Source organism: Anser anser, assembly GCF_964211835.1.
Source record: "Anser anser genome assembly, chromosome: 13".
NCBI lineage: Eukaryota > Metazoa > Chordata > Aves > Anseriformes > Anatidae > Anser > Anser anser.
The window spans coordinates 5,053,473-5,164,974 of record NC_139734.1 but is presented as its reverse complement, the minus strand read 5'-3'; the positions used below and the strand labels follow the sequence as shown (position 1 = coordinate 5,164,974).

The 111,502-nt window shown below is 39.2% G+C and overlaps 3 protein-coding genes and 2 long non-coding RNA genes across 21 annotated transcripts; 4 read left to right on the top strand and 1 right to left on the bottom strand.

Annotated features, from left to right (window-relative positions):
• Positions 1–8,101: 8,101 nt before the first annotated feature.
• On the bottom strand, positions 8,102–81,199 carry NXT2 (nuclear transport factor 2 like export factor 2). Of its 6 annotated transcripts, none has more exons than XM_083797450.1 (6): positions 79,594–81,167; positions 77,659–77,745; positions 76,415–76,559; positions 28,273–28,438; positions 11,190–11,297; positions 8,102–8,129 (listed from the first exon to the last, which is right to left on the bottom strand). In XM_083797450.1, the coding sequence occupies exons 1-6, from the start codon at positions 79,606–79,608 to the stop codon at positions 8,117–8,119; spliced, it is 534 nt and encodes a 177-aa protein (XP_083653576.1). In that variant the 5' UTR covers positions 79,609–81,167; the 3' UTR covers positions 8,102–8,116. The 6 variants fall into 6 exon arrangements, 5 of the variants coding, with proteins under 5 accessions (XP_083653576.1, XP_083653575.1, XP_083653578.1 ...); XM_083797449.1 differs by lacking the exon at positions 79,594–81,167 and adding an exon at positions 79,274–79,457; XM_083797452.1 differs by lacking the exon at positions 79,594–81,167 and adding an exon at positions 78,419–79,267.
• On the top strand, positions 8,123–18,078 carry LOC310880913. The gene is made up of 5 exons (XR_014571985.1): positions 8,123–8,907; positions 12,178–12,285; positions 15,168–15,223; positions 15,377–15,425; positions 15,522–18,078. It is a non-coding gene; the product is annotated as an uncharacterized lncRNA (long non-coding RNA).
• Positions 22,721–61,941, top strand: ACSL4 (acyl-CoA synthetase long chain family member 4). Of its 12 annotated transcripts, XM_083797355.1 has the most exons (18): positions 23,153–23,361; positions 34,106–34,173; positions 34,768–34,827; positions 43,503–43,551; positions 45,807–46,326; positions 46,607–46,784; positions 48,040–48,149; positions 48,241–48,379; positions 49,738–49,888; positions 51,038–51,161; positions 52,018–52,089; positions 54,544–54,683; positions 55,482–55,654; positions 55,860–55,934; positions 56,193–56,384; positions 56,939–57,053; positions 57,753–57,910; positions 59,471–61,941. In XM_083797355.1, the coding sequence occupies exons 5-18, from the start codon at positions 45,976–45,978 to the stop codon at positions 59,626–59,628; spliced, it is 2,136 nt and encodes a 711-aa protein (XP_083653481.1). In that variant the 5' UTR covers positions 23,153–23,361; positions 34,106–34,173; positions 34,768–34,827; positions 43,503–43,551; positions 45,807–45,975; the 3' UTR covers positions 59,629–61,941. The 12 variants fall into 12 exon arrangements, with proteins under 12 accessions (XP_083653485.1, XP_083653483.1, XP_083653490.1 ...); XM_083797359.1 differs by lacking the exons at positions 23,153–23,361; positions 34,106–34,173 and adding an exon at positions 22,721–23,047; XM_083797357.1 differs by lacking the exons at positions 23,153–23,361; positions 34,106–34,173 and adding an exon at positions 22,735–23,047 and having other exon boundaries at positions 46,090–46,326.
• KCNE5 (potassium voltage-gated channel subfamily E regulatory subunit 5) lies at positions 62,078–74,273 on the top strand. Its single transcript, XM_083797456.1, has one exon. The coding sequence runs from the start codon at positions 67,513–67,515 to the stop codon at positions 67,819–67,821; it is 309 nt and encodes a 102-aa protein (XP_083653582.1). The 5' UTR covers positions 62,078–67,512; the 3' UTR covers positions 67,822–74,273.
• A 28-nt stretch (positions 81,200–81,227) lies between the features above and the next one.
• Positions 81,228–84,704, top strand: LOC310880915. The gene is made up of 2 exons (XR_014571987.1): positions 81,228–81,401; positions 81,501–84,704. It is a non-coding gene; the product is annotated as an uncharacterized lncRNA (long non-coding RNA).
• The last annotated feature ends 26,798 nt before the right edge of the window (positions 84,705–111,502 follow it).

Genomic DNA, 111,502 nt, shown 5'->3' with positions numbered 1-111,502 from the left:
GTTAAAATCCTAGAAAAAGCTCTTACAGAATAGCTTAGATCTTAATCTTAGCTTTGAGTTAATGAGGAACCTATTAGAACAAGAAAGTGAAACTGCAAGGGACTGGTATAGCCTCTTTCAAAATTGAATAGGTGAAAATTTAACAGCAGGGCCAAAATAACAGGTTTTACAACAAGCATAAGGCTAATTTTTTATAAAATCTTTGCAAGATGAGTTTGTCCCTGTATGGATTACTTCTACCTGAATATGCTGAAACATTAGTTTTGTTTTCAGTTAATATATGTAGTCAGCAAGGCACTTGCAAAATATTACCTGGAGAACTGTATTAAAAGGTCTATACAAAACTGGCAGGATAGCAAGCAATGGTTCATTGTTGAAAGGAAAGACACATTGGTGGGTTCCCAGCATGTGTCCTCAGTCAGGTTCTGCTTGGTATTTTTATTAACAATGCAGGTAAAGGAATAGAGAACATACTCATCAATTTTGCAGGTGACTCAAAGCTGAGGGGAAGAGAAATCAATTTCAAAATATTCTTGATAACTCAGAAACATTTTTTTAAAACAACAACAAAGAAATCCAGTAAGAATGAGATGCATCATAGTTCAGTAATAATATTCATATAAGCCAGCTGCTGTGAACCACTGCCTTTCCCTTCCCCATGCTACTCATTTTCCCTCTCATTCTCTTATGCTGGCATAATCTCTTCTGGGGTGATGTGGTTGACTGTATGAGGAAACTGGTTAACATTACAACTCTAATCCAGAAACAGCTGGAACCTGGAGCACCTCCCTTCTCCATTTTATCCTACTTTGGGTTATGGTGATGGGTGAGGTGACCTGTTTTCCTGTGATTATCCACTTACTAAAAAGGAGCACAGTTGGTGTAAAAAGGATATCTTGGTATGACTGATACTTTTTAGCAACAGCACATGAATTGTTAATTCATGGTTGGATTGTGATCCACTACAAATCCAAGAGATTTGGGTTCTCAGTTCCTGATCTGCTGGGTGGCTTACACATAGCTCTCTGTGTTCTCTTCATTCTCTCTGTTTTGGTTTCAGCTTCTTTCAAAAGCACTCTGAATTCTGTAAGAATTGAGTAGTATTGACAAAGCACTGAGCCGTTGCTCTTTTCTGTTTGTTAACCATTTCTTCTCTTCCTTTCACTAAGTAATTTATGCTCTCTCTAAGATCCATTGTAAACATATATATCTCATGTGTCAATAGAAATGGTTCTCTAAAAGCAATAAATTCCTGTGACTAAACTGTTTGCACAAGAGCCTGAGGCTTGTTCTTGTATCTAATGTTTGATTTGTTTTTCTGTCCATGACTTCTTAAAATTATCAAAACGGTGAAATCTAATGTCAATCCATGAAGGAATGCCAGGGCCTCGGGTATACCCATGGTCCTTAACCACCCGGAGTAGCCTTGTGTAGGGACTCTGCACACACATCATCTGCCCAGGAGTTTCGTTTTAGCTCTGGCCTGGTCCCAGGCACTTTATTCCTGTTTCATGAAAGAAACCTGAAGAATAAATCAATTATGTCTTGTTAAAGTTCATATAATAAGTCTGTGGTAGTCGGGACTGCACCAAAAAACTTCTGATTTACCCTCTTCCATTTACTCTTTTCTTCTCCCACATTCATTCGGCATTTCTTGGCCAGCCATGAGTAATGCAGTCTTGCAAGGCTGACTGTACACAGGAGAGAAAGCTTTGCTTTGTTCCCTCAGCTTGTAAATTAGCATTAATGTTGTTTTATGTGCTTGATCTGGATAGTAAGAAGTGTGTCATGTGAATTCCTGCTCTTACAGACACAGGTACCTAAGATAGGAAGTAAAGAGGCCATGCGAGTGGAAGGGAAAAACAGGAATGGGGACAAGTTTTGCAGAGTTGCGAGGTGCCAGTTAAAGTACTGCAGTTTATTTACATGGATTTTCAATAAAAGAATGTGAACCTTATGTACAGGACCTTTGATCTGATGATCTTTGGAGATGCAAGTGGAGTCTGAGTCTGTTACAGACAAATTTATCCTTCTCATACGCTTATCATGGAAGGTGGGTTGAGATTCCTTGTTAGCCTGTCATTTCTTGTCTGAAGAACAGTACTTGGCACAGTACTGCAGTCTGAAGTATGCCTTGAGTGCTCAGAATGAGACTGGGAATAGCCACAGTGCAGCGGTTGCAGACTTGGGGCATGAATATATTCAAGTCATGTCCACAGAAAGCAACCACATTTCTGCTGCTTAGACTTGCAAACCAGAAGGTTTCTTTCCATACAAAATGGAAAACAGAGTCTCTTGGCTCTCCAGAATGGGTTTTCTAACATTTTCCTTTTCCTTCTCCTTCTCCTGTTCCTTGTTTCTCCTTACTAAAAGTCTAGTTTCATAGAGACACTACCATTCATTATTCTGAATTCCTTCTGTTTATTCAGTTGCTCACATATATTTTTTATGAATTTAAAGAGAGGCTTGTTGTAGTGTAATTGCTGATTTCCTCTCAAGGAATGTTCTTGTGAGAAAGATGAAAGGCTGTAGCACTTACCATATCTCTCCCTGTCAGCTAATTTAGCTAGAACATATGCTAGACAATACTGAAAAACAGTAAATGTCAACCTGAAACATTCAAAATAGAAGCTTGAAAAGCATACCACATCTTCCATAAAAAGCTGCAGTATTAATAGGCACAAAAATAGTTGGATGTGAAAGCAGGCATAAATCAAGAAATAATATTAATGTGTGTGATTTACTCTGAGACAATGAAAATCACGGTTAACGGTTCTGCCTCTTAATAACTCTAATTGAAGTTAACAGGTCAAGCTCTACTGTCCGTAACTGTAGTAGAGGTTGAGGATGCATCTGAGAAATGGTGATCCATTTCTTTGTAGGCTTGTACATGAAATGAATAAAGGAATTCTCTGAAGATATTTGAAGCTTAGAGAAATAATATTGTTTGTTAAGATACATATGAACAAAAAATTAATTTGTTATAAAACATATCAAACGTGTTCTTAAGAAAGTTAACATTCCCATCCAGTTATTAGTATTTTTCTTAAGCCTGAACTATCTTCAGAACTAACAGAAAGAACAAGACTGATATTTCCACACATCACTAACTAACCATTCTATGCCTTGAAGTGCTCAATGACATTCACCCCTTTCTGTGTTTGTGCCCCGTACTGTAAAGCTATTTTTCAGTTTTCAAGGCACTTGCTTTATTTCATGTCTTGTCCCAGCACCACAGTATTGCTAAGTATAGTAAAAGGCATTTCACAAAGAACAACACAAACTATTTTTCTTGGAAGCTCAGCCTTAACAGCACTTTTCTCACTGCTGCCTTCCAAGTCAAAATATTATAATATTAGCTTAATGCACACGTATACATGTTTATAACCACAACAATTCAATAAACTTCCTAATAAAGTTTAGCTAGTCTTTCAACAAACCATATCCAAATGGAAGGTGATCTCTGAAATATCTATAGGTAGCCTACAAGATATTTGTCATGCTGATGTCTCATGGAAAAAAAAAAAAAAGAGAAAAAAAAAAAAGGTGAAGTCAGAAAACCAAATCAGTGATGAATTTGATGAGCATATTAGTGTTACAAGACTTATTAGTCTGGTTCGTGCTGAATTAAAAAAATCAAAAGATAAAGCTGTAGTTCCATTCAGAATGTAGATCAGTTCTTAAAATAAGAATTATTTGCCCAAAATTAGTCCCAGAATTATAAATCACCTACCAAGAGAGCCTGAATAGCACAAGTCCAGTTTCAAGCACTGACAATATTTGTCAATTAAACAAATTCCTCCCACACAACAGAGACCTTCCAGGCCACTAGACTCCTGAGGAAAACTTCAGTAACCAGAGTGACCTTATATCACATCCTGAAGTCAGTAAAAAGAATTCCAATCTAAAGTACATTGTAATTGTTTTCTGCTGATGGGACCACACTAGTTATTAACAGAAGAAACAAAAAAACTACTGTTGTCATGAGGCATGGGGTTAAAGTTGATCTGTAAGCACATCAGGATTTGAATTTTTTCCATCTTTTTAAAGGTAGAAATAAACACCCTGAATGGGTCTAAGGAGCTTAGGCAGTACATACGGCAAAAAGCTAAATAATGTATAATCAAAGTACTAGGTCAAAACTTGTTTTGGATTGTTTGTTTGCATGAAAAAAAAGAGTATTTCCAAAGTTGTGCAGTCAAGTAACTAGCATTTTTCTAGCATGACTAGGAAAGAGTCTATTTTAAATGAAAACATTATTAAATGAAAATAGATGATGATTATTTGTATTAATTTTGTCATTTCTGTAATAATTCAAATTGCCAAGCATGAGAAGCTGTGGGTGTTGAGTAATAAATCCATGATCAAAATGAACCATAACGTATGCATGAGGGGATGACAACGTGATGGTTAATGTCTCTTTGGCCAGTCAGAGACTAGCAGAAAATAAGAATTTTTAGAATTTCAAAGTATTGTGGGAGGGCGGTTTGAAAGTAACTGTGATGCCAAAGAAGAGAACTTTAGATAGTACTTGTGAAGCAGAGTTGAAGTTCCATCAGTTTGCAACCCCTGACTTTCATCTGCAGATAAAAGAACTTGATACTTCTTCTACCTGCAGCTCAAGTGTGAGTTCAGTCTTATAAACTGAATCGAACTTCTGATTACAAGACACTCTGTCACTGCTTATAAATCTCAGCCCGAGAGATTCTGAATGTTTGTGTCTTCCCTTAACTTTGTTTCTATTTATTTTGTTTCTATTATTAACATCATAGGAACATTTGGCATTCAAAATTAGGGAACCATTATTTTCAACATAATGTAAAACAAAGGTAATTCCAGTTTTAGAAAAAAGACAAAAGGTAGGAAGGAAAAGTATTACGTGATGTTATCTCTGGTTAGTTAAGTTGTATGAAATTTGTATGATTTCATTCTAACATGGGATATTACATGATCAGGCTCATAATGTCATAGTATTGTGTTATCACTATGTATTTTTATGTCTTGTGGTTTTAGGGAAGAAGGTGTTCAAAGCTGAGTATCTCAGCTTTTTACAGCGATATATCAGGAACTCAGCACACATTTCCGTAAAGGTTTCTGACCCAAACATGGGTTCTGCTAGAACCCATAGGCCCTCCTATATTTTATTAGCATGCATAGATATCAGTCAAACATTTTAACATTTATATTGAACAGAATCCATAAAAATAGATTCTGTAAAATACCAAAAGGCTCTTCTCATACCCTGTTAAAAACAATGGCCCTCAGACATCACACAACGAATCCTGGCTTTTCTGCATAATGTGCCATAGTCCTCATTTGTAGGCTTGTAGAAAGCTTTCAGCTTTGCCAATGTTTTTCAGGGTTGATTCACTGAAGATACAGGTGTATATATCTATATTTATTATATTAGAGAATTTCATCTCATTAGAGTTGGTATTAATAAGTTACTGAAGGGGGAAATGGTTATACGGTATATATATTCTGTGAAAGTTTTCTATATTTCTGTGTAAGTTTATGCATTTCATAAAGTCACAGGAACTTCATATATGACAGATCACATTTAAGTTCTTTGCTATTGATAGGCTTATTCAACCGTTTTGGTAAAACACCGTATGGAATAATGAGCCCTCTAGTGGTTGTTCATCATCTTAAATTCCCATTATAATGCTCTGTATTAACTAACACAATTAAAACAAAAAAACAAACAAATAAGAAAGCCTTTCTTTTTCAGTAGCAGCACAATTGTTGTGGTTTTAACTCTTGAGAATATTATTATCACTTTTCTACACAAAGGAAATTAAATAGTAAGAATTGGACTGGTTTGGTTCTAAAGCTTGAAATGAGTACCAGTAGAAAGGGATTCAGGATTACACCTGCATGATACATGATACTCTTCTGTAAGGGAATTTGACTTTAAATACCAAGAATACGTCTGATTCTGCAAAAGGCAGCAATCAAAAAAAAAAAAAAATCCACTGATGAAGGGGCATTTGGTCACTGGGGACTTGGAGGGGCCTAGATATATCAAGCATTTTTTACTTCATATATTGATAGAACAAATGCTAGAGAAGATTTTCAAAGTTTGTGGAAAGGAAGAAAGGGAAGAAAAGTATTGTGTGCTTTCCTGTTGGAGGAAAAACCTAGAAATAGGTTTAGCAGTTCTCTGATGAGATGGGGTGGAAAGGAGCCATCTAAGTTGCAGCAGTCACTGGACTGAAATTAGTGATAAATAACCTGACTTATGTTTTCTTGAAATGTGTAAGGATTGCATTTCTGAGAAAGAGCTGACATATAAACAAAAGATTATTTATTTTCTTATTTTTGTCTTAAGCCGATGTAATGCAAAATGTTTATAGGAAATAAGAAAAATATATCTTGTGCAGATTTAATATCTCTGCTTATATTCCCACCTCAGCATTCAGACGGATCCTCTAGTCAGTAGCTCCTTTATTCTTACTACGTCAAAGGATGCGTGCTAACAGTTTTAAGATGCAACAGGAGAAGTGAAAGGGTTTTTCTTTTTCAGGCCAGTTGTGCTGTGACTTCTAGATAGCTCAGCCCCTTTTAGTTTCATTAGTCTGTTTTACAGGTCTTAGAAATATTTACCACTGAGCTCTCTAAATTTATTAAGGCTCCGAGTTCATGTGTCCCTGTGCATTTTAACAGCATGACAGAGGGTCTGCATTATGCTTCAGAGCTATCTGCTTTTTGTTTTCTTCCTTGGTTGATTGCTGGGAAGAGTTTTTCCACATTCTCAGCCTTGACACAATCTTTTCCTGCCAGGACAGGGGCTCAAGGCTGCAGTACTCACTACAGGCATCTTACCCAGTACCTTGTATTGGACTCAGCAACTGATTTTTCCATTTAGAAATTCTGACTGATGGTGGTAAGAGGCACCCAAACTATTTTCTTAAAACAAAGCATTCTTTAACAGGAGGAAAGGGACTAGCAGAAACTGCACTGTGGTTGCATAGCTCCAAAGGAGTGGGCAGACCTCTGGAAGCATGTAATTGAAAACCAATAAAGGGGAAAAGAAGTAACCAAAATATTTATATCACAGCTTGAAAACATTCTTACAATTAATGTTTTCAGATCCATTTGATGATGTTTATAAATTCCAAAGAGTACAAATGTCAGCAAGATAAACAAAAACTCTAGATGTTGAGTCATACAAACAGAATAAGGTACAGTTTTCACATTAAAAGATTCTTTTAAACCTTCATCCTAATACTAGTGCATGCTCTCTCCTATTTGGGCAATGCCACTCTGAGGCATTTGAAAACTAAGTAAATGAAACAAGATACATTTAACATATATTTGGAATGTGTATAACTTTACCTGTGGAGGTATTTTCACTGGTATCTTGTGAATACAGAATACTCTCTGCTACTACTTGGCAGGGAGGTGAAATTATATGGAAGCAAGTACAGCATAATTGATGCCTGTGTAATTGGTACTATTAAAGTCATTGCCTGTATTCTGATAACTATTTCGTAATACATCAGAAACCTGGCAGAGATGAACAATTCATTTGAATGGTGCAAGGTCAAGTTCAAAGCATTCTGCTGAAATAATTCTAACAACAGAGTAACATCTTACCAAAGCACTGATTTCTGTGCTGAGATCCCAATGCTACCCAGAATTCTTTAATTTCTTTTGGTTGGATGGTTTTGATATCTGGCAGGTCTGCTCCTGCTCCCATTAAAATATGAAGCTAAAAATTGTGCTGTCTTAATCAGTCACAGTGATAAGGGATAAAGATCAACACGTTTCAGTCTGAACTTTGCTAGATAACAGCTGTCACCATGTGGGATTTCTAAGGACTTGTTATTTTAATCTGTTCAAGTCATGTATCAGAAACCAAAAGTAGAAATCACTCGGTCCCTGTTTCTCATGTTCTTATTTTTCTTTAATTGATAATATTTTTAGTTTTATTTTATCAAAAGAACAAGAAAATAAAAGTTCCCATTATTCTCATGAGCTTGTGTGAAGTCAGAGCATGTTAATAGGAGGTGATGCAGCAGAGTGTATAGAAGCTTGCGTTCACATCATGAAATAGAGTATTTGTGACAGGCTGTCCTCTTGAACCTTTTTACTGTACCCCAAAGTCAGAAATTCAAGGAAGACATCTAGTTCAAGAAAGAAAATTACAGGGATAACACAGGTGGCTACCAATAGTCATATGGATTAACATGTCAGTTCTCATTTATTTAACTGCCGTAATCTGACTGTTTTCCTTTTTTTTTTTTCCCAATAGTTCAATTTCTTTTTTCAAAAGAAAGTTCCAAAATATGTCATAAGAACTATAATTTTTAAAATAACAGTAATACAAAATATTTTATGGACCTCACTTTTGGGGTCATAAGCAGTTAGTTTCTTCCTGCATTTCTTAAATGTGTTCTTTTCTACTTCCAAGACAAGTTGTTTCATGTAATAACTGTTAAAAGTGAATGTATATGTGTTGTAGTTTTAAGCATATTAATAGTATTTAATAAATTACACAATTTATATATTTTACTTTGTTATTAAGTATGTTTTATATTTTATATTACTAAGTCTTTTAGAGTGAACTCCCAAAGAACAACAGAAATGCTAATGAACCTGTAAGGATAGCAGGTGTTGGTAAAAGCGAGTTGTTAACTGGGCGAGTAAGCGTGAAGGCATCCAGTTATCAGCTACTGAGGGAGATGGGGAATTACCTTTTACTCATTAAATTTTCTCAGTGTTAAATCTTACTTGCCTGTCAGTAAAAACCTGGCTTAACTTAGTCTAAGGAGATTCTAGAGTTAATATATATATTCATATACAAATATGTAGTCCTGTTTGAGGTTCTGAAACCTTCATTGGAAGATGTTTCTAAAAACAGACTCCATGCTATACAGTGCTATACTTATATTATCTCTGGAGGTAAGTGGGGAACTAGTTTAAGAAGGGAGTAGTATATGCCCTGTACTTCATGGTACTGCATCTGTAAGTGCTGTGTGTTGTTTAGCATAGGGCTTGTTAAGAACGGTGCTTGAGGTTTACTTTCTAAATTTTCTTATTATGTGCAGACTTGCAGAAATGCTCATTATTCTGCAAAAGAGGTCTAGACGAGAATTCACCTTGAGCTAGGAAACTCACTTTGTGAGATCTAGGAGATCTATGTTTGTAGAGAGCACCGGACAGCCAGTGACCAAACTGCCCTAGGTATTCATCTGCATACTTTCTAAAACACTGTTTAAATGTCACCAGTAGTTGGTATTTTGAGGCTATTTATTGTGTAGAGATTGAATTACACCGGGTTGTAAGCATGCAGATAGCACACACATAAGGTAATGTCACAGAATAGATGTGTGCAACCTTCTCAGCTGAGGCACCTATCTGTTTGATTTTATATGAAAACACGGTAAGTACACAGCACTAAACACACCTGGGCACATTTTTCTGAGGCTTTGTCCATTCTTGTGCATGGCTAACTCCTCTCTATAGAGGTTTTTTTAAATGAGATAAATTGTGCTATACATTAGCATCTGCATTCTGCAATATTGTCTTTTGTTGACAAATTACTTGTATTTTTTATTGGGAATAAAAAATAGAATTGCACAGCAGGTGGCAGCACAGGTCCTGCTTGACTTCAGCCTAGCTTGCCCCTCTGAGAAAACTCAGTCACCAGTCTCGTGTTGGTTACAGCTATTAAACAAATCATCTTCGAAGCAGATGATTTTTAGCAAAGAAATAGAAATGACCTGTGTCCCTGCTATACTACAATGAGTGCTTTCTGAGAAGCTCACTGGAGACACAAGCAGCATAACTCCCTGGAAAGTTGGGGTAGAGCTTGCTGCAAGGGTACGTTTTATCTATGCAGTAAAAGCAGAGTACTGCTACGCAGACCCCTGGATATGTCTGTCTACATGTTAGCAGAAGGAGAAGGTTTTCACAACGTATTTAGAAATATGTAAATGTGCTCTAGTGTTTTCTCTTCGGACTTTTGTTCCCCAGCTAATTGGCCCTTGCTTGCCATCTTTGGAAAGGGGTAATGATGAAGCAAAATGCTGATAATCATACCAGCTTCAATTCCATGGAATTTGTTACTATATTTGCTCTGGGGTTTGGAATCCAAACACATGCTCCTCGGTACACATACAAGAAAACAAATTTCAAGGAAACAAAGCTCACCTAGCTTCTTGACATTGTCCAGCAGCTTGCACAGGGTGCAAGGTGAAGGTAGCTTGCAGCAGGATCCTGCCAGCAACCACAGAGTTGCTCATATACGCAGTTCCTAGAGAGATGATGTTGCTTTTTCACTTTTTAGTTTTTTGGATGTTGAATGGCCTGAATAATCTGAAATATTCTGGCTAAGCTGTAAGGAGGGGAGTGCAGTAGTCTAAACCTTGTAGAACCCAGGATTTTAAAATCAGATTCTGAAATTTAATTCCCATGTGCATCTCTCACTCCTCTTTTCTCTGATCCTTCAATAGGGTGTGTGCTGGGGAGAGCGCATGGTGGCATAGTTCAGATCATATTTGCGAATGAGGTGGTCTGCTTTGAAATATCTTGGACTGGAATTCTCAAACAGTCCACTCATCAGCTCTAACAATTGTACCCATTCTGTCTCCAGGTATGACTAAAAAATGTAATGATGACATTGAAGATTACATATGGTTTTTCCTTTTTCAATTTCCTTACCTAGCCTGTGGGGAAAAGAAGCAGGAATCCTTCTGGGAATACTTTGATCATCAGTTAAAACTTGATGGCATTTGGTTTTGGGTATTCAGGGCAGACATTTTAATCTTGCTTTGCTAAAACCGTTTATTTACTTAGTTATGCATTTGCCTGAATCACACATTTCAGTATCTGGCTAAAGTATCACCTAACACTCAGAAGACTTATGAGATTATTAGGCTTGCTTAGTATTACTATAGACCTCCTGTGGTACTGAATATGGTTTGCTTCTTATAAACTTCTTAATCCAGTATTAAGAGGAATTGTCATTAAGTTATAATAATTAGCCTAAAGTAAAATCTTGAGTGGTTGGTTTAAAACTGTTTAGGCCTCCTATTTACCTCAAATTCTCTACCATTTTTTTCTGAACGTTCTTGCAAACACTTTCTATATCATTTTTATGTTAACAGCACAAGTTGCACTCTGATAGCACACAGTGAATAAAACAAAGTATGGATAAATTAAAATTCTGCTTGGATACTTACTTCCAACTCTCTTGATGGAACAAAAAGGCCAGCTGAATATTTTTAAGCAGTTTTAACTTTTGTTTCGATGTTTCACTGTTCAAATTCTCAGGAGAAACTAAAAAGAAACTGAAACAGCCAAACAGAATATGTAGTCTGACACAGAAACTTAGTCTACCAAGCAGACAGAACTATGTTTGTAACTCCTGAGTTCACAAATCATTAGTTTATAAATTCGTGTGTAAATTAATCATAGTGATTATTTGTAATAATAGAAGAGCATAAATCCATTATTGTTAAGTCACACTTTTGAGGAGTAAAGGCATAAGGATAAATTTTAAATACGCTAATATTGGCATATACCCAGAATAATTCATGTAACTTTCGTAAAAGTACTTAATCCTCCCATCAAAGTAAATAAGCATAAAATCTACATCTCAGTTCCCTACATGGCAAGGTGATGCTGCTTGATTCAGCAATCATCATTGGAACAATTGAAATGAACAGACAAAATGAATGAGATATATTAATAAGTATATAGCTATTTTAATAACTGCTTTATCATCTTCTTTTCAAAGTATGCCAATACCTATCAAGCTGTCATGTTTAACTTCAAAGAGAGACTAAATCCTAACAATGCCTACCTGATAAATACATTTAAAATCTGATGAGGTAACATCATCTGAAGCGATTCATTAGTTAATGTGTATATACATGACAGGTCTCATGTAGCAAAAAGAAAAAAACATTGACAGAGTAGTAAGTATGTATATAATATTCTCTCTTTATAATACATTACTATAAGTAATATCTTATACAGAGCTGCCAGATAGTTTTCATTTGATGATGTTTTATGTGAATATATTGTTTATGACCCTTTGTTAGTAAGTTATAACCCACTTGCTAAAATTCATATGGCTAAAGGTATGCAATTATATATAATACAATTCCTAAGAGTTTTGTGAAAATCAATTATCCCTAAGAATTCTCTTCTTTTTTATATCCCTAGCAGGGGGAAAGGCAGCAAGAAGAGGTGAATCCTTATCAAGCAAGGATTCCATGGAAGAAAAAGAGCTACGGATTCAAATCTACTTCAAAGACAAACAAAAAAAAAAAGGTAAGCTTTGTTAGACCTGTTGTTCAGAGGACTGACTGTTTATTCCGCATAGCAGTATTTCAGTCTATAGACTTTCTCTGCTGTGGTCAGCCATTTCTGAGAAAGGAAGTGACCATCAGCATAACATCGAATAAGGATGTAGCTTTGAATTTTCTGCCCTTCAACAGCATTGTGTCAAATGCTCAAGCTGAACTTTCAGACTTCCTGTATGTGGTATAAAAGTCAGAGATGTTGCAGTATTTCTGCATTCTCTGTACTTCATTGGCTAATGCTAAGAAGCATTTCAATTTAAAATGGTACGTGGAAATACGAAGTGTTATAGACACAACTGTTAAGACATAGGTAAATGCTTGACTGCCACCAATACTACCGGAGGATAGATTGAATGGAAATATTCAGAGAAGAGTAAAACTCAGCAGCACAGTGTGTACTAGTAGCATTCAAACTGGAACTGGAATGGCATATAACTACAATTGAATCAAGTGAAATCAAAACGCAAAATCAGAGCTCTAATTAATTGAAAATTGGATAGCTATTGCAGTCCTGTAGTGTTCAGTCATGTCAGAAATGTCCCTCCACTTCCAGTCATCAAAAATATTTCAAATTTACCCTTCAAAGTATTAGAATTAAAATAAGATGAGAGGATTTTGGCAATCTAATTAATCTCATTGTATTTGTTGGTTTGTTTTGACATCATACTCAGCCTGATGATATTTGAGCACTCCTCTTCCCAAGTCAAGGAAGTCAAACATGAAGGCAAAATTCCAAAGGAATACAGATTGTTTCACATTACAAGAAGATAAAGTTGTGCAGTTTGCAAAGTCTATCAAACGTACATAGATACTACTTAAAAACTATATGTCTTACAGATAGTCCAGGTATTGTCTTCTAAAACCTTTCCCATTAACATCCCTGAAAGTAGTCTCTAGTGAATTGACATTCACCTCTACTCACTGATAGGAGTCCCGGTGCGAGTTCTGTCAGAGTGTGGACGTGCTGCAGAGTATGGCTGGAGGCTCGGTTTCCAGTGGTGCTTTCATGGGATGGGAACCTACAACAACTCTTCTGTCCATATTTCCTTCATATTTGAAGGTTTCTAATCTACAAAGATATCGCTAGACTTCCTTTTTGCCTTCCCTTTTACCCATGATCTCTAGCTAATGCTTGCTTTTTCTGGAATTAATTTACAAAAGAAAGAAGAAAAAGCAGATGCTGCAATTGTGTCAGTATAAGCAAGTTGTTTCTTCTGTCACTGGGCAATATGAGATCTTTTGTCCTGCACAGGATGAGACCTGGTCTGGAGGTGGCTGCTGAACCCTGGTCCTTCCTGGTTAATTGCCTTGATAAGCTGTCTGCTTACAGTGTTTTAACACTTCTGCAACATTTAAAATCAACATTGCAACTGTTTGTGCCCTAACTGGGAAGCTAGTGGGATGGCTGGTGGGATGGCTGCCTCCTCATCCCAGGCAGCCAGACTGACAGGTGTGCTTTATGAAGCCTGGACACAAAACACATGCCCTGTGGCAGTACTGGAAGCTGGCAGTTAAGCGCAATAGGAGCAGATTGCAGGCTGGATTCACGGAGAAAAAGTTGGAGTAAATGACTTTATAATGGAGAACATTCAGGTATAAAACTATTTTTGATAGACAGCAGAGATAAAAGGGGAAATGATGTTCTGTTATGTGCTTTGTGAGTCTCCAAATTATAGAATTGACCTTGTAATAAGAGAAATTTCCTCTGTGAGAAGGAATGAACATACTGCACATGACAGGTGTAGCGACTATTCTGGGATTTCAGAGCTTACCATAACATACATAAACCAGGTGTGAAAAAATGTATTAGAAGTGTATCACACAGATTTACACAACCCTCTAAATCCTGAGAACAAGTGTACCACATACTCTGCCTGAGCTCTTCAGAGCCTGCTGAACAAGCCATGCACCAGAACTAGTGGATGCTTAAACTCTGAAGAGCGAAAAGTGCTGCCACTGCCATGCCCTTGCCCTAACCTGCTGGTTTAGGCTGGTGTTGGTGCTCCTGACTTTTCTCCTGTAAATGCTGATTGATCATGCTTAAAGAAAAAATCGCAATAGTGCTGTTTGTGGCCTTGATCGGGAGGTAAGCAAGGCAAAGTTTGTGAAGCTCTTCTCTTGTTAGGCCCAGTGATAAAGTTGGAAGAAGTAATGCAAATAATGCTTTAACACTTGGTAAGAGATGGAATTGCTCAGGCTGTTTGTCTAGGGAATATAATGTACCTTTTGTTACCCTGGCTATTTTGGCACTACCTTTTAATTTCCTCAAACTGCTACAAGTCTTTTATCTGAAGATGCTTCTATTGTATATTAATGAAGTTATCTAGGAAACGTGGGCTAAAGCTGAAACTCCCCCAGCATCATCCTTCTCAACTAGCATTGTCCAGTAAGAAAATAGGTCTGTAAGTGATCCTATTCGTCTGAACAAAAAAGAAACCGTTACCATGGTACTTGTCAGCTGGGTGTAATTCTGATACAGGAGCTGCCCTTTGGAGCCAGGTTCCCTTACAGATAACGTGGTGGTGTCTACTTTCAGGCAGTTCTGAATTCTGACCGTAAGACCAGCAAAAGCAGAGAACAGCTCAGAATGCAGCCATTCCCAACCCCAGCTCCAGTTTCTGCAAATATTCACAGCTAGGTTTTATTCACAAGCATTTGCTTGTTCTGTTACTACAAAAAGAATAACAATTATTTCTGCAAATAATTTGTATTTATAGTGTTGTGTGAATAAATTAAATAATGGATTCCAGGAATCAAATTGTAACAGTACTACTGACAAAAATGTAAGCATCGTCATTATTGTATAAATTAAGCATATTCCATTAATACTCTCATATATTGTTTTTGTAGACCCAAGGAACAATATGCACAACCTGGTAGTAGCTACTGGTTTGACAAACTGTTGTGTAAGTAGAATTCTCTTCTGTTTTAACAGCAAAAGGGAAGATAACATCCCAAATGCATGACTTTAAAACAGTCACAATTTTGTTAACTTTACCACTGCACTAGGGGTAAGGGATGGTGGATTAAAGTTCATTAAAAGTGCTTTATCTTTACAGATCTGAATGCTGAACCATATTCTTGATCTCATGGGAAGTACTTTTGAAGGTAAGAATTCAATTATCTTTTCAAAAGACACTGTGTTAAGGTTTACTTGGTTTACTTTTCTTCTTCGTATGTCACTTGTGGTTTTTTCACTGATAGATATTTTGTGTTTCACAAATGTTTATGAATGGAAACAGATCGACTTAGAAGCTTCTACGCAAAGGAAATGTTGACTATTTGACTGAAAAGTTCTACTAAGAATATAGGAACTTATTAGTCTAGCCTCTTTCTCCATGTAAGTGAGATCCTGTAGAGACATATGTGGATGGGAAGAGGTAAAAGTGTATGTGGGGCATGTTTTGTGAGTGTCTTCTAAAGGGTTTGCAAAAGGTGACCAAGAAAAAATAAAAAAACATATTTATTACATTGTAATAGTGTAATATGTGCAATTGCTAAGGGGGTACCACCACGGCGAACTGTCTGGGGTCCATAAACAATATTTTAAAAGTCTCTTCTCCAAGAATTTGTGTACTTTTCTCAGTGGTCCACATGGCTATGGCAATGATTCTTTTGGACTGATGTATGGTCATGTATGATGTATATACCCCCAACAATGTAGGGGTCAATAAACCTGCAAGGAAGGAGGATGTGCTAGAAAAGGCAAGATGTGGCTGAACATTTTGTTACAAAGACAGAATGAAAAGATTGCAATTTACGTTCCAGCAAAATCCTGACATTTTGACAAGCTAGGTAAATGAGATTCTTTTACATACTTCATTTTGTAAACTATGACAGAAAGGATGGAAGATGCAAGGCTGCCTTGCAAAGGCTCCCTCACAAGTTTAGGAACAAGCTGAAGCGGAGCTGCTGGAGCATGTCAGGGCAGACTGACAACTTGTAATTTAGGCAGGATCTGTAGAATAGTTTAAGATTGCAAGGCTACCCAGTTGCTTTAAAGCATATATAATACTAATGCCCTTGGGCTGTGAGTTTTGTGTTGTGACTCCATAATTTTATCCTCTGGGCACAACAATCTCTGAAACAGAAAAGGAAGGATGTCTGTGGAAAGCAGGATCAGTTTGTACTGATTCTTATAAGGATATATAATTACATAAACAGATGTTTCAAGTGTTATTTATAGTTTGATTAAAAAAATCACATAAGAGAGTTCGCAACAACAAGAAAAGTGTAAGACTTGCAGAAATAGATTGCAAATTTATCAATAGTTTCCAGAAACTTCTCTTAGATATGATGAATAAATAGTTCACAGTCTGCCAGTGCTAAAGACTATAAGTAGATTTATGCTGTGTTGTTTTTTTTTAATTATTATTATTTACGAAATTAAACACTGATAAACAAAGAAAAATACCATTTAATCTGTGTGTAATTTTTAAACTGTTACATAGGAAGCCAGTTGTTCTAAAGTGAGTATTTCTTCATGCACCAAAACATGTTTTGGACAAAAGATTATATCTGACCTTCATGAATATCTGCTGATGTGTATTTCCCCCCCTCAGCCCCCCCCAAAAAAAAAAAAAAAAGAATGACTAAAAATATATAAGCAATAAGTTGAGTCATTCTTATCTTACAACATTACTTCTCACATTACAAATTCTGGGGAATATGTGCACATGCAACTGTTCCTGTAAGAACATTTTGTATGGGGGCACAACAGAGGATTTTGTTTGTACTTGCCTATTACATATTCCTCTGAAATGTATGTGAAGTGGCAGCCAGCCCGCAGACATATGTGATTAGAACTTGTGTTACGTTTTTTTTAATTGCATCACACTTTTATAAAAACTGAGCTCAGATGACAAGTTGGAACACAGTTAAGGCGAACGGGTAGTTCTTTTTTTACTGTCTAGGTTCTAAATAATTAAAAGAAATAGGATATGGAAAAGGGTATGGATTGAGAGGTTGGCCTTGTTTCTGTCAAGACAAACTTCTGCCATGGCATACGTAAACAGAAAACCTGTTGAGGTCAAGGTCCTCATTGAATTTTAGTCTTCGCTCTAACAAACACCCAGAACAGTTTCATACTGAATTAGGGCACCACAGTGTTTAAAATATTATGATTCCCTTAAAGGAAATTGTAAGACTTGGGTGTTTCTAATGAAAAGAGTGTGGAATAGACTGAAATAAGGCAATATTTTAGCCATATTTTTAGCCATAATCTGTCCTAATCTAATGGGCTCTTTATAGTCAGGCTGGCCTGTTGTAGCTATTACTAACTATGGTTGTGCTCTTTAGACTGAAATGTTTTCTGATTTTTTCACAAGATCCATTTTTAGAGACTTCTATTTACTTTCTTTTGACCATCTCTAGGAAGTACTGAACATATTTCATTATGTGGGAACTATTCAAAGTCCTTGCAATGACTGTTCAAAGTTCTCTCTGAAGTCCATAAAATCATTTTTAGTATTTTGTTTTGTACAGTGATCTGATGATTGTACAGTTGTGTATGTTCTACTAATAAGCATGTAAATTTTTGCACCAACATTATGAAATCCAGAGTGCCAGATCTCTCCTTAGATTTATTTTGGTATAGAACCGAAATACCCCTGTCAGTACTGTTTTCCTGTCTTAAAATGAATATTCTTCATGTCAGGAAGAATATACAATTCCATGAACATATAGTATCATGTTTGGGGTTTAGTACTCTGAAGCTGTGCTTCTGATGGGGCTTTTCAGTTTTGTCATAAACTGTACATCAAGACAATGTTGAAACTGCATTCTCATTTGACTTTATGTAGTGTGCAAGCCTACTGATCTCAGCAGTACAGTAGATGAAGCGCTGATTTGATCCATGATCATTAAACAACTAGGTGCCCGCTTGGATAGAAAAATCAATACTCAAGCCCAAAAGTGTGACAATGCATGCTACCGTAGGTATGGTATCTTGAAGCATACTGGACAGTACATATTGATAGGTCACGACTAATGAACAGTATATTGCAGTCTCTGAAGTGCTGCAGATACTTGGGTCTTGTGAAGCACAGCAGATATCTTGGTAATACTACAACAGATTGCCTCTCCTGCTGCCTAAAAGGCAGAAAATTACTGCCAGCCACTACCCTGGAAAAGAAAGTAGTTCTAAACTCCGCATCGATCTGAGCAAGTAATGAAAGCGACATTTTTACAGAATACAAATGTTATGTCTGCAAGTGGGTACACTTTTCTGTTTCATGCATGGAATATGGCTTAAAAACAAAGATGCAATTATGTAATGTAATTATATGTTCAATGCTTGCAAGTCTACATAATGACCCAAGAATGAGAAGCCAGATTTGTACAGCTCAGGGTAAAAAAATGATTAAAGTTTTTTAGTTCGGGAGACTAAAAAAGAACTATCAAACTTTGTCTTGACTTCCCCTCTCCTCCTTCCCCAAAAAGCATACAGTGTGGTGGCTATAGATACTAGATGTAATAAAGAATTATTCCCTCTTTTATATTCAAATTGGTTACTTTACGGCTACTGTTATAAACAGATTTGCAGATAATTTTCCATTCTGGTTTCATGTATAATATAATAGTAAGAAGGGAATTGAACTAGCTTGAACAAAAAGTGTCAAAGAATGAAGCGATTCGTAGCTTCAGAAGTAGGCCTCTTTAAACACTACCCTTTATTTAAAAAGCCATCTTTCAGTTCTCCCCTGCTTGAAATTTCTCCTTGAAACGTACTACTTTGGAGGATCAACAATCCTTTTTATCACCAAATTTGTATGACTGACTGCTATGTTATTTGTGTTGTGTTCTCTTTTAAAACCTGAGTCAGTTTAAAAAGATTTAGAGAGAACAACAAATGTATGTTATTCCTGATGAAAGGAGATAATGTGGAGGTCTAGCATGCTTCATCCTTTTTTTTTTTTTTTTTTTACTATGTGCCTAAGTTAATTGAGAAGTAGCAGAAACACAATTAAAAAGAAAAAAGAACACATTAAGCCTTTACCAGCCTAAGGCAAAACTGAGACAGCTTTCTTTGGAGAGTGTTTGCTAAAAAAAAAAAGGCAAAGGAAGCTTATGTGCAAAGTTAGTTTTCTGCTGTTTTGATTCTAACTGTACACTGTGTAAAACCGGAATTGCATCACAGAAGTACTTGATTTCACCAGCCACCTAACATAAATAAACAACCCACGAGTCTTCAAATATTGATTTACTACTTAGATTAAAAGAGTTAAAATTATGCAATTCCCTTGCTGAAGCCAGGAATGAGGTGAGAAACTATTGACTATTTCAGAGGTTTCATCTCATCATAGGTGAAAAACAGAGATCTTTTAGATTGGCCTTAGTCTCTACTCAACATACCTTTCTCTTGCTTCTTTTTGACCTCTGTGATAAAGATGAAAATTAGGGGTGGTACAGGACAATTCCACCATCTGGGAAGTTCTGTTATACTGATAACACTCCACTGAATTCATCATTGTTTTTTAGTTACTGGAAAGATACAAAGCAGTTGCGATGGGAGACAAAGAGATCCCTTTCATTCAGACTTGTTTTTAAAAACCGTGTGACATACTGTTGCATTAAGGCAGTTACTATTTTTCTTCATGGACTCCTGAAATATTTGCAGAGGAGTTTCAGCCCTTTCGTAATAAATGTAAACCTCCTGACAACAGGTTTGCTTTTCTTAGCTACCTTTTTGGAAGCCTTAGGACATATTCTACTTACCCTCAGTGTATTGGTAGTTGACCCTAACTGTTTATTTATAGAGAGCAAATAAATCTATTTCTGATTTGTTTTCAAAAGACGATATAGGCAAGTTTTCAAAGAATGCATTTAAATGTAACTATTTTTTATGACAAATAGAAGACCAACAGCTACATCAGTAAATCCTCCATACTTCAGTCAGGCATTGGCATACCTGTAGCTACAGGAAAGGCTGCCCGGGGTGCTGTTTCTAGAACCTGCCTGGAACAAGGCGCATTTTGGCTCTTCACTTGTACACCTTGTCTTTGGCAAGCTTAATTTAGGACTCATTATCATAATTGTAACCTGACAGGTTATCTTTTTTCTGTATTGAACCAATTTTTTTCTGTAATTAACCATTTTGTTTCTTCCGATGTTGCTGAAATTATCAAACTGACTTAGAAGCTCATCCTTCTGAAACAAATAAATTCCAGAGTGCGTAGTTCTTGGTGGGCGCTTAGTATCATCTTATAAACTGGGCTCCTTTCAACTGCTTTTTTACTTGACTTAAGATACTATGAGTTAAAGAGATGTCATATATTTATCATACATTAAAAAATCAATATTTTAACTGTGTGCAGAAGTTATAAATTGTGCCTATTACTTTTGTTTAATTAAAGTTTTCTCTCTCTCTTTTTTTTTTTTAAGTAGGTCTTAATGAAAATAGGAAGAAGTGATTTAAAATTACAAAACGTAGTTCTGAGAGGTGAAAATGCAACCAGATGTACGCACTACTTCAGATGATGGAGTCTCTTGGCAATTTATTCATTTTACTAAACAGGAAACCATTGGTATTGAACATGATAGTAATAATTTTTAGTTTTTTAAATTATTTTTGCAGAAAAATGGTAAAGCCTAGACCATCTAAAATGTAGAGTTCCCACTTCTCCCATCTTGGAAAGAAAACAGAACTATGGAAGAGACGCCAGAAAGCAAAACAGATTATCAGAGATTCAGAGGGGCTCTGCAGAGGTAACGGGGTTGTGGGGCTGTGGATGTTTCAGCTGATCTGCCCTACAGCTGCTGGGGACAGTCACAATTTCTTGCCTCTGCCTGCAAGGGGGCAGGGTAGGTCCCATCTGGTTCGGCTGAGGAACCAGCTCACTGCAGGGCCAAGCAAGTATCTCTGTGAGTGTGAAGGGCTTTTGTCTTATTCTTTTAGGGACAGCTGCTAGCCCAGCCCTAACAAATCTGTCAGGCCCTGCAGGCACAGGAAAAGGCTAGAGGAAAGGGAATGTGGAGAGCATACCTTCTGTTTAATGGGACAATTGGGGGGTAAAAAAAAAAATAAATGAGGAGGGAGTGTGAGGATCCGAGGCTCAGAAATGATTTAAGGGAAGGACATTTTGTTGAGCACACAAGACCATGCCACTGAACCTGAATGACCCACTGGCCTTCCTGTGGCACTCAGGACTGCCTTGTCCAGGGCCGAGGGGAGGTTGAAAAGGAGGTCCAATGACTTGGTGAGGTCTCCTTTTAGGAGGGTGTGAGGGAAGAGTTGCAGCCACCACACAACACACAGCACCTGAAACTGACGTGGGAGCAAGACTAAGCAGTGTGAGGTAGAGGGATGGGAGCCCCAGCTTAAATTTCTTCAAAGTCCCGGGGCACTGCACCTGGAGAACACTAGACTTGTCAGCCTAGAAGAGAGATGAATGAGGTAGTAGTGCACGGAAGCTGTGGCACAGACCTACAGAACAAGGAGTGACATGGAGACCGTTATGAGAGAGCAGTAATTCATGGATAATTAGCACAGAAGTCAACGGATATCAAATGGAAATACCAGACAGAAGGCTCAAAACATACAGGAGTGATTTTCACAGAGCATGAAAACTGTGGAATTACATCGGGTTGTAGATTATAGGGATTAAGAAAGCAACTGGATTTTTCTTCTACAAATTTGTCTATCAAGGGCAGGAATATGCTACTTTTAGCTAAAAATCACTGAGCTGCAGACTTCGTTTTCTTCCCCGAGGGTGCCAGCCCCTGCTGGAAGCAGCAGACTGTACCAGCCAGTCCTTGTTCTGACCCAGCGTGGCCGTTCTAGGGCTTTGGGTGGCTCCCACACGGAACATGCTTCCTTACCCACTGGCAGGATACTTCGTCACTAAGCTCTATTAACTTAAAATTTAAGACTACAGGAGGAAAAAAATACTTGGAACAAATTGCAAATATATTCTCTTACCCACTGACCATTTATGAGAAAGATTTGGAAAACAGGCTAATGTGTCTGTGTTTTAGTTGGCAAAAAAAAAAATAAATCTCTACCAAGTTTGTTTGCCTAACCCTTCCTTAATAGGGAGAGGTTAGATCAAGAAATACCAAGTCTGCATAAAGCAGATGTGCCTTTGGGCATCTTGCACAATCCAGGCTCTTTCATTAGCAATGACCTGACAATAAGGAAAACAGTGAGGTTTGAAACAAATTACAACGAAGTGAGAGCAATAAGGGGCTGCCCTAAAATTCATATGGCCCAAGCAAAGCAAAAACCACACGGTAGTTCAATTCAGCCTCGATGCAAGGAAGTGATGCACTTTGTGCTTTTCTAGGAATTATTACGTGTAACGCCCACATTGCATATTCAGCTGTTGCCAGATTTTAGCCTCCTGCAAGGTGCTGTCTTTAATAGGAACAAATTCCTGATACCAAATATAGTTACTGCTTGTTTTTTAGTTTCGCTTTTTTCACATCCTGCCGAGCTCCATATGGGCTGGGGGAGGACTGTGCTGGACGTCTGCTCGGGATTGATGGGAGCATGGCATGTTTTCTCTTCTTTTACATGTTGTTAAGATGTGGCTATGCGTCTTCTCGAAAGTTAGTTATTTTGTGCTCGCCCTGCTTGGAAGAAGCCTCAGACTGCAGCCCATGTATAACCATCTGGCCAGCTTTTGCATGAATCACAGGGATATTTGTGGCCTCTGGCTTTGCGAACCGCACTGTGAGCAAGCCGAGCTGCTCTCCTCAGCGCTGCGGCTGAAACCCTCTTCTTGCACCCAGTAAGTCCCCGTGGGGTCCCCCTGCTCTGCCCCCCGGCCTCGGGCTGCAGGGGGACACCTCGAGCCTGAGGGGACGGGCTGAGGAGACCCCGACCCCACCGCCACCCCGGCCCCGCGCCGCCCCTTCCTCGGCGGCGTCGCGTCAGCAGAAGCGGCGGAGCGTTGGCGGCGGAGCGGGGGCTCGCTCCTCCTCCTCCCGCTTCCCCCCCGCCGTCCCTTCCCCTCCATCACCCCCCCGCCGGCTCTCAGCCATTTTAGCAGCGGCCGAGCTGAGGCGGGCGGCGTGAGGTGAAGGCGAGGCGAGGCGAGCTGAGGTGAGTGTGCGCGGCGCAACACAACTGCGGCGGCCCCGGGGCCGCTCCTCGCCCCGCGGGGCTGAGGCGAGCAGTGCCGGGGGGCTCCGGGAGCCGGCTCCGGGGCCGGTCCTGCACGGCGGGCGTGGGACCGCGGCCCTGGGCGGAGGCAGCCGGGGCTGAGACTTCTCCCGGAGCCCCCCGGCCGGTGCCGGGCTGGGGATGCGGCCCGCTGCCGGTGTGAGGCGGTCCCTGGCCCTGGCGCGGCCTGGCGGCGCCTGCACGGCAGCCGGGTGCCCGGGAGGCGTTGGGTTCGGGTTCTTTTTGTTCGGTCAGGATGCTCAGGAAATGGAGATTGAGGTCACCGAGAAGCGTTTTGTAAATTGTGACTTGTTTCCGTAGAAAGTAAACCGACCGCTCTGCTCCCCCAGAGGCTGTGAAAGGGGGCTGTCAGGTTGGAGGTGGTATCTGTCGTTACTTCATTGTTATTTTCCTTTTGGACCGTTACAGCTTAAAAATACAGATACGATATGCTTTGCCGTTTAATATTAAAAGTAAATCTGCGTGCCTTGCCAATTCTGAGTGCAAAAAGATAGCAAATAATGCTACAAATAGCAATTAGAAACATACCATCTTTCTATTTTCGAGTTCTACATTTTGAGTCATTAGGATTTGTCATCTCTGAGTAACTGCAATGATGGGAACCGTGGATGTTTCTTCCTCCCATGTGGAAATCTTAAATTTTAGACAAGCAAATCCCCAAACCAATCCTTTCTCCCAAATAAGAGACATAACTCAGTGTTCCCTAGTTCCAGGAAAAAAATGTTTTTGTTCTGTTCTTCATGCTTGGATACAAAATTTGTATTTAACACAGTTCCATGGAAATCTTAAATATTTCCATGTAGAAGTTATTTTAGTAAATATTTATGTATTTTTAATTTCCTTCCCACTTCTTTGTATTTGCAAAATCCCCTGCATTGTTGTTTTAAACTATACAGTTATATAAAACTTAAAACAGGCATGACAAATTTCCTTCCCCTGCACTGCCCAAGAAAAGCCTGTGATAAGGTTTACATGATATGTTAATTACTGAGGGATTTGCATCTCATGCAAACTTTACTTACGCCTTATCTTTAACGCTATGTGTAACATATGCTGTGCTAGCAAGTGGCAGTGTCGCCTGTTGTCTGCTGGCTCAATAATCCAATGTTTATCAGCAGCTATAAATTTTCAGCACAATAAACTACCGGTGTTCTGTGGATGACACCTCCTTCTAACAAGGAGATTATGCTCCAGCCCGTTTATAAAGCTAGGAAGCAACTCTTGAACAAGTCACTAAGGCAAGGCGTTAGATACAGATATATTCCAAGAGATGGCAAGATACTCATCTAGTAAAACAAATGCACCCTATTATGCTGTTTTAAATGAAGTTAATTCCCAAGTGAAATATTTAAATGGTAGTCAGAGCCTGAGCCAAATAAACATGCATAATCTATTAAAGTTAATCATTAATAAAAAGGTAGTTAACGTGACAAGTGATTGAGTGCCTGTTCGTAAGAAAAATCTTTTTCATAAGAAATTTCTTATGCTAAAAAGAATTGGAGTTAATTATTAAGGGAAGTCTTCATTGTATAGGCCTGTGGTCACTGTGCCTCAGGACATTCATATTTTCAGGAGAGAGGAGGGAAGCTTCACAGAAGGAAGAAGGCAATTTTCTGAGAAACAAAACTTACAGTTTTGTTCTATTTGTTCATATGTTGGATTGTTATTTAGCTGGTACAGTCTCTTCCAAAGAACACCTGTTTTGTGGAAGGTACTTATCAAAAGCTGGCCACACTACCTTAATTTTCCTGTATTCCACAGCAGCTAGAGAGCGACTACTTTGTGTTCAGCTTTGTTTCAAAGCTGCCGTACCTCCTCATCCCCCTGTAACTGGGATCGCTCTGATACCTTTCCATCTGGGAGGTGCTCAGGGGAGTAGGCAAGCTGTACAGCAGGTCCAAAGGGGAAATTCAAGAGAGAGTATTTCTCCTTGGTAAGTGGAATAGGTGGCTAGGAATTATTAACAATTTGCTATTGTTTGTCCTTGTTTTTCAGTTGAGGGGGAAAAAGAAATTAGGATTGTCCATAATCCACAGGCACTAATGACTGCATGCTTCCTCAAAATCTTGAACTTTGTAGGCAGGCACATAAAAATGAAAACTGAACACAGCACTAATTACTTCTGTGGCCACACGCTCACGGAGTAGCTTGTGTCATGCTGAAAGTAAAACATATGCTTGAAGTGGTGTGACGGGTTTCTTCCTTCTGCTTCTATAATGATACATGGTTCAGGTGAAGCCTGAAAGTGCCAGGGCCCTTCCCCACAGATTGCTGTTTGTGTTCTGAGCGGTTGGCTCGGAGAGTCTTGTCAGAGTCCTGGATCTGCTGGAACTGTGAGAAGTTTTCACAGATTTTATGTGAACCTGAGCTAAAAGCCCCATACAGAGCAAGGCTCACGTTTGCAAAGAGGAAGACTGACTAGTTGCCAGAACTGCTGGGGAGGTGCGGTTTCAGTTTTCTTCATCACAATAGATACTTAGCGTGATCTGCATCGAGCCACTCAGCCGAGATCTCCAAAAATAATTGGAGAGAACTTAAATAAACTACAGTAGGTTTCCTTTCCCTACCCTGCTGCTCCTTAGAGCTATCAGCTTCTACCTCGTACTTCATATGAAGTATACTTGTAATCGAGACATGGCTTTCATCGTGTGCCAGCAGCACATAACATTATTTACCTGACCAAGTACATGATCCAGAGGTTAGGAATGAGAGGTGGGGGCGGCAGCTCCCCGCGCTGCTGTTGGCCTAGATAGGAAGCCCTTGGACTCTTCAGGCTACTGGGCTGCTTCTGACAGCGCTGCCGTAGCTCATAGTAGCTTTGGAGCCAAGACTAATCTCCGTGCCAGGTTGAACCTGATCTTCTGCAAAGGTTAGGTTTGATGAGCAGTGTGTGAGGCAGGCGTGTCGGTACAATTTGCCAGGGAGTTACTTTACCTTTTCAGATGACCCTAGTGATGGCAGAAAGCTTAGAAGGCATGTGGAGCCATTTGTCAATACGGAAATAAATTGCACAGGCATTCTTCAGAAATAGAGGAGCAGAAGTAAAGAAAGGTGATGGTGGGCATGGAGTTAAGGGGGGAGATATTTTCTGCTAGCCAACATGTTGCCAGAATGTTGATTTATTTAATGAATTATTTTTCAAGTTTGTGTATGCGAGTTGCTTATTGGAAGTGAGGGTGGAGCTAATGCTATGGCATCAAAAGGTTAGCATGCATTGTATTAGGTTTGCTCTTAGGTTAATAGCTGTGTAATGTGGACATGGGAAATTGCTTCCCTCTTTGCTCCAGAGTTAAGCCTCAGACCTTCCGTTGAAATCAAGAAGTACTTTTCAGCTCAGTAAAGCGTGTTGTAAGGAATCCTAGATATTGATAAAACAGTTTAAATTTTGCATGTTTTTGCTTTGTAGTACAGTTGATGTCAGATCATTGGATATTGTGCAGCTGGGAGATCACTAGGCTTCCAGGTGAGATAACTTCATCTCCAAGGTGGAGATAAAGTGATCCACCAATTATCACAGATTTAAAAGTCTCCAAGCTGGATCGTTTTAAATTCAAGGCTCTTAAATCTATTATACCTGAATACGACAGCTGTTCAGTGTGGAGGAAACCAGTGACCTAGGATTTCCTTTGCTGTATGTTGATGTGATTTTTGTTCCTTTGAGTACATTACTGTTGCATCAGCTGAGCATCTTTTTTTCTAAAAGCATACTTGTAACTTGCCTGTTAGGCAACAGATTTCTTTCTTTTTTAAATTCTTATTATAAATTCACTGGTCTATCAGAAACAGCTGTTAAGTGTTAAAAATCAGAGTATGTACATTTCCTCTACAGTGTGATGATGCCATACCTTGTCTAATTATTTTTGCTTGTTACTTTTGTTAGTGTGTGGGGAAAATGCTCTTATTTCCATGCACTGATCATCAGGAATGTTAATAGTATAGATGCATTATGGCTATTAAAATATTAATGTACATACCAATGGAAAAAAACCTAACTTTTCCTGAAAACCTTTGAAATTACAAACAAGTTGGCATGACAAGGACAAGCTTAAAATAGCACATTACATTCCAACACTTGCACTCTTAAAACTTACTAATTAAAGACTTATATATTATTGTAGTAACTCTGAAGCGGTGTTCTGGTTTAGTACTACTTATTATAGAAAATAAGACTGCAAGTGAATAAGATGCTTCACAGAGATGCTTGTGTTCAGAAGATTTCTATAAAAATGTACGTTTATGATAAATGTACAATTTATTTTTAAAATAGCTGCTAATGACACATTTAGCGTACCTCATTGTGCTTTGCTTCTGGTATAAGCATGGTCAACATGTTAAAAAATAAAAAATCTTAATGTCCAGTTAATGGTTATGTTTTGCAGAATGACTTATTAGATCTGTGCAGCAGATCTATTTACTTTTAAAGATATTTTATGATACCGTGCAACCCATTTTAAGGTGAAAACAGTATTAGTACAGTGCACTCTGTCCTTGTTCTACTTAGCTTGGTGCCTTACCTAACTGTGTAGCATTCTAAATTTAAGTAACACTTCTTAATAAATGTGACTTTCATTGTAGGAGACACACAACGGTAGATTTGTTCTGTAGGAAGTGGTGGTTATGGTTTCTTTGGAACCACTGCTCACAGTGAGCAAGACGTGCATCTGAATTGCATCTGAAGTGTGTTACTCCGTGTGTGTAATTATTCAGTTTCAACTGCACTTACTGCAGTTAGATGTCTAGTTTATAGAATTACTTGTTTGTGCATTTGCTGTGCAACTTTAGAAAAGTAATTTGAGTAGCAGCAGTTGTCTCTTTAACGAAGGTTCTTACCTGAATGCTGCTCTTCCACAGCAGTCCACAAGTGTGCCATGTGTCACAAGGCTCCTCGTGAGCAGTGCTGCCCAGTTGCACCCCGGTGTACAGTGTCGTGTCTCTGGGCTGTGAGCTGGGGTTATTGGGGACTGCGCATCTGCAGCTGCTGCCGCCTCTATGAAGCCTGTGGTACAGAATAAAGCTCCATTAGCAGCTGCAGTATACCTTTATGCTTGCTAATAACTAGCACTGTAATTATGATAGACGTTTAACCCTTATGCAGTTCTGCTTTTTAAGAAGAATTGAAGACCTTCCAGTCATCTTTGGAAAACTGGTGGGAAGTTGGCCACTTTACCTAGGTAAGCTGGAGACTCAGCAGTTCTCCAAGGAGACTCTGAAGTTCTTGAATTCATTCTCAGAAGATTGCTCAGAAAGTGACAGTGAGTATTGTTTGGGTGGGCGGCTTCATGAGAACAGATTTTCACCAGTGAAGTTCTCCTCATTTCTGCTAGCTGAGTTAAGCTGTCCATACCGAGCTTGGTGTGCGTGGCAGGTTACACCATTTCCCGTGCTGGCTGCACAGATCTGTCTGGCATAGCTTTAGGTATATCTCCTTGTTCTTGAGCATCCTAGTGCAGAATGAATGGCATGCCAGAATCTGAAACAGGCAGTTGAGTTCTTAAAACAACAAGACACTTCAATATAATAAGATTCTTCTGCACTACTTGTAATGCCAGGCATAGATAATCTAGGCATAGCAGCCAGTGTGACAAGGAGCCAGAGAAGCTACAGATCCCTTTAATCACTCCTTTAATACTGTTTTTCTATCAAGCAAATTATTTACTTTCTTAGCAGAAGGAATAGAACGTTCTGGGGAACAAGTGGTCTCTCAGCGATGTCCCCTGTGGCACTTCTTAATTTGCAGGCTTTAATTGGGCTTGTGTTGAGAACACTGCGAACAAGAGCTGACTGAAGAGAGAAACTTGACTTCAGGGTTTCTTGTTGAAGCCTTCCTCCATTAACCTTGAGGCTTTTTAATTTTGAAATGGAAAGCTATTAGTAGAGCAGTGGGGAGTGGAGGAAAGGTGTATTATCAGATGCTCTCTCAAAGAGACGGCCCTAGGTATGGCTTTTTCCTCTCACATTGATGCTAACAATCAACTTCTGAGGGAGCCTGGACGTCTTCCAGATTCTTGCAAGATGTTTCTTGATCGCCTTTCCTTATGAACCTTGTTAACACCCTGAGAAAACTTGCTTAAGTTTCTGTTGGCACTCAGGGAGACCTCCTTACCAAACGTTTGGGGTGGTCAGAGGGGTGTCTATGTGAGCCCATGGTGACACGTGGGCACTCTCACTGATCGCTTAAGCTCTTCTGCATTCCTAGGAGAGTCAGCAAGCTGCAGGCAAACAGCTGTCTGGGGAGCTGGGTTAGGGTCTCCTGTTTGATTCTTGTGGGAGAAACTGACAGTCACCTTGATGCAGAAGTTGCCTAGTCTCAGACTGGACTAAAACTCCACGATGTAGCAAGGGCAGTTTCCAGCTGGGCCGAAAAGCATTCAGGCTAATAAAATGTTTGAACCTGATTTGTGAGATTGTTTCTGGGAGCTCTGCTGCAGTCTGCCAGGTCAGATGTCAGTTGCCTGCAGGAGTTCTTCAAGTAAGACACTTGGTGATGCTGAGCACTCCAAAAACCCTCATTTCCATATGGAAATTTTTCAAAGCTTAAACAATGCAACACAAAACAAATGCCAAGCATGCATGAGCTGCTGCTTAGCTCTTAATATACTTTCCCCTGTTCCCAAATAGTTGCATGCATAGCCATATCTCTGCCCATCAAACCCTTTGCAGCGGGGTGGTATCCCCTGTATACCTTCTACATTGTCAGAGTCACCCATAAAATAATTGAGTAACTGTCCTGCTTGGTAACTGACCCTTAACCCTTCCTAAGAGCATTGTTTGCACAGATTCAGCTCATGAAAGTAGACAAATATTAGCACAAAGATCTGAATAAATAATATTATTAAGTATGTAATATTGCAAAGAGAAATTTTTGTTCAGTGTTGGTAGTTGTTAGAAGCATTTTTTTTTCTATTCCCCAGTTCAGTCTTTTGGAAAAGAATGTAGGAGGCACTGCAGAAAACAAATGGTTTCTGCAGAGCACATGTGTGCCCCAAGGCACTTCTGTGGCAGTCAGAAAATCTTTATGCATCACGTAAGAACAGCACTAACACCTGTGTTTGGCTTTCTTTAAGAGTCTGCTAGTGCAAGCAAGTTTTTCTTACCATCCCATATTAGTAGAAACGTTTTTACAGATAGAAACAGTGGCACATTGATATGTCCAACAGCTTCTCCAGCTTCTTGCTGTGGAGCCCAGAGGCCTCCTGGCTGTGGATGGCCGCATGGCCGGGCTCTGGTGCTGAGCCTGCAGGGGGGAGCCCTTCATCCAGTCGTGTGCCTGCTGTCAGAGTGCTATCAGGCCACAGCATCAAGAGGACACGCCTGTTGATTCCTGCCCCAAATTTTTTTCTATTAGCTACTCTGCTGGAGCAAACAAACTGTGCTTGGTTCAGCATAATGTGTACTGATGAGCTTGAAACTAAAACCAACGTCTCACTGGTCTTCTGAAGTGAAAGCTAAAGGTGTGCAAGTTTCTGACAACTGAGCAACTTGTAGCTCGTTTTACATCCAGCTTACCTGGGTCAATAGCAAGCCTCCTATAAGGCAGTATTTGCTAAAATACAGAATCTCCCAAAATAAAAGATCATTTGTTTCTGTAATGATTGCTTATCTGGCCACAAGTCTGATTCGATGTTTTAAGTAGGTTACTATTCTATAAATCACATTATGTGCATTTCTGTACACTAGGAGCCACCCATACTAATTGAACCAGGAAATCTACTGAGAAAGGAGTACAGAGACGCACTGGATTGCAGATAAGGAGCATTCATCCGCTAAGGCCTTGCACTGACAGTTTCTCGTGCTCAGTGAATACACAGAGGCCTCACTGTCTGGTTAGGCCACAGAAGCACTTACGCAGGTACTACAAAACAGTGTCTAACTTTGCACAAGGTTGCGGTTAACAGTTCTGTACCTGTGTATGGCAGGTGGTACAGAAATCCGCAGGGGTCTTTCCAAGCGTAACCAAGTGCATGCACTTGATGCAGTCCATCAGCATGCTGTTGAGCTCGTAGGGCTGAGCGAAGCCAGAGGTAAGGGTACAAGGAGGCGGTGCTGTGATAATTGCTGGTAAGAGGATGCAAGTGTCTTGCTGCAAAAAACAGTGAATTGATGTGGGCACTCGCATTTACTGAAACGTTTCACATCGCCCAAGCAATGTCAGGCACTTTGTCTCCTTTCCAGTAGTTACACGTGCAATATTTTGTTGAAAAGATCATCCTCACCTGAAGTACATGGCAGATAGAACACACAGTGAGTCATTTTCAACATGTTTCCTCTTGGAAGCGAGAGGAGCTGAGCAGCCCATAAAATGTCACTACTTTCAAATATGCTAGGTAGGTTTGAGGAGCTGGAAACTGTTCGTATCACTGCACACTGAAAGTTGGTTCAAGTGTTGGTTAACAGCAAATCCCCCCCAAATTTATGAATGAGGGCATTCTTTTCATAGCTTAAGCTTTCAACTCAGTAGTCACCTGCTCTCTGTTTCCTGCACCATATGACTGCTTTGGATTAGGAAAATTACTAACTTCTGACCTTCAATAAATAACAAATTATGCATATTTTGGAGTATACAAAATTAGTCTGTAATTAATTTCTAGTAAGACATATCCGTGGTTGTTGGTGGTTTTGTTTTGTTCTTTTTTTTTTTTTTTGGGGGGGGTGTTTTTTTGGGGGGAGGGTGAGGGTTGCTTTTAATATAAAGTAGGTTAGTTATCACCCTACAGCATCTGGTTGCTTTTTTCTAACACTGTACTACCATGAGCATGGTAAGCTTGCAAGAGCTGCAGCCAGCACTCCCTCTGGATCTTGGTGCAAGGTGATGGAACAGAATGGGACAGTAAAAAGTGGGTAGAGGCTGCTTTAGCTCCATTTTATGCTTGTTTAAGGTGCTTACAAAGCTATGGTGTAAAGGTGCAAGTAATCCTGTGTCAGCTGAGCTAAACTGACATTGCCACTTCCTCCCTTGCACTTACGCTTGTCTGACTGGATAGGGAGCTGCTTCGGGTACCTGGCTTGACTTGAAAGCTTCATGTAAGTGCCTTGCTGCAGAATGTGCAGCCCAAGGGAACAGTCTGTGTGATCACAGCAGTCCAGAGTTGGACTGAGTTGGCTGCCATGAACCCAAACCTAAAGACTCTGATAGGGAACCAGCAGGATTTTTGCACTGTTGTCACTTCTCCGTTTGAGTTTCCATTATGCTGAGGTCATGTTCTTGTGAATCCAAGAAAATAATTTGCCCTAGTTGCATATAACTCGAAATGTGTTTTGTTTTAAGTACTATTTATGGCATTAAAATCTTCAATCCTCTTTATATTCTTAATGTGACAGTTTTTTCACAGTAAAAACATACATCTTCAAAGAAGAAGAATCACAATACTATATAGGTTAAGTGTAGTTTTACAACATTAGTTTCCATAGCTTTCAATGTTACATTAAGAAGAGTTGAGACAAAAATCTGCTGCTACTGGTAATGTCAAATAACAGCAAAGCAATGTAACGGGGGGGGAAGCAAGAGATCCTGGTTTGCGGTGCCTGTGGTCCTCTGCACCAGATGCAGAAGTAGGAAGTGAGGATGGAGTAGTTTGTCTGGCCCAGTAGCCCATTAATTTCTCATTTTGCACGTTACTTTACATGAAGGCAGCTGCACGTACAACTGATTCATACTGTGTATTTACACAGTATAGTTCAATACTGAATTTAAGATGCTTGTTTTTGTGCCTTTGTTAGCTTGATATGTGTTTAATTTTCATTATGAAAATATTCTCCCTTTATTTCGTAAGCATGCAAATGGTTTTGCATTTTTACAAGCTCTACCATGTTTAAATAATGTGGTCAAAACTACTTTCATTATGAAGGGTATCTCTATGGGGAAGAGAGGAAGGAAGAAGGGGAAACTAAGCTTGCTATTCATAATAAAACTCAGGGTCAAACTGGTGAAACTGGGATAGGAGCAAGGTTATGCCTTAGAAAACCATGAAGAGCATCCTGCTTGGATGAGTATACTACTTCTGGACATTGTGGGATTGTCAGTACTCAGTCTGTTTGTGGTTATACATTCCCCTTGCTGTTCTGGTTCATGTAAGAGAAGCTGCGTAGGCATTTCAGTATTTCACTGAAGCTTGGTCTCTTGAGTATGTTTTTCTTACAAGCCTTTAAAGAACAATACCTTACCGTCATGTAAAACTGGACTGAAAAAGAGAGCATGCTAGACAGTCTGGGAATTTTAGTCTAATGTAAATTAAGATAAAAACTTGTTCTAGCAGTGGGCTGGTCATGTTGATTGCTCATAGATGGTTTGATGAACAATAGTCACATACGCAGAAAGGTAAGTGATGCATGGAAACAAGTGTAAGGTTCCTTTCAGGTAAGGTTTCTTTCAGGTCACACCACCCAATAAAAAACGACCAGGTGGTAAGCAGTCTCACCATCTCTCCCCCCATCTGTCACTGTAAAAATGTAGCAGTTATTCAGGTATAACCTACATCCACTTAAACTACTGTTGTATGGAGATTAATCCTCATTTAACGTGGATCATAATTTCTGGAATATATGCATGATAATAAGATACTGATAATAGCTTGTGTGTATGCTAACACTACTCTATACCCAAAGTGTGAGATTTTAGGACCACCTCAACGGTTTTAACGCTTGCTTTCCTACCTCTCTGAATTAGGGTCTCTGTGCAGACATTGGATGCAGATGTAAAGGGGGGGAAGTGTTTCTGGTGGCTCTTTCTCTAAGGTAATTCTTCTGTGGGACTGTTCCTCAGACAGATAAAACAGTTTAATACATTCGTTACACATTATCTATTAGTTTATAAGTTTACCTTCCAGCTAAAAAGCTGAACATGAAAAATATTTCTGTAACTTGGATAGCATTCTGTAGATTTAACTTTAATAAGTTCATGAAAAGTAAACTTTGAATACCAGGCTACCAAAGCTTTAAAGTTGATGCTATTAAAAGCAGTGCAACATCATAATGCTGGTTTCAACCAAGAGTAAATTTTGGAAACTTTTTGTCAGGAAGAGTGATTGGCAGCATGTTACATGTTTGAAATATCTGAAGGCACTCGGAATTTAGGTGAAAATACAGCACTCCAGACTGTTAACGTAAGGAGTTTCTAGTGGTATCCCCTGATTTAACATGCAGGATCAGTCTGTTGATGTTTTTAACAGCAAGTAGTATTTTGCAATTGTGTAAATGATAGTGCCAACAACAGCTGACAAAGTTTGCATCACCAATCCAGAAAAATGTTGGATCAAATGGTCTGTTTAGATATGTTTATAACCTAAGAGATGCCTAGAATTTTCACTATTTACTATTTTTCTTTTTTAGATTTTTGTGAATTTATCAGCCTTCTCACCTAGAAACATTTGAGTTGCAGTTGCAATAAAGGTAAAGACTGACTTGTTTTTTGGGTACTAGTGAGCAATCAGATTGATGATAACTGGGGAATGGGCACTTAAATAATCCTTACCAAAATCCTGCGACAGTGAACTTTGTCCTAGCATCACTACTATGATCAGTCCAAGTAGTGATAGACTTGGAGTGAGGCCTCTGTTTCTAAGTTGATGGAAAGATTTTCTAACAAAATGAGCTTTTTGAGTATCACTGCATTTGCTAACAAATAAAATTCTGTTTTTTGTTGCTAACCATAATTTGCTATTGTGATTATTCTGTCCCTTTTACAGAGCAAAAACATTCCTAAAAGTAAGCTGAAGAAATGGTCAACAATGTCAGTTTATTCCTCTCCCTTCCTTCAAAAATCAAGTCTAAGACTGGTTTACTGTCTGGTTGATTTAGTGCTGTACAAATAGTTTATTGCTTTTGCAATTGCTACTGTGACTCGTGCTTTATTCTTATTAAAATGATCCAGTTCCCTAAATGTTAAGCCATGCCATCAAGTTTAGAGATTCAGCTGTGTGGTCTGTGCAAGCAGTCACTCAGATTTTTGTTGTCTGAGCTAGCAGGGTTTGAACAAGCCCTTTCAGGAAGTTCTGCAGATGCCTCGTGCTCCCAGGTGGTGCCGCGGGGTAGGACCTGTCAGCAGAGGCAGAACCGGGTGGTAACAGGGCTACACGCCGTGCTGGCAGAGCTGCCTTGCTCTGCTGTCTCTGCTTTGAGCTCTTACTTTGAGCCCATGAGAATGACCCAATCCTGTAAACACATCCTCTGCTGTTTTGCAGAAGTTCCTTGAATATTTTGGACTAAGAATATCAAAAGCTACCTGCCTCTGAAATTGTACATGTTACACAAGCATGTTGGTGTCTGTGAATAAAAAGTGCCAACGCACTTTTATAAATGTGACCGGTATTTGTGTGGCACAGGTTTTTTTTTAGCCAAAAAACAAAACAAAAACCCCACGTTGTTTCAGAGGTCTTTTTTTCCTCTTTTTTTCTTCTTTTTTTAACCTTTCTTTCTCTAAGAATTGTGCTAGTCTCTGTATTAATCTCCTGTCTTGGTGTGAACAGTTGTTTGGAGTCCTTCTGCATTTTTTGCCCCATGATGGTGGCATTACAGTGCTCAGAAGATTGAGCAAAATAATACTCACAGCTGTTAAATCTAAAAACTTTAATCTCCACATTACTGTGTAAGAGAAAATGTCCTGAAATGTTTGTTCATCTTTCTTCCTCTTTGAAGTGTAGCTAAACTCAAAGAACTGTTACAATACAGTAAGTCAGTAAGACTGTCTTCTCTGGTAGAAAATGCCATGACCAGTGTTATTTCCCTTGCTGCTGGGTAAAACCCCAACTTCCCTGACTAAACTGGTACATACTGCATGAATTAATACGCTGCATTTATTATCTGTGTACAGCTCATCTTTGGAGTATACCCTGAGATTGTCCAAATAAAAATTAATGCCTGAATTGCCAAATAATGTTATTAAAATAGCTGTACCCTAAACATCTCCATGTATCACTAAGCACAACATGGAAGTAGCAAAAAGCAAGTTCACTAACAAAACATTTAAAGTGAGTAAAAAGTTGCAGTTTAAAGCCCTGCCTTAGGTGAACCTTTACCTGTGAATTCCAGCTGTGTACCTAGAGATGATAGATATCTAGATAAGGATCTAGGTATGTTTGACTGGAAGGTGATAGGACAGGTTCACTGTGTACCAAGCAATGGATTATGCTCCAACTTAGCTAAAATTAAGACCAGAGGGAAATTCACTTCCTTAAACAGACAAAACACATCATCGCTGTTTCCCTGGAAATTACTGTGATTATGCAGAAGATTAAAACATGCTTGCTTCCAATGCTTTTAACTTTCATTGACTCTCAAACCACTTTCCTCCGCAGCTTAACTAGTTACATGGTGAAAATAAAAAAGCAGAGATGGCTCATGCTTGAAATCTTGGGGGCATCCATTTCAAATGTCCGTGGGTGGGGACTCTTTTCTTAAACTTGTGTTTTTAAGTGCACACTCAGGCATCTGTATATCAGAAAATCTGCGTGGAAAACATTTCTCAAAATTGCGAATTAAAAAATGCCTCATTCTTTTTGCTTAGTCACAGCAAAAGGAGGAATTTTTGTTAGGATTGTGAACTCCAAAGAGAAAAGTGAAAGTGTATTGCCTAACTCTGGTGCTCCTCTTGTTGACAGTCCCCACAGAATTTTCAAAACCCCATACAGACTTCAGAAAATTCCTTCCCCAACCCGCAGCACACTTTTTTTGTAGGCAGAAGCCTGCTGATGTAGTATACGAGCAAGAACATTTACTTCCCTTCTTTTCATCCCCCTTTTTTTCTTTCTTTTTTTTGGTTATGTATGTAATTCATTTTACTACCTGAATTATGACCCATGTCAGGGAAGAAAGCAAGCTAATGCCACAGATAAAAGACAATGCAGTCTTTGATAAGAAGGTTAAATATAAAGTTGGTGGCAGTATTTCTTGTTGAAATGAAAACTGAAGAGACCCTATGTTTTTCTGAACTAATACAGAACAGTACGTGGAACTTCAGTCTGGCTTAATTTGCCCAACAGTCGCTCCTGGTAAGATATTTAAGAAGAAGAATATAATCTGTCAGGGTAACTACAGTAAAAGGGAGAAGCTGTTGGAGCACATTACTGTGTTCAGATTTCAGAGGAGTGCAGGAAGCTAATTGCACTGGAATCCTTCAATGGAGCATTAAGACGGGATTATGATGGTATCTGCCATTACGCTGCATGCTTGGCTGGCAGACTGGGCTTCTGTTCATGCACTTTAGCATTTTAATGTTTGAGTTGCTCCATTCACAAAAAGGTTATTACAGAGCAATGCTGATACATTTCAGGAAATTTATTAATATAGGAAGTAGTTTTTAACATCCGGCTCTCCTCTGTTCATGTTACTAAGCTAAACAGACGTATCAGCTGAATCCTATTTTAAAAAGAATGATTCTGTGTTTGCTGTCTCTTAATTTTTGGTCTTACGTAGTAATGGAGTCATGCTACTACTTTATTTTGTGTTGGTAAATGCTGTTTTACTTTTTAAGTATTTCTAATGCATCATCACAAAAGTATGTACAGTTTCTTCTGGGTCATGCTGTGCAGATGTTTGGTAAGATACCAAACATGAGGTCAGCAAGTAAGTGTTTGCATTTAACCTGTGTAGCTATGACAGTATCAATGATTATTTTTTTTGGCTTGTTGAGTAAAATGTCATTAACATTTGTTGTCCAGGCCTAATACCATGACTTGGTCGGTCTTAACTTGAATGCAAACACTTGTGCATTCATTGAAACAGTTGTACCCAACAAGGATAAACATAAATGCATCATCTCTGGATAAATATTAAAACATTTTTTATCCAGGAAGATTATTTGCTGTATTCCTTCATTTTTACTTGCAAAACACAAAGCACCTGTTGTCCTAATTGCCTTATGTGGAAGGATGTTGTTGAAATAATTACTATAAGCACAGGATAATGTCTTGAGGGGACATGAGCACCCTATGTCCATGGATATCTTCCTAATACTGATGATAAATCAAAAATGGATAAAAATGAATGTTTAATAGACCCAGGAAAGCAGCTGGCAACTAGAAGCAAAACAGTAGTTAGAAATTGCAAATGTAACATGTATCTGCAGTAACCCCCCCCACCAACACATTCATTCCATCTGACTTTGAAGATTGTAAAGCACCATACGTTACTTATTTACTTCTAATGTTTCCTGAAAATGCAGGGAAAACTGAGTTCTTAACTTTTCCATATTAAAAAAAAATGGCTTTGATTAAATTCTCACTTTGTTGGGAGTGTTCTGATTCGGAAAGCAAAGCAAAAACTATTCATTGACTGCTGAGTGAGGTGAACTCACGGCAGAGTTTAAGAAGTTACCAGGAAGAAGTAAGTCGTGTGAGCGTTGCTAGTCCCTTCCAATGCAAAGCAAACCAGCTTGACGTGAAATAGCACGGAACATCATGCCAGTATTTAGATGCCCGTGTTCCATACAGGAAAAAAAACAGTGGGAATGTTATCAAGTTCAGTATGGAGTCTCACTTGTGCTTTTGCATTGTTTTACTTCTCCCTTTTCTAGCTGAAGTGTCTCTCTTTGGCCTGCAGCCAGTATCTTCAATCACATTTTCAAGTCAGAATCACCCTTAAAAAGGTTCTAAACATACACTGGTTATCAAAATTAGGTTTAACCGCTTCCTTGTAGTTACATATTCTGCTAGAGACTGCACAAACAGCCCGTGATACGGACCCATTTTTTTGTAATGCATAACTCCAGTTTGAATATAAATTGTTTTAGGAGATTCGTGGAGACCTGGGGTATAGAATTTCTCAAGGATGGTGCATTTTTTGCCTTAAGACTCAGGCAAGAAAACTTATGGAAGATGCAGAAAATAGGGCTTCTGTATTTGTAGGTCTCGAACTTATTTGATCTTCTAGACCACATAATCCAACAATTTTAGGAGTCCTCTACTTCTGTATTTTTGCAAAGCAGCTTGCTATTGAGACAGAAGCAGAAAATGAAAAGATGATGATAACTTAAATCTCACTAGTTGGATCATCAGCGCCATTGAAGTCGCAAGTTCTCCATTGCAAAATGTTTTTTTAAACACAGACTCGTAACTAGGCAGTCTATACGTTAATAATCTTCTTCCCTGGTGTAATAACAATTCTTAATCAACTGTGTAGGTAGTTTTTGGTGAACTTGCATGGCTACAGTCCTCTGAAATTTGTCCTTGGTCATACTGCTTGCCTTTTCATGTGCTTACTATTAAAAGTTGGGTGAAACACTACAAACGCCTAGCTTTGCTGCTGAATCACAGAAGAGTAACGCTTGCCATAATGCCTGATGAGTCTCAGTTGTATGGTGAGATGTTTAAATCAGGCTGAAATACGTCTTTATTTCTGTATGTTTTCCTTCTTAATTTTTGTACCCTGTAGACAGTGTATTTTGTAGCTGTTGGAGGAGTCTTGAGGCAAAATCAGTATTTTTCAGTTGAGTGTTTTCTGGTTTTCCATCCTCTTCTGAAATACTGTGTATTCAAGCCAGCAAAAACGACTGTGTTCATTTCCTTTAACAAAAATGCCAGTGAGACAAAAGGTTGCCTTTCACTTCCTTTACCACAAAACCAGCGTTTTAACAGCTGAGCTTGCTGTTAGTTAAATTGAGTGCTAGCATACACAGACTGTAGTATAAATTGGATTGGCTTGTGACCTTGTCCGCCCAAGGTTTGTGATCAGGTTACAGCACAGGCTGAGCGCAGGCTGGTAAGGGAGGAAGTGTTGGAGTGAATGAGCCGAAGGTACTCACCGTGTGCGTTCTGCACAGTTTAATGAGGAAAAGTAACAAGAGGTGGGCCTGGAGGAAATACTTTCCTGGGTCAGTGGGTTCTCAGTGGACAGTTCTCACCTGTGGATTCCTGCCTTGGCCTTCTATGTTTTTTGCCTTTGGGGCACACAATCAGGCCTTATCTTTTCCCTAAATATTTGCTTGCCCTTATGCTACCATTAGAAGAGACAGTTTCACATCAGCCTGCTAGATAATTAGGAAATACAGGGTAAGAATGGCTGGTCTGCTTTCTGTTACAGTTGTGCTGGACGTTGCAGCAACAGATTTATGATATTTGACACTTACAAACTGATTTATTTTCACTTTTCTAATTGACATTAACTGCATATATGTCCTGAGGCAGTAAAACAGCAATGATTCATTTTTTTCTTGAAAACAAAAATGTGATTTTCATTTAGCAGCTAAGTAAAATCATTGCATTAACATTTTATCACTCAGCAGTAAGAGAAGTAAGACTTCCTAATACTACTTGTGGTTTAGCTATTTCATATAGAATCTATATTTAAGAAGGTTCTCCAGACCTCTGTCAGATCTGCTATATCTGACTTCCCCCTCTCCCTCTTTGTTCAGACATAGGTACTACTATTTACACTATAGACATAACAAGAGCTCTTGAAAACTCTCAAGATTTGGAGCCACTACTGCATTTACAGAGCACAGAAGTATTTCTGAAACTTGCAGGCATTACTGTGGAGCTTTTCATTGCCCCTTGACGTACAAAATTGTGTAAGAGGAAGATGTTTAGAAATCTGCCTGTGAGAAAGGAACAAAAATTGAACCTTGTGTACTTTTTTTTCTGAGTAACTCTTTTTTTATGAGTAACTTGCATTGATATTGGCAGAGTTTGTTTTTATAAAAAAAATGATATGATCTAAACACTCAATCATCTCCTTTAGTTTTTATTCTTTCAGTCTTTCTAACCCCAAAAGAGTTGTAATTAGTCACAACATTCTTCTCTTATGTAGAAATATTTTTATTCTTCTGTGTGACAGGTATAAACTTGGAAAATCAAAATTTGTAAAGAGCCTGGTAGTATGTGCTTTTTTTTTTATTGTGTTTAAGCTTGCTGCTTCTTTTTGACAACGCAGTATTTCTCGGGCTTTCTGTACTTTCCTTTTTAAATACTAAGCTCTGAGTTCCAGTACAGGAACAAATTCAAGACTAGTAGATATTGATTAAAATCCTTTCCAAAACCAGACTTTAATTAATACCCAATGTATTTATTTTTCCACTTATAAATTATGAATGTGTATTGTGCTTTCCAAAACGCTTCAATCTGCCTAAATGCTAGAGAAATGTGAACAGTTGTTACTTATTCATACTGGATTGTTTTGGAAGATTTCAGTACTTCCTGAAAGGAGTCAACCTTAAATAATTATGTTAAAGCCAGAATTGTGTCTCCATTTGAAGTTGCAAAGAGCTCAGTCATAGGAGAACCAGGATTTCCTCCAGTGTTGCTTTTAAATTAAACAAGCTTCTTACGTTGCAGATTTCTTTTTTTTTTAATCTAAAATGCTCTCCTTTTCCTGTCTAATGTTATCACTCTTACTAGAAGACTTTTTCTTAACATAATGAAAATACATTTAAGAAGTTGCAATGAATGTTTCAAATGGATCAGAAGTTTGTTTCCATCTAATAATGAGATGATATAGTAATCTGGGTCCCTGTCAAGCTTCTTAATGCGAGAGGAAGAACAGTAAACACTGTCATTCGTATACTTTCAATACTAAGCCTTTACAGCGTTTCAGGTTTGGCTAATTAAAGCCTTTCCTCATGAAGATAATAATTGCTGCCTTATTAAAATTAAACTGCATAGGATAAGATTTCTAGCCACAGACACTTTAGGTTTTGAGTTACACTTAGAAATGGTAGTTGTATGTGCAAAAGCTGGATATGTTGTTTCTGTGCTGTTTGAATACTTGAATGGAGAGAAGACAAAGGCATTTCCTCTATGAATAGTCACCTCCAGGGGTATAAACCCCTCTCCTTGTTCCCTACACACACTTGTACTCTTACTTAGTCCTATAAGCTCGTATGACTACTTAAAAGCTATTTTTTGTTTATATGTGTGTATATATATAAATAGCATAGTTGTTACTTGTTACTTTTATTTTCAGTTAAATTAATGAAAAGTTATGAAAAGAACCTGTCCTCTGATTACAAACTTTGTTCCACGGCCCTGACTCCCAGACAAGAGTAAAGGGTTGCATGTTATCTGTCGGAAGCTTTTAATTGAAAATATCGAAGTCACGTTACACCCAAAGAACGTCTCTTCCATCTGTGGCATAAAATACAGTACTGGTGCTTGTATGAGCATTCACATCGGTTACTTGTTCTCTGTAGCAAACGTGAACTATAGAATTTTTGTAACCCCCCAGCATGTACTACTACGAAGGGAAAGATTACCTCATGAATGAGGTTGCTGAAATGTACGCTGTAACATACCACTGCAAATGACAAATGAACTTCAGTCTGCAGAATTGCCGTTTCAAAATTGATAGAAGAAGCCTACTCACTTGAGGAAAATGTTTTGGAAATGCTGAAAACACAGCTATCTAGAAGAGAAACTACGTCTGGTTTTGATTTGTTTTGTTATCTTAGGCTTTCTTAGTCATGCCTGACGCACGCTTATTGCTGGGAACATGCGTCTCCTACATCAGGAACTGGAAGCTCTGCTGTTTCCAAAATAGATAGATAAGCTTCCAAATATTCTACTTAAATTGCACAATTAAAGGAAATAATAAATTTTGTAAGTCAGTATAGAATATTACATATTCTAAATATTCTCATATTACATAATAGCTGCGTATGGGTACAGTGACATTTTTTAATGTGACTACACTTTCATTTGGGAGCAAAGTTTACTGAGAACTATTACTTCGGTGGCAGCATGCATTTGGCTTGCCTCACAGCTGTCCTTGATTGTGCATTGATATGAACAGTACATCTCTCATTGTCCCTTTCTCTCAAGGACTAATTAAACTTAAAGACAGTGGAGGCATAAAGTATAATTTGAATAGCTAAGTTTGGCTTCTAACCAAATGGAATTGTTGTCTAGGTACATCTGCAAGTTCATTATGTCAGCCTGTTATGCATTATATTTAGAGTATGATAAATATTTATTGCGCATGAGTGTAGGACAGTGTAACGTCATAGGCTAGTCGTCTTCAGGAGCGTTAGGGGAGAGATTCTAAGAACAGCAGTGGAAATAATGCTTTCCTGCATAACATCCTTTCTGCAGGGCAAAAAATACCCAATCTCTAATACCTTTTTTTTTCTGTTTTAATAGAGATCTAATTGACACTGAATAAAACCCAGCCATCACTGTCAGATAGCTTGTAAGTATACATATGTGTGAAAATGTGTGTATGTGCGTGTATGTGTCTTTTTCTGTAAGTATGTTCAAAGGAAAAGGTCAAGTGTTTCTTCTTGGGTCTTAGCAAGTTTTTCCAGCGATTTCTGTTAAGAATTCCAGCTTATTTATGTCAAAATAGAAGCACTTTAAATTGCCACAAATGTGTACAGATTAGCTAAGCTCCCTGTTTATAAACACTTTTTAAAGTATTTCAAATTAATCTGAAATTTCAAGATGAATGAAATGCAACCTTTAACGTTTGCTTATGTGAACTTTAACATAACTGGCTGCAAGTGTACAAAGTGTGTTTGTACGTGCACTTCACTCAAATGCTAAAAGCAATTTCAACAGGGTACCAGTTTTAGGACAAAACAAACCTCGCCCATTAAGACCCTTTAATCATAATTTTATTATTTCAGGCAGTATTTAGAACATTCTGATGGGGTTTCTGTGTTAGTTTTAGCACTATGGCTGGCTTTTGTTTTAAATACAAGCACAACTGCTTCCTTTGGATCACTGAATTAACTGGAATGAAAATACCACACAAGATTTGTAATATAAACCGGTGACCTTCATTTTAGAGAACTGGAGCTTGGGAAAGTAAAATGATATGCCTTCTGCTGAGGTTTGACTGTTTGATGACTAGTTGATGATGAAGAGGTTAACTAAGGCAGACTAAGCATGTAAGCTTTGAAAAGAATGTAGAATTTTCTTTCTTTTTTTTTTTTTAAGAAAGTATGCAGAACACCCTTTTTTTCTGAACAAGTCTGAGCTTAGTTTCATACTTTACACTATCATTCAGTAGCAACTTGAGATTACAAGTTTTATTAAAAATATAACAACAAGGTGATGATGTTCCTTTTAAGTATCTGAAGATCTCTTAATCTTGTATTACGTTAAATGGTGATGATATTGGCTACAGCACAACTGCAGACAATGGAATTCTTATTAAGAACTCCAACAACCTATTAATACATTTCTGTTGTGCTGTTAATAGCAGCTGTCTTGTTTAACCTGAAATGTTAATTGTAGCCTCCCTCACCTGAGGTGGCAAGTACATTAATAAAGGTACATTTTGAGGTGTGCCTACGTTCTTTTAATTCCTGATGGAGCCCTGAAAATTTCCCTGTTCTCATCCATTCCGTTTACCAGATTTTGTCTGTGAAAGACTGGGCTTTGCTATAAGCTAGTCAGTATTTACTTCCCTGTGTCTGAGCTCCTTCTCTTTTGCTAGTGCACCTTTGCCTGTTATTTTTCCTGTCGTGTGCATTGTTCGTGTGTTTGCATGCTGTGTTTGCATGCCATCCAGATGAAGATAAGCACCTATGTCTTTTATGTGCCAGTAGAGACTAGTTACAGGCAAGCGGACTAGCCGCAACTGTGGTTCGTTATGATGGTTTTGTTTTTCTCCCATTTCAGTCTTTATTCAGGCCCAGTTCTCCTTAATGAAGACAGATTTCTGACATGCAGACAAAATCTTGCTAAATTGTGCTTTATTTTAAATTGGATTGCTTTTTCCATACCTGGAGTTCAGAAATGCACATATTGAAACAGTTGCTGGATTTTTTGGTTTCTTCTTTTAGGAGGGGGAAGAGATGCCAGGGGAGGGGAGAATCTATGTAATTGATCCCTTTCCAAGAATCTGACAATCATAGTCAAAAATTAGTAAATCAAAAATACAGTTGTTGTGGCAAAGTTAATAAAGCAATTTTGGAATATCCTGTAGCTTACATGTAGGTTTTTGAAGACTCTGTATCCAGATATATTTTAGTCTAAATATATGTTGATACAACATTCTGAAAGGCAGTAAGCAAACCTACTGTGTCACTCCATTGTAATACAAATATTTAGGGGGAAAACAACTGTTGACCTTTCCCATAATTATGCAATTGTAGCATTACACAAGTAGCTTTAACACAATATTATGATGTGAGAGGACAGACTTTATCTCTACAGCCCTGAATTATTCCAACAGAGATACTGGGGAAAAGTCTTTGAAAAGTAAATATTTGTGGATGCAACAAACAAGTATGGAAAAGATTCATCCTCTTTAATCTTCAGAGCAGTACACTGCTGTATCATGCAGTCTGTTAAATCAGTTAATTCAGTCTCCTTGGTCTTGATGCATTTGAGGTGAAATCTTAAAGGATTAAAACTATGGACTGACTATAATATTACTAATTTAATTCTTTTTTTTTTTTCTCCTGCTCTCTGCTTGGCTCTGGTCTTCACCCACAGGTGTCCACTGTTGGCTCTCAAAGGTTACTAAAATTTTAGCAGCTGCCTTGAAACAGAGCTACCTAAGCTTCACTTTACTGTTGCTTCTTCCTACGCCATACTGCACTGCTGCTTTTGCTCTTGCCTGCTTCAGAACACAATAAGAGATTTTCTTTTTTAAATACCTGCAATGAAACTTAGGCTAGAAGTATGCACCATTCTTTTGCTGCCTGTGTACTTGTTAATATCTGTGTACAGTATGCTTGTATTTATTCCATGGTATTTTCTTACCAACGCAAAGAAGAAAAAGGCTATGGCAAAGCGTTTAAAAGCTAAACCCATCTCGGACAAACCTGGAAGCCCCTACCGTTCTGTCACTCACCTTGACTCACTAGCAAACATAAACATTCCTGGAGCAGACACGTTGGACAAGCTGTTTGACCATGCTTTAGCAAAGTTTGGGAAAAAGGACTGTCTTGGGACCAGAGAAATACTGAGTGAAGAAAATGAAATGCAACCAAATGGAAAAGTGTTCAAAAAGGTAAAGCTTACAATTTTGTACTTAATTCTGATTCGGTTTTGAGCTGCTTTGCATCTTGCTTCACCAGCAGAGGCCTCATTAGTGGTCTTCCTTAGTCTTCTCTTTATGATATAAAATATCCAGTAGTTAAAGAATAACACGCTACTTGATGCACTATTTGTTCTGCTTCAAGCAAAATGAAAGCACTTGCGGTGTTAGGCACCAACTTAGGTAGGCAGGTAGTGCTGTACCAACAGCTTCTTGTAATCACAGGTGTGTTTTCTTTTGTTCCCTGCCCCAGTTAATCTTAGGAAATTACAAGTGGCTATCCTATGAAGAAGTAAATCAGAAAGTGAATCGCTTGGGGAGTGGACTGACTGCCCTGGGACTAACCCCAAAGAGTACTGTTGTCATATTCTGCGAGACCCGAGCAGAATGGATGGTTGCAGCTCTAGCCTGCTTCAAGTATAACTTTCCTCGTGAGTGCTGAACTTGTTTGCTTTGAGTATATTTTAGAACCATTCTGCAGCACAGCTTTGGCTGTTAAGAATTTCGAATGTTCCAATCCTGTCACTGATGGTATGAGAATTTAATAAACTTACTCTGCATGAATTTCCTTGCTCATACTTATGAGACTATTCTTTTTGATTCTATTGTAGCAACATTTTAGGTATTAGAATAATGGAAAGGTACAGATACTACTCAGGTTTTATAAAATATTCTGAAGACTCGGTGGTTGCGTTTCCCCCCAGACTATGGAATGTTTATAGCATTTCCTGTCTGTAATCTGACTTCTGCATCTGACACATGAAATGGCTATTGGAAGAGAGAAGAATAGTAATCAAAATTATATGCTAGTCTGAGGGTTTTTTTGTAACTTTTAAGTTGTTCAAGTTCATTACCATTATGTACATGCTTTTTTTTTTTTTTTTTTTTTACTTATTTAAGCAGTCAAATATTTAACCTAACCTGAGGCATACAAACTTCTTGGTGAAGTAGCAAAGGTTCCTACAGAGTAATGTAACTCTTTTTGTCCTTTCTATATGATCCCTACTTCACAGGAACATTAACCTCCTTTAATGTTTTTTGGAGGTTAAATTTGAGACAGTAGCACAATATTAAAGGAAAGTACTTTTCTCAGTAGAAAAGGTGAACTCCTCAGTGCCTGTGAGGCACTTAATGTCATTTCTGTGACCGATTGGGGTTAAAAATAATCTAGCACCACGAAAACCATTCTGATTCCTTAACCTGATTTTCTGCCCTGCCCCCATCAATAATTTCATGGAAACAAGTGAAGTAGCTGACACAGTGGCTGCATAAGCTGGCACTGCAGCTGAAAGAGCTGCTTGTAGGAGTGCACAGCTCTAACCAGTGGTGGTGACGCTGAACACCGCAGGACACCTCTCCCCCTGCGGTCTGGTTGCAGAGCGTTCAGAGGAAGAACACGTTCTTAGTTGCTTACAGTGCAACTGCATTTTTGTTGAGTTTTGGTTGGTCTCTGTTCCACAGAACTGTCCTCCTCATTCCGGAGATCACTTGTAGCATAACCTCCTGATGTGGGAAAATTAAAAACTGTTTGGTTTCCTATTTGGAAAATTCCCTATTGAGTTAATTTCCCCCTACCTCTCAGCCCCCTGCCCCCAGTAATGCACTGCAGTGAGCTATAAGGCATGAGCTTTTGTGTTTCATATTATTTTAACTTTTCTTTTGTTCTCTCTCCCTTCAATGTAACAGTTGTTACGTTGTATGCCACCCTGGGTGAAGAGGCAGTAACCTATGGTCTCAATGAATGCGGAGCATCGTATCTGATCACTAGTGCAGAACTTCTTGAGAGCAAACTTAAGGTAATTTGGCACCAGCTTTACCTGCTTACGAGCAATCCTACAGTCACTTTACAGCGCAGTCAATGCTAACAGTTTCCTTTGTGTCCTGTAGGCTGCATTGCCACAAGTCTCCTGTCTTAAACATATAATTTATGTGGACAATAAAACCATCAATAAATCTGAATACCCTGAAAATGTGGAGATTCATAGTATGCAGACAGTGGAAGAGCTGGGAGCCAAACCAGAAAACTGTAAGTGAAGCACTTCAGAGAACTGATCGAGTAATGTTAACAGTGAAATCAGATGTAGTCTAAGAGGGCTGGGTAGCAGTAAAAACAAACATGCAGATCTCTAACAGGAAGGAAGTGGTAGATCACCAGTTCATCCTCTGGCTTCCTTTAAATAAGTGGATAATTTGTTTGATCCCTATTTAGTGTCTTGTACCTTTTGTTCAGGTTTCAGGTATTTCAGGATAAAGCTTACTTTCTAAAATACAGCCAGAATAACTAACTCTAAGACTCTGCCTTTGTTTTAGGAAGTGAAGTAGAATATGGTGCAGTGTTCCATTTTCTGCTCCTCCTACCTTTTATTCATCTTATTTTTCACTATTTGTCCTCAGAGGAGAAAGCACTCGTGGGTTTTTTGCTTATTGGCTTGGACATGTCTTTTTTCTGAACCTATCTGTGCCTAGAAAGCACCTTGAGCTAGAGAAACAACCATTACATAACCCTTGCTATGCTGGGCAGCCAGGAGCAACCCTAACATTGTCGTTAAGGAAGGAAAAAATCCAACCTCATCTCTTTTCCTTAACTCTGTGCTCTGCACTTAGCCAGATTTTCTATCTCCTGAAAAAGAGGAGATAAACTGGCAAAGGAGTTTTTTTGCAGAGAACTACACATTCATTACAACTGCTTATCTTTGATCAGCTTGAAGTCCTGATGCAGACCAACAGTTACTGTTTCGTTGTGTTGTAGTTGTTTTGAAAAACCCCTCTGCTTCCCTTGTAGACACTTCTGTTGCCTCTCTAGCTCTGAAAGCCATGAAAGCCTGATGAAATGACTTTCATCCTCAGAATAAGTGCCAAGGGATTAAAACAAAAATCAAAAGTCAACTGTTTTAAGTTTAAGCTGCTTGTTAGTGGAAAAGCAGAAAAGTAGTCTTCTCAGCTCCGTAACCCTGGCTTTGGAAGAGTGACTGACAGAAAAGCTGACTCACGGCTTTTTGTTTGTTTTCAATCTGTTGTTTCTCGCCAGTATTTCTCCCCTTCACTGCCTTTGACAGATTTACTGGATCTTCAGCAGGCTTTTTCTATGAAAATTCCAGACAGCTATAAAACGTAATGGTAAAAGTACCACCCAGATTGTGTAGATGCCCCAAAACTGGTTACTCCTTTGGAAATCTGCCTTCCCTCACATCTTCTTAAAAGGAGACCACAACTCTCTTCATCACTCACTTCTGCAACCACGACTGACAACTTAGCAGCACATCGTACTTGCCTTTCCTGAAGTATCTATTTCACACTGGTTGACTACCGAAATTTTTCCATTGGTTAATTACAGAAATAAAAATTTATAAAGTATTAATGGAGTTTTTCTCTTGCATTTTGCAGCAAGCGTTCTGCCAAGCAGACCTGTTCCTACAGACTTGGCTTTAGTAATGTACACCAGTGGCTCTACAGGGAGACCTAAAGGAGTGATGATGCAGCACAAAAACTTGATAGCTGGAATGACAGGACAGTGCGAGAGAATACCTGGGCTGGGGTAAGAAACACTTGGTTGTCGTGTGTGTGCAGAGGTAAAACAGAACCTCCAAAAGTGCCTACGTTTATAGAAAGCCTGTTGCTGGCACCAGGTGTTAGCAAGCTCCTTGATTTCATTGTGAGCCCACTAATCTTTAATTTATATGAAGTAGGTCTTGTGTTTGTGAACCTACTCTGATCTTCTGTATCTTGTCCCACATGCTTTTTCTACTCTCCCTTTTTGTTTTCCTCTCACCCTTAGCTACAGGTATGTGATGGATTTTGCACTCTTTTATGCATTAAAAGACATCATCAGATAAAGAAATTCCTCATTTAGTCAACTTTTTTTGCTAGATGTTTTCAGGCAGCTAGAATCACTTCAGGAAGTATGCCAAAGCCTGCCACTTCCATTTATTTAGAGAGACCACTGCTGGATGGATAAGACACATACTGCAGAATCTGCTCAAGTATACTCCACTGAAACGGGGACAGAAATAATAAATTGCTTTGATTATAGTATAGCCAATTGCAAACACCCTCATTAATATTTTGAAGAAATTCTTCATGAATGTGGATGTCTTTGTTACTGCATTCACAAAGAATTTAATAGCTAAAATAACCTACGTTAAACTCCTTTCCTGGTGAGATATAAAAACACTTCTGACCTAATGCTGAAAGCTTCTGTAAAGTAACAGCTCTAAGGTTCTTCCTGAGAAATCTCTATTTCCTGAAATAAGCCTCTGTAAGTCAGTTATCAGCTCTTCACTAACTTATTTTAGAAGGAGATGCTATGATGATGTAAGGATTTGTAAATCACTGGTGATTCTTTTAAAATACTGATTTCATTCTTGATTTGGTACTGGGGATGAAACCTCCCACAAGGAGAAATGGCAATGGAGCAGCACTAAGGAAACTTTGAGTTTCCTAGAAAACAAGGCAGACCCTGTAATTCATACTGATTTCACTAAGGTAGGATTTTACCAATTTAGTTGATAAACTGGTTTAAAATCACACCTTTCTTGCATACAGAAGAAAAAGCCTCACTTGTGATCCGAGTTTAAAAAAACAACAAAAAACAACAAAACAAACCTAAATACAGCATAAAACAATTATGCAGTATTTTCAGTCCACTGTGCATCACTGTTAATTAGATAATCCTTTCCTTTACTAGACCCAAGGATACTTACATTGGTTATTTGCCCCTGGCCCATGTATTGGAATTGACAGCAGAAATTTCTTGCATCACTTACGGCTGCAGGATTGGATATTCCTCTCCACTTACACTATCGGATCAGGTGAGGAGGGGAAAAGGCAAAAGCAAACTTAAGCTTTCACAGTCTACATTCTTCTTGATTAGCTATTCTCTTCCAGTAAAGAAATGTTGATGTATATGGTACACTTCTGAAATATTTTTTTTTTCAGAAAATGATGCAAATTAACATTCCTGGTAGAACTAGAGCTGCAGGTCACGCCATATAAACGTTTATTTAAACTTTTGCTTTTATGATACTTACGAAATCTAAAAGCCTAATAAATGTGTATAGCGTTATCTATTGGAATATCAGGATATGAACAGCTATTAATATACTAACTGAACATAAGACTGCTTAAAGTTATTTTAAGTTTTCAGTCTATTAGTTCTTTACCCCATTATCATAACTCTTCTATTTAGCTTTTTGCCTTATTCCATTTACCAATGAAGATAAATAAGAGCAAATTAAGCTAGAAAAGAAAGCTTCTGCACATTTTGCTGGTGTAGAGACTACACTGGACAAAAATCAACCAACCAAAAAAAATCAACACACAAACCAACAACAAAAACACACCACACCACAAAACACTCCTGGAGTTAAATGGAGGAGAGTGCAAGAACTAGAGGGAGGAAACAGAATAAAAAGTTATACAAGGTGGACTTGCTTTACCCAGTTGGACTTGTAAAACATCTGATATTTTGGTTGAAATTGCTGTTAATCAGTACTTTTTCCAATCATGATGGAAAACAATATACATTTTAAGCAGGAAACGTTATATGGAGTGAAAGGGGAAGAGATTTAAACAAATTATGTTAGCATGTCTCCCTCCCTTTTTGTCTTTCTTTGAAGAGCTGCCTGGTTTTCACCTTCATAAATTAACGTTTTCTCCTTATTACAGTCAAGTAAAATTAAGAAAGGAAGCAAAGGAGACTGTACTGTACTTAAGCCTACACTGATGGCAGCTGTGCCTGTAAGTATGCAGATGCATGTATGTTTAGCAAAAATGGTGCCTTCTGCCTTGTTCATGCTAGCATGCCTATCTACTGAGTTTTTTTTTCTTTTTTGTGTGTGTAAGAAACTCTTATTAACAGGCAAGGAAGTAGAATATAGAAATCCCAGTTGGCATTGCCTGAGTTGGAGAACTGATGCTGCAAACAAGCACAAGAATATACCTATGTTTAGGCCAAGACCCTTTTTGATCCAAAACTGTAAATGTTTTTTAGTAGTTTCAAGTGATGTTTTACTGGGCTTATTGAAGCAACAACAGGCCACAGAAGGTCTTTAGCATTCCCAGTCTGAAAGTTCCTTTTGCACAGGGAGAGAGCAGCATGGATTTGTCTAAGACTGACACTTGAAACAGACCAGTTTTTGGCAGAGATACAGAACTTAGCAAGTTAAGCTCTGCTGTTGCAGCTGTCAGGGTGCTTGCTTTTAGCTGCTTTGCCTGCAAGCAAAAAGTCTCGTGCTGTTCTCAGTGTAAGCAGGCCCCTGTTTAGTCTCCTCGTATAAGAAAAAAATGGTCCAGAGACTGCAACTGCTGTTTCTGCAGCTTATGTTAGCCTTTAGGTGACCAGGCTTCTCTATTCCCTAAGGTCTTGGTGCTATCAAAAAAAAACCCAAAAACCCACCCCGCAAATATTTGCTTCTTTCTGCTGCAAAAAGCTTCCATGTGTGCCCTGAAGTCACATTTCCCTCTTTTATGGTTATATCACAGCTGTAGCTCAGAAAACCAGTAGCATCCGCTTCTGCCACACTGGCAGGTGGGGTTGGGGGAGGAGGATTTGGTCTTAGTTAGGAACATGGAGTTTTGATTGATCATGGATTTGGTTGTTCCGCAGACTCTTTTGTGAATAGCCAAAAGTTTTAAAATCAATTACTAACTTGCTTTTTTAAAAAATATTAATAATATACATAGGCTACATCTTTTTCTTAGTAATTCACTGAGTGAAAATTAATCACTTAGAGCCTCAACTTTTTGTAAAATAGCCATTTCAATTTATTTCTTAGGGAAAACTGAACTGTTGGACTGCTAGTAAAAAGTGTAAATTTAAAATATGAACATAACCCCTTTTTGGAAAGAAAATAAAAAAGTGTATGGGCCAGAAAAAAAAACAAAAAAACAATTTCATGTGAATTAACTGCAGAACTGTGAAGCGCTAACAGTGATAATAGTGAACCCTGCCTAAATGTCTTGATTCCAGAGACTTACTATCATAAAAAAATGACAGAGTGGAAAATAAAATTGAAACTGATGACCCATTTTCAGTTGGCAGCATATAGGATCTAGACTCCAACAATCTATAGCAGAGAGGAAAGTCCTAGTAGGAACACAACTAACCTTGCCTGAGAAATATTTTGATTCCTAGCTGTATTGTCTTGTTTTTATCATCAAAATATGATAACATCACTAGTAATTAGAATGCATAAGGAATGAAAAAGAAAATTATAACAGAATCCAGAGGCACAAATATTCCTAAGTATTTAATTGGGTCAGAATGTTGCAATAGCTGTTAGTTCTTCATTCTGGCCTTTATGATGCTGCATACCTTGTCATGCCATTGCAGTCTTTCCAAGAAGTTACCATGAATTCTGCTTTAAGATATATCTGGCTTTTGGAAATTCTCTTGGAAAAGGAAGTGATGAAATTTCTTACTTCATTCCCTTGTGCTTGCCAGTTGCCACGAATAAAGCACAGCTTCAGGACTCCTAAGCATGATTCATCTTCCATGGCATATACAAAGCTTTAGCAGAGAGATTTAGCTAAACTTGAAGTCAAGGTTTTGTAAATCAGTTTGTCACGCTTTGGGTACAGATTAAGGTGTTCTTGATAAAACTTGCTGTTTCATTGTTTACATTATTACACTATAACATTACCCAAGATTTGTTGCTGGGGTTGATAGAGAAGACATCTTTAGAACAAGGGGTGGGAAGTATTTTAAATGAAATCTGAGGTTTAGAAAGCAGTTTGCAGAAAAAGTAACTGTGAATTACTGCAGTATGTCTGAAGATCCACAGTGGCTACTCACTTGCCCTTAACTTGTATGTATACCTAATTCAAGGCAAGTTTGCTAAAATAAGCTATATACTACAGCATGAGGGTTCTTTCTCTTAAGTGATACTGTTGTGAGGAGATCTAAGCAAGTGGAGAAAAGTGAGGTCACTGCTTTTTGTACTGTGTTTTCAACACTTCATTCCACCCATTTCAAACAGCTCCAAGCCACAGTGGTCTATAAATTGACTGACTGATCACACATTAAAAGCATTAGAGTTTAGCACTGCTTCAGCAATGATGCAGGTATTTTCATTCTTGCTGTATTACCTGTTTAAAATGAAGAGTAATAGTTGTTTTTATTATTATTCGTAGCATGAAATTTGCAAATAGTAGTCTATGTGGTAATCTTCCTTGCTCTTTTGAACACTGTAGGAAATAATGGACCGAATTTATAAAAATGTCATGAGTAAAGTTCAAGAGATGAACTACATTCAGAGAACTCTGTTCAAGATAGGGTATGACTACAAATTAGAACAAATCAAAAGGGGATATGATGCACCTCTGTGTAACATGTAAGTATCAATCATGGTCAAGCTGCACTTTTTTCATTGTGACTTGTTAATGGTCTAAAAGAATAATCATCTGAACTATCTGACATAAGACAATTCTATTGCAACATGCAAATATGATCTAATAACTAAACTGAAATAATCCAGGTTCTTACAGGAAACAGAGGAGACATTTACTGGCAATCACAGAATATCCTGGGTTGGAAGGGACCCATGGGGATCATCAAGTCCAACCCTTGGCTCCACACAGGAATCAGACCCTATCATAGCCCTCCTTTAGATGCTGTCTTATTAGACAGCTTTATGTCCTTCTGATGTTGCATTGCCCAAACGTGCACACAGTGCTGGAGGTGAGGCTGCACCACACGATCCCTGCCCTCACCCAGCTAGCCAGGCCATGCTTGAGGCACCCCAGGTAGGGGTGGCCCTCCTGGCTGCCAGGGCATGCTGAGGCCTCGCCTTCACCTTGCATTCAGAATGCCCAGGTCCCTTTCTGCAGGGCTGCTCTCCAGCCTCAGAAGGACTAATCTTCAGAACAGGTGACTAGGTAAATGTTCACTGGATTTCCTTTTTTTTTTATTGATAGAATCTGATGTCTATTTAGGTAGCGTATAGGAATTCTGCCATCTTCAAATGTTACACAGGAGGTAAGGTTTTTGATTATCCCTGCTGTCCACTAAAGTCCGTGAATGATTAAGTTATTTTTAAGGTGTTTCAGGTAGGAAGAAGGATTGTTTCTTATCTCTTTTATAAAAGTGATCTGAGTGAACGATCCTTAAATACTTTTTCCCTTCTTTCAAGGCTGTTGTTTAAGAAAGTCAAGGCCCTACTAGGAGGGAATGTCCGCATGATGCTTTCTGGAGGAGCACCACTTTCGCCTCAAACACAAAGATTCATGAACATCTGTTTTTGCTGCCCTGTTGGTCAGGGCTATGGATTAACAGAAACATGTGGAGCAGGAACAATTACAGAAGGTAGTTAAAAAATTCTGGGAATACATTTTATATATATATATTTTTTTAAAATAAATATTTTCTGTTTTTTTAAGGTAAAGTCAGAATAGCTGTAGCTCTTATCTCAAGTTACTTTACTGCAGTTAAGCTGTCTTCCTGTCTATGGTTTGAGTTTATATTTCAACATGAAAAAAATCTTTGTGTTCTTCCTTGTTCTTTCCCTAAGTTGCTGATTATAGCACTGGCAGAGTTGGAGCTCCTCTTATTTGCTGTGAAATAAGATTAAGAGACTGGCAAGAAGGTGAGCATTAAGTGTTTTAACTTCAGAGCAACTAATTCTGTTAAACTAATATATATACTAATATAACTATTCCTGTTATAAGCTGTTTTCCTTGCCTATCTGCTTGGCTAGGTATCGCATATGAAGTAACTGCTCTTAACCTTTGATAGTAGCTGTTATTTTGTGTGCATGCTTTAACCTGAAGTTTCAAAACATTTTGTTGGCAGTAGAATACATGACCTGAAAATAATAGTGTGCGGATTTCTGTTTTGTTTTCAGGGGGCTATACTAACAGAGACAAGCCTAATCCTAGAGGAGAAATAATAATTGGTGGACCTAATGTCTCAATGGGCTATTTTAAAAATGAAGAGAAGACAACAGAAGATTTCTCCATTGATGAGAACGGTCAGAGGTGGTTTTGTACTGGAGATATAGGAGAATTTCATCCAGATGGGTGTCTGCAGATCATAGGTTGGCCTCACTTTTTGCTATCTTAATCTACTGCAAGATCTTGACTGAACATAATTGTAAGCATGTTATTAATCCTGTTGGCTTTGACAGGCCTTATGTTACTCAAGGTTACCTGCTTGCAAAATCACAGTATAAAACACATTCCCCAAAGTCTCCACAATTATAAGAAAATTTTGGAAGTGGTGTTGTTTCATATAATGTTAGTACTATTTAAATTCAGCACACAAGCTTTGAGGAGTAAATGTAAGATTAATATTTTGGTATTCATTGCAAAGCTTTAAAATTACAATCTCCGTAACTTCCATACATGTTTTGTGACAAGAAGTGTAGTGCTACATAAACTTCTTTACAGAAGCCTTTATAAAGTTTCCAGAATACGTTTATGGCATTAGCCTTTTTATAATTTGAGTAAAATGCTTTAACTCCTTGTAATTCACCTTTACATGGCATGGCACAGAATACCTATATACTGGCTTTGAAAATGAGTGTGGAAGTGCAGAAGTTTAAATGGAGTAAGCTTTTTTTTTTTTTCCTTCTTTCCCTTCAACTCCTAGATCGTAAAAAAGACTTGGTAAAGCTACAAGCAGGAGAATATGTGTCTCTGGGCAAAGTAGAGGCAGCACTGAAGAACTGTCCGTTGATTGACAATATCTGTGCTTATGCCAAAAGGTAAGACTAGTTTTACTGTTTAGAGGTTTAAGGTAATTTAGGGTAAACATGAAATGCAAGCTCTGACCCTTTGATATACTTTTCTATTGATATACTACAGTTTTCCATGTTTTCCACTGAATAAAGTGTGAGCTATAAAGAGCATCTCTGAAGTAGCACAGGCTCCCAGATTCCCCCAAACTGGGCTCTTCTTTTGGCATTTCTCCTGTTGTAATTCATTCCAGCTTCATCCCATCTCCTCCCCAAACAGGTGTAGTTTAGCATGTACTTTAGCCTTCTGTCAGAATAACAGAGAAAAGATAATTGGACATTTTGCACCTGATCTAAAGCTCTCTGAGTTTTGGAAATAGCCTGGGTGTCTCCTTCCACCTGCTTATACATACTACATGAAGGGAAACTGCAGAGAACTACTTAAGCACCAGATGCAGTTGGGAAGCTAAATTATGCTATAATTTCGCAAGCGCACATTAAGTATGATACTGATCAAACTTAACCACTTAACTTAGAACCTGACCTTTGATGGTCAGAAGTTGTGAAAACCTAACATAAAAGAAAAACTCTGTATGGCGGAATAAGTGCATTTCAAAAAGCACTGTGGATCTGTGTATATAACATCAAGTAAGTGCTTTACTCCTTGAAATGGAAGCTTTCAACTGTTTTAATCTTTTTTTCCTTCCTTCTCTTGCTATCCTGTGGTAGTGACCAGTCTTACGTGATCAGTTTTGTGGTTCCCAATCAGAAGAAGCTGACTGCATTAGCTGAGCAGAAAGGTATAAATGGAACCTGGGTAGATATTTGTAACAATCCTGCAATGGAAGCTGAAATACTGCGAGAAATTAAAGAAGTGGCAGACAAAAGTAAGTAAAGTGACATAAAGTTAGCCAATCTTACGGTGCTTGTCCAGCAGAAGTTTTCAGTTATCCTCACTAACTTCCCTTCCTTCTGCCTTTTGATTCTGCCTTTACCAAAACTTAGAGGAGTTTTATCACAGGCAACCACCACATCAAATTCATCCCTGTTATGCCAGGAATTTACTACTTTTTTTTTCCCCTCAAGAAAATAGAGACTTTTAAAAACTAATTTCTAAATTATCCTGTCTATAGACAGGTTGCTTGTTTAATGCGGTTAAAGTAAGAATCTAAGGGGCTGTCAGTTTGGAAGGAAAATTACAAGATGCTTGCTGGTAAGAAAATTAGTTAACGAGATATCTCGAATATTTTTTCTGTGCAACTGTGTGTCCTACAGTTTTGAACCACCATGACCCTTATGTTTGTATTGGCTTAAAGCCTACTATTCCTTGCTACAGTGCTGAATGATCAAAAGCCTCATCAATTTGTAGATCTATGACTTGAGTTTAAACATTTTAATGTTATTCCATCATGAACTAAGTAATTATTCTCCACATAGATTTGTTATTCAAAGTCTCTGCTTATACCTTCTTTTTACTTTCTAGAGAGTCATCTACTATTTAGATACAGCTATATTTTTTTCCAAAAGCACTTCAGAGACTATCCTGATTTTTAGCAGAACATAATGCACCTTCATCATGAGCAGGCATGTAACTAAGTAGGATGAAACAGTACGTTCCGATACCTGTTTGAAGTTCGAGACAGAGCTCCAGGGAACAGACATCCCAACTGCCCTGTATTTGCTGCCACCTAGAGGCTGTGCTGCCACAAGTTGTCCTAGAAATTCAGCTACAAGACAGAATGGGTCCTCTTACAGGCCTACATGCAGAACCTGATAGCAAAGCCCATCAAGCAGTGTACATGCAGCAGCTCCCTACCCTGTTCCTGATGCCGGGGAGGCACTGAAGCAGCTACCCACCTCCTCCCTTACTCACCCCTCTTCAACCTAGTGCCTGGGCAAGAGATAGGAGCAGCTTTGGTTGTAATGAGGCTGTGCGTGCACCAAGCGACTAGTTGAAGGGAGAGTAAGTGACTAATGTAACAAAAATACAGAGAAGCCCCTTCATTTTGAACCCTAAACAATCTCTTAAGAAATAAAAGTATGGGAAAGAATTGCTCAAGCATAGAAGGTATAGAAGTAAATATGAAGTACATCTAACTAATCTGAGTTTATACAGTTATTACTGTGTTCCTATGATAGTGATCTAACTCAGCATATCCTCTTGTGACAGTAGTCAAATCTTCAGGCTACAAACTCCTTTGTTGCAAGCTTTAGATTTTTACACTCTCAGATCCAATACAAGTTAAATACAGTATGTTATTAGAATATTTGCACACTAATCAGCACTGAGCTTTGGTACACAAGTTTGCTTGTGTACCTTCTTTAAGGTTACTCCATCAAGTAGGACACCATATTACACAAGTCTTAGAGCGCTTGCCTTAAGTTTTTAGGTAGAGTGAATGTTTCATTTGACAACGTTATGCTTTTGTTTCTTGTTGTCCCTGCAGTGAAATTAGAAAGGTTTGAAATACCCATCAAAGTGCGGTTAAGCCCTGAACCATGGACCCCAGAGACTGGGTTAGTAACAGACGCTTTCAAGTTGAAACGGAAAGAACTGAAGAACCATTACCTCAATGACATTGAAAGAATGTATGGAGGCAAATAAACAAGTTCTGTTGACTAGACAGTTGTGCAGAAGGTTCCTTCTCATGCCTTGATTTTGGATGTCTTTGTATAGAGTAGATATCACATGAATTCAGAAAATACACCAAATGGATGAATGTTTCTTATAATCTCTAATGAGAGCAAAGATCTTAGACTCCAAATTCATAATTACTAGCAGAAAACCTTAATGTGCTTTAGTTTCATGTCATCATTTCCAGTTTTGAGACAGACATAATTATGTGAAGCAGTATGGACAAATAATGTTATTGTTTCTCTAGCATATTCAGACTGCTTGCAATTTCTCCCTAATTGACTGTGAAGTCTGATGTACATTTCAAAGAGAAACATTAATATAATTTTGACGATTCTATCATAGTAAGATACTTAGTGGGGACAAAATGTGTATTTAAAGCTTAACTGTCTCCACTTAAAATAAAAATAAGAAAACAACATGGGTCAAGAACTAGCTAGAGATCACTAGTAATGTGCTGCTTGCGAATGGATGGATTCTTCTGCACCTCAGTTATCTTCAGTATTTACAGTGCCTAAAAGAAAATATGAAGTATACTTATTGAAATAAAGGTGAACTGAAAAGCTTTCTAAAAACAAATTATTTGAAAGTTTCACTCAAGAGCATTGAATCAACTATTTCAAATTTCAGCTCACCAAATACATCTTTTACGTGCCACCACGTTTTAATTCAAGCAGAGCTTTCACACTAGGACATACAGTATTTAAAAACAAAAAACAAAGACTTGCCTTGCTGCAGGAGGTTCTGATGAGAAAACATCAGCTGAATGCAGAATGCAAAACTTGCATCCTGACTGGCAAACGGTGAAATTGATGCGCAGTTGTCTCTAAGCAGATTTGAAACTCAAAGTTGATTTATTTTTTTTTGAGGGGGCCTGATCCTCTAGACCTTCACGTACATGTGAGTAATGGTACAAGTTACCTCTGTGTAATTTAAAGGATCAGAATATAAATATCTGTGTTACAGAAAGTTATTTCTGTTCACCTTTTACAATAATGGTAACCAAAACAAGACAACCAGAAAACAACAGTAGTTTCTCCACGTAGTTTTATTTTACTTATGGGAAAGTATGTTGTGGCTGGGGAGATCTTTGTTTTAAGGGACTTGTTAACAGGGACAAATCACTCTACATAGAGATTCATTATAAAAATGTTCTTTTATTAACTGGAAATTGTAGATGTGCTGAAGTGAGATGTTATAACTTAATAATAGTTTATAATTGTGTGCAGCATCCTGTACTGTGTCTCTTTTGACTTGCTAGTACGTGAGCGCCTGCATCCCTGCTAGCTCTTTACACTTGAACCGTAAATGCTGTAAAAAGTGGAGGCTCTTGATACTGTTCTACTTTGCACTTTTCTTAATCATTTTATATATGTTGCATACATTTTGTACAGGTGTGGCTCAACTGCTATATATGACAAATTAATTTTAAAGTATTTATAGATTTCTTCTATTCATAATGTGTTGTGTATATGATGGTTAAAAAGGAAAATTATTTGTTATTGTCACTGTACAGAAAGTAAAAGATTTTGTACGATGCTACTCTTTAACATACTAGCTTGCAATTTCAGGGCAAGTTTTTATTTTCTCGCATGTATGTGTATTTTTTTTCTCCAGCTCAAACAGCTTTTGGCTAAAATACATCATGGCTATACACTAGTCAACCAAACTGTCCCTTTTCCTTGGGACCAATTTGAAACTTCCCCATGCTTAACTTCTCTGGCCAGTCCAGAACACTGCCAGTCCATCTTCCAAGAACCCTGAGGGAGAAAGGGAAACAGCAGATCTAATACATAAACCTGGCTGCATCTAGTTGTGCATGGAATTAGAACAGTCACCAAAAGGAACCAAAAAATAGCTTTTCTAATATTCCTAATTGTATTAAGAATATTAGAATACATAGCATATATATAAAGACACATACATCGGTTTATGACAACAGAATTACTTTCTGTATCATTAGCACCTTTTCAAGTGACTCAATCCTGGACCTATGTCACCAACTTTTCCATGGTTAAAATCAGTCGCTGTTATGTAATGGTCAGACAGCCTGTTAGCATCACAGAAGTTAAATGCGTGTAAGAAAGTTACTTGCACTTGGACCTGTCAGCAAGTTGTATGATTTTCTTTTAAACCATGAATGTATTTATATGAAATGTATTTTATCTAGACTCTGGGTACCCTCTGTGTCTTGGTTGACTGAGAATTGCTATTTTCAGTATATATATATATATACACACACACACAACAGTTCAAAAATGGAATACAGTTGAAATGGTTAAAGAAGCTGTGTTCTGGAAGATCTTTATTTGTTGCATATTGTTTCCAGTTACTGTTCAGCACCTCTCATTCTCTCTGCAGCTGAGCAAACCTTCACAAAATGAACATACTACAAAGGCTGAAAACAAGTGTAGGGCAGGCTTAGTTTATCTTTTAAGAAACTGAATGCAGATATACTGCAAAAGTATTCAATATACATCAGCTTTTCGAGCATTTTGGAGAAGGGGAAAAAAAAGGAGGGGTAACAACAGGCTTACTTCAAATGTAATATAGAGTTTACTTGCAAATATAATACTTGCACTGTGGTAAGAACATCATCCTTATTTTTAATTAATTCTAAATCCTTTTGTGACAGAACTTGTAGAGAAGTAAGGAACAGTATGTGTGAGAAGGTCTCTCTCAGTAGAAGGAATTAGGATGCAGATGAAGTGACAGTATATGGCTTTAAAACCATTACCTGACAGTTACAAATGATACCCAGTGTTTAACTGAAAGGACAGGCGTGTGGGACTGAAGACTGAGAAAGCAGTCCATTTGTTAAACCTGAAGGTTCCAGAGAGATGAAAACAACTGTGAGCTCTCCAAAAAGAAGACTCAGAGTGTAAAGTCATCTTCACAAGACTGAGAAACAAGTTCAAAAAGAAAGGAAGGGACCAGTTCAGGCACAGATGGTATTTAGTCTCTCTGCTTCAAAAAACATAGGGTATCTAAAGACAGACAGAGTATAGCAACAGTCACAGGGGGGCTTGAAAGCTTCATCTACAAAGAAAGGCTGAAGAAGCTGAGTTTAGCTGGCCTGAACAGGAGTGGCCCGTACCAAGTTCCGATCAACCTTCAGCTACATACAGCTTTGTTGCCCTAACAAAGGCACAAAAGAGCTGTCTCCATTGGAGAAGGTTTTTAAAAAAAAAAAAAAAAGTCTACACTAAGGGATATTTTGAGAAAAACACCACAACTTTTAAACAAATCCCTTATTCAAGGAGGAACTGGTTGCTCAAGGTCACTGTCACTGAAAGTCCCTAGAGCATCAGAATGAACGAAGGTTACATGAGCACCTTTCAAGGACAGCTTTGACACTGATCCCCGGGTAGGGGCTGGAGGAAGTGATTCACTTCCTCTAGATAATGCAACGCTAACATCTGCACGTAACAGGAGGCTGTCCTAAATGGCTTGCAAGGGAAAGAAGTATAAACAGAGAAAGGAACAAGTTAGTCCCCTACGCGTAGGTTACGTGGTTTCACAAACCCAGTGTAATTTGGTGCCCATTACAACACCAGAGAGCTTTGAGCGTAACAAGAAGCAGAGAACCCCCCAGGTAAGCCAGCACGAGGAACTACAGCACCCGTCCAGCGCTTCAGGGCTGCATACAGAGTAGGACAAGTTGAGAACGGGGGTCATTAGTCAGTCCCCAGTCAGAACAAAACCAGAACAGCCACCCTCCCACCTCCCAGACTGTTAGCTTTGAGTAACTACAATGCAAAAAGTAAATTCTGGTTATTCCAAAATTCCCTGAGCCTGCCTACTGGCTAAGCACCATTTACATATGAGTAAATCAGTTTCCCTTTTGGAGGGTAATATTTAAGCATTAGAAGGTCAAAAAAAAAATATCTGGTGCTTCTTTTGCATGAAGTACCACAAAGATGATTTATAAAATGCAATCAACAAAACTTGCAGTTGCTGCTTACAGGAATGCTGAAGAGCGGACTCACCAGGTGTTTGACAGTAGTGTGAAGTTACCTGGAATAAATAAATCTCATTTCCCGTTAATTCACTGCTGCAGCAAAGTGGGACATTGATAGGTTTGTTTTTAACAGGAGGGGATTGCATGAGCCATAGAGGAGCAGCACTGACCATACTAAAAACTACACTTGTTGTTGGGCTGTCATTGTCACCTCATTTGACTTGGGTGAGTTCTGACAGAGGTGGGGTGCTGTATTTCTCTGCACTATTGCTTTGCTACTGGGAGCTGTACACCTAGAATCATGCTACTCCTTTACTGGGGAAGAGAGATCTAGAAGAAAATCAGACCAGTTTTGTTGGATATTGACCAAAAAGTGTTTTAACAAAGCATGCAGCTGATTACCACAGGTAATTTGTCCAAAACTGTGTTTAGTTTGAAGTGTGCAGTCTTGACATTAGGCCAGTGCTAACTAAATTAAACAAAGACAGCTCCGGGGCACACTGGTCCTCAGCCCTCACCTATACATTTAAAGAAGGGAAGAAACAACAACAAACCACCCCAACAACAAACCAACACAAAACAAAAACTGTAGATTTTTTTTCCACCTGTTCTCCCATTTTGAAACACCACCACCACCAGGTTTCTGTTGAGATTTTTTAAGAATAAAACAAGCCCAGCTACGTTTTGGGTGAGTCCACATACTGTTCCAGCACTTCGCAACAGAGTCCCAGCCCCAGGAGGTGTTGCTGAGGTTTTTGTTTGTTTTAAACAACGTGGTATTTAACCTAAACCTTTCCTGTTGGATATGGATCAGTTTATTACTTACGGTGCTCCCCCAGGGAGTGAACACAAAGAATAGGATCACTGTTCTCTACAGCTGCCTGCCCTACTTTACTTTTTGTCTTTCAAGTCTAAGCAAACCCAACCTCTCCTGATGAGCCTGCCTTTACAAACTTTAACCAGGGTCATTAAAGCAGGGCCACTCTGTCCCTGTTTGAAATACAATACCCACCCCATCTGCCCTAGGCAGCTTAGGGGAATTACCTCCCAAAGCCTGTCTGTAACGTTGCTGCATTCCAAAACACATTTCCCTCACATGCAGCAGCTGAGATCTGCCTTGTGCTCAGTTTGCGACTCCCTGTAACATACTGCTTTTTTGCAATAATGCTGCATAGCTGCCACTAACGTGGCTGCACATCAGCTTTTCTGAAGCATCACCCAGAGGAAGGAGATAAAGTCCCAGAAATGAAAACCATTTTGCATTCTGATTTCTTTCTTCAGAAGTTTGTGGCCCTTTTTCTCACATTGGTGTCATCTAAAGACCAGTACAAGCATTCTTCCTGTGCCAGGCTCTTTTCCTGGGACAGGGAACTTTATCTGGTACCATCAGGGAGGTTACACGTGGCAAACTACAGTTTGCCCCTTCCTATAGTATGTTTTCGTTAGCATGAAAGATTTTCTTGCCTTTTTTCCCCCACTTCCTTCCAGTGGGACATTGACATCTTGGCCACTGACAACAGTCTTACCACATTACTCATCTCACTAGTTTGGATTAAAGGACAACCCTATCCTAACATGTATTTAGCACCTTAAGTATTAGGGGAATTCCATATGACCTGTGTGAGGGCAGGCTTAGTCCTAAGTACTTCTGGACCAGATTTCCGTCCTGCTGCTACTGTGGAGAATTACACCACCGCAGAGGGCAGCAAAGGATGGAAGGTGTACCTACTGCAAGGCTCACAGCTGGGCCAGGAGCGGGCTTGGCAAGTGTGACAGAAGCATTACACTGGCAGCTGGCAGCAAGCAGAGGGAAAACAGCACCCCAGTGCTGGGGGAGCAGCAGCAGTGCCATCTCCAGCCACCTACCTCACCATCTGCTTCACATCCACACCCCCTCCTGAAACCAGCACTGGCAGTCACAGCTCAACATCCAGATCCATGTGGGAAGCTGAGCTGGCTTTTAGAGTCCTTTTTTTGCCTTATTTTTAAAACCTGCATCTCTGCTTTGAACGCTTACAGTAACACAATAACAATATTGTTCTGAAGGGCAGAAACGTGCAGGTGGTGACAGGGACTTCTTAAGGAGCTCTGCAAACAAACGCTACGCAGCCCAAGCTTCACTTCTAACAAGTCAGTCTGACTCAGTTTTAACCTACATACAGCCCACTAACAGTTACTGGCAAGTAGGGTCCTTACTTTGAAAGGTGCCAAGAAAATTGTTCAAGGCAACAAAAAACAGCCTACTTTTGTTACAATACGCTTCCAGAAGGCCTTCCTTAGACAATGAAATAGCAAGATGCCTACAACACATCTGAACCAAAAACCTTGTTCAGAAGAGACATGACACACCACAATTACCCTTAAACCAGAGGATTTCTCAGTTATATTTTGCTAATGCAGAAACAAGAAACAATCAACCCTTAGAAAAAAAAAGGATAGAGAATATATCATGGTAGAAACATCCCCATTCTACTAGTACTTATTCCTGGTGCAAGTTAAAAAGAGAGGCTTTAAGGAAAACATGCTGCTATTCTTTCAAAACCCACCCAGCAGACTGTAGTCTTGTCTGATGCTGTTTACACAGAAAAGCACAAGTCAATAGCAACCTGACTTGCATTTTTCCCATGAAAGCAGCAAGAGAAAACCAGTACAGGGCAATCGGTCGGCCCTAGCTACCTCCTGGAGAGGAGCAAAGGAACTGCTCAACACAATGACCACAAATCCCGGAGAGACTGTGAATCTGTAACAGATGCAACTGCCACAGCCACCCACAAGCACAATGACAACTGAATTCAGAAAGTCACAGGATAAACAAGTGGGGAGCAGGGAACATTTGAGGGCCTGAGAGCACAGGCTTTCAAAATACCCACAACTACAGGCACAGAGCTTTTGGGAGAAAAGAAAATGAAGAAAACTTGCCTATCTGCTGCAGCCTCAGCCCTCCACCACAAACATACTGGACACAGCCCAGAAACCACCAATACTCAGTCCTCCCCAAGCCTTTTTGCTCAAGCAACAGACTCTCTACAGTAAGTTACTAACTACTTTAATTACTCCAATTAATTCTGCTTAATTAATTAGTGTGTGACCACTGCAGCTGCTGCTCAGGCTCCTATGCCCTCATCATCTTTCCTTGCAACTCTGGTCCTTGCCTTTGTCCTCAACATCAGACTTGCTCTGTGACCCTGCCCAGGGCCTCCTGCCTTGCTGTGCGGCGGTTTTGCCCGCCGTTTTGTCTGCGCTGTGCTCGGTGGCAGCTCTGCCAGGCTGCAGGCACACAGCTGCCCAAGGGCATTGCTAACAAGAGCCCCACAAACTGGACTGATGAGTGGCTGAAGATCAAATTGCTAAAACCAGCTCCTCTCTGGCTTTATGTCAGTGGGTCTGCATTTTCCCAAGTAGTTACGAAAAATCATGAAAGATCTTGCCACTGTACTTCAGGGAACTGCAAGCTAAGATCCCCCTGTTCTTCACTGCTCTGAGCAGAACAGATTTTTCTTAGTTCCATCACCATTCCCTACTAAGGGGAGCCCAGCTGGTGCTCAGCAGGGCTCAGTGCCCTCACCTGCGCAGGACCTGCTCCCGGGGGCACAAGCATGAAGATTGCTCAGCTGCTTTCTACACGGCTGCCCCCTTTTTTTTTTCTTCTCCAGGCTGCACCTTTCAAACAGAATTAGATGATTTTATCCTTTCTGGCATACAAACGCGCGTCTGAACGAAGTTAGGCAACCGTAAGGAAGCAGACCTAAAGGCTCTCCGCTCCCGATTGGAGCAAAGACTGGAGCGATCCCAAAGGGCTGGCACGGCCCCGAGCCTCCTGGCACAAAGGCTGCGCCCAGCAGCTGCCGAGCGGAGGGGCTCAGCCGCGGGGCCCCCCCGTTCCGCACCCGGCCATGAACTGCAGCGAGGCGCGGCGGCTGCAGGCGCTGCTGGGGTCATTGCTGCGGGAGCTGCGCCGCGGCACCAACGGGAGCGCGGTGGCCGGCGAGGGGCCGGGGGGAGATGCCTCGCTGTACATCCTGCTCATTATGGTCTTCTACGGCTGCCTGGCCGGGGCGCTCATCCTGGCCTACACCCGCTCGCGGAAGCTGGAGTCCAAGCACGACCCCTACCACCTGTACATCGAGCGCGACTGGGGCCGCGGTGGCCCCGGGCAGCCGGCCGAGGAGGGCGGCCCCGCCGAGGAGCAGCGGCTGATGTGAGCGCCCGGAGCCCGGGGGAGGAAGAGGAGGAAGAAGAGCCCAGCCTCGGGACCGCTTCTGCCGCGGTGCCGACCCGGGGCCCCTTCCCTCGCGCGGGGCTCCCCCAGCTCTTCGGGGGGACCACCGCGCTCCTCCACTGACCGCCTGCGGTACCGCCTGCCCGGAGCCCTCCCGTTTATCGTCTGCAGAGCTTCGAGGTTTAAAGGTCTTCCTCCTCTTCCACCGCTTGTGCTCCCCCCGAAGGCAGCGCTTCGGCAACGAAAGGCAGCTCCGTGATCACAGCGTCATCCCCTCCATCACCCCCCAGCCCGGGTCGTTACGGCAGGTACAAGGCTTTGCAAGGGTCAAGACGCGTTCTGCTAAAGCAAGATGGGTTTGGGCTCGATGTGGAGGCATTTATTAAAACAAAACCAGCTCAGAGGTGAAGTTGTGCCCATGAGGAAAGCATCAGTACCTCCTGTAGGTGCTGTGACTTTGCCGACACACAGTAAGTGCTAAAGCCACCAGTAACTTCTCTCCACCAACCCAGAAATGTAATTCCAAATATATCTTTGTACAAGTTAAAACTTCGAATTAGAACAAACAGCATTTGCACTTCACAAAGAAGTGAGGCAGATAATGGTTATTTTCAATATTATTTGAATGTTCTAGCTGTGTTAATAGCCTATCATTTCTTGTAGTTGTTATCGTTCCCCCCCCCCCCCCCCCCCAAAGCTTAATGAACAATCCCAAGGAACAAGTACCTCCACCCAGCCCAGTTACTTCAGCGTTATGATTTTATCCAAGGTAATATGTCATTAGATATCTAAAGTGTATCTTGTGAATCCTAAACACTTTAAAAAGCATGAGGCGGGGGGAAAATTCAAGCTCCATGAACAACTTCAGTGTGAGTACAGGCAATAGTACTACATGCCAGCACTGTAACAGTGGATGGCACGTGAAACCTTCAGCTCGGCAAAGAAAATATAGTAGTTAGCGCGTGTGAAAAAATAATTTAAGAAAAAACAACAAATTGCCAATATTCTTAAAAGCCCCAACTAAACTGTTAGACAACAGTAACAGGTCTAGTCAGCCACCTCCATCTAAAAGGATTAAGAGCGTACCTCTGGCAAATGAAACTGCCAGTTTTGATGTGGACTTTGCGAAGAGCCCTAAGCAAAAAGTGTATGTATTTTAAGTTACAGAAGCTGTCTAAAGAACTTCCACACAGGGCTAACTGCAACATGGTGCCCGTCGTGTTAGAAGACTTTCTGTGAGGAATTCCTTCAATACAATGAAAACTAAGCTGACTACAGCCACGGTTTCCCCCTATGAGGAGGATGGGCTAATTACACATATCCTTTTATATAACTCTGTCCCAGTGATTAGTTCTCTTTTTCTGCCCGAACACTGTCCATCAGCAGGACTCTGGCCTCTAAGAGGCATTAAACTATTTGGAAACTACAGCACTAATTGCTGCTGCTGAATTCAGCTAGGTAAGGCAAGAACAGGGCAAGGACTGTTACAGTTCTCCGAGTACGAGAGGTCTGTACGCATTAAAGCTTCAGTGCACTGGACACTAAAATGTGTGCTTGACACGTTTCATGTAGTATCAGCCAGTTACTGCTTTCCACTGCTCCATCCTACAGACAGCTCAGAAAGAGCCGTCCTCCCAACCCCTCCCAGTCAGCATCCAACAAATACCACTAACTACGTTCTCCATAACCCACATGCTTCTCCTCTCCTCCCCATATACAAAGTGCGTGCAATATGCTGTATTTAGATCCTGCCTAAAAAAAAAAAGGGCTGCCCTGGAAAAAGGTTTCATTACACATTTCACAAATAGGGAAGGCACAAAACCTCCTGCCAAGTAACTAACAAAACATCTACTTCTAATTATCTGCTGTTCTATCTGTACCTTTCAATACCTGCAAGAACCATAAGGTCTCTGTGAACTGTAGCAATCTGTAATTTACATCAGCCCATCTATTCTGCCTTATAGTTACAGTTCAACCAGATGTTTAAATAAGATAACACCATCATGCATCAACTGCAGCTTATGCTGGAACAAGATATATACCACATACAGATATGCTTAAATACATCTACAAATACTTAAATATACAAATGCATTTGCCTGTATACATGTGTTTATTCAGTTCACACATGATATTCATGGTGACTGGCAGATATTTTTTCAGAAGCCTACTGGCTTCGAGAAAGTGTGGAGGACAAATGTAAGCGACGGTGTTCCCAGATGTCGGGCAGAAAGATTTCATCTATTCTGCCTTCTTGCTTGTATTAGGCCAGAAACCTCAGAATGATCTACATCATGTTCTAAAGATAGTGCCAATTAATTTTTTACTTCCTTTTATATCTCATTGTACTTTGTGGATATGATAAGTCTGCGACAAAATGAAAACTATTTTTATTTCCTATACCCATCTCACATCTGACCAATCCCCTTGGAATAATAACCAGATATGTCACCAGTGGACCACTATACAAACTGTAATTCCATTTGTGTTACCATCAAGATGATGTGGAACCTGCAACTCCAAAGACAAAATATTTTCAGTGTTTTTCAAAAATATTTTCAGTGTATTTCAAAATATCTTCTTTTAGAGTTTATCTTTTGCCCACAAATGTATAGAACCATTTTGTGTTACAGGCCGCATACTGTCCTAAATCCTATTATATTACAAATGAAAGAGGAAAGCACACAGTGGGATTGTTATAGAGGAGCATTAGGAGTCTTATTGGACTCTTATGGGAAAACAGAACCATACACTTGAATGAAAACCTCAGTTTCTTGACATCTCCCCAATGAAAGCCGCCTTCATGGAGTTCAGCTGGGAACAAACACCCTATCAAACCAGGTCAGACTGCCTTGGCAAGCAGCACTGCCCCAGGACTGGGAGAAACAGAACAAAAACTAGCCTTTCAGAGTAGCGAGACTTCAGTCCATTAGAAATTCTGGCTTCCTAAATCAATTCAGTGACACTGAAGAACTCACAATGCACTTACAGATCATTCCATCCAGATGAGTCTAAAGATGTATAAAGGGTGCGCTGAGTTCCTCAGTAAAGCATGCTTTAAGCACTCAGAACCCAGGAACACACTCTAATTTGACACAAGGGCAAATAGCAGAGCAGGTAACACAAGTTCACATCAAGAGTTCACTCCTACTCTGTTGGTACAAACGGACACACCAAAATATTTGAACACCCAAGAGAAATTCACATGGTGGCATACAGTGACCTTGATGAATATTAATCCCACCACCAACATTCACATATTTTTGGTTTAATAAAATTAATACATTGTACACTTGTTAGAAACCTTAAAAAACAGGGAAGCTCCAAACCCACTGGGAACGAACTGAATTAGCTTTGAAGAATATAAAAAATAGCTACCGAAATGTAACACGCTTTTTGAATCGGTACCGTATTTCTAAGGTACCTGTATTACTGATGTAAGGTGAAATGCCAATTTAGTCTCCACAACCCATTCAATCACTGGACACAAAAGATAAGGAAATGGATTAATTCATCTTATTAAACCCAGTCTTCTAAAGGAATAGCTCAGCTATCAATACCTTTTTCAGTTAGTGTCAGAAAATAAAAGCTTGTTTAGAAAGACTTAACTATTCTTTTCTTCAGCCCTGGGGAGATATTGCAAGAGCAATTTCTAGATTCACTTTTATCATACAAGCAAAAATATCTTGTGTTTTAGCTCTGTGATTTGTGTTTCCCAGCACTCCTAAGCCTTTATACTTTATCAGCTGTCAGAGCCTTTTTCAGGGTAATTACGAAAAAGTGACTGCTTGTGAAGCCTCACTAAAATCTACACCTTCAAACACAGCAAGAACATTACAATATAGGTAGCATTACTTGCTTCTAGACCACAGTTCTAGGTCAATGCCCGTTTCCACATAGACACGGCCCTCACATTACCATTCTCTTTTCATTACTAGCAATGGTTGGATGGCAGTCTAAATGTCACTACAGTTTATAGGACAGAAACATCACATTGAGACTGTTACTTTAGCCAGTTCAACACCTTTTACTGCTTCACAGTGCTCTTGGTGAGGCATTTGCTATAGAATTACCCGTTATTCCGAATATTTTTTTTACTGCAGCACTGACAAGGAGCTGACAGCCTGTTCTGCAGTGTCCCAGCACCATGCTGCAACAATCAGAACTGATATCTACAACACAAGCAGTAAAGATAAGAAGCCACAAATTATTTCCTGAAGTTTTAATATCGTAAGAACAAACTATGAAAATGTCTTTAAAAAAAAAAGCAAGACTTTTTTTTTAAAGAATCTTACAAGAGGTCTTGAAAAACTTCAAAAACTTACAAAATATAATGAAGTGCTAATAAAGCAGCATTTCTTTTATAATGTGCTTTTTCCCAGTCAGGATAACGAAGTGTAGGCATATCAAAGTGTCATTTGTATCAGGAGAATAAATCACTTTTCTCCATTCCATGCAACAGCAGAGTGTTTTAAGTCAATTTAACTGTAGTATGTTAGAAGAACAAAGCAACCTAAGAACAGCGACTTCCAAAGACAATACAGGGAAAATACACAAACCAGATCTATCAAGTCTTCAGCAGCCACAATTTAGTATGTGGAAGTGCTAAGCTCCTCATCTGGCTTTGTTTCACTGTCTGGTTGTACATTAGCAACTCAGGAATCAGACAAAAAAAAAGATGGTATTTCCTGGTTGCAGCTTACAGCATTAACAAGTTCACATAATAGACGCCTAGTGTAAATTTAAGGTATTACAGCACAGTCAACAAGAGGAAACACTAAACCAGCATGGACTGATTTGGTACTGAATGGAACAAAAACCTTTTGTACATTCTCTCCAGCTAATTTCACCACAGAAGTGATAACAAGCAGTACAGAGCTGCACCATCCCTAACTTACCCAGCTAGTTTGAAAGAGATTTTGTGCTTGTGCTATTAGTTTCTCAGTGTTAAAGTTACTGACTTCATCTGATATCTACATTATCACTTAGTATGTTCCAAAAAACCGTCTTGTGAAGCAGCTTTCTCAGCATTAAAAAGCAACAGTTAATCGTGGCAGTGCTGAAGCACTCTAAGTGATCCTCATTCAAAGATAATAAACAGCCAGCACATGAACAGTACTTTTCCCTAGACTCAAACAATTAAGCTCTAACAACTTTATCTTCAAAAATCCCCATATGCACACCAACTCCAATTCCAGCTACACATTTTACTCAGGTAGTTGTGTTGTTTTTCGTTTTGCTTTTTAAAGTATTAATTGCAGAAGTCAAATTTTAAAACGGCATATATTTAAATAGCATGGAAATAATTGGTAAGACTAACATTTGGTTGAAATACTGTCTCAGATATTCAAAAATCTCCCACTCTGCACACAGACACAAAAAAAGCTTCAGAACTGCTATACAAATAAAATTTGGATCAAAATATCCAGTAGGTATTTACTCCCAGGACAAGCTTATCAGGTACAGGTGTAAGTGTAGTTTCTGGTGTCTGTTTTCAAAGCTCAAGCAAATGCTACAGGTGCACCCATCGCTACATTCCAAGAGTCAAAACCTGTTTTGTGTAGGTAAGCAGATCCGTAACACTACTTATGTAAACAATAGCAAATTAAAGAAAAGCACACCACACCAGTGTCACAGTTCAACGATGCTATATAAGAAACAGGCAGATTTTGGGTTTTCCTTTCAAACTCATAGAAGAAATACAAATATATGAACCTCACATATTCTGTTAAGAACAAACAGTAATTAAATAGAGCAATCCTTTCTTCACTACATACAGAAATAGCAATGTATTTACAGTATTTACAATTTTCAAAGATTTTGGACTTCTTACATTGTTTTGCAGGAATTAATATTCTTCAGGTTGAAAAAATAGTTACAGTAGCTTGAGGAACCAGTCAAAATATAAACAGCTTCTGAAGTAAGTCAGGTTACTAATTCCAGCTTACTGATGTAAAGACTAGAGTGCCTTAAAAGGAAACAAAACCACTCATTTCACCTAAATATCCCATTATTCATGGGACAGTATCACAAACGTTTTAGACAAATTGATATTGCTCATTTTCACAGTTTTCCGATTTAAGTAATGAAACCAAGTGAGCTGCAGTCTTAACTGCTTTGTGTATTCAGGCTGCTGCTGTCATTGCAGCAGTATTAATATCAGTTACAATTTCCCCTTGTATTTTCGTTTACAAGCAAGCATATTCTCACATATAACTAAATTTTGACTTTTTGCTCAGATTAAAATAGAAATATACCAGTTTGAAACAAAATCTGTTTATATTCAGGTTCACTTTGCAAGTTCCCAAGTTAAGATGGGGAGTCTTCTATCCTGCACTTGAGAAAACTATTCTTAAGCAGTCAAAGGTTCCTGTAAATTTAAAGCAAGGGAAAAAAAAACATAGTAATTAAAGGTAACTGTAAAAAAAAAAAAAACACATGAAAACTATAGTAAAAATCTGTAGGTGAGGAAGATGGTACTTGTGTTCAGATCTGTTCTAAGTTGACAATAATCAATGAGCCTGTTCCGAATTAACAGTACTGTAGATAAAAATTGTAGGCTTCACAGTAATACAAACTTTTAGTGCCTTTTTTTTTTTTTTAATTACAGTACTTCCTGAAAAGATAATAGTGATTCAAAACTTGCAGACTGAAGATGGGAAAACTTGTCCATCCTTCATAGCGGCAGAAATAACAGTTAGGGCAGACAGAAATTATGTTATTTGCCTACTTCTTACACTGTAAGACTTCAAAGAAAAGTAATGTCTGAAGTCCTTCACATGCATTTGACAAGAGTTGCTGGCATAGGAGTTCTGAGTTATTCAGCATTCCCTATATACAGATCAATGTAAATTAACTATATCCAAATTACTGAGATGCTCAAGTCAAAAGGAAACCTGAAAAGATTTAGTCCTTCGATACCACTGTTAGCTTCTCAATGGACTATTTGACAGATTACACACTCACGAGCCATATTTTATACTTTCACAGAACAGAATTCATCGTCAATTCATCCAAGCCTCTTACAACCAAGAGTAGGTAGCTTTGAGAATTCTACATACGTCACAGGCATCTTCTTCCAAAGAGGTAAGATGCTACTGTAAAAACAGATCTTTTCAAGTTGAAGCAGTTACATGTTTGGTCAGAACTATACATTACAAGTATTTTGCTTCCAAATAGTAGTTTCTGAATTACATACAAAAAGTCTGTAAGTGGCAGCAAAGCTGCATGTAAGGCATTTTAGGAATGATTCCAACGCAGCTCATTGCCTTCAGCATTTCCTTAGGTTCAACTAACACGAGCAACCTCTTACATTTTCAGACTGTTTACTACTAAAGCCATGCCCATTGGGATCAACCCTGAGACATCTGTAGACCTTCCCTAATGACAGACGCAACACGAAGTGAGCGTTTCCACGCTTGCAGAATGGCTGTCCGTACAGCTGGCTTCATTGTGTCGCATGAGAGAGGTCAATCCCGCAGCCAATCCTCACTAACTGGCCCAGTCCTGGAAGCGGAAACAGTCACTGGCGATCTTCCACACCGTGTTGGTAGGCGTGGCTTGCGCCGTCAGCAAGAAGTTCTGATTGAAGTAGCGCTGCTTGTTTCCATCAAATTTTACTGTCCCACATGTCACCACGAGAACTGTCGTCTGGCTTTGAGTAGCTTGCTCTTCACAAGGAGAAAAAGTATAAAGAGAACAACCCAAACAAAGACTAACAGGTAAAAGAAGTAGGAAACGTGGAAGTTTTATTCATTTCTGGTTGTACTAGGTATAGGCTAACAGTTAGTTACACATCCATGAAAAATACAGTTTTGTTGCATCATTTCTATGTAGACAATAGTGTATTCGCTCACCAACAGTGCTTTTTAATAGGTTTTGTATTTTCATCTCATGTTGTTCATTTTAGAGCACTAAAAACAGCCCCCGGGTTTTTGCTTAGAATAAGCTCTCAGGATTTGATATACGTATTTAGCAAGTTGCATACATTCCCCTCTCCCTCACCCCACCAGACCTTGTATCCTTTTCATGGCAGAGCAAAGCAAGCATGCTTGGCAACAGGCTTTTGTCTTATACTCCGCAAATATCCATTGGAAGTCATTTATTAACTTCTCAATTACGTAAGCATTTCTTTGGCAGTTGCTAATTAGAAATCAACGTAACTTAACATCAGTTCAAGACAGAAAGAATTCAGAGTACATACAGGTTAATGATTTGTTCCACGTTATACTGCACGTCAGCATCAGAGGCTACAGCAGAGGTCTCTTGGCTCTCAGACATTGTCAAGGACAACATAACCTAGTAAGCCAGACTTTTTACAACCCACGAAAATACATCACATCTGAACATGATCTTAACAAAAAATATCCTTGAAGTGTTTTCCCAGGCATGAGATGTAGTGTGGAGTTGCTGCACCTCTTGATTTGTGCTTTATTTATGCACAGCTTGACCTTTTAACCCTCAGTATTTTCTCTAAGCTAGGCCCAAGAGAAATACTGAGCACTATTATAGCTGTAGTTCACTTTCAGTGGTTACAAAATACCTAACTAAATAAATAAATTGTAATGGAAGCTTACCATGAACAGGCTGGCAGTCCAACACATTAACCTGGAATTCGCTAGACGGCAACATTTCAAAAAATTCATTCAGTGCTTCTTGCCCGGACACTGCATTACCGTTCCAAACTAAGGTTGCTTTGTCCAAATAAAGCCTAGTCAAAACCTGAGGAGTTATGAACAGACATATTTGGAAAAAAAGCGTAAGCACAACACTCTCCACAAAGAGGTTGAGAGAACAGTGTTTTGCATTACAGATTTCTTCTGTTACTTAAATAAATAAGATGCCCTCCTCAATTAGCTCCTTTTAACAATTAGTGCTCCCGATCAAGAATTAAAATAAAAACATGTTTTGCTTTACAACTTGCATAGTGACTCGTGTCCAAATTTCAGTATTGATGAGATTCCTTTAACAAAGCTAGAAATACAACTGAACTACTTGATAACAAAAGGAAAGGGCTACTTTTGCAGAATAATTAATTGCTGATTTTGTGTGTGTACATACATATCACACAGGTAGTCAGGAAAGTATAATCTCAGGTTAAAAAAAAAAAAGGAGGACAAAAACAGTAATGGTGGAAACCTACAAGACGACAATTACCTGCAGCAGCAGCAGCGCAGCACCTCCCCAGTATTTCATAACCTGTGGGGTGACTTCCCTACCTCCCCTGCAAGCTGTTGCTACATCTGCGACTATCCTGCTTATGCACAGTGTGACTCAGTAGTGACACGCAAGTGTTATTTTCACAAAATCTACAGCTTTTGAAATTACAATTATAATACAGTAACAAGTCCAAAGAGCAGTCAGTTCCCACAGGTTTTTGTGCACAAATATCCATTACATGATACAACATGAGTGTGGTCCATGAAGACTTCTGGAGTCAGACAGAGCTGTTTCCACTTTATCTTTCAGCACTCCTAAAGATTCCCAGAAACAGAAGGGAGAACTGCTAGTAACACAAGCTTAGCAAAAAAGGAAGCTAAATCCTAGCCTCAGAGGTCACGTGGTAAACCCTAAATGTAGCTGGACATGAACTGAAATATACTGAAGAACACTACGGCACTTCCTAATCAGGCCCCCCTCACAGCAATGCTGCACAGTAACACAAAAAAATTTCCTACAGGGCAGTCCAAGAGGCCAAGTTGAGATCTCTGTTTTAATACAACACTAACATCAACTTCCAAGTACTTTCAATTAATGCTCATTAGAAAAGCAAGCAAAAACACCACAGGAAGTTCAAACTATTGTCAAAATATCTACATACCCTCCTCCTTTTATCCATTGTCTCATAATAAATGTTGACAAATTCTTCTGCAGCTCTACAAGCCTGATCCACATAAGTTTTGAAATCCTGGAGAGAAAAAAAACATACAAAATTACTGAAGTTAGGCAGTTTTATGCAAACTAGTCATCCACACAACTTCTCCAGATAGTTGTCAACCAAAGTCACTATCCTTTCCAACCTCACTGAAAGATGATGTTAAATAATGATGAAATTAATTCCAAACTCCTCTTCTATGTGCTGGATGTAGCAGCTTTTAGTAAGGTGCCAGTTTTAAGAATCATTTATGAATGCTGATTTATTTATTGTATTTAAATTGGAAATGCTTACATTGGAAAATGGGCTATGGCTAGCTGAACTCGTGTGAACACGCAAGTATTCAGTAAAAATAGCTTTTGTTGCGATGGCTGGTCTGAAGAAAAGTTAAGGAACAAAATTTATCCACTTATTTCTGAAAATTAGCAAGAATCCCATCACACTACCGCCACAGGCTCATTTTTAATCCAATTGTATATATATGTAAAATGTAGTAACAGTTATAACTGGATATATAGGAAGGAGAAAGAAGGCCTGTGACCATGCTGACCATATTCCAGTATGAATTGCTCCAGTGTTATATCCACAGGTAAGAACCACCACACACTTCTCACATATCTCTATTTCATTCATCCAAAGGTTATCAGCCTTTGGTGTCACACCACTGCACTGGGATCTCATCCAGTTATTCATTCAGTTTGGTTACCTGTTTGGCCCTTGATCTCTTACAGACTGTGAACAGTGATGTCTGAACTTCCTGTCCATAGATCTATAAACTTTCAGTTGGTTTTGCTATGATAATTTTGTTTAAAATATTATCATTCTTCTATTTCAGCATTGTATTCTTGGTATCTGCAACTCAATCACTAGTTCCCAATTTAACTATTTACATCTTCTTGGCAGTCTTTAATGAATATATACCAGAACTACCACAAATTCCTACAGCATTACCCCATGAAACACTTCTGCTCAGAGAAATTCCCATACTGTAAAATATTTAAGTGACCCATCAAATGATTCCTGCTTACTCCACAAAAAGAAATATTCCATATTACTGTTTACTATTTTTTAATATCCCACTGTAAGAACACGAGCCTGTTCTTCATCTGTCTAGCTCATCCAACGGTTTCTGAACCCACAGGCCAATTCCCAACGTGACAAAGTACTCCTAAAGACACTGCACTCCAGCAAGTGCCAACAGGAACTCTTTGGAACCACGAGACAAACAGTATTCAGCTGCCCACAAGAGGAACGGTGGTCAGAGCTCGGCCTGTTGGTTATGTGGCATTAGGGGTCGGCCAGCACCCCTCTGCACACACGCACTTTGCAGCCAGCGGCCATTTCGCGCATGTTGCCATTCAGACCCCACATAGATAGAAGGGATGTGAGGGGGACCGCCAGAAAATCCGTAAAGCACTGTTAGAGAACCTGCAATCTAAGGCACCTAGGAAACACGCTGACGTTCTTTTTAAGCGCAGCGCTGAGCAGCCGCTCGGAAACCCGCACGGGCCACCTGGCTGAGAACAGCCACCCGAGGGAGCCAGCCGAGGCCGGCCCTCACCTCACTCAGGGCGCCAGCTGAACGCCTCTGCGGACGGACACTCCGCGGCGTCTCCGGGCTCCAGCCCGCCGCCCCGCAGCCCCTAGGCTCTCCCACTCCCATTCTAGTTCCCTTTTAAAGACCGCGGCGACGAGCAGCCGCCCCCTCCCGCGCCCCAGGCCCTTCGCCCTGAGGCCCTCAGCCCTCCCCCGCCCCAGCACCGCGGCCCGGCCAGGCACAGAGGCCGCACAGAGGCCGCCAAACCTCCGGCCGAGCCCCCCAGCGCCGGCGGGGCCCAGCCGTGCCCCCGACGGCGCCCCCGCGCCGTGCCCCGCTCTCACCAGGGCGGCGGCCATGAGGCGGCGGAGCGGAGCGGGCCCTGCGAGGCGCGCGAGCGGCGGGCGGGCGGGGCCGGACGTGCGCCGCTCCAGGGACCCGCCGCTTCCGCCCGCGCGGGAACCCGGGGGCCGCGGGTTCGAGGCCCGGCCCCGCTGCGAGGCTGAGAAAGGCGCCGGGCGAGCGCCGCGGAGCTCGGCGCCTGCCCCGGCGGTGGGCTTGGGGCACTCGTGTGTGCCCACGGGTTTATTCCTGGGGGTTTACCCAGGCTGCGGGCTTTGTGTAGGGCTCGGGAGCCCTGAAGGGTGCGCCACTTCTCTCTAAGGAGGCCTAAGGGCACGCTGCTTGGCTTCCCGGCAATTCCTAGCATCCCGTTCGCTTTTCTGACTCCTGCTGAACGCGGAGCACGACCCCAGGATTTTCTCCAGAGCCCTAATGGTCACCTCCGAGCCCCCGGTTTTATACGTGAGGCTGGCACCAGGAAACGTGACTGCACTGCTTTACGCCCACCCGCAGGAACTGACCTCCGGGGAAGGATCTCCCTGCCCAGAGCCATTTGGAGCACACCGTGTATTTATAGTAGGCCAGGGGTGCCAACACTGAGCTGACCTCAATGCTGTTTGTAAAGGTTTTTGGAGAAAATACTAGTCATGTGTGAAGGTGGCTGAGTAGAAATCCTCAGCGAGTCCAAGCACCTTGGCTTCCACTGCACTTTTCTCAAAATAAAGGTCTAACCAGAGCTGCACTTTGCACCATTATTCTTCCTCAGCTCTTTCTCAGGCCCAAGTGAAGCTATTAGTCATAATTTCATTCATTCGTGTGTTCTCCCCTATAGCTACAAGCACTATCCTCAGCATAGCATCCCTAGTTAACAAGGTAATGCGAGAGAAGACACTAAGCCAAAATACTGCGCAGCTGCTCCCCCAGCAGTGCCCTCAGCCATGGGTGCACACAAAGAGAGCAGCCCACTCACTGCAGATCTGCTTTACCTCTGAATCTGCCTTCAGCACGTTCAAGCCTCAGAAACACAAAGGCATCCAGAGTGCAGCAGTGGAAAAGAAACAAGAACTTGCACCTGCAGTTCTGCTTTTCAGTACTAGCAAAACCAAACACTTTAAGCTAATAGTTAATCTGTAGATTTGAGTTGTTTCATTCTCTAAGAAACCAACCCTCTCTGTATTTTTTCATCTATTTGTTGTCATGTTCTGCTCTCCGTGTTCTTCCTTAAAAACACTCTACAGTGAGAAGAAAATGCTACAGGCACAGAACATCTAACGTATTACTGCTCGATGCCACAGTGCCGATACACTATCTGTGTTCTCGATATAGCCACAGGTACAAAGCACCCAGCTCCACGGGACTCCACAGTATTGCCTTTCTGTTCCGCACAGTTTGACTCTACACACGATGCAGTGTAACTGTGGGATGCTAACGCAAGGTATCTCCTGCTCTGTCCTCCAACACGAGAGCACTCCCAGCCAGTTCCCTGGTGCCAGCTCTGCAGGCACCTGTTACACCTGTTCAAGGGCACAGCAGAGCACATTTGCTACAGCAGCTGTTTTAAAGAAGAGTTCAAGGGCAAAGCAATTCAAAGTTGCTTGCTTTAAAACCTGAAGGTGATAAACAGAGGTATGTATACATTAGCATCAGGGAATTTTATACTTGCTCTTTGTGATTCCTCACTTGTAAACTTAAAATTCACAACTTCTTAACTAAGTGTAAGAGACTCTGTTTCCTTCACACAGATTCCACTTAACAGCTGCTATTTTCTTCTTAGATCTGCAGGGAGTGGTTTCACATGAACTTTTCCTGTGTCAGTGCCAACTTAAGCAGTCCCTTTGTTTTACTGGCATACCTGTTTACGGTATGGCTCAGGACACTTGGCCATTATTTCTCCTGTGTGATTTTTCAGGCAGATCCGTTCACCACTCGAGTTCAGTGTGTGACTCCAAGACACAGAGGGCGGAAGAAGAACAGCAACAGCAAACGTTGAAAGAGAAGCATGGGATGGATCTACTTCAGGCAATCTAAGCCTCAGTCGCGGTCAAGATTTTCTCTAACTGTCACTGGAACAGCTGCAAACAAGTCAAGAAACACTTTGTACAAAAAATTTGTATAGGAAGTGTTTTTTGGTTTTCTTTTTTCATAAGTCTATGTTTGTACTATATATGTATATTAGTTTGTTTAAGATGCTAGTTTAAAAACATCTATTCTTCATGAGTTTAGGACCAAATTACACTCTTTTTGCCCAGTTACATTCGAGTGGCATGGAGATTATATGTATATAATGCCATCTGACCACCAAAAAAGAGTTGTTTTTTACAAATGGGTTTATTAAACATGTTTTTCTCTGGATTATTATATGCCTTTGTTGTTACCTGCTCTTTGTCCTCAAGTACTTAAACCTGATTGTTCTGAGAAGTGCCTGCAACTATTTCAAATATTCGGACAGGTTATGTAACAACATGCATATATACTGCTGTATCATGCCAAACTCCCAAAATAAGATAATTCGATGTATTCTGTTTGGCAAAACACTGAGACATAAACACCCCTATTAAAATCACAAGGAAGCAAAGTCATTCAGAATGCAGTATGTTTTTGACCGAACTATACAGCATGCAATAGAACGGAAGTTTCTGCATAACTTTCCTGAAAATTCCTGTTTCAGAGACTGTACCAACAGTGAAACAGACCTAAGTCCTACAGAGATCACAAAGAGAGACTGTATCTCAAATGGCTTACAGTCACAGCTAACGCAGCAAGCAGCTCCACCAAACATGTGGCTGACAGGTAAAAAGAGGATGTAAAGCTGATGCAAGCATGCTTTTGCAAAGACCGGTCATGTATACAGCAGAACCCACTCCTATGTAGCAACTATGCTATGAACGTTGGACCCTGTCATTGGTAGTAATAAAAACAAACAAACTTCCCTAACAACATTTCTAGTATGAAATGAAGTGCCAAGCAGACACTGTGTCAGTTGCATTTTGACAGCATAGTCAGCAACACCTGACTAGTTCCTATGAGCAGTTAAAGTAGCTTATGAGAGCAGGAACTGAATGGCAGCCTCAGTATTTTAAATCAAGCCAAGGTTACAAGCAAAACCATTTTAGTTGCTTGAGTTTGATATCTTACAATGACTGGCCCTTGGGCAAGAAAAGAGAAACCAACCCAGCAGTGTTATGGTGTTGATAAAGCGCATGTTGGTAATCAGCCAATTAGTTGACTCCCTTATTTAGGACAGTCTGGTGGAGATGGTATTATTCACATTGGTCTGTTTGAAAACAGTCTACAGAGGAGCATAGGAGAATGGCATTTCTTCCTTCTGCTTCTAAAATAACAGTTGTCTGCTTATTGTGAAGACTGAAAAGCAGTTCAAGTACAGAATAGCCTGGAGCACAACAGGACTTAAATGGCACTATTGTGGCCCTCCATTATAATTAATTTGGTGATCCTTTTCATGCTTCTTGTAACATTAATGTTAGTGTTGTGAAGCAGCACTGACCTTGTCCTGGGAGAATTAGTCTGGACCTCAGATGGCCTCTCTGCAGTGCCTGGCAGCAATGTGAAATAATTCCTCAATATTTTTATGCAGAAAAAGAAAGTGAGTTTGGGTTCTTCAGCACCTTCCAGAGTTGTGAAAATATTCAGGAGGTCTTACATGCTATGCTACAAGTAGATAATGATAATGATGTGCTCTATATGTTAATTTGTGAATGCAATTTCATTTACTGGCAAATAACCAGGTGGAAATCGCACACGTTATTTACTTACTTGTTAGCAAGTTGCACTTACTTTCACAGATAGCTTGGCCAAACATACCTTATATTGTGTTTGGAAGACTGGATGTAAAAATGGGTCAATTTATAAGCACTTTGTCCTTGATTTCCTACATATTTTAGATCTCTTCATGCTTCTGCTATGTGTATCTTTTTTTTTTCCATGTGGGAGTGACTTTTCCCCAGCCTGCTGTGCCGGCCGGGAGCCGGCAGGGGGGAGAATGCACCAAGATCCAGCGCTCCCATAGCAGGGACTGAGCCAGGCACTTGCAAAAAAGAAACTTGCTGGTTTGCTGGAGCAAGTTGAGTCGTAAGGCCGTCCAGTTAAATTTGCATAATGCAGTATACAATAGGGAAAGACCTGAAGAGACTCAAGAGACCTGCAATTACTTACTAAAGATTATGTACAGCTGACTGTGAAGAAATCGTATACTGAAGGTGATAAACACTGGGAATGGAAAGATGCATCTGTGATCGGACTGCTGGGGAGAGGACTGAGAGTTTGGGTCAGGGCATGTGAGGCTGTGCCCTTTAGTAGACTGAATCACATCCAGGAGTGTCAGCTGTATACTAATTTGTCATTGCTGTGTAGGAGTTGTATCACTAAGAAACAACATATCCTGCTGAATTAACAACTGCTCAATGATGATTGCTTAATACAAAAGTTCAAACATCTTCCCATTTTAAATCTCAAGTCTGTCATTGTGTCACTACATCACCATGCTACCTATTTACCTCAAATTAATAAAAGTACTTCATAATACCTCTCTCATATAAAGAAGACCTATCATCAATTTCCAAACAAAAAAAGCAATGCATTGAAATTATACATGACTTGTTCAAGGTCACAAAGGGAGACAACTGCAGAACTGAAAACTGCAATCTTTTACACTCACCATGTAAACATCTTCACTCCATTCTGAGATATTGGTGTAAAATTAAAAAGAATCAATCCCATCTGTTATCTTCATTCTGTATTTCATGTTTATTTTCTTCACATTAGACACGATTTAGACAATATGTCTAAAAAGTACAGTGTCATGTTCCTTTTCTATGGATTAGATGTGTATGTAATGACTACTGTAAATGCTAGTGGAGCGAAGGAATTGTATTTGTGTTATTACAGAGACTGTGAACAACTTGGATAAAACAATAGAAACGTGACAAATACCTGTAAAAGCTTTACCTCTTTGTTTACTCATATGCATCTGTGAAACCTGGAAGAGTAACAGGCTTGGCACAAGCCTCCCTGCTGGCAGGCTGTGCAAAGTTCTCTATTTTTCAAACACATTAAATTAGGAATCTGAGAAAAAGATTTTTTAAACTCTCATTTATCAATGGCTGCTCCATCAAACGAAGTAATGTGTAAAGAATAAAATCAGAAATAGTAAAAACCAGGGTAGCTAGTGAGTTCATAAACCTTTCTGCCAGTTCAAGATTTGTGTCTACAGATTACATTTTTTTCATTCAACTACTTTACACAGTGCAATCATTATATTTTGTTCTGGCAACAGTTCATCAGAAGAATACGTCTCAAGCAGGATTCACTGCAGATTTTCTAGTGCAAGTTAGGGAGGTAGATAATTTAAACATTCTGTATGCCTGTTGCCTGCCTGCCTTAGCACCAGTCACAACTCAGTGAAGTAATGTGTCAAATGGAAGATGTGCTAAAAACATGGGTGCAGAATTCATTCTCAGCTACTTTGAAGGATGGCACAGAATTCTGAATATCCCTTTAGAGTAATGACTTCTTGTTGGGACCATCTAAATGGGGAAAACCAGAAATTTTTTCCTTAATGTGAAGCAGTATGCAAGACCTAGTTCAAAATATTTCTGTGAAAGAGGTAACTCGGTAGCTCACAATAGTGGCCAAAATATATTTAGGTCTAAGCTTCCTGCAAAAACAGAGACTAAAAAACAGAAATCCACCACCACAGTATTGAAAAAGTAAGAGCAGCAGGAAGAAATGTAAAATGTTTGCAGGTGGTATGGAAACTCCTTAAAGACATATTAGAAATCCAAGATACTCAGAATAAATTCATGCCACTTAATGAAGTACTTCTAAAAAGATCATTAAGGTCGAGAACACTTAATAACAAGCTAACATAGAGAATTAGAAGTACAAAGACATCCTCCAAAAACAGAAGTTGTTTCCAAATGGAGAAAGTAGGGGGGAAAAACATAAAGTTTGGCTGGTAAGATTTAAAAAGGAAGTCAGGCAAATCAAAGTAGTTCTCAGAAACATTTTACTAGGGCACTATGAATGAAATCCTTTTTCAAACATATCAAAAGGAACAAGCTCTGCCAGAAAATCTGCAAGGCCAACAAGTGAACAGTACACACCAAAAGAAGACAAGGCTGTAGTAGAAAGCTAAACAAACTCTTCATATCTTCAGGAGTTTACAAAGTCTCTTATATTAGAGCCTTTCTTAAAAGGGAATGAAATGAAGGATCTGTCATAAAGTGAAATGTCAGTACAAAAGGTTTTAGAACAAATCCATAAAACAAATAGTAACTAATCACAAGTTGTATGCCAAGTTATGTGCTCCTAAAGGACATGCTAACCATGGCATGTAATCTCTAATTTACAACAGGTTCTGTCCTCCAGGAATGGAAAGTGCCAAATTTGAGGCCAATTTTCTAAAAAAGCTCCAAGATGTATCTGGGGAACAATGAAGCAGTAAGTCTGATGTTTGCCCTTTGCAAATTGGTAGAAACTATAATAACGAACAGAACTGGTAGATACTTTGATAAATGTGACATATTAGGGCAGACTCAACGCAGCTTTTTATGGAGAAGTTTCACAAATCTATTAGTTCTTCAAAAGAGTCGAGAATCATATGGGGGTAAAGAGCCTTGCTAATGAACAATTCCTTCTTCCACTAAGTGATTTCCTTAAACTTTGAGATTTTGCTAACTCATGGTTGTAGATTTATCATACTTTGAAGTAGCTGAATAGCTTTTATATGAAATATTTTATTTAAATGTACAACTCCAAGTACCAATCCAAATTATGTCAGTGGAATAATAAGACTCTCTGCTTACCATCTCTCACTTCTTTATCCAACACAGACATTAGATATAGTTGTAGTATTTTTATGGCATTTTTGCTGGTTATGCAAAATTAGAGTTCCAGAACACTCACCTAAGCCTGACTCCCTGAAGATATATTTTCTTAACTTAGAAAGCATCATTTGCAAAGAAAACAAAAGAGTCCATCTGAAACATATCAAAGATTTTCTGCAGGACTCCTCCTTTAGGCACTTTTCCTTGAGCAAGCCTTTAATTTGGGTTTTTAAGTCTTACAGTAGTATGAGCAGAAGTGATTTCCACTTTGTGTTGAATAAATCATAGCCATTCTGTATATTGTCCAAATATATTCCCTAAATATGCATTTGAATGTAGATCAAGTAACAACCAAGTCTAACTCATAGTTTCTCTTCAAAAGCCCAGCTATTCCTACCAGTTTCTCAGCCTTTATCTCCAGCACCTCAAGCCAACTTGCCCATGCTCCCCAGGCTTTTCTATTCTGGAAAGAATGTACAAGGTACAAATGCCAGAATGACTCAGCAGCAATGACACTGAACTCGCATGCAGAGTTCAAGCAATTTACATCAAGATGACTCACCAAAATACCTTTACATCTGAAGATGGTTCCTAGAATATGCTCCACTACACCCACTTACCATATGGAAGGGAATTTTTGAGTTAGTTTAGATCTTACAGACCAAAGCAGAGGCAAAAAGTGTAACTGTTGAAATAGCTGGGATCAGCAATTACAACTGTGAGATGCACTAGATATATGGGGTGGTTTTCAGTCTGTAATCAGTAATACTAACCTTTAAAATTATTTTTTGTTGGAAAGCTTCCCAAAAAGCTGATACTAAGTGCAATGAATTGAAACTGTAATCACAAATAAATGGCAAATAGGATGACATGCATATCAATGTATATTGATAATACCTGTATGGAGATAGGAAATAGCTTTTAGGGGTGACTGCTTTATAAATTTGGTCAGATTTACTCAAAATATCATAACTAAAGATAAGTAAAAATGCATTAAGATTTCAAAAATGTATTCAGCGATCTGTGTTATACCAGTTGTTGTTTTTTTCATCAGTTGGTACTCTGTTAATTAAAATTAATAAATAGCAAAGCTCTGGATGATTTCAGAATCGCTGAAAAAATGTATAATTTTTATTGTAAATTATTTTGATACTGGGTGAATAATGATCAGAGGATGAATGCAGAATTCAGTCTCCAACAAGAAAAAGAATTCTCATTTTTCCCATAATATTCTCACATGACAAATATGCACACTTGTATTATCATCTATATAAAAATGAAGCCAGACTACATAATGCTGGGCTACTTTTCAAACTAACCTTGTACTGTGTCAAAGAAAACTGTGAGTTTTCTGTAATGACTTCTTTAACAGGCTAAAATGAGGTCAATAGGTCCTAATTACCCTTGGTAAAATGAACAGTCCTTAGTTTTGCCAATACTCCCAGATTAATGTGTTTGCAATTTTCATGGGTTTATAATTTATTCGCCCTTAAGATTACATAATTAACACTGAGAAAGTTTGAAATAGCATATCCTCTATTAAAAAAGCCTACAAGCTACTATGTTTTTTAATTTCTTGACTTCAAGAATATATCCAGCATTACTTAAATCATAAACTCGCTTGAACTCTGCAGGTTCAAAATCTCACTGCAACATTGTACATAACACTGAAGGGCAAATTCAGGAGGAAGCAGAAGGCAATGTTCTTGTAAATTACAATAGCTACTCTACTGAAATAAAAAAAACAACCAGAGACTGAAGAAATGATCCATGGCTATGTCAGTGATTAAAATTAAACTGGTAGGTTCACTCTCATTATTAGGTTTATCAGCCAGCACTGATTGAATGCCACACACAGCATCCTTGTTAACAATGTCCAATTACAGTTCAGAGATTTAGCAGGTACAGTGATGTTTACCAGAAGGATTCCCTCAAGGTCAATGATTCATACAGCGCTTCAGCCCTCAAGTTGGTAAAGCAGTATGTTTAAAGGCTATATGCTATTCTGTATGACCTTGAATCTTTCTGTATAGTGAATGGTTCTTGTGAAACGTGGTTCTCTAAACTTTTGTGAAGGTTATCAAAATGCATAGGTAATGTTAGCCACATGTAGAGAAGTTCAAGGAACTATCTCCTAAAATAAGAGAAGCAACTGACGTTAGTCAAATCCAGACAGGTGCTGATGAATGTGATGCCTATGAAGTTGGACCATGACTCAGTGTTCAAGGGTTTTGCCTGAGCAAGGGCTGAACGAGATCTCAATTCAATCCACTGATTTCAATGGGAACTGGGTGTAGGTCTTATGTTCAGCACATTCACTCTTTGATTTATATGCTGGATAAGATAGACTTGCTAAAATACTGCTAAAGCTGGATTTTGGATTTATTAAAACACAGTGGACTTACGAAGGTCTGGTTTGTTCAGTTCATTCTCAGCAAAAAAAAGGCGTATTACTCTGGATAGACCCAGGCAGAACCTGTGTTTGTTACAATCCCATGGGGACTGTGGACTATGCACTGCTCCACCTCAAATTCCTGTCATACCAGAACTGGTGGAATGCAATGACTCTTATCCTGATAAACACCCCTCTTATTTTTTAAAGAAAAACAGGTCTTGTTATATATTGGACTGTTCCACAGACCCACTGGGATATAGTGAGATCAAGGTACAAATACCTATTCTAATTTAATCCATGTCAAAGCACTCCCAAGTGGGATAAATTTTCAGAACAGGTCAGTTCAAAGTGTCACCACAGTTGCTAGTTAAAGAAATTTTAAAATCCAATTTCCTTAGGTAATGAAATGGTATATGAGCTCTTATGAAGACATGGCAATGCGTAAGTAAAACCTGGGTAAACATACTTGTATTAAAATGGACTCCGCGATGGCTCAATGTAGCAAGCTGATAACTGAAGTGTGTATATGTACACAGAGGCATATTTATATACTAGAGGGAAGGCGCCTATAGCCTTACCTTTTAGGCTTGCCAGGCAGTTCTCTTTGCACTTGTCCTTTTATCTCAAAATTCTGATCAGGGCTTCAGCAGTATATTGTGCCACTTTGCAGTCTAGCATCAGCTCAGTTGTGCCCTGTATACACAAAACAACATTGCAAATAGCTGTTATCAAGATATCTGAATCACACAAAGTGTTGCAACATACACATCAGCTGACAAGACCATTTTACAAGCATCACTTGCAGCACATGACCATAGTTTACTTTAACTTGTGTGCAGCTGAACCAGCACAATCCATAATTGTTTCTCATCAGGGGCTGCAAGCGATAAGTTATTTTTCTTATCTCTATCTAGCATTCCTCAATTTTTACTAAAGCCTAGGAAGAAGAGAGGCACTCTTGCATCCAGTTCTCCCTTTAAATAAATTGCCTGTACATAGCCAGATTGTGTTTTGAAGAAAAATTCTGTATATAAAATACTGGGAATCATCTCCAGTTTTGGAGAACTGGTAAAATGAGCCCAATTCTAGACCTCACCCTAGGATATTTTTAACAGGCTCAGAGACAGAACAAGAACAATTTCAAATGGCAGTAGCATTCTTGTTCCCCAAACTTATGAAAAACTGGAAGGAAAAATCTGAGCTACAAACAACTTCTAAACCTGCTCTAAATTGCACTACAAGTCCATCAGTATCTGAGAAAAAAGGTGATGTGAGATGGCTGGCCATCTCTCTCCCCTCCTTCTGTCCAGGGTGGAATGTCAGATATTTATCCCTTTCATGTGTGTTTATAAATCCTAAAAAGCATGAGTACATATCTTCTTATCCCAAATGAATGAGTTTACTCATAAGTCACAGTACCCCCAATTTGGTCATTGTTACTGCACTGTTGGAAACTTTGGTTTTATAGTTATTATTCTTAAGAAACTCTACTGCTGGTAAACAAGGAAGTTTAAGAAATTCATCCAAAAAGATTAATCTTCTTCAAACAGAAATCAATCAATCAATCAAACAAAAACCACGTGTATTAGTTTTATACTCTATATATGAATTTTTAAATCCAAACTAGAGGGATTTTTATGAGCCAATATAATTTTTGGAGGCAACGGGAAGGCTTTTGACATTAGAATGAACCGAAGGAAAGAGCTAATGCAAACATTAGATTTAGGTTATCTTAATAGATGCGCAGAGACTTTTTCATATGTGCTTTGCATAACACTGTAATGTTTTTATGGCTTTTACTACATTTATCTCTGCTTTTAATTTACTTTCCTTTTGAGGTTCACAGGAGTGCTATGGTAGATAAAGGCTATACAAATAAAAATAATTAGCATAATCAGAATTGTTTCTGATAAACACTTCCATGTTGTTTGTAGAGGGGGAAAATATTGTACGTTGCTAGAAAGAACTAAAGATCAAAGCATATAATCCAAAAGCAAATAAATACACATTACATGTTACATCTTTCATCATGTTTTACTGCTAGTATCTGATCTACCACTGGAAGTGGTCTAAAATGCAAAGACTGTGCAATTTGGATCTAGAGCTTTTGTTCAAGCCAGCTCTACAAACCTTTCAAACGATCCCCTTCTTCTTGGTAATTCTGTTGTGTTTCTTCGAAAGGCTGAGAAGTAAACTACACAAGTGTTTTGTGTTTGTTTCACTCCTTGATTTGTTCCTGGCAAAGTTAGCCTGTTTTAAGTAGTTCCTACAGGTACAAATAGCATGCATAATAGGAGCCAGAAAATGTTCCTTTTCCACTGGTAATTTCAATAAAATCAGCATTTTTAAAAATTAGAATCAAAAACAAGAAACCAGCAAGATTTTGTTTGTAAACAAATTTTCATCTCTTCTGGGTCAAAACCAATTTTTTGGTTTTAAAAGTTTTTTTTTAAAGTTTTATGGACAATTTCTGAATCAGCTATAGATGAAGCATTAACCACTCTACATTATAGATTTAATAAAACTATGGAGCAAAGTTCACCCAGATGAGAAAGGCCTGAAGGGCTAGAATTATGATTTATATTTTGTCTGAAATAGTTCAGGTCAGCCTGTAGCATATTTGGAGCTAAATTTACATTTGGCTCACACTTAAATGCTGGGCATCAGTAGGTAGGCCACAACAATTCACTGGTTAATGGGATGACCTAACAACAATCAAATGCTAAGTAACATTTCTCCAGGCCAAATGTACCTGTGCCCATTTAAGGAATCATTTTGAAGTAAAGAATCATTTACTTCCAGCTGGATGTAAACAGTTTTGTCAGTTACTTTTTTTTTTTATTTCTTAAATGGAAGAGTTGAGAGAATCCTTTATGATTATGAAAGGAGTACATGCCTTCAGATTTTTATGAAAATGTTTTACTTTTATTCCCTGAATAGTGTAAAATATTTAGGACTGTCTGAGCATCTGAGCTATGGTTCCATGGTCAGTTGACCTGGCACAACAGCTCTGCAGTGATCAAAAATGCATACCTTCCTCTCTGCATTTCCCTGCTCTCTGGGTTACCTGCTCCCTCTGTTCTTACTATCAAGTTCATCTTACACAGAGCTAATTTAATTAACTAAAACTGTGAAAGACTCCACCTTTTCTTACTGTCCATATACTTGGCAAACTAAAATAGATCACAGAGTTGTCTCACAAGTGACAGAGTTGGCAAATAACAGTAAGTGGCTGGAGTATATGGCTAGGATGAGAAGGGGAGGGAGGGAAGGTGGGTGAGAAGAGCACCAACGTGCTGTTACATCATCTCATGCCACTTTGTGAAATGATACCTTGTGGCTGAATTTGACATACATGCAACCCACAGCCAAAAAAGTATGGTCCCATTTTTTCCCCTTGCTATCTCAGTTGTGCATTCCCATCACTTCCTTTGTGCCCACATTTATGCAGATATTTGCTAAGACTGATCACAGAAGTGATCTGACTGCAAATCATTCTGTTGAGTAGATTCTCGGGTCATTTCCTCATCTATATTGGCACAAGAAAGGTGATGGAAGCATACACTTAGGGTAGGATTGCCCCTTCTGGTAGTAGCAGGCACTTAGGTCAGCTTACAGCAGCTGTGGAAGCACATCCAGCAAGTCAAAAGTGAATAAATAAATAAAACTGAATGTGGATGTTTACAAACAAGCTGGGAAAACTGAACATCAAGCAGGCAGTAGAAATGGTGGCAGTATTGCAGTGGTTTTTTTTAAGCATACATTTAGTTTGTGCAGTGGAAGCTCTTCTAGTAAACAGGTGAGGGTATTTTCAATACCTACACATGTACGAAATCTATTTTGACAGTGTATCTCAATGCCTGGAAGCCAAATTCTGTCTAGATTTATACCTGAGAAACCATATCCTTTTAATAGGAGAGCATCTACATAATGAAAGCATGCTCATTAGCGTACTGTAGGCCATGATGCTTGTCAGTAGATCTTCTGCCAAGGCAAACCCCTCTGTTATTACGCAATAACCCACACTGAGAACACGTATAACCTCACTGAAGTCTAGGGTGGTCTCTCCTAAATGCTGAACACAGTGATCTGATAACTTCAACCTGACATCAGACTAAAGAGGAATTATTTATTTAAGCCATTGAAGTTGGAATGTGGTAGATTTCATTACTGTGAGGAAAAAATGAAGCCCACTGTTTTCACTTTAGGAATGTGGATAGCAAGGATTACTTATGTAAGGTGCCTCATCTACATAATCGAGTTTATATAAAAATCTTTCATCCTTTAGCTTCATGTACTTCAGTGCCCTCCAACATGGGCAGAGTGTAACTTTAACATAGATTAATTAAGTTCTTACTGCAAGTATAAACAACTGAATTGTTTTAGGAATATAAAATGGAATCTGTTTTATCCATCTTCATTACATGGATTATAACACATTGGATTGGAAAACAGTCAAATTGCATTGGCAAAGCCAGTACATCTATTTTTATCTATTGAGTTACTTGTTAAAATACACAGGAAAAAATGTATTGGACTTTGCAACTCGCTTCTCTTATCCTAATAGCTTGCTAACTTGCATTCTATAAGCTTCATCTATATATCTTTCCTTTATAGCTCAATAATCAGTGGAGCACATTAATTCTATACAAGGGCTTCACCTTTTTTTTTTTAATTCCTAGTAGTCTATTTCTAGTAGTCTATTTCTGTGGTCCTTTGCATAGGCAGAGTAAAGTAGAGCCAAAGCTCAAAGAGAAACGAACTGCATGAATGCCTGAAGCCACCTAACGAACTGCAATAGAGTAATCACAACCACAAGAAAGAACCCAAGTGACATACAACCCAAGATAAGCATTACCACCCTAAATCATTGACTCATATGCCTCTTGCTTCACAAATATTTCCTGTATCGGAAGAAAGGTAGTTGGAAAGCAACCTGATGTCACTGGAACATTTAGACAAGAGATATAAAAACACAGACCACAGAAAGGAGAAACAGAAATCGCTTGTCACCTCTTCTTCTGACCATATTTTCTATGCTTAGATAATATTGATTGTTCCTGACAGCTATACAGATCAGCAGATGGTGGGAGACAGTTATTATTCTGCAGAAATGGTCCATTATTTTACAGTTCATAATCAACATTTTACAGTGTACTTTCTAGAAGGGGGTTGTTTCAAAGAAAGCTTTTTCACATTATTCTCTCTTCCAGGATGCTTTACAAATAAAAGCAAAACTGCTAGGAATATTCAGTGGGAGTAACTGATAAAATGCTTCCTCTTTTTCCCTTAGATGTTTGAGAAGGTGAAGTGTTAGAAATATTTTCTTTTATTTTAATGAGGCAACAAATGTTATTTGATAAACAAGCTTACCGTCTACTCAGTGTTGACTGAAACCCAGACTAGGTTTTGAATTTGTACTAAAACCTGGAACCAAAAGAAACTATTTCAACCTGAGTGCCACATGCATGTGCAAAGCAAGACACCACTGTAAATGCAGGTTTTTTTTGCATGACAGTGCAGTATTCTATTCTAACAGTAAACTCCAAGGACAGAGCTACCGAGAGTTCCATAAAACACCTGTAGTCCAGTAGTCAACTGCTAAAACAATGGCAAAACTCCCAGTAACTCTAATGGAAGCCAGATATGGCATAAATATCAAACGAGGGAATAAATAAAGTTTCTTCCAAATGTAACTTTAATCACTACCTCAGTTAGAGAACCTCACTGCTCAAGCCACAGTTTTAGCAGATATTTTGGCAAAAGGTCAAGCAATTCCATCAGCTCTTTGAAGACAAATATTAGACAGAGACAGTGTCTGAAATAATTTCCCCAAGCACCATTCAATTAACCTACTTGGCTAAAAGGTGATGCAAAAATCAATATTTTGTAATAGAAGCTTGTGTTTCAGATGAAACTAGTCAATAGGCATCAGAACAATCTGAAATTAAAGACCAATATAGACAAAGTTAAAATATCAGGCTGTTTCAGTACCAAATGTGTTGTAACTTAAAATAGGTCTATTATTTCATACAGGATATTCCCCCAGTTACTATTTCAATACGTCACTTCTTTTATTAAATTAACTATGACTTTTCTAAAACAAAAATAAAAATAATTACTGTCATTTTGGGAGAACTCACAAAACAGGTGCGAGATCCCCCTGTTGGTCCTTCAACAGCTGTTAACTGGAACTGTGCATTTGGTTTCCTCTGAGTATATCAGTTTGAATAGACCTGAATATTTGGAATTTTTCTGTTTGTTTTTCACAAGCAGCTTCTCTTCCCCTATTCCTTGTAGCCATGTACATACATAATCAGATGGAAACAACAGGGGACCCAGCCAAGAGCCCAAAGGATAAATTTTAGCATCAGAGGGTGTGTTATTTTGTACCTACAACTGACTCAAGGAGACATTAAGCATGTCAGTGAAACAAAAATAAATAAGCATGGCTGACTGAACAGTAAGAAGTTTCTTATTCACAAGCCTATTAACAGAAGGGGTTGTCAGTAATGACAAGGAACCATACAAAATAAGCCGATTCTAATCTGTGTTTTCCGTTACACTGTAAATATATCCTCCAATAAAATTTACTGGAGTAGGACACAGGATGTGCAGAAGCTCTTCCAGTGAATTGTTCTGGTTCCACAAAATCACTGGCACACTTTTGGCGGGTTGCCTGGTTCCCTTTAGTTGCAATAACAGCTTGCTTTCCAGCAGTGAAGTGCACTAATAACTTATTTTCTACACTTACTGGGTAGAAGATAAACATTTTTCCAAATGGATAACCCCATGATGGTAAATAAGGGTTTCTCTGCATGTAAGCTCTCCGCTTTGGTAGGGCATTGGGAAGGCAATGCACATTCTACTTCTCCTTTGAAGTCGTCAGTGTGGATGTGGGATAGTCACGGAAATACTGGACCTCTCAGATGTCAGCGTTACACCAATGTTTCTGCTCCTCTGTGCTCCCCAGTGAGAAAATGGTGAACCTGACATCTCTGTGAGTGAAGACTTGCAAGGAGGATCCCATCTACTCTTCTTTTTCCCAAATACTGTGCATGCCTCCCCACCCCTCACCAATAGTTTTATGGAATATCTGTTTAAACAGGGATGTTTGTTCCCCAAAATAAGAAGGACTTAAGGGCAAGTCCAGGCACAGCTTCCTTTTTACCTCTACTCTTTCACAGGTTCTGTTTATTTATGGAGACCCAAAGCTAGGTCAATGTATAACCTCCAATACAATGACCTAATCTATTTTTCTGTTGACAAGCTATAATATTTGGAACAGATCTCTTACCACAAAAAGCATATGAATCTTCCTGCAACATTTTTACTGTGTTTACCAAGTACCCCGTAGTATGGATTCGCATTCCCTCTAAAGTTATTGATAACTAACTCTGCATTGCTGCAGTGAAAGCACCGACTCACCAAAGACCACTAAATCTGATTATTAACTCCCATGATTGGTCTAGCCTGTTAGTGAGGAACACACTCAAAACGTAAAGTAGGAAGCATGGGGGACACTTAGTTGTGAGCCATTTGTAAGAACCTTTCTGATTTTATCACCAAACAGCCAAGAAAGATAAAAAAAAATCATAAGACATTTGATACATTTTTTGCACTTGTTCAGAATGTATATCAAAGGGAGGAAAGGGATTATCATCTTTAAACATACTGTTCCTCCAGGTCACCATTCTCTTGAGATGAGGTTCAAGGACATGAGGATTCTCTTCAGAAGAAAGGAAGACTAGACTTAGTCAGAAGCATCAAGGATTTCTTAGATGACCTCTGAATTTATATTTCAGGATTACTTTGCAGGGATACTGAGAGTTATTTGCTCCTTTCAGGCACTAAAACAGATCAGGTTGATTCAGGATATTGGTAAGAGGCTGCAGAACCCCACACTTATAAACTTCCAGTCAAATCCATCCAACTTATTGAGGGACCTAAATGGCATTTATTATTGATCCTAATTCAGTTCTCAGAGAGTACACAATTTCATCAATAATGGTGCAGCCACTGTTCCAGCTGGCACCATTCCTCAGTCAGGAAAATGAGGATACAAGATTAGTGATCTGTAGGTAAAAAAGCTCTCTCTGCTCCTGAACAACTTAAGAAATCTAAAAGGCAAAGTACAGGAAAAGTGAACATCTCCTGTAATCATGTTTTAAAAAATCAAGGCGAATATGTTCATAGATCAAAAATAGGCAGTGTCCCTAAATTCTTCTCTATTAGTAATCACTGTAAACCCTCTCCCTCTTATTTAAATTTCAACACATTAACGCACCATTGTGTAATAAATGGTTTCTTAAGGACTGAGAGGAGAGCATCCAAGAAGCTGGTGGAAGTGCCATCAAAACAGCCAAGAATAAACCAACATGCCAATGCTCTGTTGATTTATTCCAGAGCAGTGCACCTGGACCCACCAGCTGTCATACATATTCCATCTGGAGCAACAGCTGTTTGCTCAATAGTTGTCATATTGTCTGACACAAACAATTGCTTGTTAAATTTGTCATCAGTGAAAAATGGAAAATGTTATATTTTGTTCCTGTCCTTAGGTTTTGATTAGTTTTTCTGTGCAGGACTTCTGAATGGGAGTTTGTGCAGCTGAGCATTTGTAAGTGTAGTCAAAATTACAGATCCTGCAGCTCCTCCAAAAAGGTCAAGTTCAAGGTGGTTCACTGTGAGCTAAGGACACCTAAGTTAGGAGCGGTGGAAAGCAGTAGTGAACAGATCAAATTGCAGAGCATAGAAGATGGAAGGATTGGTCAGATTCTCAGGCGAAGAACATGAAACTGACAAAGACATTTTATACAAGCTATGGGGGTGAAGGGAGACAGAAATTCCGGATCGTGGAAAGTATGGAAGATGTTACAACAGCCAGGGCTGGGGAGTGACCTAAGAGAGTTATAGCTGTGGGGAAAGAACAAATATGTTTATTAGAAATGTTATTAGAGAATGTTTTGCATGAAGCAGTAGAATTTGAATACTAGATGAATGAAGCAGCAAGTTATTACAGGGTTGAGCAACAGGGAGGACTGTGGTGTTATTGCCTGCAAAGAAGATATTCCACAGGAAATGAAGCACCACTGTGATAGGCGAGTGCTTAGAAATGGAGAGGAAGATCTGAAAAACTTCAGAGCATGGACAAACTTTCAAGATGAGGGCTGATGAAATCACCATACAAATGTGTGTAACAAGAAAATGTGGAAATTAAAGACAGTAATGTAATATCTCTGAAGAACAGAGAACAGAGTGGTACCTATCAAAATAGATGTTTTATGAACTGTAAGAGATAAGCACCAGGAACGAAGGTAATGAAAAAAGTAGATTGAGATGCAACCTGAAAAAATTGCGTTTAAAACACATTCCAATGGGAAATAACAGAATCAGTAAAGCACATAATGGATGGGAAATCTAGTTAGCAGAGAGAGTACCTGCCAGACAATTATCCACCTAATTACTTCTGTGTATCTATTGTTTGTGGCACAGGAGAATTTGGAATGAGTGAAAATACTCAGCGTGCTACCTTACACTGCTCACAACAAACAGAAAATCAACAGCCACCCAAACTCTCTCCAATAAACCTTTCTACTAACAGTATGCACTACCAGAAGCACGTGTGCTTGATGAAACTCCAGGGCAGGCAGTTTGGCTACACAAGCAGAACCGCCCTGAAACTGAAAATGACCTGCTTTCCTCTGAGCTGCATGCATCCACGGCTTGCTAATGCCTCACAGCACGCCAGATTTGCTTACGTTTTTTGGAGTAGGATAAGAATTAAAGAATAACATACAGACATCTTTTTAAAGGACCCTTTTGGATGAACAGTGTGGATTTATCATTATAGATCATCCAAAATGATATTTCTCCAAAAATGGGATCTGATAAAACATCACTAAGCTCAAGAATTTTTAAAGGGGAATCCGTGGTGTAAAGGAACAAGGTCAAAAATAAGGGAAACAGCAGATAGTGATGTCTCCATTCTTGAAGTAGGATAAGACTTTTAATGAACTGAGGCTGACTGATGCCAGTCATTAAATTCACTAAATATAGATAGACAAGACAGACAGAAAGACAAAAAGAAAATCCAGTTACATTTTATTGCCAGCAGTGTTCCACTTCTCCCCGACAGGTGGCATTTAACCAACACCCCAAGCAGCCCGTTCTACACCAGGCACTGTGGAGCTGACAGCGCTGTGTATTTCCACACTCCAGCAATGAATTATAAGGGCAGACATGGGCTAAACATTCTTGGATTACCAAGCAGTATATGGTTTGTGACTGAGGTCAAACATCAGGGTAACATTTAGTCATCACATGTCAGAGTAAAGTTTAAAGGACAAGATTTGGTGCAATATATTTACTTTCCACCAATGGAGGAACTTTGGTTTCAAAGAGCAAGGAGGGAAAATGCAGAAGACATATTTGTACATGTTCAGTACCAGAGCCATATGTCCATATTTAGTTGTGGATACAAGTGCAGCTTTCCCTTGTCTGGCCATTCCTTTTCAATGTACTGATCACACCGAAACACTACTGAAACAAGATCCTGTGTAGTAGGCGTCAGAATTTCTTGCCCCAGAACTACCAAAATTTAAAGCACCTTTACTGAACTTAGATGGGGACCTGAGAGCTTTCATATTTTGCAGAGTTTGTAAAACCTTTGAAACTGCACCAGGATACTGATAAGAGTTTAAAAAGCTTAGAGAGACAAAACTTTAAAGTTGTTCTTAAAAACTGCATTTACCACTGGCAACCACCACCTTAGCCAAGTACTCGGGCTTCTCAGCACCAACTGCATACCTCTGCAGTATCAGTAATAGTAACTAACGGCAATAATTAATTTTGTTCCAAGCACAGCACTCTGTAACTGGGTAAGCAAGAGAACCAGAGAGGAAAGAGGAATATTCATGTAAAGGTCTGACAACATTTTAAAAGATCTTTTTCTTTTGGAATTCAGCAGATTGTACGAAATGTTAGATGTTTGCAAGAATATTATGGGGGAATGCTCTTGAATATCAAAATGTTTTCTCAAACTACCTAAAACAACTTACATACATCTTACGCAGAACTACATTTTTTTGTATATTAGGCCTCTGTCCAACATCCAAGCCATGAAAACAAAATAAAATAACACTACCGGAAATTTGGAAATCACATTGTAATAAAGGATCTTCACCCGGGGACAGTACCTCTGAGTATCTCCCAGAATACAATTAAAGCAATAGGACAGGAAATTGTGAAATACTTTATATTCACAAATAAAAGACCTTGTGGCACTTAAGTACAGAATTGGAATGAATGCTTCCAAGTTCTTACTAAATTGCAAGCAGAAAGACAAGTAGGCAAAATGACAGTGATAGTATGCATCTTACATTCAACTGTGGAAAAAGAACAAATGACACATACATTCACAATGATAACTAAAAGTGGGTTGTGGAGCATGCAATAGATTAATAAGGAGAGGGAAATTGGGAAGTATTTAAACTAGATCCCCCAGACATTGAAGGCTGCTGAGAACTAAAGAAATTTTGTCAATGGTCAAAAGTCTTCCATACACATTGAGCACATACTTCTATCCTTCCTGTCACAGAGGGTTCTGCAAAAAGAACATCTCCTCGCACCTAAACTTAAGTGACAATGCTAGTCCTTTGCCAGAATGAATCACACAGCCATTGCACACTGTGAGCAGCACTCACCAGTGCCCTGGTGCGTTCAGCAATGTTCTATATTCAACTAGCACTACTAGCATTAGTGTCAGCTGCTTTCTGGTTGGTCTCATTTGAGAAAGGAGACAGGAATGTGCACTAGGGACATGTTCTAATTTTTATTTTTAGACAGATCTTTACAACCTTGAACAGCTATCAAGAAAAAGAACCCAATGTTGTAAACAAACTGAACTAGAAACTCTACGGTAATTGCGTTACTCCGACAGTAGAGGCAGCAGATTGCAAGTCTCTGTGAAGTAAAATGCTTGGTGCTTCCCCAGTTCCATTCCTGTGCTGTCAGAGTACATCTCCTGTAGCCACCCCTCTGCCTGTGGGTACCATCTGCCTCATACTGTGACAAATCTCAGTGTCACAGTGGTTGCTTTACCAGTCTCTTTGACTTTTGAGACCTCACATAGATCCGATATATTGCAGCATCCCAAAGCAACCAATGAGAAATTCTAACTTCCCTTATATCCCAGTATAGACTTGAACTATAATGGTGACACACTAGTTTACATGCAGCATGGACTAGAGGATGAGATCCTAGAAAAAGCAATGTTTTGTCCATCCTCTCAGGTTATTTTAAACTGTTTTCTTATGGCATCACACTGGGTTACAGCACTTGGATGCTTGTATAAAATGGCAATAAGCTTAAAAAAGCCTGACATGGACTACGTTAGCCCCCAGATAAATTTCTGTGAATTTTGCCAATATAGACTCAAAGTCAACTGAGTTACTCTCAAGTACCAGTGTGGGTGCTTTATAAGCCAGTAGAGTAATTGAAAGTAAAATGGTTAAGGATTTTAGGCTCAGAGTGGGTGCACTTGGTATCTACTCATCGGAGAATGGAAGTTTATAGACAAAATGTATATTATTAACACAAACAACACTTCTGTCTTCCTGCATAATGCTTTTGGATGTGGACGTAACAGTCCAGCTCTGAACAGGTACTGCAAGAGCACTAAATTCTCCTGACTGCCCCCCTCCCTCCACCCATTTTATTACGAAGGAATAGTCCTATAAAAACAGGTGGATTACTTGTGGTCATGAGATGATGATACTTCAAATAATTTTAGTGAAATTTTCAACCCATTCCACAAGTCGCTTAGGAGTCTGGATGCTACCTTTTAAATGTGTCTGAGACTAAAGTAATGGACATGAGGGTAGGCTATTTTGGAAAAATTCTAGCTGAGAACAAAAGTTGTGAAATAACATAACCTCTTGATTAATAATAGGTTTGCCATGTTTTGAACCTAGGGCTGTATCTGCTGATTGTATCCTCAGGGTGGCATGACCCCTCTGCAATGTGTGATTTCTGTTACTGCAGGGGCTCTGGGATGTCACAGGTTTACTCACCACAATACAACACACAACTCTGCCAAATACAGAGACACATGTCTCTTGTTAGCACTAGTGGACATCCGGTCCCTCAAAACTCACATAATAAGGCTGCTTCCTAACAGATGAGAGGGTGTGTGTGCCTTGAAAGCAGCAATGTACAACATGAGAAAATTTAAATTTGCATCCTTACATAAAATATGCCTTTACATTTTTAAGTCCAAACATGGAAGCTTGCACAGACAAAACAATTTGGACTCAGGAAGAGAGAAAACATTCTGTGCCGTTATATTGCTATAAATCCTGAAATCAAAGTAATTACTCACTGAGCTGGGAATCTGGCTTCTGGAGTAGTCTATTTTTACTTATTCCCTCATGACGATTAAAGTTAGTAGCCTCTGCACAAGATAAGTTTCATGATGTACTTGGAAGATGGTAGCACTGATGATAAGGACCAACCTGCTTTCTCTGCCTCCACCAGTGATTTGCAATGGAGCTTGCCTGTCTCTGATCTCACAATTGTTTCTACTTACCTCACGGTATTTCAGTTCTTGAAGCACTTTTGGAAAGGAAAAGTGATTCCTTTCCAATGAAAGTGATATAAGAAAACAGATACAACCTTTTTTTCACACTGCTCCAAGAGGGAATCCCCCAGCAGTTACCAGCATATCATGTATAAAAGCTTCTCTGCTTTGCAGGCTGCTCAGCAGCATAGTGTAACAACTGAAATGTAAGCTGCTTCTGCCTGTTGCTCCTTACTTGTCTTGATAGTGTGTCTGTCAGAACTGGGTTTTATTCTCTTTGTAGATTCTTTTCACTTCCTTTCCTAGCTTTGGTGCTCTTTTTGTGTTTTCACCTTCTCAGCCTGCCTTCTCATGGAAATGTCTTTACATCTTCCTCTTTTCAGGACATCCCCATCCCCTGCCTTTCATTCACATATATTTCTAATTTCATTTACGTTTCTGCCTTCTTTTTGACATATCTTTGCTTGTGTCCCAGCCACCGTTGCCCAAAGGTACCTTCTAGGAGCCAAACAATTTGGTTACACTGAAGACAGCCAAGGGCTCCTTAGCCATATGGACTGTCAGCAGTAGGTGGGTGAGTGCCGGCTGCTGTTGGGTTTGATCAGAACATGTAGCAATGCCAGGTTAGAAATGAAATTGGCTGTTCTGAAGATTTACCGTATCAAATATGTTCACATGATGATAAAATGGTAAAATCTTAAGAAGGAAGAAAACCACAAAACGCTTGCTCTCTGCAGCTGGCAGAGATTGTGCTGGAGCTCTTCATCTGACTGGAAGTGAGGACAACCACTTGGTAAGGTGACGCTGTGGTGCTTCCCTTGCCTGACCACACTCCTGGCTTCACTGATGACTGCAATATGAGAATTAGGGAAGGTAAAAAGATCATGCACGCCTGGGTACCTGGATGGCTGGTTGCGTGTTAAGAGTTACGTTGTCCACTGCTGGAATACATGTTGGAATACGCGGAAAGCAAGAAATGAAGTAGGAACAGGGGGAGCATCAGCAACAAGCAACATGATCTTGGTGGTGTCGGCAAAATGAAGTTCCTACCACTCCACCCCCTGTCAGGAGTTGCTGGAATGGAGTCCCACTGCTGAAATCACTGGTGTGAGACAAAGTTTTTGTTATCGAGGCCCAGACTGTAAAGAGAGCAATGGTTTTCTGGCTGCCTTTAAAATGAGGTAGATAGCAAACTACTGCCTACAGACACGGTTGCTCTAAGTCAGATAGCACCTAAAACCAAATAACCTTCCACACTATCCCTCAGCAGAAATGCGAGGAAATCTCTAACAACAGCACAGTAATTCAAGTAATATGAAAACCACAGACATAGATTTTACTGAGAAAAAATCACTGGAAGGAGTACATGACATTGTCATACTGCAGGGCAGAACACTAGAAGGGAGGATATCTTATTGCAAGGAGAAATGGTGAGGTAATGGTAACATTATTTTATAAACTGCATACACATCAATGACAGCTTTAAGCTCAATGTACTGGAATGTCTTGAAATAACAGAAAAAGAATTCATCTGACCAGATAACAGGCACAGAACATTGTTAATGACAATGCCAGCAATAAAACCAAGAGGAATTTTGCAGGCTTACATTGACCTGGGTTGCAGACCAACATTCCTCGTGTGTGTGTCAAACCGTTATTTATTTTTTCCTCCCCCAAAAGGTTAGTATAGGAAAATATAACAACATCAGATGAACCTATCATGTGCTATGGTAGCAATGAAGGCTCATGAAAATCAGACCCAGACCGTGCTGCACATTCTGTGAGAAAGTAAGTCAGGAGTTACTGAGTGTACTTATAAAAAAGTGCAATATAAATGAAAATGGTATCAGTGTCTTCAGAACTCTGTTATTGTGCTAGCAAAGCATTCAGTTGTTGTGTTTCCCAGTGGCAACATCCAGAAAATTGGTGTGACTCGGGAAAACAGAGGTGTGGCTAGAGCCATGAAATGATGTTGACCATCACATGGTTTGTTATTTTGCCCTTTAATAAACTTTTTTTTTTTCTGCATGGTAAGTGAATTCACATAATCCAGAGAAGCCCTGCTAAAAATATAACTACCAGTTAGCAGTTCTGTAAACCAGTACTGTTAGGGGTCGTGAAAGGTCGTGGTAGGGGTCAGTCCTGACAAAGCCCAGAAGCATTACTAAATGACCAGCACCACGAGCAGGGTTGTTACTGAAGTTACCTAAATTCATTAACAGATGTCCTGCTACTAATAACGTTGCCACTGATTTCTGCTGGAGCCTGCTGGGTTTAGAGGCATCCCGTGATCTCCACTGTCTGTTTTCTGACCCCAGCACTGCTCCAGCTGTTACAAAACTTTACATTCATTCAGTATGTATTTTATTCTCCTTTTATGTGTTGCATTGAGCTACGCATCAGTCTTTGCTCAGCTTTTGGCTTACAGACCTTTCACAGCAATTGCTCCTTTCTCTCTTTAGTCAACCCTCCCAGAGCTCTCCCACCAGCCTCCAGCTGCCTTCAGCTGTGCTCAGGAGGCAGTACTACATCGCTGTTTATCACATTACTGTGTGTCTCACTATAGCTTACTACAATCAAACTGGTTCTTTTTTTTTTTTTTTTTTTTTTTTTGGGGGGGGGGAGACCGTACATGGGTTTGATTTTGCAAAATACTAAGAACTTTCAATTCCCTTTGGCTTCTGTGGAAGATAAAGATATCAGCACTCTGTGGAACACACCCATTAAGTTTACACAGGCTTTGCACCTGCAAAACCCTCAGTGAGTTTAATTTGTTATCCTGTCAGATGTGTTCTTTAGATATACACTTTGCATACACTTTGATAGCAAATATTTCAATGGAACCATTTTAAAAGACTTCTTCTTTATTATTTTTTTTTTCCTTTTTGGCTTTTCTGTTTTTTCTTTCTTTTAGACTTCTGAGTTTCTGTAATTTCCCCAAATACATCTACTACACTTTATTGAAATGCTTTCTGTAATGCCATCTTTGCTCCACCTCTCCCAAATAATATCTCAAATTTCTTCTCATTCACAAACATAAATGCTTTTGCATACCAAAATGCTGTTCAAGCAGTGCTTTCATTCAAATGGAGGGAAAGCTACTCTTCTGCTATCAAGCGTTTAGAACTTCAAAAACCAACAGACACATCAGGCTGATGTCTCATACGGCCCCAGCCTAAGGGTAAAATAAAATGTGAGGATGTTTGGAAAAAAATCGTATTGCTGCTTTTTAGATTTAGGGGCCTGAAAACTGAATCCTGTTTTCATCATTACAGGCTATTTTTGATATTTTCCTTGACCACAACTGACTCAAAAATAGCTTCACTGATGGATTTCCTTTTCCGTTGAATCTATGTATCAATTAAGGAAGTTGTAATTCTAAATTAATAAGCACGGAGGCCAAAGAGGAACCAGTGCTGCTCATTGTTTAGGGAAATAATTTGGCATTTAATGAGTTCTTTATAGTGGCTGAATAGGAAAGTAACAAACAATTCATGTTGGGAGGGCCCCGACACTTCCTTTTAGCAAGCCCAGTAGTTGTGTATTTTTATAATACAATCTTGCATATTTGCTAAATCATATGTGTTCATGTAACCCTGCCTTTTGTTAAACGAACAAATTAAATCCGTATGTAAAACTGAACAATTAGAAAACAACTGACATGTTATATATGAAATGCTGACCTGGTACTGTCTGTCATTCAGAGTGCTCTCATGAGCAATAGTTTAAGGATAAAGGGAAATGCGAGAGGAAATCTGAAAGAGGGACTACATCAAAAAATGAAACTAATAGGGATTCTGTCATTCATCGGCATGAATCCAATCAGGAATTACTGAGACTGGAGGAACAATTATATGCTTAGTGGAGAGTCTTCTGTGTTTTTTATTACTATTGATGTTTCTATTCTCTCTGGTTTGGAAAAATAGCCACTGAAGCAAAGTCCAGACCTGAAAATTTAGCCTTCTATTGATTTATAGTCTAGAAAAATAAGAGATAAAAAAGCAGAAACAGAGAAACACATAAAGGTTGAAATATAAGTGTTAAATCCAACACATTCTAGAGATAGTAAAGTATTTTCTCAAATGTTTCAATGAATAAATTAATTCTACAATTAAGAATTATCTTAACCTTCTTAATTTGGTTAAAGTAAACTGATTCTAAAATCATTCCCATCTGCTGTGTAATCTTCTTTCTAGCAGAAGAAGAATCCCAAAGAATAGCACTCAACATTCTTCAGAACGGTTGTTAAATCAAGGCTTGAAGGATGCCCTGAGAATTACAAGGTATTAGGTGTTGTGTCTAGGTATTGTGTTTCCAAACTTTTACTTAATTACTGACATGTGCAGACAAATAAACAACATTTTTCCTTCTCATGTTTTTATAGATCCAATGTACCAATAAATCCAACTAAATGTTCCACTGACTAAACTTATACAGGTATCATCTAGAGAAAAAAACAACCAACCAACCAAACAAACAAAATGCATTTGTTTTTTATAATCTCTTTTTTTCTTATTGCTAATCTATTGGCTAACAGGCAAGAAGGCATTGACTGACACAGCAGAAACAGCACAAAGGGTGCATCACTCCCTGTCTGAGAGGTGTGAGCTCAGGAGCCATGTATGAAAGCAGACAACACAGACTTGAACACAAGCTCTGCCTTTCTGCCAAAGGGGACTGGAAGTGATCTGAAGTGCAAAAAGAGACAGAAACCACTGACTTCAGTGGAATGTGAGGCATGCTTTCCCCTTTGTTTTCCAGCATGTTTGACTATTACAAGAAAACATTGTCTCTAGCTTTGAATCTTTCCAACCATAACATCAGCTGAAGCTAAAAGGTGCTGAGCACTTTCTGAGAAGGTGCAGAGCTCCACTAATTCCCATTAAGGCTCTGTAACAAGAAAGGGGCAGCCTTCTGACACTGAAGCACGTTTGCAGCTTTCAAACTGTAATGTTTCTGTGTCATAAAGCTGCCCTGCTGGTACTAAATCTAATCACTACCACGTGCCCCATCTCTCATGTAAGCATGTTTTGGAGAATACTTTCTACAATAGCTCATCTGTGGATTCAACCACAAATGAAATGTCTTGCTTATGTTGCACTCCCTTTCCTGCCTGCCTGCGCAGAATAAAGAGAAAAGTTTCTTCAGTTATCAGGCAGCCTGCCTCTTTCTCTTCTTCAGTATGAACATATTCAGCATGCCTCCAAGATTATTGTACTTCTAAATTCCCTGTACACACATATATATGTGTACACATGCAAATGTAAATATATCATGATAGTTTCCTGTTGCCATGCAAATTGGAAACAAATATGGAATATTTCTGACTTTAAAAACCTTTCTGGAGCATTCTAACGCTAAAAACATATTGGTTCTAACATACACATACCCGAATTCAACAGAACTGCAAGAATTGCTAAGTAAATCCTGTAAGAAAAATAATTCTTTCCAGCAAGACCTTAAACCTTGTAAAAATATGAAAATATATTTTTTTTCAAATTAAAAATTATCTAGCCATCTTCTTACTTATACACTCCTACTACCGACCCAGTCGCCTAGCCATTCATCAACATCTCTGGGGACGTTTTCTATCCACAGTTAGAGCTTATTACCTCTCTCCCTAGGAAAAATGTATTGGAGAAAAGGATTTTTGGTCTCCATTTGTGTTAGAAGTTTGCAGCTTCTCTTTTTATTTATTCTCTCATTTTTATTTCATGGATTCCTGGGAAAAATAGACTTTTCTGACTCTTTGATATTGGCCTCTTCACATAATTTCCTGTGCTGAAATTTCTTGCCCTGTAAATTCTGTGTGTAGCAAGGTTCCCTAATTCCTGGTTGTTTGGGAGAACAAAAGACTGAATGGTTCCTTGTGAATTTGCAGTGGTGTTACCGCTAGACTGTTAGCCCAGCTCTCAGTAGCTAAAATGAGTCAGAGTTTGATACAAACTGCTGTTTCATTTTCTTAATTGAAATTTGAACAGGCTTCTGGTATGCTTGTTCTCCAGTATACTATGAAAAAAAGCTGCATACTAGTTTGTTTTTAATTCTTAGAAAGCTCACTCGTCTTTCGAGGTTACTCTGCTGTTGTTTACACTGTGTCACTCCTGAATGGTGGAGGAGGACCCTCAGACTTGACACAGGAAATCATTAAAATTCCTGGTATTCCTGAAGCAGACTTATGCACAGTCCCTTCTCTTCACTGCCCTTGCACAAAGTTGTAAAATGCTAGCTGCAACACTGAACAAACTGTTGGCATCAGATGGACTATTCTACCTGATTAACCAAAAGTGCATTTTTGAAGTCAATCATATAGCATACGTGAATTAATAAGACACAAATGGAATACATTTGTCATTTGCTCAACAATATTTTGCTGTTCTTAAAAGCTTTCAATCTGAAGAACTCAAAATATTTCATTAGCATTAATGAGCTAATCTTCATAACCCCCTTGTGAGTTACTGTCCCATTTTATAGTTGAGGAAATAAATGCAAAGAGATGAAATGGCTCATTTAGAGTCACAACAGAAATAGTAATATTTGTATATCATTTGTATATACAGAGGCTGCAGCTGAAACTTAGGCCCCGGGGGTTGCACAGGCATACTCAGTCAGCTTTCAACCCCACAGAACTTACACCCTAAATGAAGACTAACAAGAGGTTATAGTGGAAATGGATGCACAGTGGGGCAAAGTGACTTTCCTATAGTCAGACAGAAATCCAGATCTCTGATGCCACACTGAGATAAACACAGCATAAATGTCAAACCTGTTCACTAAATAAAGTCCAGACATGTAATTTCATGCCAGAGGAAAAAACCTACTCTTTTCTTACTCCATCAACCTTTTCTCCTTATTCTTCCTTTTTTATACGGTATTAACATCATATTTTATAACAAATATTTTCTGGTACCTAGATAGTCTTGGCTGGGAAACAAAACTTCAGCTTTCTCAGAGAAGAGAGGCACATTCTCCTGTGTAACAGACATATAGTCAGCCAAAGAACATGACCCTCCCTTTACCTCTTGAAGCTGTAAATAGTTTATAACATATGTTCTATCACTGTTTTGGCAGCCCTATTCCAGTAATAATTGTAGGGAAGCAATAAATTGGGATACACCTATTATAAAACATTTTACGTGCAAGTCCATAAGAATATATATTAAATGTTTGCATTTTTCCCATTCCTTCTATCTTATTCAGCAAAATATAAAGCCTGCATAGGCTCTGTCAAATAAAGCCAACAAAGCAAGTAGGTTTTATAAACAACAGTGATCTAAAGTCTAACAGTGATTCCTTCAGTGATCCTGAAGTCTAACAGGAAATTATCAGCATTATTAACATGCTATTTTTATTTTTTTCCCCCAGTTCAATTCACTTCAGGAATTATATCAAAGGTAATACTGCCTAATAATGAGTTTTGGGGTATGTCACTGGGCATACTTGATTACCAAGAATCAAAGTCCCAGTGAAAATCATATTTCACAATGCACCAACCACTTTGGAGTAACCTTCTGGCAACACACTGAGACCCTACCCATTCATGGGAGAGCAGGAACTATCTGCCACATCCCTTCTTCTCTTTTCCCAGCTAGACAAAGAGTGCAGAGATGCAGACAGTGAGTCAATCCCTGTTTCTGCTCCTGCCTACGACACTAGTGAGACTCTGTAAGCTCAAGTAGAATGTGAAATACATGCAATTTTTCTCAAAATTGCAGTCTTTAGAAGAAACTAAAGACTGTTCTCTCTCTCATAGGTTACTTGGGATGCTCTTAAGAAGGGCTCAGAATGAAGTCTTTTGCTAGCTGATTATACCTTGTATATATTGATTATTTAATACCACAATATTTGGATGTCTCTCTGTAAGGATTAAAATTAATATTTGCTTACTGTGATATTAAAAATAAAGCAAAGGTGCCCTCCTCTTTCACCTAGAGAAAAAGAAATGCTATTTTTTTCTGTAAGAAAAGCGTTTTTATAAAAGGACTAATTCTTGTTAAATTGGGCCTAAGGCAATTAGCCTATTTTTTACTGTCAGATTTAACTGTAATTTGACCTACTTGAAAACTAAATCCTGTGCTACACCTGTCTGAACTCCCTTTCTGTATTGAGACTGAAAAACATCACATCTGGAATAGGCAGTGCACAGAGGAATTAAAGTCAAGTGTGGGGCTGCTATGCTTTTGGATAAGTATTTTGGAGGCTAAGCACTTCCAGGAGATAAAGAGAGATTCTGTCAATTTCAGTAAGCATAGAATGGGTCTCTTCTAACCTCTCCCCGAGTAACTGTCAAGTGAATTACTCCAGATATACACCAGTATTAGCTACAAGTGAAACAACTGATCTGTTTTAAGGAATGATACAGAACCTAAAGAAAACACAGGGAGAAAATGTATTTTAAAAGCTTCCAAACCATAGATTTCTAAGAGATTCAGGCAACTGCACTAACATATGAGTCTTGCTATCTACTATTTATTTATCACTCTATTATGACAAGGAAGCGTATTTGGAGCACTACTAGATGCTCCTGTGAAACAGTGTGAACAGAAATTCTATGTTATATAGTCCATCCCTTTTTTTCTGCCAAGGGTAAATCATATCATCAGAAATTCTGTGTTTTGTTTTGGTTTAAAACCAAGAGTTTTGAAATATTCTTCCATTTTAAACACATATTTCATTCAGCATTTAAGCTATTGGTGTTTAATATCCATTCCAAAAGAATAATTATGGCATATATAAATATATATACGTGTGCATTTGTGCACATGTATATGACAAAATGTTACACCTATACATAATTCAGAGCTCTTTTCTACACTACGTCTAGTATGTATTTAAGCTTGCATGGAGGCTGCCTAGATGTCTTTCCTTTCTATTTTAGAATCCTGCCCTTTACAGACAACCAGAAGTGGGCCAAAAGTGGAAGGCAGTCTGAGTATTTGTGAAAAAGTTATAAATACATATAACAGCTTGTTAGAGCAGAAGAAATCACTTGACTGGACCAAGGTCTGCAGCATTTGTCATTCTGCTCAAGGTTGTTTTGACTACACTGGAGACTGCATGGGATGATTGAATATTTTGGTTTCTGCCTCTTT

Coding starts and splice junctions, on each gene's coding strand:
- ACSL4 (XM_083797359.1), top strand. CDS start 45,976: ATGAAACTTAGGCTAGAAGTATGCACCATTCTTTTGCTGCCTGTGTAC. Junction 54,684..55,481: donor GATGCACCTCTGTGTAACAT/GTAAGTATCAAT, acceptor CCTTCTTTCAAG/GCTGTTGTTTAAGAAAGTCA. Junction 57,911..59,470: donor TAAAGAAGTGGCAGACAAAA/GTAAGTAAAGTG, acceptor TTGTCCCTGCAG/TGAAATTAGAAAGGTTTGAA.
- KCNE5 (XM_083797456.1), top strand. CDS start 67,513: ATGAACTGCAGCGAGGCGCGGCGGCTGCAGGCGCTGCTGGGGTCATTG.
- NXT2 (XM_083797449.1), bottom strand. CDS start 79,375: ATGGGAGTGGGAGAGCCTAGGGGCTGCGGGGCGGCGGGCTGGAGCCCG. Junction 76,560..77,658: donor CAATGGATAAAAGGAGGAGG/GTATGTAGATAT, acceptor ATAACTCCTCAG/GTTTTGACTAGGCTTTATTT. Junction 28,439..76,414: donor GGACTGCCAGCCTGTTCATG/GTAAGCTTCCAT, acceptor TCTGTACCACAG/GCTTCATAGAGGCGGCAGCA.